The 116,801-nt window shown below is 38.7% G+C and overlaps 6 protein-coding genes across 24 annotated transcripts in view; 4 read left to right on the top strand and 2 right to left on the bottom strand.

Annotated features, from left to right (window-relative positions):
* Positions 1-7,649, top strand: part of LOC117394382 (tumor necrosis factor alpha-induced protein 2-like) — an 11,155-nt gene extending 3,506 nt beyond the window's left edge. The window contains exons 4-12 of one of the 2 annotated variants that reach the window (XM_033992636.3): positions 98-212; positions 722-844; positions 1,035-1,135; positions 1,629-1,727; positions 2,610-2,736; positions 3,368-3,493; positions 4,275-4,430; positions 5,026-5,147; positions 6,524-7,649. In XM_033992636.3, the coding sequence (XP_033848527.3) occupies positions 98-212; positions 722-844; positions 1,035-1,135; positions 1,629-1,727; positions 2,610-2,736; positions 3,368-3,493; positions 4,275-4,430; positions 5,026-5,147; positions 6,524-6,674 (1,120 nt within the window). In that variant the 3' untranslated portion in view covers positions 6,675-7,649. Of the gene's footprint in view, positions 1-97; positions 213-721; positions 845-1,034; positions 1,136-1,628; positions 1,728-1,890; positions 2,472-2,609; positions 2,737-3,367; positions 3,494-4,274; positions 4,431-5,025; positions 5,148-6,523 lie in introns of those variants that run through there. The other variant, XM_058991888.1, reaches the window with a different exon arrangement.
* Positions 7,650-12,180: 4,531 nt separating this feature from the next.
* On the bottom strand, positions 12,181-20,212 carry LOC117421939 (exocyst complex component 3-like protein). The gene is made up of 11 exons (XM_058991889.1): positions 20,080-20,212; positions 18,588-19,116; positions 18,005-18,119; positions 16,912-17,028; positions 16,481-16,581; positions 15,625-15,720; positions 15,343-15,469; positions 14,715-14,828; positions 13,979-14,131; positions 13,409-13,530; positions 12,181-13,280 (listed from the first exon to the last, which is right to left on the bottom strand). The coding sequence occupies exons 1-11, from the start codon at positions 20,207-20,209 to the stop codon at positions 13,109-13,111; spliced, it is 1,776 nt and encodes a 591-aa protein (XP_058847872.1). The 5' UTR covers positions 20,210-20,212; the 3' UTR covers positions 12,181-13,108.
* A 5,422-nt stretch (positions 20,213-25,634) lies between these two features.
* Positions 25,635-32,431, top strand: LOC117963830 (eukaryotic translation initiation factor 5-like). 2 transcript variants are annotated; one of them, XM_058991890.1, is made up of 12 exons: positions 25,635-25,735; positions 25,938-26,179; positions 27,478-27,751; positions 28,391-28,472; positions 28,997-29,169; positions 29,828-29,939; positions 30,130-30,254; positions 30,636-30,797; positions 31,046-31,207; positions 31,326-31,490; positions 31,790-31,933; positions 32,051-32,431. In XM_058991890.1, the coding sequence occupies exons 3-12, from the start codon at positions 27,680-27,682 to the stop codon at positions 32,138-32,140; spliced, it is 1,287 nt and encodes a 428-aa protein (XP_058847873.1). In that variant the 5' UTR covers positions 25,635-25,735; positions 25,938-26,179; positions 27,478-27,679; the 3' UTR covers positions 32,141-32,431. The 2 variants fall into 2 exon arrangements, with proteins under 2 accessions (XP_058847873.1, XP_058847874.1); XM_058991891.1 differs by having other exon boundaries at positions 25,938-26,142.
* A 3,297-nt stretch (positions 32,432-35,728) lies between these two features.
* Positions 35,729-84,639, top strand: LOC117974028 (MAP/microtubule affinity-regulating kinase 3). 17 transcript variants are annotated; one of them, XM_058991903.1, is made up of 21 exons: positions 35,729-36,589; positions 40,249-40,440; positions 40,883-40,936; positions 58,780-58,828; positions 63,124-63,189; positions 65,280-65,350; positions 67,431-67,487; positions 68,199-68,435; positions 69,123-69,242; positions 69,372-69,471; positions 69,955-70,067; positions 70,167-70,323; positions 70,744-70,961; positions 71,493-71,596; positions 72,223-72,399; positions 73,593-73,853; positions 75,191-75,217; positions 78,749-78,831; positions 78,931-78,984; positions 80,900-80,944; positions 82,956-83,050. In XM_058991903.1, exons 1-19 carry the CDS (start codon positions 36,539-36,541, stop codon positions 78,981-78,983), a joined length of 2,190 nt encoding a protein of 729 aa, XP_058847886.1. In that variant the 5' UTR covers positions 35,729-36,538; the 3' UTR covers position 78,984; positions 80,900-80,944; positions 82,956-83,050. The 17 variants fall into 17 exon arrangements, 16 of the variants coding, with proteins under 16 accessions (XP_058847886.1, XP_058847880.1, XP_058847875.1 ...); XM_058991897.1 differs by lacking the exon at positions 78,931-78,984 and having other exon boundaries at positions 82,956-83,175; XM_058991892.1 differs by lacking the exons at positions 78,749-78,831; positions 78,931-78,984 and having other exon boundaries at positions 82,956-84,639.
* Positions 84,640-87,018: 2,379 nt separating this feature from the next.
* LOC117424657 (creatine kinase B-type-like) lies at positions 87,019-92,705 on the bottom strand. Its single transcript, XM_034041254.3, has 8 exons — positions 92,560-92,705; positions 90,349-90,550; positions 89,337-89,491; positions 88,943-89,075; positions 88,524-88,695; positions 87,999-88,122; positions 87,510-87,699; positions 87,019-87,387 (listed from the first exon to the last, which is right to left on the bottom strand). The coding sequence occupies exons 2-8, from the start codon at positions 90,539-90,541 to the stop codon at positions 87,209-87,211; spliced, it is 1,146 nt and encodes a 381-aa protein (XP_033897145.1). The 5' UTR covers positions 90,542-90,550; positions 92,560-92,705; the 3' UTR covers positions 87,019-87,208.
* Positions 92,706-93,544: 839 nt separating this feature from the next.
* On the top strand, positions 93,545-116,064 carry LOC117400242 (tRNA (adenine(58)-N(1))-methyltransferase catalytic subunit TRMT61A-like). The gene is made up of 4 exons (XM_034905313.2): positions 93,545-93,657; positions 95,973-96,345; positions 103,099-103,365; positions 115,376-116,064. The coding sequence occupies exons 2-4, from the start codon at positions 96,015-96,017 to the stop codon at positions 115,669-115,671; spliced, it is 894 nt and encodes a 297-aa protein (XP_034761204.1). The 5' UTR covers positions 93,545-93,657; positions 95,973-96,014; the 3' UTR covers positions 115,672-116,064.
* The last annotated feature ends 737 nt before the right edge of the window (positions 116,065-116,801 follow it).

Below are 116,801 nucleotides of genomic sequence, written 5' to 3' on the forward strand. Positions count from 1 at the left end.
CAATGCTAAACTTTTAGCCAGGGTTCGAAATATACTTATGTAAGTTTATTTGTATCTTTCTACATTTTTTGTTTGGTGTATTCTTCTCCATTTTCAGTGACATATTAAAACACAGAGACTTGGAAAAAGAGATTGATGGCAAATCGTTGGGCAGTCTTCTTCCTGAAGATGTAATTAAACAACTGGAGTCACAGTACGTTTCAAGCAGAGAGGTGAGGAGGTTCTCTAAGGGTGTCATGAAAGGCAGACCTTTTTAAAAGTTGCTGGTCAGCATAAGGTCAAATGTTTGGACTGTTAGAGTGCTGTTTTTATATTGCACAGTAGCTGGAGCCAAAAGGTGTAACTGCTATGCATTGATTTGCCTGTATACCCATTGTTCCACTTCAGTAAGGGCCCCATCATCCACTGCCAGCATTAAAATGCTCTAAAAAAAAATCCAGCTTAATACCGACTAATAAGAAGATGCAAGACCTTGTTTCTAAGAGAATGCAGACCAAGAGCATTTATGAAATATCCAACATTTAAAAATCTGCAACCCTCTGGATAGTAATACACATTTAAATAGCTAACCAAAGAAAGAATGTACCAAGTGAAAGTCACTAAATGAGCTACTGATGTTGACCAATGGCCGCTACAGGATTGCACCATGTTTATTCATGAGACTTTCAGCCATTGCGTCAGGCTTAGTACTGTAACTCTTGCTTATTACATTTTTTTTCAGTCTGAAATAAAGCAATGGCTCTCTAAAGCTGTGGGAAATGAAGTAACCAAATGGATGGAAGGGGAAATCCCAGAGCAGATGGATGGGTTTTACCACAGTGAGATAGCCATTGATGTGATCCAGGTATGAAAGACTATTTCTTAAACTTGTTAAATCCCTTGTTTCTTTAGCAGCAATCAAGTTTACCCACTATTTCACTGTTGTGTTCAGGAGTTCATGTTAGTCAAAATGTTTACATTTACAGTATACTGATGTCTAATGAGTTAAGCATGCTTACTGGCTGGATATTGCTGAGATTGCTTCTTGTTTTTAGTCCATAGTAGGAGCAGTAAAGGAGGCAAAGGAAGTGCTTGACGAGGAGTTTGGAAACATGATGCACGTGGTCATGTGGGCACTGCAAGAGCTTCTGGAAAGGTAGGAGATTTTAGAAGCTATGAAGATAATATTAATGGCTTCTGTCTGAAACTCCAGAACTCTTTTTGGAGTGAAGGATGGTTGCAGAACTATCTGAGCACAGATGGATCTTGTGAGTTGCTCGTGGTTATTCAGTCCTGTGCTTTTCCTGTCTGCGGCAACTGCAACAATGACATCATGGAAATAAAAGTGTTTTAATCAGATGAGCCCCTTCCTTTGTGAAATTGTGGTGGAGAATTATAGGGAGAGGCCAAAAGAAACATGGAATGACCATGTGACACCGTTCATCTTTTAGTCTCCAGTAATGTGATATACAGTAGTGTAAGAATACTGTAATTAAGAAGCCCTAGGTGGATAAGATGATGATATAAACACAAGTATTATCCCAGAAAATTAAAGCTTTTGAAATGTAAACTTTAAATGTTGTTAAAAAAAAACAAAAGCTTCTAGACAACCTGTTTGATACTTAAATGTACTCAATCTATCTTTTTAGGTACAAGAAAACATTGGAAGATTTTATTAAAGATAAAGAAAAACACAAGAATTGCGCTGCTGTCATTAAGGCAAATATGTTTAACTGTAAACAATTCAGGTAAGTTGCTTCTTACATTCAAATAGAAGTGCTTTGCCTGTGTGGATTGTGTACAGGTTTAATTACATGAAGACTTGAACATGCCTTTTTTTTTAATTTAGTGTGTCCAATTATAATTTTTCCCCCAGTTTGGAATGCCCAATCGCTTTTCTCCTCACTGCAGCAATGTCCCACATAGCGCAGGAGACCCGAAGGTTCAGTGGGCGTCGTCCGATCCCACGACCAAGCCAGCTTCCTTTTCCACCCAGGAACTCGAGAGCGGATGTCAGCAAGCTACCGACCTCTGGAGGACAAAGGCCAGAACTACAGGTGTCCGCTCTGAGCTCACTGGGTGCTTGGCCAGCAGGGGTCGCTGTAGAGCGATGAGGAGAAACCATCCCTGCGGGTTTTGCCTCCCTAACCCATGGCACACTTGGGCCAATACGACGCTCCCTTCAGAGTCCCATGCGACGACCGTTCTTCTTCACACAGCCAGGACGCGAACTTGCGCTGTGTAATTCATCCTGCGCACCACACAACATGAAACGATATTCTAACTTGTTAGTAAAGCCGCCACCATAAACAGAAAACCCTTTGTGTCAAACTTCTTGGTTTGTTTGAACCAACTGCCAAGTTAGCTGTCTTTGCTAACGGCTAATTCAGTGTCCTGGGGGGGGGGTTTCTGCATTGATTAGCATCTATTAGCTGTTAAAATTTAGCCAATAACATAAGTAACTTGCTCATATACTCGTAGTTGTAAGTTGTGACCACATACATTAAATAACAACATTTTATAAGCTTTATTATAAATATTATGTTGCTGGTTCTGCATATTGACATCTGTATAGTAAGGTGTGGACGAAGTGCAACACTTGCAGTGTTTAACCTCTTTTTGTTTTCCAGGGACTACATTGAAAAAACCAATGACCCCTTTGAGGCAGAAGATAAAGAGAAGTGTCTGTCAGTCCTGAGCGGTCTGGAGGGCACTGGCTATAGGTATCTGGCTGACCTCATGCACCTGCCTCTGAAGGTATTGGACAGTATTTTATGATGTATTTATTTTCTTTTTGAATCCCTCATGGAAGTTTGCTATGGCATGCCTTGGCTAAAAGCATTGTTGAGACCTGTATATGATAATTGCTACCCAGTTTAAATAACTTCTCAGTTCTTTTTTTAAAAATACAAATAAAGTAGTTTCAAGCTTTTGCTCCTTTTGTGTTTATACTGTTTGTATTTGGAGGGGGGTTATCATTACTTCCTTTGCATTTCAGGGTCTCCCTTGTAGAAGCGTTTAAAAAAATATCTTTACCCTGAAGAAACCCTAGCAGGATCATTAGATAGCAGACCACAGCATTGCCAGCAATAGCAACTCAATTAACATGGAACAGATGTATTGCTTTATAATACAGTGATACCAGTGGTGTGTCAAAATTTTAAAAGAAGTACTACCACCTGGTGCTACCAGTGCTCAGCGGTACAGGACCACTAAGTGCAGCGTGACAGCCCCATGGCTCTCTGGTGTGCAGCTGCATTTCAGTTCAGCTGGCCATGTTGACCTGATGCATAAACAAGGAAGGAATTAACTAAATTTGAGACAACCCCTTAGAGAATTCTGATTCATCTTTAATCATTTTAGTAAACTATATATATATATTTTTTAGCCTTACTACAAAGTGCTGATTACCCAGGAATGGCTGACCTCTTCCAAACCTGTCATGGATAACATTCTTCATCTGGCTGAGAAACAAATTCAAGAATTCAAGAAACTGAAGCCTTGCTGTTTCCAGGTACAGGATGCTGTCAGTTGTTCATTCTTATTTCTTAATCGTTTGTTTTTTTACCAAAGTGCAGATCGCAAGAAAACCATGGTTACCTTAACCTTCAAACCGTGAAATGTGTTGGGTCGTCTTAACTACTGTGAGCCTGATATTTCCACTGTGGACAAAGTGCCCATATATTACATTTAGCATGGAAGAGGCAATGTGCCTGCAGTTTGCAGACTGGAGAAAATACAGGCCTGTATCTTTTATGGACATTTTCTTAACTGCAATGTATCTAATCTGCAGTATACTTGCATGCAGTGCCCTACTGTCTCTGATGTACGTATGAAGTGTCAGTTGTAGTTATCTGCAGTATACTTGCGTGCAGTGCCCTACTGTCTCTGATGTACGTATGAAGTGTCAGTTGTAGTTATCTGCAGTATACTTGCGTGCAGTGCCCTACTGTCTCTGGTGTACGTATGAAGTGTCAGTTGTAGTAATCTGCAGTATACTTGCGTGCAGTGCCCTACTGTCTCTGATGTACGTATGAAGTGTCAGTTGTAGTTATCTGCAGTATACTTGCGTGCAGTGCCCTACTGTCTCTGGTGTACGTATGAAGTGTCAGTTGTAGGACTTCTTCCTGGCTTATGTGTTTTATATAAACAGTCTGGCAGGGGCACACATAGAATAAACATGTTGCTGCAAGCAGCTAAACAGTAATTTCCACGCAGTATGAGTCACCCATTATCAGAATAAGAAAGATTATACATCTCCCTGGCTATTAACACTGGGGCCTTTTATATCACAGGAACTGCTGAAGAGGCTGCACTTCGAGGTTATTGCTGAATACAGCAAGAGGATCATGAAGAAGAAAATCAAACTGAAATCTGAACAGCAGCAAACGGCGATGGCAGAGAAGATATGTGACGACAACAGGAAAATCCAGGAACTGTTCACATGCTATGTAAGTGTCTGGATAAACCAGAATGTTTGGATTTAGTGGTTATAGGCTAGTGACATGACACGAATGAATGCTGCTTCCAATGAGACAACAACAAAAGGGGCCACAAGATTCTAGGACTGGGGCGCCCCAGTGCCTCATCTAGTAAAGCACTGCAGCTTGGAGTGCAGGAGGAGTCATGCAAACGTGGTTTGAATCCTGCTTGCGCCAAGTTCGGAATCTATTGACCTACAGGCACCACTTATGCCAAGGTAACCCTTTTGAACCCTATAGTGACCCGTGGCATATAGATTCTTACATTCATTTTATCTGAGTATAACAACACGTACAAGACCAAACAAACTGACGGCAGTCCTGAAAAATATTACACTGTGTCAGAAAGGATTGCACAGCGGATTTAACACACAACACGTCAGATCAAATCAGAAAGGATTCAGATTCTAATATCAGCACATCGCTCTTGGACGTGCTGTGCAAGGTTCAATCAGAATTGTACATAATAAAGAAACAAATCAAACGTGCCATGACCTTGTGATGTTAGTATAATGTTGTTGTTGTTGTTGTTGTTGTTGTTGTTTATATATATAATGTTCTTTAGGAATCTAAAGAAGATTGGCTGCATCATGTCCTCCCAAAAGTAGCCGAAGTGATCAAGCTTCAAGACCTAAGTATGATTGTACTAGAAACTGCAACGCTGGTCAGAGATTACCCCGATATCAGGTGAGCAATTTGAAATTGAATGCAGTGTGACGTGTATTTGTTTGCATTCTTCTTTAGTTGAACAATGCAATGTTACCCTTGTTAGTCACGTACGCTGTCGTGTTTCCGCAAGGTAAAGATGGAAAAATACAGCTAGTGCAGTTTCACCTTCCCACCAGGGCACATGTCGGGCACGTTATTCAAACACGAAAATCCCCTTTCTGTTTCACATGACAGCTTCATAAAGACACACCAAAAGCTTTCAGTCAGCTCTCCACTGTTATGCTCTTACATCTTAAAAGAAGCCCTGGGCATACAAGGGAAACTGCAAACTCATGCAATGACTGATTTCTGAACCTTTTTGATGAAAGTATAGGTTTAAATGTTTGACGAGGGGTTGGGGAGAGGGAGTTACAGGTATGGATTTGGAACGCACATGTGACGACTTGCGATTCTATATTAATCCTTTTCATCCTGGGTACAGTTGAAGTTGGCTTTGTGTCTTTATAGAGCTTTTGTCGATGTGAAACTACAGAAAGGGAACTGAAAGTAGAGTAGGGGAAATCCCTGGAAATAAACACTGATGAGTGAATTTGAATTTGGGGATAGCATATCACTCCTACTATACAATAGCTACATATAAAATAACCCAGTAGACCCTCCGTACTCTGAAGCAGTTGGGACTGGAGCCTGTTCACATGTGTGTTTTGTTCAGAGTACTGAGTTCAGTTTGTACCAGTGACAGAGGCTGGATTTGCTTGATTGGTAAATGCTGTGTTGATTTGATTGAATGTATCCACACCATAGTATTACAGAGCAGCAGTGTGGAGTAGTGGTTAGGGCTTTGGACTCTTGACTGGAGGGTCGTGGGTTCAATCCCAGGTGGGGGACGCTGCTGCTGTACCCTTGAGCAAAGTACTTTACCTAAATTGCTCCAGTAAAAAACCCAACTGTACAAAGAGGTAATTGTATGTAAAAAATAATGTGATATCTTGTAACATTTGTAAGTTGTCCTGGATAAGGGCGTCTGCTAAGAAATAAATAATAATAATATTACTGCTGAGTCATTGCAGCCAAGAGCAGATAGGAATGGGTCTTCAACAGACAATTTAACAATTGTCTTGTAACACTTGTCTTGTAAAAGTTTACCGTGCTGAATTTGCACAGTAATGTTGCATTTTACCAGGCTGTTCCAGGCATCCCCTTGACCTGTTTGTGATTCGACATGTGTTCACTCTTTCTCATTTACTATGCCTTACTACACTTTGCTGTGCTTTAAGATGCTAGAAGACAGTAAACTTGTATTCGGGATCGATGCAGAGACCAATGCATTTACACTGATCAAATAGCAGTTTCCTAAAAAGATTTATTTATTTCAAATGATTTTCCCCCCACAGCGAAAAGCACTTGTCCGCTCTGCTCCACATTAAAGCAAATCTGCACAGTAAAGATGTTAAAAGCATTAAGAAGGTTCTGCAGATGAAAAAGGAAGACTTGAACAGTTGCCACTCAGCAAAGTCTTTCTTTGCCCTCGTTCCAGTGAGCTAGAGAATCATCCTTGAGACAAAGCAAACAGCAACCCATGTCTATGCAGTGCTGCTGTACAGCATCATTGCAAATTCACAGACACCACCAGAACCCCTCGGACACAGGTTCAATGAAGTGCTCCTGAGCACACACCACATGGAAACTCAGCAACTCCGCATTAAGCATTGTCACCTTGTTAGGTGTCTTGCAAAGAATCTCAAGTGAATTTTCTGAAACCGCTGTGAAACTTTTTATGTAAAGGCATCCAAAAGCATGAAGTAAAATGATGTATGTTTCCAATATGGCTTTTCTCCCTGCAGTATTATAGTAAAATATTGCCATAGTACTGTTATTATTATTATTGTGTGTAAAATGTGTTTAGGTGATACATTTAAGATATACTGTTACACAATACATAATTTCAAGGGAGAGTTCTTTGTGCTCTGAGTAGCAGTTTAGCTCGTTTTTGATTTATTTCGGTTTTATGAACACTTTACAAATTGAGCTGTAAGAGACTTCATGTTACAATGTATTTGTATTTGTGCATTAAAATAAAATGTATTTTTTTGGTGAAATAGTTTCTATTCAACCTGCTAATATACAGTAGCTAAAGCAAACTACTGTACATCTGAAATAGTGTTATATATATATAGTATATGCTGTTGAGTGGCTTTTACCACTAATCACAAGGAGCTGTGTTTGTTTACAGTATCGTTCTGCTAGAATAAAGACAGTGGCTTCTGGCACTAAATATTTATTTCTTGTTTTCTGTTGAAATGTTACATTCTTTTTTATATATCAAGAGCAGCATGACACCTATACAACAATGTGAATAGAGCAGCTATGTGATTTTATTTTATTTTTTAATTTGAAATCTATGCCTTGAACTCCGTACATTGTGTAAAGAATCAATCTTCTTTTGTAAATATGTCTGCTGGATTTCTTTTTTATGAAGTTGTTTTTTTTTTTTTTTTTTAATGAAATGTAATATATGTGTGATTAAACAATTACTAAAAATAATTCTGGGTTATTTTGAGTTTTTACAGTTCATAATATGGAAGCAACCAAATTCCCCAAATACAAGGCAGCAGAAATATTGAATACTGTCCTAGGCTCTTTTGTACAAATTAACCCAGAATTAATGCATTGGCCAAGTTTTACAAAATATCCCTCAGAGAGGACCGCTTCGAAAGAGTTCCTGGTGCTGCCGTGCCGAGTTTAAATATCCCTCAGAGAGGACGGCTTCGAAAGAGTTTCCTAAAACTCCTGCACGGCCTGGCAAACTGGATGGAAGCCAGGCCTGCCTACTCCCACTAATGCACTGCCGACATTGAGAACTTTTTCAGTTGCCTTATCACTTTATACAGGAGCTTCCCCCAGGTCAATTAAGCCGGGATGTTTGGTATCCACGTCTAATAACTTCAATCTCTTAACGTTGCATCCCAAATGAAAAATGAATTTCACATGAACTAAACAATTAGTAAATAACGCGAGGCATACAATATTGTTGAGCTGTGCTGTTTCAAACCTGTCCAATTCAGCACAGTGCTGGACAAAATTATGCGGAGTGCAGTAAAGTACAGTGAAGTAACTGGGTTATCTGAAGGGGTCCTTTTTCAGTGTATTAACTTGCTGTCATGTTAACAAATGCTGTTTATTTGGCATTAATAGTTTATGTATAGTAACATATCTAATACTAAAGGTATCATAAAATAAAACCTGGTCTAATTTGCTACACATTGTTTGAGTAACATCCTAAAAAGTGCCCTTAACTAAATGTAACCCCACAGCCAACCTGGAGTTGATAATCCAGAAACAGGGATCTAATTCATTTTAAATGGTTCACTTTATTATTAATCATAAACAACAAAAAAAAATACCTACATTTCTTAGCATGTTATTAAGCAAGTTGCTACCAGTTAAAACCTAAAAATAAAGCTAATAAATGCATATTATGAAAGCATTATAAACTTCACCATTTGAACACAGCTCATATGGAATCTACAAAGTAAATGGAGGAGCATGAAGGGTTCTGGAATTCTAAACCATTTAAAGGGGAGGGCTCTGTACATACTGCACGTTTACACAATCTGAACATGGGAAATAAATTGGGCACACTAAACCAGTGGAGCAGAATTCAGGTAAGATAACCCCTATCTAAATGACAGTGCCCCTTTAACAACCATGTGGGCACACTAAACAGTCAGAAGAGTTTTCAGCTTCAGCGATTCTCTCCAGTCTGTTGGCAGCACTCATGAGGAGTCATGACCCAGTATTTGAAATGCCAAATTAACTCTGATCATTTGAAACCGCCATGTGGTAATTCCCCAGGGCAATGCAATCCCTACCATAACAAAATGCTTCATAGCAAGTCAAGTGCTTCATAACAACAGCCGTGCTGCTGTACATTTCAATGCATTTACATTGTGGTGATGTTTACCCTTCACAGCCATCGTTAGAGAAGAGTGTTTACACAGCAAGACAGAGAATTGCGTGTCCAAAATGTAAAAACAGAACCCAGTTTGAGGCTTGGCAGCAGTAAAATGTTTTAATTTGAATTCTAGTTGACTTCCCGACTCTGTGGCTTTTGGTTTAGCTGACTGTTATTTCTTTACCAGGAAGATATTGTGCAATCTGGGCTGGGGATTGTATTGCTATATTTTATGCCAGTTATTTTAATTATTTTGCAAATATTTCCAAATGTCCTTAAAAAGACTTTAAAGGCGTGGTGTCCAACACTACACGTTTTCATAAACTTATTACTGGTAGACCTGCCTTTTAAACACACGTACAAAATATGATATTTGAAGACGGTTCCTGCAAAACATTACCATAGTACTGTAACAAAACCAGAGGATTCCTGTTGTTTTTAATTGTTTATACTTGTGTTACAGCTTGATGATATCATTCATATATACTGCTGCTAATGGGGGTCCACACAGCCAACGCGTTTCCTATAGATTAATGACTGGCTAATGACCTAATGGCTATCATCCCCAATTGTATATGAATTCCATTGGAAATACCTGCTCTGTGGTTGCTATTCCTATTATAAGCTGTAAAGAAAGGCATTTCAAACTGTTTTATGTGTGTTCTGTGTTTGTTTCATGAGCTTTTCAATTTATCTGTATGATAACCCAAGCTTGTTTTTAGCCCCTATGTTTCTTTCAGGCATATCATAAAAAACAAATGAATATGGGGCAGCTTCTAATTCCACAGGTTATACGGAAGCACCCAGCTATCTCTTCATTCAACATGGTAAGTCACCCTGGATAAGGGTGTCTGCTAAGAAGCCACAGATTACAAGGAATTCAAACAAGTATACACCTGAAAAAAGTAATCTTCATGCGCTTATGAGACTTTTTGTAAATGGTTGTTTTTTTTAAGAAATGCTTGGAATCTCAGTCTTTTTTAAAAGGGGTAATAACCATGGTTTAAAAACACATTTGATTTCTTACTGATTTGCTGCTGTTGATCTTTTTTGTTTTCAAGACTTTATTTCCACTTCTGATCAAGTCTGTTTATTTTCCTGTCACAACACCAGAAGTTCACTTCCCTCGTTACAAATAACAGGACCCTGCCTGAGTCTTACATCTACGTGCCACGCTGCACCCAGGAAACTACGCAGGGGTCACGAGGGGTCCAATTACACGTGACACAGGAAGTGAATCAGGAGAGCAGTTCCATCAAATTCTTGTCAGACAGGAGACACAAGCGTCAGCCGAGTCAAAGTGAACATAAAGTCTGAATCACTCTTGCAGACTTTTAAGAGAAAGTGAACAGTATCACAGTATGAATGGATCTAGACGGTGTGCAAAGCGTGGGAAGAGTGCACTGACTTCACTCAGAAGACTTACAATTGTATACACAGTACAGGCATTGAATTTCCATTTCTGTTCGAGATGCTCATTAGTCAGACATGTAGGCCGGCTGCCACGGAGACGTGACTGTTAGAGCTGATCAATGTGCAGCTGCCTCAGAAACACACAGACAAAACTATGAAAAGGACAAGTCAGGGGAATGCCAGGGCTAGAAACCGCTCATCCTGGAGGCTTTCACAGAGAGCAGTCGCAGTGTGTTGCTTATCCCCTGGGATACACAATGCTTTTCCCTTCTCTCTTAAATAGTATTTGATGCAAATCTGAAGTTGGTTAGACAGGAAATACCAATACAAATTCAAGGGATCCAGACCATCCATATTATGTTTATGAAACATTTGACACAATTTTAGGTTTCTTGTGCGCCCATAGAAACATAGAAAATGTTGAGTTAATGTGTTTGAAGATAGACATAGGTATTATTTCTTTAACCCAGCTCTGGTATAATGTAACTATCTATTTGCAATCTTTAGGTTAGAGATCACAGCTTGTTTTGGGTCGTCACAAGATTATTTATTTATTTATTTATTTATTTATCTATCTATCTTCTTTGACTATGTACCTTGTATATGATGACATGCTAATCAATTACACTGTTTCAAATATGTATTTTTTTGTAATAACCATTGTTGTTTTTGGAGATGACTATTATGTGTCTTTGTTATTAAAAATTCCAATAAGATATTATTCTGGCGGAAAAAAAAAGAAAACGGTTACTGTACAATCTACAGTTACAGCTAGAGTTTTATAACCTGCAAACCTGGGAAGAGAGTTCGGTTTTAAAAATTAAGAATGTCATTTCCCGAATGAAGAAAGGTGTTGCAACACTGGTGTGTTCCACGTTGCTGTCTGCTTGTGGGAAGTTGGCTTTAACCTCAGAATGACTTGTTTCGCAACACAGATCATGTGTGCAACAGCGCCCTCTTGTGTTCAGTGCAAGAAAAACAAGCCTGCTTGATGATCTTTCCAGGCTAGAAGATGTGTTGAAAAAGCCCCTTTCATTTACATTAAATAGTCCAGTAAATAGGATATGCGGTATGAGAGTAAATGTTATTTAACATATTTTATGAAGCAAGTGTGACTGCAGAAAGTGTGATTTTTTTTTTTTTTTTTACCTTTCTACGTTTTAAAAAGTGTCTTATCATTACCAGCACAATGGAAAATGAGGTTTGAATCATTCAGATTCCTTCTGGGTTCTGTTGCTCCACAATTGAGTGATTCGCTTTTTTCAGCTTTTACCTTTTTTGTGTGCTTGTCTGGAGAATCCTAATTGCTTGCACAGAACGGTATCAGTTCCAATCATGTGACAGTGTGACCTTTCAACTCTGCCACCTCTACATTTACATAGCCGGGGGAATAGGTGGGACTGGCAGAGTTGAAAGACATGTATTTTTGAAACTGAATCCAATCAAAAACCAAGTGTTACTGGAAGCATATTGATAAGAGGCCCTGTGTATTCAAGTAACACATTCAGCAAAGTGTACACACACACTGAAACTGTATTATTTTATGTATATTAATAAAACTGCATAAAACAAACACATAGAAGAAATGGATGACTGATACAATACATGCTTTTTTAAATAAGAGAAGATAAAAAACAAAAAGTACTAGATTTTTTAATTTTTTAATTTTTTACACTTGCTCAGAACTCAACTGTACTGGTATTCTTACTGTATCAACATCTTTTAAAGCTTTCACTGAACACAAATGAGATGATAAATATGCAATAAACATAACAATATTAACAAAAGCAACACCAATAAAAATAATAAAAGTCATATTGGACAACGTGTCTCCACTGGAGACATAATACAAGTATACAATATGTTTTCAAGTGCTGTATCAAATCCCTTAATAATCAGGTAGCATTATATCTGCATACAGTAGGTTTTCAAGTGCTGTACCAAGTCCCTTTATAACCGTAGCATAACATCAGCATACAATATGTTTTCAAGTGCTGTATCAAATCCCTTAATAATCAGGTAGCATTATATCTGCATACAGTAGGTTTTCAACTGCTGTACCAAGTCCCTTTATAACCGTAGCATAACATCAGCATATAATATGTTTTCAAGTGCTGTACCAAGTCCCTTTATAATCAGGTAACACTACATGTGAATAATGCAGATGAGCCACTCCTCTACATGTCCCAGCAGTGGCTGAGTCCTTTAAGTGAGCCGCTGAATCTCTGCTTCCTTCTCCTGGCTCTCATCCTCACGCTGTCCGCTAGCAGTTCCTGCAACATTCCTCCACTTGCCTGCCACACACAGCGTCAGCCTGTATTGACTCATATCCATGACTCTGTACTATCAGTAATAGCTATTCTCTAAAGGAACCTAAAAACGGTGTGGTATTATAAGGCAGAGCTGTTTTAAGCAGTCCTAAAAAGAAGCTTCATAAGATGTTGACAGTTTTGTGTGTTATATACCTTATAACTGAGCATTTACAGTTCTGGATGTGTATCAGTATTGAACACTAAGCTTGGGAGGGCTTGTATATTCTGGTTCCTCAGTGCAAGCAGATGTGCGCGCCCTCATCCCAGGCAAACCCTGCTCTTCCACTACGTTCCCAAGTTCAATATTCTTCCGCACAGCAGCAAAAGGGCAACCACAAAGGCGTCCTCACTGCCACTGTTTGATTAACCTCTTTATTTGCCACAACTTTGCTGCACATGTCTAAAATGCTCCTTATTTCTGAGCTGGGAATATCTCCTCTCCATTTTAACAGGGCGCTGAGCTGCTGAACGCTGCAAAATGAAAAGAAAAATGATTACAAAGTATTAGAATACAGGTTTTTTTGCATGCAATAATATTGTTAATACGTAGACTAGCAAATATTTCACACATATATCAGATCCTCAGCACTTTATCTTACCTTATTTCTGGGTTGTTTGAAAAATAAACAGCTGCGTCTAGTTTTAACGCTTCCGGGTCCTTTGTCTTAAGAATGTCATTTACACGGCAAATGAGCCCGACATGATTTTCAACACCTGGACTCTACAACCAAAAAAATACGAAAAACACAAAAAAGTAGTATTGCTCTTATTGTTATTGTCAGGGCATTCTTTTTTTCAGAAACATTCAAGTATTGTCTTCTGTTTAAGGCAGGGGTGTCCAATTCCACTCCAGGTTTAACAGGTAAAATGATATCATTAACTACTTCCGGGTCTGGATGGAGTTTTAATGGGTTCAATTAAACAATTTAGTGGAAGAGCCAGCTTTGGACACCGTTGCTTTAAAATATTTGAGTGCTTGAATTTTACAATTGAATTAGGAATATTAAATTGCTTCCTGTGTGGTAGCTGAGACCATGTGATCTACAGCACGTATGGTGTTTGATATATTGCCTATCCTGAATTAACATTAAAAAACGAAACATTTGTCTCCAAAATACGTTCAAAATAAACAAAGTCCAAAACAAATTAAGTAATACGCGTTCACTTACCAGATTTTCGAATGTCCTGTGAAGTATATTTGCATCCTGATATATCCTGTGTTCAACATTCCCCCACTTTTTTAATAAGCGGTTATAGACACTACTCAGCAGCGCATTGAAGTATTCCAAGCATGTCTGTTGATAGGCTTTGTCCACCACAATCTAAAAAGTAAAATAAAAGTTTGAAACCTAAAGTAAATATCCACGTTGGTCTGATGTGTGCAGTTCTTTCTTAAATGTGGTGGTACCATACTGGGTTAAAGAAAGACAGAATGCACATGACTTTCAGAAAGTCTGTTAGACTTGCAATTCTTATTTCCACTAAGAATGACAGTCATTAGGGGAAGCAACTGGGGTGCAGAGAATTGTACTCTCCCAATCCCTGGCCCTGGGGTACCCCTGTGTCTGCTGGGTTTCATTCCACCTTTCTCAATGACTTAATCAAGCCCTTAACTGAACTAATAATGTGCTTAATTAGACCTTTTTAATTGTTCTCAGCTCCTAACAATTTGCCGATTTCAAGTTCCTTATAAAATTGTATAGTTTAAAAGCTGAAAACAATTAAAAAGGTCTAATTAAGCTAATGAATAGTTCGATGAAGGGTTCAATGAAGTAATTGCAGCAGACACAGGGTTCGCCCAGGACCAGGATTGGGAAACCCGGAAATCGTTTTTTTTCACAATATAAGTAAGTAAGTATTCAGAGAAAGTTGCTTTTAAATAATGACCTCCCAGATTATTCATACCTTGTAAGCCATTTGTTTTTTCATTGGAAGAGCCCTCCTGAAAAGTTCTGTAATGTCATTTATGGTTTCCTCGATGCTTTTCCCTTCTTTCTTGAAATAGTCTTTGAAGCCAATCTGAAATGTAATATTGCATTGATAAATAACAAGGCACGTTGGCACTCCATTGTGTCACGGGTGCGAGGCGTTCTGTTCGCTGATGAAGAGGCTGCAATCTCTGTCTAAATCAGAGGGAGCATGGTATTCAAAGCAATAAGGCCCCTGGTATCACCTTTAACAGTAAAATACTCTGGACACTGCTGTAGTGACTAGAAACACACACTATCCAGCCAAGGGGATTCCCTTTAAATCAAGAGAAGTAAGCTTAATGACTACAAACAGATTATGAAAGAAATTGTTAAAACTGTTTATCTTATCTATCAGATCTACGTTTTGTAGTCATCTCTAACTAGAAAGAAATCTCAAAAGTGACAGAATTCTGAATATGTATTCAATCTACAACATCAATCTAAAAAGCCTTACGTCAGTGTATACAATCTTATTATGGCACCAGTATCTGGAAACCTCCAATCCCCTTCACCCCACAGCTGCATCCCCCATTTCCATGCACAGAGGTCCCACACACACAGACCTTGAGTTTGTGGACGGGACCTTGCAATAGCAGCTTGGTTGCCTGGGATTCTGTTTCCTCAAGAGACCTGATTGCTATTTTATAGCTATCATCCGTTTTGTCTTCTGCGATCTTCTCTACATACTCCCTTAAAAGATGAAACAATGTGGAAGATGTTAGATTCTGTTTTTCATAACTTTCAGAGTGGTTGCATTTTACAAAATAATGATCTAAAACACAAATCAGCAAGGCCAGCCGCTCGAAAAACAAAGAGAGACGCTTCCTGAAAAGGGAGCTTCTTACCTTAAATGGCAGCAATTGTTCACAATCCTGAACTGATGCTCTTCACAGATTTTCTTTGTTATGGAACAATTCTGTTTCTTTACATGTCCTTGGTACCTAAAAAAAGGGCACACACAATAAATTAACAAATATATAAAGTACATGTAAACAGAAACAGCAAATTAAGTCACTTTTTTTTCACCACTTAGAATAAAATCACTTTGAGAAATTATAATTATAAAGATAGATAGGCCAAAAGGGAATATGAAGTTGTACACTATTTTAAGTACGATAAATACATTGAAAATCTACCGATAAGTTTAAATAATTTAAGTATAAAGAGTGATACAAATACAGTATGTACTGCCACTGTTTCAATATTAAATTATAACCAAATATGTTCATTGTTAGGTTTTCACAAAGTACCTTTCTTTTAAAGATGGCAGCTCTGTCTGTGTCCTTCACTCTTTAAAACAGTTGAACAGGGGTGCTGATACATGAATGTGTTGATTTCAAAACAAGAAAAGCCATCCTTCCCTCACTTTTACAATTGCGTACCAATCAATGCAATTAACTTCCGCACTGAGTGTTTTAAAAGCTGATTGGAAGGGAATTTTCCTGTTTTGAATTCAACACAATAATGAATGGATGGATATAATACCTGCCGATAAATACTTAGGCAATTACTAGGACGAGTATGAGCATCAGCGCACCCCTATTGAACAGATCATGTGGTCTACCATTGTCTTTTGTAAAATCCCCTGCATTAAAAATCCCAATCATTCAGAAACTACTGTATTGAGGTGTATTTTCGCTTGTTAGCAGGAGTCACGCAGATTGTGGCTTTGTGCTCGAGGACTCACGACTCACGACTCACTTCTGAATGAAGATGAGAAGCTGTTGGCAGCAAATGGTCTCAACTTCACTTGTCAAGGAGTCACTGATCCTCTTTGCTTCTGTTATGGAGCTGTTAAGGACCTGCAGTGCAAGGACAACGAGACCCTTCAATTCGTCTTTAATGTTTCGAAGTAAATACAGCTTTTCACAGTTTCACTTCTTCAAACTATTTCAAATAGAAAAACTGGTTTTGAAAACACTGTATGAAACAGCAAGAGAAATGATGATTAATGAATATTATAGATTGTTACAATGGAAAAGCCAACAGTACTTTGTAAAGAGTTATAAATACATCCACTAACCATTAACAAACACATGCTAGTGCCCTATTTGTTAATAGTTAATAAAATGTTTTTTTTTTTAAAAGTGACCAGTAAAATGAAGCTGGGTCTAATATAGCGAGTTCTTTACCTGTATAGTGTCCACGTACAGTTTAATGAATTCTTCATCATTTCCATTTGCAGGACTGCTTACCGGGGATTGAAATTCGTTCTGTAGAATATTTTCAAGTCTCCCCTCAGCTTTTATCTGTAAGTAATTAGTGTCAATGTTTAATTGCCATGTGTGTGCATGCTGTAAAAAGCACCCTCTCTTGTTTTTCCAGGATTTTTTTTTTTGTTCTAGAGGGGAAAAAAACAGTGGATGCTTCTGAACTACAATAATATGAGCTTCTTTCATGCAGCTATTTATTAAAAAGAAAAACAATCACCCAGTGAAGTTACTGAACCCTAAGCCTACAACTTAGACTTCTCATTTAGTGGCTTGTAAATTGTCTTAAGTTGTTTATTTGTTTATTTTTATTTTAATTGATGTTTTGTCCTTTCAGAAAAAAAGCATGCTAATGCCAATTTGGAGTAAATAGTATTTATGTAAGAGTTCATATGTACAGTTTGGAACAGTTTATTTTTCCTTTTAGAAACAAACCATGTGGGAGTTTAGGAAATCCATACTGCTGTTGATCACAGGGTTCCCATCCTGTCTTGTGATTGTTGATTTTGCAAGCAGCCCAGCTAATACATACTCATATGCACACACGCCAGGATCCACAGCATGAGTCAACATGCTATTCTGGTTGCCATAGCAAAAAGACATAAAGAAACAAACATGTACCTCCAAACAAAAAAACAAAAAAAACAAAAAAAACCCTCACAAAAAAGAAACTACTTGGCACTGCTAAGTTCCTATAGCTATATTACTACTGTACTACTATGCCTGTATTAAGTATTAAGTAGGACCCCACCTCACTCACGCCTCCAGTTCGGAGGACCGATACTACTGTAGTATGTCAATATCAATTATGCACCTCAGAATTTGTGGACTACATTGATCAAACTGAACCCTTACCCAGAGAGCTACTGTATGTAATTCAGTCCATCACAGACAGACTTGCTGCCTCTGGTCTACACTGGGCTCTGCCTGTTTCACTGCCTGTGTTCTTCTGGGTGGTAACTAGTAGCTAAGCAGTCAGTGCTAGACCCTAGCAATGTGCTTCAGTTCTGTTTACCTGGATGGTGTTTAGGAGAATCTTCCGAGCTTTTTCGATCCAGGATGAACACAATACACTATCAAGGTTTTTTAAAGAGTGATCCTTGATCGCAGGATGGCCCATTAATTGCTCACTGCAAAAAGAAAAAAAAAAACATAACCTGAATATTCAGAGTACCAGTTACTTTCTTGATCAGACTCGTACATGGTCGGACTGCTTCATGGATAGATCTAGTTGTGTTCAACTTCCGTTTTTTGATAATAGAAGAACAATATGTTAGGAATAATAACATTATAAATGTTTCCCCTAATTTCCTAAATCTTAAACATATTGCGATAACAGTGCTACAGGTTTTGGCAGCTTTCAAATTAAATACTGTTCCTCCACAAAATGTAATTGTTTAGTTTGGTGGTAATGCTCAAGTTCCTGCATAGTGAACAGCAGCACCTAGTGGCTCAATGCTGTACTGCATTTCTTCTAAAATCAAAATGTCATTTATCTGCCTGTTTCTGTTTCTTTAAATCGATGTATCAAATTTTGAGGATTTATAATAATCCAAGGTTAATGAAGATATTACCAATAAGATCCTTCTGGTCCCTACCTTTTATAAGTATTTGCAACCCAGAAAAGCAACATGAAGAGGTCATTAGCCTGAAGGTTCCTCTCTAAGGCTTTATGCAGCTGGGAGAAGATACATTTATCAAAGCACTTTGCATAGGTTTCAAGCATCAGGGCTGGATTTGAGCAGTTCCCCGTAGACATCAGCTCTTTTAGAATGCTGTTTTGCAGAACGGCTAGATAGGCTTCAATTGATTCAGTCTCTTGTGATGGGAACTGCGGAAAATTTGCAGTCACTATTTTTTCCACTAGTTGGATGAATTGCTGGTGCAAACTGCTGGGCATCTTTGAAGGACAATTGTTCTCCCCCCACTGGATTGCACCAATGGCAGTTTCCACAGTTTCTGTCAATGTGGTCTCTTCTTCATTGAGGGCATTCTCCACAATTCTCTGCACTTGGTACCACACATCATTGTGCCTATGGCTCACTCCTACTGTTATCTTTGCATCATGCTCACACCTGCAGACTTCAAGCATTTTATGTCCATTTGTTGTCGCTACATGAAATTTCACTAGGAGACAAAGAAAAAACTAAATCACTTTCAATATGGAGCATTGTAATAGAACATATCATGATACTTTGTAATAAAATATCCGAGTGGTTATTTCCTGTCTACTCATTTCCTTGCTGTTTTCTTCCCTTGCTGATGGCTTGGAAGTTTGAGAATCTAAACCACATTGTTCTACACAGTAAACAGTGCAAGAGTTCCTTTAACCTTGTCATTAGTTTTAGCCTGACATTACACAGTGTTAAAGAGCAGTGAAACTTGGAACTAGGTTATGCATGCCATTATTTTTTGCTTCCTTGTTCTGGGTTATTAATTAATTAGCTACTTGAAAGTTTGAAGTATTTCGGTAAGCAAGGTCAGCTAGTCAGTTTCCTTAAAAAATGTAGAACCTGCTATTTTATACTGTACCGGTATAAAAACTGTAACAAAGCATTTTGGAACAAACATTTGTTTACATGAGATGGTTTTAATAATACATTTTAATACTACTAATAATATAGGGAAAAGTAACAGACAGTTTAAAAACCTTGAGTCAGTCAATCCCATGGGCAATGAATCAAAGCATTGTGACAGCTTGTCATTAAACTGCCTATCTGCATGTGTTATGTTAGGGATGAACATAGTGTGACAACGTTATTATACCCTATCCACACTGTCTAAATAATCAGCCACCATTTCATCATTTGATTTGCATGTGCGTTTTTAAAACATAATGCATTATTAGTGTAGTGCAGGCAGGGCATTAGAAAGATAATCTACTGCAAATGTCAGGCTTCAGTGAGCTGATCTGCATGTTTGTAATCGCCATCAATAATGTTAAAAGAATTATTTTTGTTGCTGGAGTTCAATCAAAAATGTAAGAATAAAAAGTGCAACTATGCTGCAGAGTGACCCGTGTTACAAGTGCCCTCTATTCATTGCTCAGTGGTATAAAGATAATTGTCAGTGTACTCTGGTCCGTCTTACCGTCTTTTTGGGTTGCTTTGTCTTGTTCCAAAAGTGGAGCAATCTCATCCTTACTTTTACAGAATATCCTTTCCATTAACTTTTTGCAGCATCTTTTTTGGTTTGTAGAGATACCTGGCATGGTTCCCATTCTGTAGAAAAAGCATATAGTAATAAGAGAAGTCACTAATTGAAGCAGCACAACTGAACTGTACAATCCTGCCCTGTAACAGCAGAGTGCATTGTCTTTAACAAGCCTTACCATGAGCCCACACATAATGCACTTCTGCACACCGCGGTTATCAGGACATGTTATTTCCCTGTCTTTGGTTTCTAACTTACATTTTTACATTTAGGAATAAATGACCAATGTGTTAATATGGGTTTTAAGGTACTGGTCTGGTAAGCAGTATATCTTACTTCCAAACAGATACAGGAACCAATACCATTCCCCACTCACCACTTCAGAGGATGCTATTATGAACAGGGGACTTTGCAAAACCAAAATCGGTGTTCATACTTTTTGTGCTTCCATGTGCTAAAGTCACTGAACTGACCTTGTTGATGCCCCACTTTAAACTGGACTGTGGCACAGCTAGCGTGCGCGATAGAACTGTGACTCTGATGACTTATGATAAACATACTACTATTCATATTTTAAGAAATGTTAGCCCATTCCTGAAATTCAATATACATTTTCAAACAACCCACAATATGTAGCACATTGATCAACCCGAATATTGAATCAGTGTTCTGTTGTGTTGATGAACTTCCTTTCTGGTGCATGTTAAGACAGATATCATTGAACAATGCCAACGAATAATTCATTTAACTGGCATCAGTCTTACTCACTAATGTGCATCTGCAGTTTACAGCTATAGATCTGTCAATATGAAAGTGCCCTTCAGAAAATGTGTCTTTTTATTAGTTGTGTTTCCTTTTACTTCCCTACTGTCTGCTATTGCTTGAGTGAAAACCAACCACATTGAGAAATCCCCCAATCCTACATTCCAGTACAGTACTTTCCCTTCCCAGTGTGTGAGGGGAGGGTAACATCATGACATCAGCTTCAAAACAAATAACAAAACAGTTCCCAGTCTGAATCCTGGAATAATAAAACTACATGGGGACCGGCTGCTGGTCGTGGCTTGGACATCACAAAAACAATTCTAATACTGCAACATACTGTAGAAAAAGAAACAACATAGCTAGGAATTGTAATGAAAGATGCACATGGTGTACCAGAAACATACATATCCAAGAACATAAAGAATACATTACAGTGCCAGTATCATGAGCAATGAGACTGGCATGACCAGCTCCCACAGCATGTGCAATAGCTTGTGATGACAGGTGCCCATGCACAGGAATAGCTTTCAGTAGCCCACCCATTTTTCTTTTAAGATCAACTACTGTGCATATAAAGGTATAAGACCTATATGTTATTTTTAATGCACAATATGTAATGCAATTGAAATCTTGAATACTGTATGCATTGATTTCTTTCTTTCTTTCTTTCTTTCTTTCTTTCTTTCTTTCTTTCTTTCTTTCTTTCTTTCTTTCTTTGTGTAAATGTGTGAAACTTCTACCATCACACCAGTAATAGCAGTAATATTTTGATTGTTAAGCCCCCCAAAACAAAACCACACTTACTTACCCAACAGTAGATGCTCCAGATAAAAAATGTCAATCTGATTACTGGACGACACTACCTTGCTTTTAAAGGGTGGGTTTGGCCTGCTGCTACCAAAGAGGTAATTTCCCTTTTGATAGCTAATACCTCCTGCAGGGACTTATCCAGCAGGCAATCTTCCATCAAAAGCTTTTTTGGCTCGTGGCTTTAGATACCGGTATTCCAGGGATTTTCCTTTGTGAAAGGAGTCAGGTTTAAGGTATATGCACACTGTGTAAGAGTCTGGGGTTTGAATGGGGACAACACAATCCCTGTAGGGAATAACTGAACAAACCCCTCCACACACACATGCCTTTTTAAAAATCTGTATCTCAAGTTAAAGGAAACCCTTTAACTTGAGATACAGATTTACAAAAATACAAAAACAGCTGTTCAGTTCTGGTGACTTTAAAGCTTCAGTGTCTCCACAGCCATAGAACTACATGAGTTTGAATTATTAAGTTAACCTCATGTACCCTGAGTGTGGAAACCGGCAGATCATTGATCCCATGATTGGTGCAGAAACCCTGGTGTGGCTGTTTCCCAACAACAGCCTGCAGTGCGGGGTTTCCTCAATATTTCATTTGTTTAATCCCATATTTGCAGCGTATTTTTATTTTAGCCTTATAAAAATCTCCCACCACTCCTAAACTTAAAGTAAATGTAGCTAACAAAATGATTCCATACCCCTTAGCTATTTTACACTTCCATTAGCTGCAACAGATTAAATGACAGTTTTAAAAGAAACATCATATCTGGCACTGCTTCAGGTTAAAGGAAGCTCTTAGTTTCTATGCCTTATTCTTGAGTTATCTGTTTAACACCCAGGAAATACAGAAGTCAAAAAACATTGGTTCCAAAGTTTTCTTTAACCTACAGAAGTAATGTAAAACAACTAAGAAGCTATTCCAGGGGTTGCTTCAACTAGTCTGTCTACAGCTATGGCCAAAAGTTTAGCATCACCCTATAGAATTAACACATTTTGCATCACAGTCGAATGAAACCTGTTGAATAATGTTAAGTTAACATATTGAATTGCATACCGTTTTGAAGTTTTCCATTTACTCAACAAAAAATTGACACAAATTGAAAAATGTGACATTTCGAAATCTAACATGAAATACTGTACAACTGTCATTTTGTAGTTTCTTTGATTACATGATGCTATATAAAATATCTAGGCCTAAATGATGTTCAGATTGTTTTTCTCAGTCCTAAAATTGTAGGTGATGCAAAGCTTTTGGCCATCTCTGTAAATGTGTGTTGTCATGTTATTGTTTAGAGAAGCCTGAGCATACCCATGACCAGCTGTGCAGTATCACTATGATTGCACCCGCACTACAGGGCTTTCATTTTCTTACTTTACAAAGTATCATGCTGAATTATTTTTTAAGGTTATTTTTTAAGGTTATTTCTTTAGCATAATCCAATTGAGGTTTCCTATAAATGTTTATTGGTATAATAATAATAATTAAAAAAAAAACATTTGGAAAAACAAAGAGATCCCCTTTTTTCTTTTGCTTGCAAAATGTACACAATAATAATTTAGCCTGGGCTGTGGTTCTTTCATATCCTCTAACTATTAAGTCTTGGGAAATGTATGGGAAACCTTCCAGGTCATACCCAACTTCTTAGAGTCAATGGTATTGTGACATTACAGTGTGCCTATTGCAATACTGTACGCCTTACAAGAACAGCAACAGCCAGCAGTCCCTGTGTCTTTATGGTGCAAAAGAACCAATATTTTACCAAACGATATGCATGCCATGTTTCCAGATGTCTGCCCTGTGGTATCACAATAAATCCACTGGCTCCAAACAGGACAAGATCAGGATATGGTACATAACACATGCTCAAATATAAAACAAGGCATGAGTATTTGTTTTTTGAAATACATACATACATTTAAAAAGGCCTTTTGCTGCCTGTGAAAGGATATTTTGCAGTTGTGTGTCATGTGGGCACATAGCCCTGCGATGGCACTGGAATAAAGAACACTTTGTTACATTCTAACTGGAACACGCTTCTCATTGTTCTGTTGATCAGGGAAGCAGGATGCTTAGACGCTTCCACTATAATGGGTCAGGTGGTCTTTTTAGCCATAGCTGGTACAGGACTGTTAGCAAACAGCGAGTGCCATGCTCCCTGTAGTTTTAATCCTAAAGCATACACTTTCTTGCCAACAGAGACGTTTAACCTCCCAAAGCTGTAGATTAACGTAAGATTCCTAAAATGGAATTTCCTTGTATGCAATGTGTATGCCTTTGTGCTATCACAAGAGTCTGTGTACTTTAAATGTGATATGAAATAAATCTATGATGTCACAATGAAGCAAGTTTTCTGATGTTATATTAGACTAGCAAAATAGTTATAAGTTTTTTTCTTGCAGTTTACAGTATAGCAAAAGCCAGAGGTAGGCAACATTTATCTTCTAGTAGGCATAACCCTTAAAGAATGATTAAAAATGTGAATACTTTAGAGGACATTTAGAAATGTGGACGAAACATAAGTGGCCTCAGCAGACCACCATGCCCACACAACTCGCAAGTTCAAGTTCTGAGGACAAAGAACTAAGCAATGACAACAGCTATAGTGCACCACCTAGTGGATTAATGAAGTCATTATTAAAAGAATCGTCGTATTTCCCTCCTGTGATGTAACGTTGTCTGCAGTGGCAACCCCCCGCCCCAGCTAGTCAAAAGGAAAATAAAATAAAAAATTAACATCTTCGATCCAAAGTAAATTTATCCTTATTGCAGAACTATACAGAACAATAAACGCGTTTGCAGGGAAGTTTGCTGTACTTCCAAACTCAAAGTCAGATAAGTCATTGATAAACTGAAAAGTCACTATTTTCATAATTAGCTACGACACTATTGTTTTTCCGTCTTTATTTTTATTACTAGGCTTTCGTGGAGACCTTAACACGGGAAACAGACCAAACAAACCACGGTGTCATTTACTGGTGCACTTTGCTGATGTAGCAACTACTACAGACAGCAGCCTACACATTGCTATGGAAACTACGATTTACATCGTAATTGCTGTACCAAGCTTCAACTATGGTCATGATGCAATTGTTATTCATGCAATGCAGTACAACTATGCTGTGTCACTGGATAACAACAGATTCATAATAAATGAATGCAGTCTAATAATTAATTAGTTCAGGGTTAAAGGTAACTTCCACACGGCTACATGTTCAAATGTGCTAAAAGAAAAAAAAAAACCTTGAAATACTGTACACCCAAGCAAATGAAGCAGATCTGTTGTATATGGTATTTATACATATCTAAATACGAAACACAGATACAACTTATCAGTGTCTGTTCTTTAACCAGAAACACACCTGCCTACACACGACTCAGTGACTAGACCTCGTCTATTTAATGTTAAACAATTAAACGACTGCAGCATCTGCTTTATTTTGTTTTCATTTGTGCTGTTTAGTTAATTGGAGGGCGTTTGATGCTTGCTTTTCTGATCCCTGCAATCGGATACACTGTAATTAACATTTCACACATTTGGGGGGAAACTAATCAATAAATAAATAAAATTGTTGACTTCAGGCAGCGACCGTTGCGTAGCCTAAGTATGAATTAGCCAGTCAATGCAACTCTAAATATAGTATTTTTTATTTGTATTGTGATCTTTCTTTATTTTTAGTTTTTTTACATATCAACAATTATATTCTCCTCCTTGCTACACGGAGATTACAATGTATATTGTTAAAACTGCAAACACGTCCATTTAAAAAAAATTATTCACCTAGAGATATCGCGAGACTATTAATATTCATTGCCGCTTGACCTACCTTGAGAACTGTAACTCTGTCGCATAATGATTGTCATTATCTGTAGCCAATCATATTACACTGAAATAAACTAGTCCAATCGAATATCTGTTGGGGGTGGGATTAGTATTTTTTTCTGGCTAAGATTGACAACTAGTAACTGGCGTCGAATCATTCTGGCGTCGTTTAGGTTGCGAGAGAACGTTCTGGAGGTAAGTATGGTTTGGAGCGAAGCGTGTAAATTAATTTCAGTTAATTGAAGGAATGGAATAATACAGTTCTCACTTAAATTGATACCTTATCTGTAATTCGCATACCATTGGCAATAAACTTGTTTTACAAGCTTCAGTAATTTGAAGATAAATCTCAATATACAATTTCAATTAATATCCTTTTTTTTTTCTCTTTCCCCAGATACCCTGCTTTTGAGGGCGTCTCGCTTACCGAAGGCTTTTTTTTTAAATTCCTCTTCGCCGAAAAGGTCTGACTGTATTATCTGCACCGCCGCCGTGCCGTATTCATATAATATAATAAAACAACACACATTCACAGCGACCGAACAGTTCATCGCGTCCAAGGCCGAGCAGCGTTGTGTTTATGTCTTTATTTTACGAAAACGGTGAGTACCCGGACGACAGGAGCGACGGATGGGAAAGGTATTTGTTCGTTTATTGTGACTTTTTTTGTCAGGGTTTGTTTTGTCTCCTTTTTTTTTTAAAAGAAATGTGGAGCGAGTGTTGTAATGTGGCTCAAAATGGCGTCTCTGTTCGCACTATATATTCTCGTGGTAAATTTTAATGACGCACTCTGCGCCACTTCTAGCATATGGGACTGAAGGGATGTGTATATTTTGTTTGGGTTTTGAAGCTGGTCGAGTTTGTTCTTGTGAACACAAGTATTTGATGTATTAAAGGATGGATTCCATCTTGATTCTGTGAACACGTGTGTGTTTTAAATTCCTGTTCAGTAGTTTGTGACTGAGTTAGAACTAATCTCATGCGTTTGGGTGGTTCAGCGTGCTCCCCCTATTTCTGTGGCTTTCTGCTGCATTAATGAGTCATCATTTGGAAAGATCGACCACGGATTGTTTGCATGGCCAGGTACTGTTTGGTTTTAAAAGGTTTGTTGAACCGTGCCGTTTACTCGTGTGAACAATGTCGTTTGTCTCTTATTGATCTTTGCTGATACGCCCGGAGGAACAAGTCACAAGGGGAAGCAGTTTGCCATTAACTGGGTTAGAATACCTGCCAAGAATTAGTTGTATAATATAGTACAATAAAACACTTTTCTAGTAGACGAAACATACCCACTGAAACAAAAGCGGTGTAATATCAGAATATATAAGTGTTATTTTTTTATTCATTAAATTTATCTAAGTGGACAAATAATGTTATTCTAATCAAAAGGTTATAGCGATCTACGTTCAATATATTAATCCCTGGGGACCTCCCCGTATATGTTAATACTAGTTAAAAATATAAATACGTAGTAATACATTCAAGCATATATTAACTAACCCGGGGGAGGTGTGTTCTGTACTTTTTTTTTCTTAGTTTTTGCCCCAGTGTTCACAAGAGATAATGCTGTTTGCTTATCCAGTGTACAGTGCATGTGTGGGCCGATACGGTGTGGTTTTTTTTTTGTTTTTTTTTTATATAATTTAGAAACTGTGATACAACTGCTATCTGGTTTAAGTATTCGTTTAACAAACATTTTTTTACAGATTTAAATGACACTTCAGTGGTGACTGTGTGTGTGTATGTTGAATTATATATAACTAAATGTAATGTTGTATCTTATATAAACATCTCCAGACTGCTCAACGATAGCAAAATTAATGATTATTCTGAGTTATACAGCCATGACAACCAAATTTTATGTTTGATTAATAATTTTGCTAATAAGAGAATGTATGTTAAATGGTGATCTTTACTGTTTCTTTCTTTCCTTTTAGAGCTGTTGCGCTGGTACCTGTGTGGGGGAAACTTGGACTACAAGCGAGGAGCTTGCAGCCTCAGTGGCGAAAACTTTTTCATGTCAGAGACCGAGTACACTTACAGTCGTTTATGTCATCCGCTCTTCTCCAGACAGAAGATACCAAAAAATTGCAAGCAAAGATCTTTTTATCTTACTGATAAAACTACTAGTAAGCCAAAATGTCTGTCAACGTTAACCGCAGCGTCTTAGACCAGTTCTATCGCTACAAGATGCCCCGTCTGATTGCCAAGGTAATGTTATTTATTTGAATAGTGGGGTGAAAGCAAAGTCATCCCCACCTGCTACATTTCTTGTATTTTAGTTAGGTAGTTCGCAATTGGAGGCGAAATGCACACATTATATATATATATATATATATATATATTAATTACACACACAAGACACACTGGGTCTGAGATGTATTTCATCATTGTAAAGGGACCTGACTGATTCATTCAGAGTTACTTTTCATTAACATGATTTTGTGCATTTAAGAAAATGATATGGCAGCCTGATTGAACCTGAAACCCCAATATCTAGCTTTTGTAACAGCAGAACCTGAGACTGCTTTTCTAAATTTAGCCCTAGCTAGTTTCACATAGGGGTTTCTAGTCTCTGAATAATCTCCTGTCAACAGTCATTACCAGTTAACATATTAAATATGTTTTAGTTCCAGTCGCACATTCTGTTGACTGGAATTCTAGAAAATAATGCTTGGTTGCCAAAGATGCATAATTTTAACTTTACATTAAGTATTTGTGCATGACCTAATTTGACAGGATTTATTATTTTTTAAAGTATGGGGAATTCTAACCGATTTGGTCCAGTTTCATAGGAGAAACATTTCAACAGTGTTTAAACATATTTGTGTTCTTTGTCCTTTCTGATAGGTTGAGGGCAAAGGAAATGGAATAAAGACAGTTATAGTCAACATGGTTGACGTTGCAAAGGCACTTAATCGGCCTCCAACGTGTAAGTGATGCCTTTATTTATTTTACTGAAAACAGACTTGTTAACATTCACCTTTCCAAAGTGATACAAGTTAACATGGCATTACTGCTGATCTCCTTATGTGCATGCATGTATGGTAAGCTTTACTATTCAGATTGTTGGAACTGAAAACACTACAGGGGGGTGGATTCAATTTACAGACTTCTATTTAAAACAAAATGGTCTCCAGCAAAAATTAGTGAGTGCAGCTTACACTCCTGACAATCCTGTCAAGTACTAGCTTCAAGCATAACTGGAACTTTAAGATATTACTTGCATGATTCTGGGGATATGCTGTTCTTGGTACTAGAAATAAGGAATGCTTAGATTTTTTAAATGTCTATTTGTAGAACATGTATGTTGTATATAAAAAGTAGTTTTACCAGTTGATACTTTTAATTTAAAACATGTATGAATTTGGGGAATAATTCATAGTCTTGCTAGTTGTTGTTTCTTTGGACATCTACATGGAGTGTGCATAAACTTTACTGTCCTTTTTTGTTTAGATCCCACCAAGTTTTTTGGATGTGAGCTGGGAGCACAGACCCAGTTTGATGCCAAGAATGACCGCTTTATTGTCAATGGATCTCATGAGGCGAATAAGCTGCAAGACATGTTGGATGGATTCATTAGAAAATTTGTGCTGTGTCCAGAGTGTGATAATCCTGAAACTGACCTGGTAAATAGTCCCAAGGGTAATTGGGGTCATATGAATGGTTACAAAATATTAGTTTGGTGTGGTTTTAAAAATAATAAATAAATAAATAAAACGGGGGGGTGGGGGAGATGTTGGCCGGTCTGTCTTGAGTTTTTTTTTCTGTTCATCCTGCTGCATTGCAGTTATTGAGCTCCCTGGTTTCTGTTAACTAGGGCATCTGTGTTTACCACAGTAGCACCAGTGTACACTATTAACGTTTAATCAGTAAGGTTGACCACCTACTCTTATCTGCCTGTGTGTTTAACTGATAATGACAACTGCATTAATGTATACTGTTTTTGATAAATACCAGTCTTATATTAAACCACTTTTAGCAGCAAGGAAGACTATTGATTTGAGTGTCAATCTCATGTAGATGCATTTTTTTCATAAGACTGCAGGCCTAAATCAAATTTATTAAAAAATCTGCTTGCACTTGCAGTGTTAGTGACCAAAATTACTCGTATTGATCAGTGCTAAAACTCTACGGTGACAGTCCACATAAACAAAACTTAAATTAACCTGGAACAAAAGGAACTGAATATTTATGGATAGTTAAATTAGTTTATAATACATTTTGTGTTTTTGCTCCTTTTGGTTATTCATTGAATAAACAATTTGTTTGTTTCCCCCTCCCTAGCATATAAATACTAAGAAACAAACCATAGGTAATTCCTGCAAAGCCTGTGGATACCGAGGCATGCTTGACACAAGACACAAGCTCTGCACATTCATTCTTAAAAACCCACCTGGTGAGTAATTTGTGCAAAAGTAATAAACTGTGAATGGTGCACACAGGAATACTGGTTAATTAACTCAATATTCTCTTGGTTTGACAAGTATTTTTCAGGAGGTACAATTTCAAATTAGTTTAAGTAATTGTTGCGTTATTTTTTTATTGCTGTAGGCAATTTGACTTTTTTATTGTTTCTCTTTATAAAGAGAATGAGAGTGGAACTGCAAAAAAAGAGAAGGATAAGAAGAACCGCAAGGGTAAAGATAAGGAAAATGGATCTGGCAGTGGAGAAGCTGGCAACCCTAATGATATAGATGCACCTGACGCAGTTGTAAGTCAATGTTTTATATAAACATACATCTTTTTAGTTGTATGTATTTCCACTTCTGGGAAGCCTAAAGTTTTACTTGAAACACCTGACAGCTGCTTCCTTTTTCATTTTGTGATGAGAGAAAATTCTCCTCCAGAAACAGTACTGTCACGTTTTGTATTTCTTGTAATTTGTCAAACTTAATAACAGACACATTGTATAGTGCATGTTTTAAAAAAATAAAATAAATTTACACACACTTGATTTGCTGATCTATAAAAGCCACAGTAGAACTTTTGTATCGTCATGTTTCTGTCAGTTCTATTTGACTTGCTTGGATATAGGTCCAATGGTGAACCATTTGTAACATTCGTAAGTGTGTATTTGTCTCTTTTGCTACAGGATAGGGATGATGATGATGAAGACTGGGGTGAAGAAACCACAGAAGAAGCTCAGAGGCGCAGAATGGAGGAAATTAGTGATCATGCTAAAAACCTGACACTCTCTGAAGATTTGGAAAAGACCCTGGAAGAAAGAGTCAATTTGTTTTATAACTTTGTCAAGGTAATCAAGCCTGCAGTGGTAACGAGGTTGGGGGGTTGGGGGGGGGGGGTATTGCCAAGTAAAACAGATCGAAATGTACAGATTTCAGTTGGATAACTAAAGTAGTTGGATTCTTTATTTAACTTGCTGTTCCATTCATTGATGTATTTTGTGATGTTACAGCGTTTTAACAAGAATTAGACTTTTGCCTCGGTAGAGAGATTGATAGCCTGTATTCCCCACATTTTTAACAATCTTTTAATCTGCAGCAAAAGAAGGAAGAAGGATCCATTGATACTGCTGACAAAGAGATCCTTGCTGAAGCCGAGCGACTCGATGTGAGTGCCATGGGCCCCTTAATCCTGAGTGAGCTGCTGTTTGACGAGAACATCCGGGACCAAATGAAGAAATACAAGCGTCACTTTTTGCGTGTAAGTATTACACAATTTTATGACTGATTTTTAATGTTTAAAGAACTTTTAATTGTCTTATTTTGGTAAACAATTGGGACATTTTGAGTAGTCATTAGTCTTTTCTTTATTTCGTTAGTTTTGTCACAACAACAAAAAAGCCCAGAAATACCTGCTTGGAGGCTTTGAATGTCTTGTTAAGATCCATCAGACTCAGCTGCTTCCAAGAGTCCCACTTGTGCTGAAGGACATGTATGATGCCGATCTTCTTGATGAGGACGTCATCCTTGCTTGGGCTGAAAAGGTAAGCTAGCTGATTCCTGCTGCTTGCTGAGAAGTGTCTTAACCTTGTTATTGATAGTGTAGGAAGAGCATAGCTTCCATATTTATTAATACTGAGGTCGAGGCTTAATTTGAGTTAATAGAAGATACCACATGATGCAGTCACTGACTGTTTCAAATATAACCATGAAAGTGCTAAGACTTTTTTTTTTTTTTGTTTACCTTGTTGCCTTCTGACATGCCATATGTTTTTATGTTCTGCTTTTGTCTGAAGATATCCCTTTTTATATTTGTTTTTTTACACCAATACATATTTAATAGGTGTCTAAGAAATATGTTTCCAAGGAGCTGGCCAAAGAGATACATACTAAGGCTGCTCCTTTTATCAAATGGCTGAAAGAAGCAGAGGAGGAAAGTGAGGGCAGTGAAGAGGAAGAGGAGGAGGAGGAAGATGAAAATGTGGAGGTAGGCGGATTTACTTGTCATACATATGAAGTGTTGCTATTTAAATCTCAGGATTTTAAAATGATTAATTTGTGCTGGTATTGATTTGTAGCTCATTATTATTATTTTTTTTTGTAGGTGGTGTATTTGTCCTCTGCTACACAGCTGAAAGTTGAAACTGTCAAACCTGCCAAGGAAGAGGAAGACATTGATATCGATGCCATTTAAAATTGCTGCTTAAGCTTAGCAAAGGTTGCCTGCTTTTGAAGTAGATTACAAAGCTTAGATAATACAGCAAGCATTCCTGCACAGCTACTACTGTTAACCTGAATTTTGCAGCTTTGCAATGTTCTATATTGTGTTTGACATTCTTATTGGCGAGTTGTGGTGGAAATTTAAGACTCTATCATTGATTCTATTGAGTGGACTTATTTAGTATCTTTTTGTTTTTAAAAATGGGTATGTGGCACTAACAGTACATATATGAAATAAAGATGTCATGTTTTGTCATTTAAAAAAGTGTTATTATATGGTGGATGAACTTTTAAACAAATAATATTGGCGTCTGATGTTAAATGGTGGTGGGTATGTTCAAATTATGAAAGTTTTTTTTTTATGATTATTTTACATAAGCATACAATACACTGATGTATTTATAGCAGGAGCTTGGCATGAAAAGCCAATTCATTAAAAAAAAAAAAACACTACCATCAGATTAGCCAACCAGTTGACATGAACATTATAAAATAGTGAGATTATTTAAAATGAACTTTGGTTACTTTCTGATGAAACCACTGCTTGGTAAGATAACATCCTATCAGCAAGTGGTACATGATTGGTGATTACTTCTTTTAACTCTTTCTGCACTGAGTAACTGCAAAAAGAAAAGTATTATAGTTATGTGGTTTCAGTGTCCAATATAGAAGTAAGACATTTAGAAGTTAATGAGGTTGAGTTTTCCAAAACTGTACTAGCTGTTTGCTTTGTGAAGTTTAGTTCAAACAAATAGGGAATTTACACTCAATCTATTGTAAGAATTTGGGTAGTGTTGATGTTATTGGTAAATATATATATATATATATCTATATATACATACACACACCCATTGTTTAAATAAATAAATAAATGGGATTGGGGTTTTAAAAGATGGAACATGCATAGGCAGTCTGTTGAAATATGCTGCAATTGTATTTTATTACCACTAGAGAGTGCTGCATCATTTAAAAAACGTGATATTCAGTCTGTTTTGATACTTGAATATACTGTGCTTTGCCATAGAAACAGACTCAAACAATACATTTAAAAATATATATATATATATATTTTAATAAAGGTGGCAGGTTTAAAAAAATAACAAATTAAAGTGTCTGCCAATCACAATTTAGAAGTAGAAAAAGCATGAGCTGGTAAAGGCACAAGTAAATATAGCTACTTCAATAGTTATTGTTATTTACATAACCAAAACTTTGTCTTGAAGGATAAACTTACATTTAAACAAAATTACTTAGTCTGGTGTACAATATTGAGAAAATCCAGGGTATAGCAATCTTCATTCATAGTTAAGGCATTCTTGGTCTACCACTAATAAACTTAAATCTAGGGTAACATTTTGTCAAATTATTTTTAAACCCAACCTTTTTACCTTTATTCTTAATGAGCAATGCTCAATTGGATTTAGAAACGAGTATGGCTGAGACATGGACCAACAGCCTGATTAATTACATGCTACTTAGGGAAATAATATTTGAATTAAGTAACACTGATGGGTTCCCCATTTGTGTTAAATTATATACTTCTGATATACTCTGCCATCTTTAAACAAAGAATATTTACTCTGGCGATTCAATACCAGCCCTTGTCTGATGTTGAATAATACATTCAGATGCATTCTTTATCTTTCAATGTGAATAGTCTTTTATACTGTGTAAACCACACAGGAAATGCAGTGTGGGAGGGACAGCTTATCCTCCGGACAAGATGCAGCAAAAAGCTAGCTGGTTAAATAAACACAACTGGGAGGATACGGGGAGGAGCCTGAATGTTTTATTTTTCACCAGCTCCATGAATCAAGACACAGATCTTTTAAAATTTTAATTACTGTAATAATTATTAGTAATTTTGAAAGTAGAAGCTGATTTGAGGTTTTGTAGGAAACAGAAATATTCCAGCTCAATATGTGTGCTACAAAACAATACTGGTGACATCTTTGTACAGGGACTTCTGATATCATCATTCAGTTTGAAAAACCTACATTTTACAGAAGTAGATAGAAAGCCATGTATTTACATCTCTGCTGCTGTTGAGCTGTAAAAGTGTGTTGTTTTTTTCTGCAATTCCTCAAGATAATTATATGCCAATACTATCTAAAAAGACAAAGCTAAAAAAAAAAAAAGCCAGAAGTATCATGATTTGTGAATGCTGATTTGTGTCTTGATCATGAATCAACATCCAAGCTCCATCCCCATTGAGCAAGCACCCTTCTGTGCCCCCAGGCTAGAATGACTCTTTCTGGGATGGTGAAGCAGAGGCAGCTGAAAGGTTGGGTCCTTCCACACCCACGGCGTGTAATTAATGGATTCTTGTTTATATTGTATCCCAAGGCAACACCTCTTACCTCATAGAAATGATTGGAGATAAATACATAAACTCAGAGTTGAAACCAGATTCTCATTCTTCACAGTTAAATGAATGGTAGTTAACTATGTACAGTATGTGTATATCTATCTAGGACACAGCGAGGACATCCAATTGACTGGGAACGCATTATAGCAGAATGTAAAGGGAAAACAGTTGCTTTTGCCAGGGGTCAGCATGCTTTGGAATCAATGATGTCATACAGCATCATAAGGCTGGATTGAGAAGTATGCTTTTGAGTAGCCCCCAGCTCTCTGAGGTTCTGTCAGGACAGTGGGGGCGATGACAACCAATGAACAGTTTTAATTAATCATTAATGCACTCTCCCAACAGCGAACTGTAACAAGAGTGTGATCACACACCTTTTATATGGGAAATTACTCTACAAGTGTCAAATTAGCCAAAAATAAATTGCACTAGCTGTATTTATATAAGGCAGATATATGTCAATATAAGCCACTTCATTGTTGGTAATTACACATTAGTGGACATTACATTTTGCACATGCATCAGCTCACTATTCCTCAACAAACACAGTAGCCACTCTATTGTAAGGAGCATATTGATGCTAGTTGTCAGTTACTTGGGTTAATTTGCAACAGGACTCCTACAAGAAACAGTAAAACTGGAAAACAAGATAAAATTATACCATGCATTCCCCAATGCAGTATTGTGCTCTAAAATAAATCCAGCTGTGGTTTATCCTAGCAGAGTATAGTTTGCACAAATCAACACCTAAAAAAACTGAGTATGAATGCGAAGCAGGATCAGATGAATATGAGAACTGTAATCATAGTGGAATTTGCATGTACTGTAACCTCAAGTTGGAACGCACATTTTCTGGAATTCTTACCAGTTAGTTGTCACCGAGCTGCTCTCTAAAAACAAACAGCTGGAGGGTTCAGCACAAACGTAAATGTGACTGTACATTAGCAGTCAACACACTTTGCCAAGTTGTAGAGCTGGCCACTGCAGGGTACTTTAACTGACCTACAAATAAATAGCAATAGATTAAAAGAACACTGAAGACACATCTAGCATCTGTGCATCAGAAGTGAGGCTTACCAGCCCAAGACCTTCAAGTGAAGTTTTACCTAATTTACATAGTCCTCAGCCTCTCCCCCCCTCTCTCACAGCTTTTGGGAGGGGCTGAGGACTATGTAAATTAGGTAAGACTTCACTTGAAGGTCTTGGGCAGGTAATATGAGTTTCTTGTAATCACCCCAGCAACAACAAACAGCGCTGTCCTGGCAGCTGCACCAATGAGCTCTGAATGCAGCTGCTTTCCTCACTTCCTCTCGCAGTACCAGGGCTTGGCTTGCAACAGTCCTGACAGTGGGCGGCCATCTTGGATTCAGCAAGCAGGCAAACCTTACCTTGGGTTGGAGATGGGGAGAAATCAAGCCGGCTGGAGATTTAGCCGTTAGCTATCTCATTAAAAATAATTAAATAAATAAATAAAAATCCCAGGTCGGAGCATGTTCTAAAACGATTTTTTTTTTTTAAGTACACCCGGAAGACATTTAGGTTGTCAGGATAACCGGTTTCAGGATTTCTGTGGGTAACCACCTGCCCTCCTCTTGTTGTGTGTGAATGCAGAGATGCAGGGCCTGTTTCAGTGTTAGTGGGTGCGTTTCAATTACACAGACGTTGTAATCTGTTTGTCTTTCTAACGCTGGTGTACACGTTCATTTATGAGACGGGGTAGGCCTGTGCTAATTGATCCGCCGGTGAATAATTTGTACCGTACTGGCATGATGCGGCTCTCTAACTTATATTTTAATTAGGTTGCGACCGGTAGCATCCGACGTAGCATTGCAGAGTAGAACTTGGTAGGTTTGAATGGCTGGTGTAACTTTACAAGGAATCAATGGTCTTTATTAAAAACCATCACAGAACTGTCTGGCGTCTGCTGTTCTGAAAACTGTGCTGCAAAATAAATACAAAAGATCCGGTCTGACCCTGGAAATATTAATAACACGGCTGAGAAGAATGTCTGCTAGAACTCCACTGCCCACGGTTAATGAACGCGACACTGAACATGTAAGTACGGTGCTATTTTGTCATCTGGTGTTCTCATTATTATTATTATTATTATTATTATTATTATTATTATTATTATTATTATTATTATTATTGAAGACATTTTAGACATCTATTTGTTCTGATTTTGTTTTGCTTTTATCAGACCTCCGTCTAGACAATATCATTTCATTCTTCTGTACTGCACACTGTAAGTGTTGACCGCTTGTGTTGTGGTGTTGGTAGCATATAATGTTTTAAAAGCTAAAAGGGAATTCCATACTGCCTTTGTAAATTGTAACTGCACGCAAATGCGCTTTGGAAGCAGTGAGCGCCGGCGAAAGCATAGCGACTTTGCTCGAACTTGGGACTCATCATGCTGATTTAAGTGACCTGACACTCCGTGATAGATGTCTGAAAATGAATCGGTTAATTCGCCGTCAAGCGTATTCTTTGCTGTCTATATAGAAGCACTGCTTTGTTGCAGTAAACAATTCATAGACGTGTTTTTTTTGTGGTAGCTAAAAGTTGGTTACAACAGATGTAAAAAAAAAAAAAAAAAACGTTTTTGTTCATTAAATGTCATAGGTGGCGAAAGTAAAATGACTACACGACCAGTGAGAGGCAGAGTACATCATGTCACAGCACTATTATTATTCGTTAAACAAATAAAAAGGTTATAGACCAACACGCTGTTACAATGCAGTCAAAAGATAATTTATAATCATAACAATGCAGTTAGATTGTTTTTAATGCAGTTATATCTACAGTTAACGATTCAGTTGTAGTTTAAAGTCCATTCTGTATTATAAACATTTGATAATTAAAAACATGCATTTATTGTATCTATCTATCCTCTCTCTTATCTATCTATCTATCTATCTCTCTATCTATCAGAATCCCCAGCATATAGAGTTCTAGAGCAGTTTATATAACATTGCAATGCTACTTACCTGCTCTTCACCTGCTCCAGTCAGACAATTTCTTTTTTGTGAATCGCCCACCAACCAGTTCAAGAGCCATTGTCGATTGGCCATCCGATGCGTGGTGTTTGCAGTTGTCAGACTGTTTTTCACACTGATTTAATCGTCTGGCTGATCAATGATTGTTCGCAACAAAAGCAATGGGCCAGTCTGGTTTAATGCCATTCAAATCACCAATGCAAACATGAAAGGGACGCACTCTGTTAAGAGGCATCGCATCATCATCGTAAGTCTTTATGCTCTTGGAAATGTTTCCATATATTTGATATACAAGTTGGAGAGAATCAGGATTTAGGGATAATGGTACAGATTCTTAACTTTATATATAATACCTGTTTAAAATGGTTGCACATTTAAAGAGAATTGCAAATGTGATTTTGCTGGTTACATGTAAAGCAAGATTTGAGTATTCTGCTCAAAGTTTTGATGAGATTTCCTAAACCCTGAACAGATTGCTGTTGGATTCAGGTGTTATTTGATAGAATATTTGCATATATTCCTTCTGAGCAAACCTGTTTCCTTTTGTGATTATAGTTTTTGGTTACCTTCATAAATGACACACTTTCTCAGATGTAATTTAGATAAATCCTGACTGGAATACTGGATTTTCCTAACGGCTGATTTTAGTACAAATATCCTAGAGATAAACAACAACGTGATTTTAGCAAAAAAGGAGAACTTTGAGTCATTTCAATACTCTTGGTTGAGTGGGTGGTTGAGTGGGGGGGGGGGGGGGGGGGGGTTCTGTTTTTCTGCTATCCCGAAACTAATCTGGTCTCTTTTTTTTTTTTTTTTTTTAAATTTTTTGGCAGCTGGCATATTTAACATATTAAAGCTTTGGTTGTCAAAGAATGTGTTTTAGTGTGACCACAATTAAATCATCTAACAGGTCTCCAAAACCCAGGCTAACTGATTCTTATAACACACTGTTTAACAAAGTGAGAAACACAGGTAATGCTGTATTTTTACCAAGTGTGTTGGTCTGCCTTTACATTTTAAAGCTTTGCTTCAGCTTAGATCACAGTCCTTTTCAAATCTTAAAATGAAAGGTGTGCATGATGGATGATTCAAATATCTTGCTGCAACTGACAGTACTACAAACAACTGAATCTCTCAGAATGTCACTCCAGATGAAACCCTTCACTGGTATTAAGAAATGCATTGTCCATTGATAAGACTGTCTCGTGATGTGAATTTATAGTGAAGGCAAAGGCTTTTCCAAGGGTCTTGGAGTCCTGCTTATAAAGTAATGTTTTTTTTGTAAACCACATCCTGAAACTTTATGAACCCTTATCTTAAGTATGATGCGACGTGATGACAAAATTATTTTGGTTTACCAGAAATTTATTGCTGGTATTAAAGCAGCACAGCTTTTTTTTTTTTTTTCAGTATGATTTTTTTTTTACCTGACAGTTCTGTATAGCTCAGTTGACGTTCACTAGTTTGGGAGCCTTGGCGCTGCCCCCTTTCATGTAGAGAAGTGAAAATATACAAAAATGTGCCAAAGACTTGTCAGAACAAATGTTGTTATATACCATGACAGCAGGGGATAATATTTCCTGAGCACCTTCAATGTTAAAGGTTTTTAAAAACAAAACGATTTAAACTAAGCCTGTGACCTACTGTAGGATGTTTTCAGTCAAGTATTTTACTTTTGGCCAGTAAAAAATTAAACATTCGGTGTTTGTATAGATATGATAAAGGATCTGTAGCTGCTGATGTTATACACCCATTTGTTCTTGCTGCAGTAAGGTAGCAGTTTATGAAATAGCCTACAGATTTGCTCAGAGAGACAGAGGAAACTGGTCAAAGTCAGGTTTTCCCACTAGCATTCGACTCGCACAGTAAACACCCCCAAACCAGTTTTGTTTTGGTGGTGGCTTTAAAAGCCTCCCATCGATCTTGAAGTGTACGCCTCTGTTCTGCATTCATTTGACATGGTTTGGGTAATGGTGCTGAATCAGTTTAGAAGTGCACTTGATAGAAATGTGTCAGAGGCCATTTGCATAATGCGCAGGCACGTTGAGCAGTTTTCAGGGAGGGAATCTATATTCTCTCAATGACTTTTTGAGTAATACAGAAAACTAAATTAACTGTGCTTTTAGTGTGTGATGTTACTGAAATTAGGGTTTGAGCACATACTGTGTGGGCAGTCAACATCAGGTCCAATATTTGACCTCATGGAAGTTTGAGTCGTAAAATAATGTGACGGGTCAAAATAAATCTAATTCTGGTAGCATATATATATATATATATATATATATATATATATATATATATATATATATATATATATATATATATATATATATATATATATATATATATATATATTACATATTTTAATTATTTTAATATGTTTCTATGATTAAGTGGGAGCTATTGCATGTTATGCATTTCTTTTTCAGCAAATATGTTGCTCTGTGTATTATAAGCTTCTTATGAGAGAGAAATCCAGTGACGTCCAGTCGTTTTGTTGGTTTTGGGGGGTGTGCTGTAGACTATTTATTTTTTATCTTTTAAAGCTCAAATTATGCTGTGAAAATCAATAAAGCAGGCTGATGTCAATGAGTAATAAAATCAGTTAACTGTTTATGAAATCCATTAAGATTTTTTGTCATTCTATTGTTTTTCATATTGACGTGGTGCCTATAGTAACGTTGACCCTCTCCCCCCCCCCCCTCCCCCCCCACGCAGCACACGTCTCGTGTGGATGGGCGCTCGGAGGTGGCGACGCGGCCGAGCCGCACTGGAGCCCGCTGCAGGAATTCTATCGCCTCGTGCGCCGACGAGCAGCCTCACATCGGAAACTACCGCCTCCTCAAAACCATTGGCAAGGGAAACTTTGCCAAGGTGAAGCTAGCCAGGCATATCCTCACTGGCAGAGAGGTAAAATACTTTCTTTTGTTTTCTACTGAAGCATTGTTTGACAGGTAGATGACGTAGAGGCAGGGACAGTATCCTGGCTTGCAGTAATATCAACAGCATGCATGTTGAAACAGGGTATAGGCTTACAATCTAGTGTGACCTCAATCCCAAAAGAATCTCAACGCCTAGATATTGTTAAACACATCTGCCTGCTCTAACATCTAGGATTAACAGCGACAATTGATAACGTTTCCGTGCTTATTTAAAATGGTTTACATTACATTTTTATGAAGTCGAGGACTTCAATGTTGTCTTCAGTGAGCTGCTTGTTAAAGGTCTGGCTACTATCCGCTTGGTTCCCACTATATTCTAACCCCCTCCACTATGTCATAGAGAACGCCAAAGTTATTAAAACCTCATTAAACCTGTGGTGTTTGTAATTCATTATTTTAATTTTTTTCAGGTTGCAATAAAAATAATTGACAAAACACAGCTGAATCCTACCAGTCTTCAAAAGGTAAAACTGTTTTGCATTTGCTGCCTGTTACACTATGTATGACATTTATTATTTTGGGGGTTTTCTTCAATATCCACGGTTTACAATTCCTGGGATTTAACTTTTCTTTTTTGTTCCATGTTGGTATTTGCAGTGACCAGCATGTTGCATGATGCTATAGACGTGCACAGTACATTTTATATTTTACATGATAAAGAGATTGCACTGATTCTCGATTCCAACATGCGAAAGATATGGTTAACATTACCGTTAGTGATTTAAAAAAAAAAAAAAAAAAAAATTCAATACATTTAAAATAGGATTTGGTTGCGGCCACGCACCAGGTTTGGAAATGAAGTACAAGTGCCTTTGGTGTGAGCTGTTCCAAGTGGAATTTACACAGTTTCAGTGTAAAGCTGTGGCTCTAGGCTTTCCAAATAAGTGTTGACAAAGTGAACCTGTGATGAGTTAAAATGTATCTTATTATTATTATTATTATTATTATTATTATTAATAATTAAAACACTGAGTACAATGTTTTTGTGTTCAGTAGTCATATAGTGTTTGTATATGAAATGGAAATATAGAGTGGCACAGTGGCTGGTCTTGCCTTCACAATTGTGACCAAACTGTGTTTTAGTTCCAGGAAATAAATGTGGGGGTGTTGCAGAGAGAGACAGCACTTGTGAGTTGAAAGTGTTTTTCACTGCTGGTCCGGTTCTTGCATTCCTGGTAGAAATTGACAGATATTTGCACGACAGCTGTTTTGAGATTTGTATTTTGCAAGGCAGTTCAAGTTTGAGGTCCAAATATTGATCAAACAACTGTGTGTGGAAGCTGATGACAGGAAGGGGATATAAATCCCAAGCGTCTCCCAGTTTGTGACTGAACACAGACTCACTGTATTAAGCACCTCTATAATTAGCCCTGCTGTGGCTTGTTTTTCCAAATCCATATCGATGTTCATATCTTTTGACATTCGCAGTGGGCCTGAAAGAAAAGTTGTTGTTGTCAACATTGGTAAATCGAACTTAGTTATTTACTGCTTCTACTTTCTTTGTATATCAACTATTTACAGTATATGATTTATTATATGACATACATTAACAGTAACATATCTTCCTGTCTGTTTACTACCCAGTGAATATGGTTAATAAAACTAGCAAAACACAAACAAAAAAGTACACTTTTACTAGTTTTATGCTATTGCAATTGATGCTCACACAAATACTACTTAATGTATTCAGAGGCAAAAATAGTCCTAGCACTTTTTACTTCAATTATTATTAGTGTTATTATTGTTTATTTAGCAGGCGCCTTTATCCAAGGTGACTTGCAAAGACTAGGGTGTGTGAATTATGCATTGGCTGCAAAGTCACTTACAACAACATCTCACCCTGAAAGAGGGAGCACAAGGAGGTTAAGTGACTTGCTCAGGGTCACACAGTGAGTCAGTGAGTGAGCTGGGATTTGAACCGGGGACCTCCTGGTTACAAGCCTTTTTCTTTATCCCCTGTACCACACAGCCTACATATTCCTCTCAAAATGAAGCACGATATGTCCACCTGACAGAAATCTGTTGCACATCAAAAATCACTAAGCGCATGATGTTACTGAGCAGATTTAGCTATCAATAGCTACATTTCACTGTGTAAAATCTCCAGCAGATTGTTTAACCATGTGTGTGCAGCCGTGAGAAAGCATCTCGTTTTTTCTTGGGCCCTGACATCTAGCGTTTCAGCTCGGAATACCAGGTAACAGGACATGGCTAGGGTGACAACATAAGTCGGTGACCTGAAAAACAGACACTGTAATGTATATTCAGTTTTTCTTGAAATATAAAAGGAATATCTCCAAATTCTTTGGACCTGGAGTATATCCTGATGACACGTGAGTTTGATTGTTTAACTGTGTTTTTTTTTTTTTTTTTTGGTGAAAAAGAGAGAGACATCTGGGTTTAGTGCCACGAGCGGAGCATCATGCTCATCTTCTCCTAGGGAAATTGTTTGATATTAATATTTTTTGATTACCTTATGTTGCTTCACTTTTCATCTTCTCAGTGAATATGGCTTAACCAGGGTTTCTTAACCTTTTCACAGCACAGGGACGCAAGTCGCTTTTACTGGCCCTACTTTAGGCAGAAATGAATAATGGATCTTTATTTCCATTGCTTAAGGGCTACCTGTCTATACTGTAAAATGTTGCAGGCTTACTCTTTGAAAAGTGAGTGCAATTCCACTTTGTTCATTGGAATGGATTCAGTCCACATAAACTAAGCTATTCTGACTAGACATGCAGCTGAAGGCCCACTGTTGGCCGCCATGTTACTGGTGTGTATGTGTGTGTGTGTATGTGTTGCAACTTCTAACTTGGTTGCTGAGCTGTACATCAGAGCACATTGTCAATGAACTGGACTGCACTCCTAGAGGCTCTGTGATCGTATAAACCCTGGCTCTTCAAGTGTTGATTCCGTTCATGCTGATTGGAAGACCTTGCATGATGACATGCTGGGTACCCAGTAGCAGGCCAGCCTTCTTTCAGGACAGCACTTCCTGAATAGAACTGTCAAAAGAAACTCAGTTTGGCAATTCTGTTCAGAGTGTGTTTAGTGTAGTACCTTGAATTGTAGATGGCATGCAGAACACATGTATGGTTGCACTTTGAAAGGTACTGCCTGACTACTCCTTACATTCATAGCCCTCGAGGGCACAGTGTAGTATATTTTTTTTGTCTTCTGAGTCACAGAATATTTCTTATACATGTAAGCTGTAAATGGTCATTGTCAAACCGAATGATCTGGCAGTCTCATACAAAATGTGCCACAGAATTCACAATTCTGAAGTAGTAACTAATGTTGAGTGAGGAGGCTTGTGTTAATTTTAGATGCCATGAGAGATTTTATTTTAATGGTAGGAAATTATGCAAATAAACTGGATAAGTAAACTGAAGAACTAAAACACCTCTGTGAATAGTAATGAAGTCCGTTTTGCCTCAGCTGTGTTGTATGTATTTATTTATTTATTTTTACACATGGAACAGTGTGACCTCTGATTATATAATTCCAGAGAAGTGGGAAGTGTTGGCTGTTCAGTTGCAGAGGTTACTTCTCATTTTAGAAATGTGATTTATGAAAACATGCATGGAATTCATCCAACGTGTGGAGTGGAACACACCAGAGTGGATTGAGGTTAGGCAATGGTTCATTGACAGAAATAACATCTAATGCATCCGGGAGCTAATTACTGTAGTGTTGATAGTTAGAACTGTTTTATAACTGATGATCCCTCAAGTGGTATTGCACAGGGACTGTGTGAAACTTTCATAAACTAGGTAAGTATTTTTAATGCACTGTATACCCATTTGTTTTTCAGTTGTGTTTTTTTTTTTTTTAAGCCTGCATAAGACAACATGTATACATAGATTTATTTGAGTGTTACAGTGGTTGTACACAAACCTGGGAAATGGAGCTAAATCAATTAGAAATATCTAATAACAAAATAATTAAGTACTGTGTTCCATAAAAACAAAAATGATAAAAAGTTAGCTAAAAGATCCCCCGGGTAAAAGAGCAATAAACAGTCATTTGTTCAGCATTGTCCAAAGCACAGAAGCGAGACATTTAAGTCCATTCTAACTAATACTACCATAAAACAGTAGGCTTGAATATGATATTATTCAAGCTTTATGCTGTACAGACTTCTGTGTTAAGCATGATTGAACAGAGGTGAAGGGGTTAGTAGTCTGGGCTTTAATTTCGACTCACTGTAGGTGTTCTATCCAGGAAACTATTGTTACAGTAAGAATATTTTTGCTTTTTAATTACCTCGGCTTCTTTCGTATTCTGTCTACAGGGAAAGGGAATATGTTGTCACCTAAATTATGATCATTGAATCGTTCAGGATTTAAAAAATGTTGGATGTTTGTTTGTCATTGGAGTGGAGAGGGGGTTGTTTGACCACCACTCAGCCTTCTGCTTAAATAAAATTGCACGTCCGAAAGCTGTACATTTTGCTTACTGTAGACTCTTCTTCATATAGGTTGTAAGTAACTGAAAAAGGAAGTGTACTTCTGTGGATCAGTGCTCTATGTTCTGTGCACCTGCTACATTGATTTGGCAGAAGCAGCCAAGTGTATGACATGCCTGATGCACAGCACTAAATATTAGAGCAGTGTAGAACAGCCACAAACAGCTTTATGACATTTCAAATAGGCTATTTGTACTGTATATGTACATTACTGTTTGTTTCAGCATTGGAGTTACTGAGGTGTTTCCTTCTTGTGACTCTTCATGGGAAAGTATGCATACCCAGAGGGATACCCTGTGATTTCTTTGAAAATTTCAAATTGATTTCTTTGGAAATTTCAAATGGATTTCTGTTGCAGTCAGTGCAGTGATAACTGTGTACAGTAATCCTGTTATAAAGATAACTAACAAATGATTTGCTACCAAATTATAAATCTCGATAATAATGAGATCGGCTGTAAGAGCAGTTCACAGCAGCAGTTTAAACGGAACCTGTTTAGTGGTCTTATGTACATCCTTAAATATACAAAGTATTTTACCCTTGGAAGCTAAAGCAGCAGCAGCATTATTATTATTAATTTATTAACTTTGTGCTCCTCTCCAAACAGTGTTCATATCCTGTTTTTTTTTTTTTACAGATAGCATTTAAGCAATAAGTGTTACATTGTGGTCTAACAGGGCCTCGTCCATTTTTGCTCTCTGTTTGTGTCTCAAACTGTATTGTGAACAGGGCCAAATTTCTGGTGTCTAACCCTAGGAGTAAGCATGTTTGTTCTTCAGTGCTTATGCATTGCTTCAGTAGGCCTTCAAGTTGTGTAATAAAACTCTTGTTAGTAACTGCCTGTCCAATACTGGCCTGCTTTCAGAGTCTACACAAAAGTGAAATGTTCTTCGGTTTTGTGACACACAGATTTGCAGTACTGGGAATGCCATTATCTTCATTCTTACAATGGGCTGTAGCATACGGACAGATGTACTGTAGTGCATAGAAATTCAGACAAATGCAAGAGAAAAGAACAGGGATTAATAGTGAACAGTATGACCGCTTATCCCGATGACATAACAAGGTCACACCACTTTAACAGAAAATCCACCCTCCCTAATTTCTCTTTCCTGTTCTCTAATTCCTCTTTACTTTTATTTAGATTTTCTATTCTTTCTACTATACCTTTAGAAAGTCACCATTCCCAGCTAAAACCTTTGTCTACTTTACTTGGTTTATTGTAAGTGCATAGAATTTGATTACTCTGATGGTAAAGTGTGTAGCCTTTGGATGTTTCGAAGCAGTTTGCTGATGTTCCTGTAAACATCTAATTATTAAAAACATATAATTGTTTTTGTATGCTAATTGGTTGAATTCTACTGAAATGGTCAGTTGAAAACTGCAGACTGTAAGAATTAGATTATATACTATATGTCTGCTAGAAACAGTAACAGCAGTGCTGGGAATGGTTTTGTTTCCCAGCAGAACTACTCCTGTCTCATAGAAAATGTGAGTCATTGAGAAGGAGGCGAGAACCTTGGGATGACACACCTTCCTTTAATTTGAATGTCAGACTGATTTGTGCTTGTGGCAATGTGCCCCGCCCCCGTGTGCATTTGTGTGTTATGTGTTGTATGTTGCATGTGTTAATGTTGGTGTATTGTAGTTGGTACACGGGATATAAATGGGTGTGTGCAGCACAAGTATTTAAATTGTATAATTATATTTAGGTACGGGATTGCACGTGCATTTAAAGTACAGTATGTGAGCACGGGGTTGCACAGAATTAATTCACGTGCTGGGATTCCAGTGAATAATTAATTAGTAATTGAATCCCAGCACAACAGTATATATAGATGCACATTTCTTTCACTCGGGGTTGGGTGTTCGTGAGTGGAGAACGGGTGTGGAGAGGAGTTAAAATAAACGAAAAGAATAATAAAAATAATAGTAAGTGTTTTCATTCACCGTGTTTGTTCGTTTGTCTGTGCATCCACCGTTTGTTAATGTTAGTGCGTTTTGTTTGTCTCGTTTATTTTGGCCTCAAGTGCCGTGTCCTGTTTTTGTGTTCTGTTTAAACCTTTTATTTTGTTAATAAACGCTGAGTGCTACCATTTGCACTCAGCTTCTCATCATCACCGTCTGTCTGCGTGTTTCTCTCTCTGGTCTGAGTTCCTCCCTGCAGCCAGGCTGTCACAGTGCTTTTCAGCAAAGTCAAGCATTACATTGCTGCTGCTGGATCTGTGGGTTAATTAGTGTTGCGCAAGTTAAGCAAGTCTCTGAACTACAAAATAGTTACAAAAAAGTGAAGCCTAGACCAGAACATAAATGGATCCCCAACTCCAGTTCCTGGTAGTTTTAAGGGTTTTTATTTCATATAGAGGTTTGCTTTGGGGATAATGACAAGTGACCACAAAGAAACTTTGGTGGAATTCTTAGTTTGACGAAGGCTTTGAAGGGCCCTCATAACTTGTAAATGCTGCTTTAATTGATTCTTAGGATATCCGCGTAATGCTCTTGTTAATGGGTAGAGGGTCTCTGGTTTTAAACCCCAGTCTTGTAAAATTCAGAACCTTTTTTCTGACTACCATTTGTTGGTATGCTAGCTATGATCCTGGCCTGCGATCTCTTGTAGTATGAGGGTTTGTCAAACTGAAGATCACAAATTGTTCTGATTGGTATAAAGCACCGCTGCAGCTTTGTGTGTTTCAGAGATCCTCTGGGATTATTCCAGCCCTTTCTTCCTGGCATGGTTAAACACTTGACATTTAGCTCCACTGTGAAAAATCCATGCCATCGCAAACACAGCACGGGACTCATGGCTAAACAATACTTATTTAGCAATTCAGTCATTTCCTTCTCCAATATTATATTTTTTATATTTTGTGAATCACTGTCTGAAAGAGTTGCCTCTTCTGTTTTAGGTCTTTTGTGGCTTTCCCACAAACCACTTTAGATTTAATAAAACGTTTGGAAAGCCAGGTAGGGTTAATGTTCATGCTGTTAATTTCCATATGAAAGATAAACAGCCTCAGTTATTTTCACAAAAGTACAGTGACACCACTGTACCGAAAGTTGCCCTGTGATTTGGTATGTAATATTTCGATGGCCTGTACAGCATATGGTCTGCCAGTTAACATATTGCTTTACTGTACCTTGAAACTCAGAATTCTCTCTCTTTATCAGAGCCAGCACATCAGTCTTTCTGGTGGTGGGGGGCAGGGTAGCCAAACCGTGCTGCTCAGAATTAGTTTCTCTTATTTTAGCAGTTTGTTGCTCAGTACACCTCGCTCAAAGGCTGATGAAACTGGTTAATGTGGTTAAATGTGTGATTTTTAAACTGAAGGTTTTTGCTGTTGTAGACAAAAGCCAAGCAACCTTTTTTGTTTTTGCATTGAATTGGAAATACTTTATCTGTTACTGTTTTAATTGAAAAGGTCTGAATGTTTGCCTGGATCTCCTTGATCAGCATTCAGATTATTTTCGTTTTCTATGTTTCCATATTCAAATGTTCTCTGGTAGTTCTGATATTAGGAAGCGCTTTTTTTTTATATATATATATATATATGTATATCTAATTAGAGCTTGTGGACCCCCATTCTACTCAAGAATGTAAAAATTCAGCAAATAACAGATTGCACAGAGCTTTTTGCGTCTCATAACATGTTCCTTGTGGGTCGTAAAAAATTCATGAAAGGCTGTTTCTTGTGAAGGAATCGGATACAAATTTCAGGAATTGTGCTTGGCAAAGCCTTTTAAAAACAGCAGACCGGCTGTGAAATTGGGTGGCACTTTGGTTTTCTCTCATTATTTTGAATATTTTGAGTCACGAGGCACAGAGGGATTTGCTTTTTTTTTTTTTTCTTTGCCACTTTGTCAGCTGAAATATCTATAAACAGAGCTGCAAGAATGTATTTGCATTTAAGTTATTTAGAGTAAGGTGTCATGGTGACCGCAAAAGTATCTCCTTCAAAGAATTGATCATTGCTTTGGTCAATTTACTTTTTCGTTATGTTCGTTTGTTGATATGTTTGTAATAAAGACACCTATGACTCAAAGCAACACGTTTTTATCTTTTGAAGTGCAAAAGCTTGTGGCTTTTTAGAAGGACCATCAAAGTGGAATAACTAGCCTAGATTCAAAGTTTTTTTGTGCAGAGGATGGGTGTGAAATTGGTATCTTGTATTACTTTTGTGGTTTCACAAAGCAGATTGGTGCAGCGTGGTACCAGTAGCAGTCTGTAGTAGCCCAGCAGCCAAACAAAATGTAATATCATTTTATTGTATTTCCCACTAGTCTTCTTTTATGATTTATGTTCAGGGAGTGTCTCGTGATTACTACTGGTGCTTGTTCCCATCACAGCAAACCTGCCTATTTGTCGTAAGGAAGTGCGAACAGAAGCACTTGTTTTAAATAGTCACATGATGAGCTGCTGATTGACATAAGCAGACCTTGTACGTTTTCATCCACAGTGACCAATAAATACATTTATACAAAAGTGCTGTGCTAGCCTTCAAGAAACCAGAAAGCTAAAATGAGTAACTTAATATACTTTCTGTTAGTAGTACAGCAGCTCATATTATAGGTGTTGTAAAACTGCAAGATTTGCCTCTCTCCTCTGCCTTTCAGTTTTATTATTTTTGTTTTGGGTTATTTTGGGTATTGATTTAAATCCTAAATTCAGAAACCCTAATTATATAGTACTGAGGGTTGGGGTGGACCATTAGTTTTCTGTAATTTTAAAACTTGCATGGTCTGGCATGTGGAGTCATTGTGTGACTATTTCATATAGCCCTGCTGTTTAAAAGGAAACTTAATCGTGCCAAAGTTTCTGACACTCTTTTCTAAATTGCCTCTCTTGAAAATGGAAAGAATCCCTGACAACACAGTTTATGGTACACCAGCCTGCAGCTGGCTGTTAATTATTCAGACAGCCATGGAATCTGTAGATAAGCCTTTCAGAGGTGCTTTAGTAAGTAGGGAAGCCAAGACAATTTACCACCCTCATCAGCTGCACCAAATAATAGCTTTCCTGGGTTTGGGGTAAAGCCAAGCATCTGGAGGAGGTCAGCAACAGGTCTTGAGTTTTAAATTAACAAAACAGTTTGCCCGCGCTTTTCATGTGTTCTGCTGCTTGGTTAATTGTGGCATTTTGCAGCTCGCATTCCTGAATAGTTTGCGATGTGGGTGTTGTGGGGAGAGTGTCTGGGCATTACATGTCCAGCCGGATGTGTTGGGTCACTCAAAAAGGAAGATGAATGGAAGTGGTTACTGGTTAACCATTTGGTGGGCTGTAGCTGTACTGTATTTAAGTGCTCCTTGAATGATGGATTTGGATGTAGCCAGTTTAATCCCTTACTGTACAAACCACGTTGCCTTGGCTAACTTGCACGAGTCTCAACATTTATTTATTAGACTGCAGCACCTAAAGTAAGTCCTGCAAAAACATTTTCACAATCAACAGTTATGTGAAATACCGTCAATAAAATACCACAAAAACAATTCTAATGTAACTGGTCTTTTTTTTCATGCACTTATTCCAGAATGACTTTTTTTTATCGTAGTCTTTGTTTCACCCACACCAGTCTTGTGAAATATTGTACAAAGATAGTCATCTATTATTATTATTATTATTATTATTATTATTATTATTATTATTATTATTATTATTATTATTATTATTAAACGCTGTAACCTAACCTAGTTATTTCATGTTCCTGGGAGCAGCTTTCTTTGTTTTTCATTTCTTGTATCCCTGCAGGCAGTCTGAGTGACATCACACAGCTGAGGATAAGCTGACACCTCCATAATCCGCATATCCTCCATGTGCAGACTGGCACGGGTTAATCACTTCACTGATGAAACGGAAGCACATTTCAGTGCGATTCCACTTGAAGTGGAACATGTCTTGCGTTCTGTGTTAGTGGACCTCATATTTTTAGCGTCTACCTACAGTAGTGTTCTGAATAAGAAATGTGGAATGTGTTTCCTTAAATTCCTGTAAACCCCATATTATCAAATATAGTGAAATCCATACATCACAACCAGCAAAGAGACTATGATCCTGATCCTGTAAAAGAGATGAAGGCATACGCGAGGCTATTTGTTAAACTACTTCTGTTTTTATGTAAATGTGGAATTCCAAACTTCCCCCCACAACAAGCATACAGTGGAGCCCTTTTATATATGGTAGTGCTCTTCACATTCTAGGTGTTTTAAAACATTTAGAATAATTTATTTTCAGTACTCTCAGCTCTGTCTACCCTTTAGGAGGATTTCATTCCCATTTCCTGGGTAAAAGGCATGGTTTTGCTGGAACAAAATGGAGCAACTGCATTGGGTTACATTGGAGCATTTTTACATTGCGTTTTGACAGTGCTGCCTGTGGTATTCAGCTGTCCTGAGCAACCGCAGTTACTCACGATGCGTTCAGTGAGTGGGTGTAATGTTCTTATGCGTCATACAATCTTGTTAGAGAAAAATATATTTTCCTATCAGCCACATTTCCCTGATGATGAATATTATTATATTGTGGGACAGAAATAAGGGGCGAAAGAATCTAGCCCGTATGATATGTTGTGGGGTAGGTTTAATCTGCAGGAAATCTTTTATCGCTTCTAAAATACAGAAGTGTTGCATAATAATATAGATGTGCACTGGTGGCATACTCTTCGTACTGTATATATGCACACTAGACCCGCTTAGAAGGGGTACGGTAATGCACCTTGGTAAAGGAGCCAGTCTGAAAATGTTGTTCATCTACCCCCAGCGTGCAATCCTCCTGTTGTACCAGGTTAGGTTAGGTTACGTTAGGTGCTCTGTTCTTCATCCTCTCACTGCTTGCATGCTGGGGCTGCCTTTATTTTCCTGGTGGTGGCAGGATAACAATAGGGCCACATCACTTCTGTTTAGTGTGTCTTGTTTTATTATTCAAATTTTCCATTAAAGCATGCACGTAATGTACAAATGTAGAGTAACAGATTAGTAATAAGTACAGAGACACGTTGATTCTTTTTTTTTTTCCAAAGTTAGATACATCTGCAGTATAGTATCTAATTTTATGGTTTGTATTCAGTGTTTTATTGTGTTTTAGATCTAGAAAAGCATTGAAAGCTACCTCCAGTTTGAGCTGCTAAGTATGTGCACTATGAATGAATGAAAAAAAAACATTCCTTGGTACTTCCCCCCCCCCCCCCCCCTGCTCTATATTGATGTCCTAGTTTGTGTTAATGAATCCTGCTGCCATTTACTCTATACAACATCTGTTAATATTGGAAAAACCCTAGTTGATTTTTATATAAGATCTACGTTATATCCATACATTCCTTACTTACTTGTCTGCAGTAGAGAATGAACTGCTGACGTCAAATGCGCAGGAGGTACACCTGCCTGTGTGTAGGTTTCATTCATTCACAGTTGGCATTGAATGTATTGACCTCACCAATGCCTGACGGTCTCTGTCACTAAAACTAGTATCTGCTGTGCTGAGTTGCTACAGAACCTCAACTTGCACATTTCATCCTATTTGTGTATGTATGTGCGTGTTTGTCTGTAGGCGTGTGGGCAGTTGTACAGTAAGCTTCTCTCCTCAGTATTGTAATAGAGACAGGTCTGCAGCATTCTTGCTGCCTATTCTAATAGAACTGCCTGAAGTGATTTCCAGTACTTCAGTGGGCTGTGACGCAAGTGTGTCTCTGAGTTTGCAGGGCACCGTCTGAGTAGTCTTGACTGCAGAGTACAGAATAGCTACTGCCACCCTAGCATGACTGAAATATTTTTCACTGAGGTGTTTGAAGTCGGTACAATATACATTTTAATACAGGTCCAAATATAGATGTACTTAAAACAAGGGATTTGTGTTTTTAATGCAATTATACATGGAGATACAGCTTAATTAATTCTGCTCTTTTTAAATATTTGTGTGTGTTACATTAATGTAGAGCTCTTTTTTGTGGTATTGAGTGTGAATTACAGCATATTGGCAGCTTTTCAGATCCTGGTGGTTGGCAATGTACAGTACACTGACGCTGTCCTGTTTTTGGCAAGTGGATACCCCTAAATGTAATTGAGTATCTCAATTAGCTCAGCTTTGAATTATGGGATACATTCCTAGGGCTTCCACTGGCAAAGGAGTGCCAACATGAAGCTGAAGTACGTTGCTCCAAAAGGAACATCTTCCTACTGCAATATGTACACAAATACATGATGCAAAAACACTGTAGATAGTGGCAGTATTGTTTTTAGATCAATGTGTTGAACTGTAGTTGCTCATGAAACATACAGTATGATAATCTGACACGCGAAGTTCTTCTGTGCTGTCATTGTAGCAGCAGTAAAAGAAACTTCCAATTACTGTACAGCTTGGGGACCAAGAACAGCCTCGGATATTTTGAGTTGGTTATTTTCACGGTGTTAAACCCCATGATGTATGACTTTAAAAAAAACTAAACAAACAGACACTAAACACTTTTATAACAAAGTTGTTGGAGTTCAAAGGCTGTCTCACTGGAGTAGTATCAAGAGGCAGCGAGGCTCATTATAAATATGAACAGCTTTTGTACTGTAGAGAAAAGCACTTACAGTAGTTCCATTTACTTCATTCATTGTAAACATAATAGAACTCCCAACTGAGCTTGATGTGGAAAAATATGTGGGGGGGGGGGGCTTCTAATTGTCCGGCATAATTGCATTCAAAAGGGTGTGATATCTTGCAGTTTGTAGCTGCATCGTTGAAGCATCACTGCAGCAACCCAAGTAGGCAGGGAAGTATTGTCATATTGGTCCTGTATACCATAGCATGTACTTGTGGAGGCGACGGTGTTACAAAGTGGTAAAAGATAAGGACTGCTAATCTGTGATTCACCAATCTTAAAAACTCATGTTGCACTCTGTGCTGTATTACCTACTCTGGAAAACCTGATCTTGATAACTGGACTACACTGGGTATTTTTGTAGCTGCTAAAATTAGAGCCAATTAAGACCTGTTTGCTTGTTGAACATTCATAAAATACATACTGTCAACTAGGGCTGTAACGAAGGGTACATTTTGACCTTCGAAGGCTCAGACCTTTGATAGTATTAATTTGCATAATTTACTGGTAATTTTCTGTTATGGATTATCTGCTGTAAGTTATCACGATAATAATGATTATCCACTGAATAAATAACATATAGAACATTTCTTGTAACAGTCATGTAACTTGTTTACAAAATCAAAAAGAAAACAGCGATTCCAAAAATGCTTTCCAGTTCATACAAGTTCTAATTGATTTAAATGCAAATTGTCTTCAGAAAGCAACATAGCTCAACGAAACTACTTCAGACTGGGTGAACATCTTTTTGCAAACTGTAGACGAGAGAGGTTTCTATGGGTTTTTTCTATCTTCTGTCTTTCTGAAAAAAGTTTCTTGGACAGTGTAGAGGTGCCATGGTAAAGAGGTGCTATGTATAACATTTTGGTAGTGGATTTTAACACAGCAGCGTTTAAGTAATAGGCATTATACAAATCAAGAGAGAATTTTGCATGCGAGTGACATTAAATATGTGATTTATACTTTTCACACATTGTCAAACGGTTTCTGTTAACAGAAAAGATAGAAACATCTGACAGTACATGAATGCCGCCTGAGAAAACTTTGAAGGTTTAGAACTACCTTTGAATTCCTGGCTAGTGACCGAACCTTCGAACCCTTGAACACAGCCCACTGTCAACACACATCATTTCCTAATCGCCAGCTTTGTCTGGAGTGTTAATTATGTCAATTTACACGTTGTTGTGTGTGTGTGTGTGTGTGTGTGTGTTTTTTTTTAATGTCTTTTTTAATATCTTGTTTCTGCAATAATAAAAAGCAAACATGTAATTAGCACCAGCCCATTAAAGACTATGGGGAGCCTGCTGATCAGACTGCAGAGTTGGTGGCTGTCATTTTAAGCTCTAGCCTCTCAAAGCAGTTGGCTTCCAGAGCTATTTTGTAGACGTGTACATTTGGCAGGGCAAAGCATTTTGCCTGTAAATAGGGGTTGGCTTTGAATTCTTTTGAAGCCAGCTGTGATAAAAATCTGGTCTGATATCTACAAATATGTACTGTACTTGCCCTTATGGGTTGTGTTTTGTAGCTGGTTATGTTGTACTTCAATATTCAAAGTCACAGGCCATTTCAAACTAAATATAGCATGTGTGCAACCTGGCAGGGTAACTAGATACTACCCTGCTAGGACTCGCTCGCTCCCCAATGGCCTCTCTGTGAATCAGCTGAGAACATGCTAGCATACAGAAACGATCCCCAGGACTTTTTTTTTTTATATATAAAGAAAAATGGCATTGGTCTCTAATAATAGCTTTTACTAATTTCTTTAATATGGTTAAATATCTTACTCTTATCAATACAATTCTTGGTCCAGTTGTAAATTGCCCTGAAATTAACCTTATCCCCCCTTCCTGAAACAGTATCTATTTTTGTATTAAAGTATAGCCAAGTGCATACAACATTGCAGGTTGGGTAAGATGCTCTCTGTATCTTTTCTACAGTATGTTGCTATCGATTTTCTTTTTCTAAACAAAAAGCAGGCACTGCAAAAAATAAAAGGGAATTTGAAATTGATTTTTGGCGCTTGGATAATTTAAGATCAAGGCACTGAAGTTTAGGATAAATTGAATAGTTTGTGGTCGGAAGACATACACAGGGGATCATGGTTACATGAGTGGGAACAGCATTTATTCACTGACTTCATTAACCTTAATTAGCTTATTTTACATTTAATCAATTCCACTGACTAATGCCTGATCCACACCACCTAAATAATGCACAACCATCATGTCTGTAAAACGTCATTTTGGATGAAGTGACTGGCAATGCAGTTTTTTCAATGTGTGTTGATCGTATATTTTAGGGTGTAGTTTTATCCTGATAGGAAATCTCTTCACAAAGTGATGCCTGCTGAGAGGGGTTGGTACAGCTCTGTGTTTACAGGGATTTTCTTTTCTTTTAGCATTTTATTTACTTGCTTTTAATTGTTTGTTACTTTAAAGCTGGCACAACTTGACTTGCTTCTTGGGTAATTTGTCTGGATGTTTTTCAATGTACTTCCCTTGTGTTTTTTTTGCCCATTACTGGATGAGCTGAGTACTCCTTTCCCTTAAATTTCCCTAGGGCTCATCGGAGTGAGGCATCTCCTTCAATACCAGTTTCATGGTAAAAATACAAGAATATAGTGCCATCATACACTTTATCACACAATCCTCTGCAGTAATGAATTATTTAACCAAACATTTCTTAATGTACAAGTACATTGCAGTGCAGTGAAGCTGGAGATTATCCACAGGGAAGCTCCTTCCTCCCCACAGTGCTTCCTTTGTGAGGTTAAAAGGCTATCTGATTTGTGTCTGTCATTTATTTCTGTTTATTATTCTGGGGGTTGGGGCATTACCCATCATGTCATCTCATCAAGGTTAGTGTCCAAATTGGTTCCCTGCTGCTACCCACCAAAAGTTACCATTCTGCTGCTTTTGAATGCTTTTCAATCAGTTGTACAGTAAGTTGCCATGTACAGTATATCAGGGAAGGAAATAGTTTAGCAGTTCAGTGCTAAAAAGGAGCACAATGACCTCGTGTCTTATTTATTCTTTTAAAAGCCTGTATCAACACCATTGACAATGATTAGGGTAGCCATCCCATATTCCTGTTTAGCTTTGTTTGTAAATGCCTAATACAGGCAAAAAGGTCATTTAGATTCAGAAACCAAAATCCACTCAGTGAGCGTGGGGAGTAAGTTCTACAGTTCAAAAAGGTCACTGGCTTCGTAAGTGTGGGAAAACAACTCGGAGAGAAACTCCGGGTGGGGGGGTGGGAATCAATGCTAAGTGCTGTATTATATTGAGACGGGTTTGTCGAGAGCAAGTCTGTATTACAGAGGTTTACTGGTGCAGGGCTTTGTGAAGGTGGACTTGTATACAAGGTTTATTATTCTACCAGCACTGTTTAGCATTAAATACATAAGGGCTTTTAAAAGCAAAAGCTGGTCTCTCTTGATGAAAGGTTAATCGAATGAGTGGAATTCCCTCTTGGAAGCTAGATATGAAGATACTGGAAGATGTGTAATACAGCATGCAGTTCTCTTCTGTGAATCGTAGCTAGTCGAGGCTGCATTACATCATAACCAAGATGCATGTGCACTGTGTTACAGTACATGGAATTTGAAATGAGGCTGTCAGTTTGGTGTATGTTAAAGCCACTGTTGTGTCCTGATACAATCTAAATGAATTGCATTCAAGGATACATACGACCTGTATTCCTAAAAGCAGTTTCAGTTCAATCAGATGATATTGGGATATCTACCAGAAGCTTCCATTCTGTATATTAAAAATAAATTGCAACCTCCCCCTTAGTCTGCAGTAGTACTGGTCTGGGATTGCACTGGCACAGGATATCGCAGGGGGGTTTTTGGCCATGACTAAATTTTAGAAAACCATTGCAGAATTTAATTAATAGTGAAGTATTTACATGTTTATTCAATAAGCTCTTCATTCTGCACTTGCCTGTAGTACTGTGGTAGGTAGCAATATACATACGGGTCTAATACATCCTAGGTACACAGACAAAAAAAAAAAAGTAGGGCACGGAAGGACATAGGAAAGTTAAAGACAATAGCTGTTGAAACTGCTAACTGTTTACTTTTTTAAAAGGAAAGTGGGTTGCAAATTGATCCACTGTGCCAGGTAGTTTTACTAACAAACTGCTGACATACAATAGGATGTCATTAGCTGAGCTTTGTATCTCTTTCATTAATCTTTTCAATATTCTTTCAATATACTGTATGATGCATTTGTGGTTTGTAGACAAATGGATCTTAACATGTGCAAGCCCAGAATGCTGAATCGACCTGTCAAAGCATCCAGGTATTTATCTATTCTAATGTAAAAACTATGAACTTACAGAAAAACTGGACACCTTTTACCTATGATTGACTTTATTTATTTTTTTCACAAGAGAATACTAAAATTTCACAGGAAAAATACAGGCTACAGAATCTGTTTTTATGTGTATGAGTATGTATAGTAGTGGTGGTCACTGAATATCATGTGGGACAGCTTTCCAATATGTGTTTTTTGGTAATGAGGGAATCACCTTGAGGTTCTGGCTCTCTGAGGTGATCCACTGGTCATCAGTTTTGCACCTCTGGGTTAGTGTTCTGTAATGTAATTCTAATCCCTTTTAAAGTCCCGAATGCAATCAAGGAGATCCTGGGTTTTCTCTGCAGTTATTGTTACTGTAGACTGTAGCAGCTCCTGTCCCCAATTTCCCTGATAGCTGTGCCTGTCTGTACTCCCTGTCTTAATCCAGCGGTGGTCTCCTCTGCCACTCTTCCCCAATTGTATCCTGTTGCACCACTTTTTATTTGATCTTTTTATATGCAACATTATTATTGAATATCCTCAGACATGGCTGGTAATCAGGCTTTGATCACTTTAGGTCTTTCTTTGTATAACGCATAAAATCCAATTAATCTGTCAAGTTATCAGTTAATAAATGCATTACCCTGGGTAAAAGCACCTACCCTGTGTGCATTTTATTCAGCAACAAATTGAGGAAATTAGATAATGGGAAGTAATTGCCTATATTTCCCTGTTTTTTTCCACCTCTTTTATTAATTGTGTACTGAAGTTAATAAAACCATCTAAAGCTAAAGAGATTTTGATGTCTATTACTCTCTTTGAATACACACCATCATAATACAACTTGTAACAGTGCCAAAACAATGATGTCAAGAGATTGAGATTAAACACAGAAATATAGAGAATTAGGTTTTGCAATATTATTATTTTTTAAATCTTTTTCCCATTCCCCCCCCCCCCCTCAGCTCTTCAGGGAAGTAAGAATAATGAAGATTTTGAATCATCCAAATATAGGTAAGTCATTTTTATTTAATAATGAAATGTAAAGTTTAATGCCCCATGGTTGTTTAGGTTTACTTGTATGTAAATTAATGTACGTTTCAGGTATATCCTGTATGTAAATGAATGTCCCCCACCACCTGGACAGCACCAGCTTAATAACTAACCCCACAATACAGCATCTGACAGCATACCAAAGCCCTGGCAGTCTCGATAGGTCAGAAAATGGATCTACAGAGGCTGATCAGACAGGAATCCAAGGTGGTATGGCTGCACCAGTGTTCATTCAGTAGCACCTGTCCCCTTTCTTTCTACATTCATAGAGACTCCCAGAGAAGAACGGTAGCTTTTGTGTTCGTTTTGCATTCATCCCACTGCGCTACAGTGTTACAAATGACAGTCTGTGCTATTTGGTTTGTGTCTTTTGTTGCGTGTTCTGCCGTGAGTCATATGATCAATTTTCACATGGTCTTAGTCTCCGTCTGAGCAATTGTATCAGCAGTTTTTCTCAGCCACACCCGCCTCTCAGCCCTGACAAGTGCAAAGCTGTGGTCCCCATTCTCCTGCCAGTGCCAAGCAATGCTAACATTCACGTAGTTGATTTTTGTCTTTTCATTTCATGTAACAGTCAGGCTGGGCTGAGGGGTCCTTTGAACTCCCTAAGAAAAGGTTGCATGAATTGCTAAGTGTAAACAGATTCTGGCCCTGAAGCAGGCATGCTTTGCTTAGTGGGCAGAGTAAATGTGACAGTCCTTTGCTTGGGGAAGCCACATAGTGAGATTCAGGGTCCTGCTTGTCAAGCTGGGATGAAGGATTTGAATTCCACTGACAGCTGTGGACTGCCGTCTGACTATTGGGGGATGCTGTATTGCACTGTAAATATGGCAGCCTGGCTCTGGTGTAGGTGCTTTAGAGTAGTTTGATAAAAGCTACTGAATTTATCTTGCACTGGTGGAATTGGGTGTAGTGTGACTTCGGTCTCCAGTTCTGTTTTTGGAAACCCACTTGACCCAGTCTTTACTCATCAAATGAAGTGTACATTTGTAAAGTGCATCATCTCATATGATTAGTAAATGCACATGTCCTTGCAACATACGCTCATAAAACATTTCAAGAAATTCAGCCCTTCTGATACTCAGTGAAGGCAGAGCCCGGGGATGGGCTTTAATCAATTGCATTTATCAAGAAGCTGAACAGTATAGAAAAATCAGTGATGCCTGTACAAAATGATCATTTGTCTGCTTACCCTCATGTTTCGGAACATGATTGATTAAACAATGTGGGTTATAGTGTGGTTATCCATTTTACATAAAAAAAAAAAAAAACAATATAGTGAATTAAGATATCAGTTTTCAATGTAAAACCACTGGCGTGTTTAAGAGGAGAGACTGCCCCCTGGTGGTCCACTGAACTTCATGTAGCAACAGGTAATCATTGGGGGTCTCCCATCTATGGACCAGACCTAGTCTTGCTTTGGCTGACAAATTCTTAATCCCAAATTGTGTGGCGACATGTTTTTAAAAAGGATTATGATTTCTAGAAAACAAAAGTGTGTGTAATCAGTTGGGGAAATTAACAGATTGTGAAGCTATGTTTTTGCTTGAATGCATTTCAAAGCAATATAACAGAATATAATCTGCATTACCTCCAGGGGTTAATTTTATAATTTCACACTGAGCTGTTGAGTTTATTTTTGGAAAATGTACAGGCTGCTGGGTGCCATTTTCAGGATGAAGTTCTAATATCATTTTTACATATAATGGAACTTTAGTTTATATGTGATGAGGATGACTAAACTGAAATACAGTATGCCTATGGTTTTTACCAGAAATACTTTCCCCCCCCAAAAAAATCACCCTTAAATATTCAGTGGTTATAAATGTGCCTTTTGAACAATTGCTGATGAAAAGAAACTTAAAGCTAAAGTCTGCTCAACCCCAAAAAAAGCACGGGAACAAATAAAAGCAGGTCTTCACAAAGCGTCAGGGATTGGTTAGACGGATCAATCCCTCTTTGTTTGTGGTTGCACAATCAGCCTGAAGGACAGAGGAACATTGGATTTGTGTGGCTTGCTTTGATTGCTTTACAGAGCGCTACACTGGGACGTGCTCGGAGCTGCTGTGCTGTATAATTCATGGAAGCAGGACTCCTGCATTCTTGGTCACCAAAAACCCGATACACATGTTTTCAAATAAATTTAACTTTGTAATGCAGCTGAGATTCAACGTTTAATTTTGTAATCTACCCGGTTTCCACTTAATTTTGCAGCTGGCAGGATTTAAATCAAGTCACCTGTTCTAAACATGTGGCCACGCTGCCTTGTACGCACACATGCCGTGCATGAACTACCACCAGATACTGAGAACTTCATGTTCTATCAATCCTTTTAGGAGGGAATTAGGTGTCCTGCCACAGTAGACTTACTGTATCACATAAGAGGGGAGATATCACTGAATTTTATTTGTTTGTTACGATCTCAAGCAAGATGCAGTCTAGAGATATTGTACATAAAGAATTGCAGGGCTGTTATCATATCTGTGACCCTAACCATGCTATATTTAATTAATCTGAACAACAATAAATACATTAACACACAACTCAAAATTATATGTAAAATGTAGGGTAAAGAGGAGTTAGTTTTGCCGCAATGCAAAGAACATCAGTTTTTGGAAGTGTTTACCATTGTTACATTGATCGTAAGACAGCATCCCGCTCTATGGCTTTGGCATGTGAAATGCCCAGTAAGCAATCCATTGAGCTCTAACAATTACCCCCAAAGAGGCCACATTCTATTGGAAAATTTCAGCTGAACCCTTTTGAAACACTTTTTTTCTAGCAGACACAAAATCACTGTTTCTAGTGATAATTTCTGGGATGTGGTGCATAGAAATGCTGAACACAGCAGTCAAGATACTGTATAATATATGAGCCGCGATTGTTAAGCCTGTAATTTTCTTAATAAGATGTATGCACAAAAAGTTGCTCAACCTTCCTTAAAACTTTATCAGCTGTCTATCATGTTTCAAATCAAACACATAAAAGCAAAAAATATGACGCTCACAGAGTAAAAGGAAAGACGATGCTCCTGATTCGTGTCTGTGGGTGTTGAGCGTGTCTGTGTTTATTTTAGGCACACTAAAATACCGGCACATCACACCAACTGATGAGTACTTTTAAAAGCTCCCTGATGACTGTGAGGTATTTCTTACTCATGAATTCAATATGCCATCCCACAGGCAGCTATTCAATCTTATTTTATGTCAGGATTTTATAATTCTAGTCAAATAAGCTGCCAGAGTGTAGGATTTAAGAAGAGCTAGAAATATTTTACATTTTTGGTTAGGGATATTCAAACTGTAAGTTACATACTTTTCTTTGTGAAATTAATTATTAGAGCCTTTTTAGTCTGATCATCTTCCTGTAAAAACTTGATCATGATTTTAAAAAAGCAAAGCAACCCTTTTATGATTGCTTTATATATAATATATTATATATATATATATATACTGGTTAAATAAATATTTAATACAAAAGTAGGTTATACAAAAAAATAGAAACAAAACAAGGTGGTTAAAACATTGGACTGGAATAAATGCTCAGTGATTTATTTATTTGTTTGTTTGTTTGCCCTGTTTGTATACAGTAGTTCCCTAATATGCTTGGTGCGTAACATTTTCCATTCTCATAGGGTGTCCATTAACAGTGCTGGCTTTGATATTGACAGGAAAAAGAGTACTGCTTCAATCCATAGCCTAATAGACTCACAAAATGTTTACTAGGGGAAAAAAAAATTCATACAGGCAATCAATAGCTGAAATGAGTATACTGCCTGTGCTATTAAAAAAATATGTATGGAAAGACAAGAACTGTTGCTGTAGTTCATGTATAGGAATGTGTATCACAGTTGTGATGACATTTGGTTTTATTCTGTAGCTATAAGAAGTTACTGACAGTACCATCATCTCTGGGGAAATAACAGGACACTTGTCTGTACATATTGCTACAACTGGTGGTGTGTTTTTCACTGGCTCTAATTTTTTATTTACTACATTGAAGGGGATGTGTGACATTTTCGTTACATCTTGTACAATGTTACCTAGTGAACAATTCCCTGGTTCTTGGCTGTAAGTTGTCAGTCTCCAAGGTAAGTACAGTGAGCCCCATGTCTGTGTGCTCTTAAGCAGGTGATGGGAACAGCTGTCTTTCTTAAGGGTGCTTTTCTTCTATGTAGAAGTTTCTGAGTAGGGAAAAGACTAAAAAAGTATTTTTATCATGTAATTTTTATATATTGTTTTTTTCCTCCCCAATAGTGAAATTATTTGAAGTTATTGAAACAGACAAGACTCTTTACTTAATAATGGAATATGCCAGTGGAGGTGAGTGTAAATCTTTCATTTTAATTGCATTGTTATTTATTGATATATTTAGTTTTTTATATAGTGCTGAAGTGCAGCACTGCTCCGTCATGCAATCTACAGATTGTAAGTGGCTCAGAGAAAGCAGTGGTGGCGTTCAGTAATTGAGTGCAGCTGTTTGGGTTTTGTAGGCAGCTTGGGACAGAACTGAAATGATTTTGTTCGGCTGGGGTAGCTCGGTTCCAAATGGTTCGCAGCACACGCGATGATACAATTCAGTATGACACGAATTAGCACAAATAGCAACAAGAAACAAAGGGGTCGCTGGTGCCTCAGTGAATTGGCAATGGGAGCTGAAGCCTTTCACTTCGCCGGTTCAGATCTGTCAGCAGTGATCGAAAAGTCACATCGATCTGGTGGCAGTTGTAGCCTAGATGTGAAATGACTTCTGTTGACCTGTGCCCAATCCACGTCACACCCACCAGCACCACCACCACCACGATGATTATTAATGGGCACCTTGACAAGCAATTTCTTAGACAGTACCATGTAAACAGAACCACCCTCACACCCTCAGAGAGTGGTTAAGGCGCACTGGCAGGAAAGTGTTAAAGCCTGTATCACCAGTGTCTCATCACAGCATAGGATAGTCTGTACAGGTTTAGATTGAATTACATTTACATAGTAGAGGGTGGGAAGGCAGGCAGGCAGGCGGCAGGCACATACTGTGTCCTCCTACGCTGGAGCTGATCAAGCAATAAGACGGGGAGCTTAAATTGCCAGTGCTGTCAATCTGCCAATCTGCACCAAAATGATCACAAAGAGAGGCAAATCCTTTGTCAAAATCTGTTCATTTATTCCATTGCAGCACGTAATTATACTGAACCCGTACCGCTGTATAAACTTCTAAAAATGTAACCTTCTATTTATCTCACGACTACATCATTCACATTGGTAATTGTAAACTGCTAGGTATGGGATCAATATAAAGCAAGGACATTAAAACCCTGTTTTTGAAATCCACAATCCGTTTAAAAGGTTAAAAAACAAACAGTGTTTAGACCTTTCGGGGGGTTGCTATTGTGTGTTTTTTTAAATGTGTTTATTATTATTTTTTCGTCGGATCGTATTTGCTATATACAGTATTTTGATTCTTGATTTGTAGTATGAAGACTGTGCTTATACCATTCACATAGTAACCAAGTATAGTCTCCTAATATATTGACCTTGTTTTTAATAAAAGCTGGGAACAGGTTCTGCCACAGGCTGCGTCCTAGTGCTGCTTTCAATTGAAATGCATGTTAGACGAATGGGCTGTTCAGCAGTGTAGATCTCACTCACGTACACACACACACACACACACACACAAAAAGCTGACCTTCAGTTGTCTTTGATAATGAGTAAAGTGCTGTGCACAATGCCTGTATTCTAGTGTATACAACATATCTGCTGTATGAAAGACCTGATGCCCTTAAAATGTAAAGAGGAAAACAAGAGTAGCAGGATTAGAAGAAAAATGTAATTGCTTAATTTAGTTAGATAGATGTAAAGAGCATAGATATTAAACAAATGGAAAAAACTGCTCAGGGGACAGAGCGGGGGAGGAGGGTTGCACATAGGAAAGCTGTCACAGTAGTTGTGTGTTAGCCCTGTGCATGTTTACATCAGAGGAGCTGGTTGGCATGTCTTTTTCCACAGAGATTTAAGGATAGAAGAGGGAAGGAGCTGTCATAAAATCCTTGTGCACTGAGGTCAGGCTGATCGTGAGTCATTATTGGCAGGCAGAAACCACAGTGGACATTACACAGTGATCCAGTTTGCAGTGCTCCTTACTTCATTTCAGCAGCCTCTCTTATCAAGGGTGTTTTCCAGAACTATTTCCAGTACTGTGTGTCACTGTAACCTATGTTAAAATACAACGTTGTCTGTCAAGGGTCTTAGTTTTATTGGTCAATCTGTCTTTAAGTAATAGGTATGTTAGTTGGTGGGGGTGTTGCATTGTTGACTGCCTTAAATTCTGTAGCAGCTAGCCATTACTTTTTTTTTTTTTTTTTAATTATTATTGTGTTTTTTTTAAATTAAAATAAGCTTTTTTCTTGTCTGGATTGCAGGAGAGGTCTTTGACTACTTAGTCGCACATGGACGAATGAAGGAAAAGGAGGCCAGATCTAAATTTAGACAGGTACTGCAGTGTGCTCATTTTAAGAGATTCTCAACCGTATTGAGGGGGAAATGTTATTTCTTCCTTGCATTTCACCTAGTGTAGTGGTTTTTTTTTTTTTTTTTTTTTTATAAGATTATAACAGTATTCAACCTTTCTGAGACCCACAATAGCATGTCTGAAAAGCCAGCTTCTTCCATTTCTGGTACACACAATTTTAAAAGGAAAAAGGTCAATAGACCTTGCCTATATTTATTCTGTCTCCTGTTGCAAGACACAGGAAATTCCTCCTGATTTTAATAGCAACATCTCCTGGACTAGGCAGTGATTACAGTGGTTTCATTGTCAGAGCTTGTTGCTAGTTTAGCAGCTGCTGGCAAAACTTAAAACTCATTACATTTTCAATGACACAAGACTCATTCTAGACTGTGTAATACAAAATGATGACGATGATGAGATGCAGGACTCCCTCCCCCGTCAGCACTCTGGTTTTCCAGCATTTGCTAAATTCTTGATTTCTGGGTCAGCATCAAAGTTAGAGAATGCAGCAACAAAAAAATGAGGACTGTGAAGATAAATGTACCGTCTGCGGACAGGAAGAAGATTTCAAAGACGTGCTGCACTGAATTTGATGCATTTGTATGAAACATCAGTTATGTAGGGTTTCTGTTTTTCATAATTAAATGTTTCGGTGCTTATTTTTAGCTATTTTCTTTAGGGGTTTTCGCTTTTTATATACTGTATGAAATTATTGTTTTTGGTTACTTTCCAAAATGCTTGGGTGTTTTTTTTCTGTCAATAGTAGTAACTCGACAGGACTTGCACACTTAGTTTTATCTTCTTTCCTTTGCTGTCTTCCACCACGGGCATGTTTTTCTGGGTTTTTTGTGTGTCTAGGAATTTTTTTACATTTCGCCACAATTTGCAATTCTGTTTTAAATTCTCACTATCTAACTAATGTAGCTTTAAATCCTGCGAACAAGCCTTCTGCTGTAATTGTAATCTCGTTATAAATCTCCCAAGCGGAGTCGCCAATAGAAATGTGGAATTTGCTGCACTCAGTATTTGGGGTGCAGAAAGGGGTGAAGTCAATGTGAATTGAGTATCCCTTTCCAGTGTATTTCCGGTTTTTATTGGCTATACACAGATTTCATTTTTTATCAGTTAAACTGGAAAGTCAGAAGCCATAGTCGATTCACTTTGTACATCATTTTCTGTTCGTCATCCTGGTGACGTTTAAAATTCAGAAGTTTAATGCACCAAAGGGCTTTCAGTCATGTGTTTTGTTTAGGGTAGATATTTATTTCTTGAATCCACTAGGAATCGAAATAAAAAATGATCTACTAAGTGAGTTTTAAACAACAACAGGAATACATTAGTTAAAATAACTCTTCTCAGACCTGTACTAAATTGCTATTTAAAGAGCTGTCATTGAGTAGAAGTTCATTATAGATGTATTGCAGGAAATTTAGGGGGTTCCTGCTAGAACTTCTTGTTTTTGTTTTTTCTCCCCTTAGAAACTACTGAAAACAAAACAAAAAAAAGTTTCACATGGGGAATATTATGATGGTGTAGCACTGAATCATCAATGGCCTCCAGTTGTGGACTTTTAAGCAGTACTGGTCAACGGCAGGAGTCCAGGGTTACTGTAGATAGTAAGTGCTAGTACTCAGGAAAAGTAAGCCTTAGCTGGAAGCAAAGATTCGTGATTTACACCTACCGATGACTCCTTAATGTGAAGTCCTCTTCGAGAGATCTTTTTAAATGTGTATTAGGTCTATCCACACTATGTCTGTACAGAAAAATAACCCAAAATACAGGTAACGAAATTTTCAAAAGGAAACCTGGCATGTGTGTTTTATATGCTGATACACAAGACAATGCTGTCCATTGGTCTACTGTATTAAATAATTTCACTGAATTTTATTCTATCGTGCAATCAGTGGACCAGAGTTGAAAGCAGAGTTCTATTTCTTAGACCTCTTTACCAGGTCTGCAGCGTTAGAGTTTAAATGAAATGTCCTAAGCTAACTTTTAAAATGCACATGCTTTTGTCATTTCATGAACATGTAAAAGCGTGGATTTGTTTTGTTTAATGTAGATAGTGTCTGCAGTGCAGTACTGTCATCAGAAACACATCGTGCACAGAGATCTGAAGGTAAGCAGCCACAGCACATCTGTTTTTAATACTGACCTTTTTGGTTTTGCTCCAGCTTGTTTTTTTTAATAGCAAAGCACTTTGTTTATTGCCTTTCTTTTTTTCCTTCTATGTTATCAATTATTCAGATTTCAGTGCCTTTTTAATGGGTTGGTCATTGAACTATCTGGACATACAGTGTAGCTTGTTGTTTTAAAGTGAGCTATTGGCACACTTGAAATGAATTAATGTTTTATGAATGCAGAACCATGGAAAACTGTGTTAGGGTTTTTTTTTTGTCTTAAGCTTCCCTTAATCTATAATTTAAACTAAATAAACTCTCCAGATAGTTTAAAAAAAAAAAAAAATTCACTGCAAACTCTGCATGTGGTTTCCTTTTGTCTGATATCAACATCCTCATTGTGCCATAAAAAACCATCAAATGTTTAGTGCATTTCAAGTTGTACCCTAAAGCCATGAGGGTTGATATTAATACAAATTCTGATGCAAGTATTCATTTTCTTTACGGTTGTTTTCAGTTGATTTACATTAATGAAGATAGGATGTATTCTATCTGTCAGCAAAACAAGTTGGATGATAACTTTCTTTAGATTTTTTCATTATCCCTTTTCATGAAAATCATCTAGAAACTCACTAAATCTTTAAAGAAATTATTCGCCTATATATATATATATATATATATATATATTTGTTGTCTTTCTCCCTCAACAGGCTGAAAATCTGCTGCTTGACGCAGACATGAATATTAAAATAGCAGACTTTGGCTTCAGCAACGAGTTTACATTAGGCAATAAACTGGACACTTTCTGTGGAAGCCCCCCCTACGCTGCTCCGGAGCTCTTCCAGGGAAAGAAATACGAAGGACCGGAAGTAGATGTTTGGAGTTTAGGTGTGATCCTTTACACACTAGTCAGTGGATCCTTACCATTTGATGGACAGAACTTGAAAGTAAGAAGCCTTGTTTCCGATTCCATTAATACCAATTGCCATAGGTCTGTCTTTGATAGCCCTATGATTCTGTGTTTCAAAGGGGCTTAAACGTTTAAATCTCCTGTGCAAATGACTGGTTAACGTTTAAAACTATCATACACATTTTCAATGAAAAAGTAGACTTCGTTTAGTATTTATAGTTATCATTGTATTTCTCTTTTGTATTTAAAATTTTACATTGATTTTTCACATACAGTGCTCAGTTACTTTACAGTTGTTTACAGTGCATTAAACACTATTACATTTTTAAAAAATCGATGCATGATCCTGGACATTTTTGTCTTTCTCAAACATTTGCTAAAATATTATGCTGTTTTTAGGATTTCTGTTTTTATTTGCCATTTAAAACCTAAATTGGGTCTGCTTGTCTCAGACCAATTTCAAAACTGCCATCACTGTTCTGTATCTTTGAAACATTATGTAATTGATTTAATGAACACATATTGAGTTTCTTTCAATAAAAAAAAAAAATGTTTTTGGTGAAATATTATCAAGGCAGTAATGGAAAATGTCATTCTTGCACATCACTCATCAGTACCTATTCTTGATAAAAGTACAGCCAGATAGAGCTATTTGAAAGCAGCACCCAGACAAGGGTTCAGACAGACTTCTGTTCCAGCGCGTAACCTGTTTGTCTTGTTTCAGGAGTTAAGGGAAAGGGTACTAAGAGGGAAGTATCGAATTCCTTTCTACATGTCAACAGACTGTGAAAACCTTCTCAAACGCTTCCTAGTGCTAAACCCAATCAAAAGAGGCACACTTGAGGTGAGACCCAATAAAGCAAATGGGTTTTATCCCATAGTAATAAATCATTACAGTGGTCAATTCTACCGTCTCTTACCCCACCCCAAATACAGTAAAAGTGATTCAAACAAATACATTCCTCTCTTCCAGCAAATTATGAAGGACCGGTGGATCAATGCAGGCTGTGAGGAAGAAGAACTAAAGCCTTTTACAGAACCAGAATTGGATATTGCAGATCAGAAGCGAATAGGTGCAAGTCATTATTACTGCTGTTGTAACAGACAGCATTTAAGATTTATTTTCATTCGTAATAAATGGACCTGCTAAGCAACAGAAACAATTATACATTTTTAGATGGCAAAAAAAGGAGAGTATTTCTAAATGTAAAACAAAAAAAAGTAGCACAAATGACTAGCTGCACCACAGTTACTATAGGATTATTGCTTGTGTCTAGTTTTATAGATGGGGGATGGCTAAGGTACTGGGTGGCATAGTGACGCCCAATCCTCTGTTTTAACACTGCACTCCACCAAGTCTCAAGCTCTTTCTACATAAAGGACTAATGTATAAATGTTTATTCTGTTATTGTGCTCTGACCCTGAGCTAGCTGTGAAAGTATTCAATGCAAAATGCATTGTGTATACATTCATAAAGTAAGACAGGTATGGGGGGTTTCTCATTGTATCTGTTCAAGTCTATTAAGCTTTAATTAATTTGTTTTATTGCTTTATAGACATCATGGTAGGGATGGGCTATTCACTTGAAGAAATCCACGAATCCCTCGGCAAAATGAAATACGATGAAATAACGGCCACCTACTTGCTGCTGGGCAGGAAATCCTCTGAGGTAAGAGTTCACCAGGCAGTGTTTTGAAATTCTTGCATTCTGATTAAAGATTTATTTAAACTTGGTATTCATTTCTTTTATTTATTCTTGTTCTTGCAGTTGGACGCAAGTGATTCCAGCTCAAGTAGCAACCTGTCTTTAGCAAAGATCAGACCCAGCAGTGACCTCAACAACGGCATTGGAACATCCCCGGCGCATCACAAGGTTCAGAGAAGCATATCATCCAGTCAGAAACAGAGGAGGTACAGCGATCAAGGTGAGAGCAAACGAAAAACAAACTGCAAACACAGTGAAAACGATGCGCGCAGCAGGTAAAACATGAGAGTCACATATTATTTCAATGTCAAATGTAATAATTGAGAAATTACAGATCTGGCTGCCCTAATGACCACACAACTGGTGTTTCCTGCAGTAGACAGAAATAAACAGCAGAGGGAGATGGTTGCTAAGTCAATGCCAACCACACTCAACACTGCATTCATTGCAGAGTTTTACAAGCATAAAAAAAAAAATGTTATGTTATAGAGCCCACAGGCAGGCATACCTTATTGCAATACACTCCTTGCTTCAGTTGCATACATAATAATGACATTCAAGTGATGTATCATTTCACACATATAGCCATTGCAGTGAGGAAACACATGGTCAGTGTTTTAATAGAGTTCTCTTTTTTCAGCTGGACCCTCGATTCCTCCGGCCGTGACCTACCCAAAGAGAAGCCAGACAAGCACTACAGACAATGACCTGAAGGAGGAAGCAGGTCAGTCCAGGAAGTCCAGCAGCAGCGCTGGGGGAGGAAGGGGAGGGGCTCCTGCCAGCCCCATGCTTGGGAACGCTGGCAACCCCAACAAGGCCGACATTCCTGACCGGAAAAAGGGCTCCGCTGTCCCTAGCGTAAGTAAACTCGTCTGTTCAAGACTTTACACACTGTTTATTTGTCAGACTTTCAGTCACTGTGGCTTGGACGGGTGGGTTTTGTTTTTACAATGGGGTCAGTAGTTCAAATATTTTTAGAATTTGTTGCTTTGAGAATATTAAGACTTGTTATGGTTCCCACAAGCACCTTAAAACCCGCTATGACAAGCAAAACACTTATTGACAATCCACTTTTTGACAAACCAATGTATCCTGTTTGTGTGTGTGTGTATTTATTTATTTATTTATTTATTTATTTATTTATTTAAAAAATGTGTTTAGATTTATTTTTTTAGACCTGCATTTTATGTATAATAGTTTATTGGGTTGGTTCTTTGGATAAATATATTATTTATTTAAAGACCCCCCCCCCCAAATAAATCAGTAATTCACACTTAAGTTTAAATGAGTGGCTTATCACTATAGTGCCCAATTAAAGTGACTGTCTATTGGACTTGAATTATGTTCTGCAAACTTCCAAGATTCATAACACTTGAATTATGCTTTCAGAATAATGCAGTTTCTGGTGGAATGACCCGAAGAAACACTTACGTGTGCAGTGAAAGAAACAACACAGACAGGCACTCCGTAATACAGAACGGCAAGGAGAACAGGTAACGCCCTTCTTTACTCAGTGTGTGCAGTATATTGATTAGTTTCTTTTAAAGGACTGCTGGGTGAAAGTAGACTAGGATCTCAGGAAATGTCTAATGAATTTGCTGTCCTGAGTGAAAGAATTACACTGTGTTCATGTTTTAGGAAAATAAGTATGGACCACTTGCATGAGCTGACAACTGTATGGAGCAGAAGCCTGGAGCTATAATGTGTGCTGCTGCTGCTGCTACTATTGCTACTAATTGCATGGTTTTGTACGGGAGCAGATTAATTTAACTGGGTGCTACCCTCTCGAGAAACCCTGAAAGACTAAACAAAAGTCACAAAGTTAATAAAACATCCTTTTCAGTCGTGAAAGCAAAGCCGTTTGGCCACGCTCATTAAAAACAGCAGCTTGGCTAATATTTGAAGAAGCTTAATGCAGCTTGCAGAATGTTTAAAGCGGTGTTGCATTTATAATTCTATGAAGAAAACCGCTGATGTGATTTTGCCATTTGTATTAAGATTGATCTGGGGGGGGAAAGGTTGGGGGTCTTTCTTTCTTTTTTGTGATTTGTCTTTCTTTATTTTCTTATATATATATATTTTCTGTATGCCTCTGCCTGGCATATGCCCCACATCACAGCCTGACAGGAATGTCTGCTTGCACGACTAGTCCTTCCACATACGCATCAGCTTGCTCCACATCCTCCACCTCCATCCGGCTGCGACATCACAAGTCGATCTCTATGTCGGCCTCGGGCCACTCCAGCAGGATGCTGTTGCCTCCCATAGAAAGTGGAGCTGATATCTTCAGGCCTGTGTAAGAAGCTGCAAGGGGCAGTTTTGTATGCTTTTAACCTGTAGTTTAACCTGCTTTCTGATCCCTCTGCTTTTGTCTTACTAAAGCGGTTTTTTGCGGTCCTGTGTGTTTGCATTTCAGGTTCCCTCCTCCCCCCGGATATTGAGAAACAAGGGCCTGTCTGTCAGTTTTGCTGTAGAAGCAAGACAAGGCTGCTTATTTCTTTTATGGATGTTTTGTAGCGCTTTCATTTGAGTAGTTTACCGGGCATGAAGCATTAAACTCTACCCCAGATCTGTTCTTCTCAAAGCCCTTGGTGTTGTGGACTCCCCACCATATTTAGCCCAAAGTCTTTTTTGTATCTCATTTTAACAACTCATGACTTGTCATAGCCCTTTCCCGGTGGACCAAAATCCAGTTCATGGTCTCTGTTTGTGCCAAATATCGATCTGTATTTTAGATAAATGAAAATGGTTTGACTACAAACTTTAGGCATGTATCCATGTATTGGAGGTTCTAGAACTTTTGTTTAGAACTAAAGTTTACAGCTAATAATCATGACTTATGAGGCAACCTAAAAAAAATGTTTGTTTTGATTTAAATAACACAAACAGTTCTCACTTTTACACTGATACTGCAAATGCACATTTTAATTCTAGATCCTTCATATACAAGTTCAATAAGTCTTGCCTCCCATGATGTGTTGGTTCGGTATCATAAACTTTTCCTTGTTTCCATGAGAAAAAGAAGCTGTTCCTGTGCGCAAGCCGTCGTATTTCGAGGGATTGACATAACATTTTTCATCCTTAGAAATTTGTTCTGCCAAGATTCCATCCAAAGCCATTCTTTGCAACTGAATTAAACGCTTTAATTTCATTATCTTCTGTCCTGATCTTTCAGTATTTTAAGGACAAGCTTTCTAGCAGCCCAGCGCTCAGTCCTCCGGCACCAGATTTCCTGTGCCTTAAACAGGAACAACTCAAGATCTCTCTTCTTAGCCCTGTTTCCTTACTCCTAGCGACTGTCTCCACTACAGAAGTCTCTAAACTGACTTGTACTAGTCACATGCATGCCCCTTTTTTAATAACACCTGAAACCCCTTCCCCACAGTTGTGCCTGTAATGGACAGTGTATCATAGGAGGTGGCAGAGCCCAGATTCAGCCACAATTTCCATCTCCTTGAATGAAACTGTAAATACTTTGCCTTTTTACAGCACAACACCTGGCCAGAGAAACCCTGTGGCTTCCACCCACAGTATCACCAGCGCAACCACCCCCGACCGTATGCGCTTCCCTAGGGGCACTGCCAGCCGCAGCACTTTCCACGGCGGCCAGCTCCGAGAACGCAGGACCGCCACCTACAACGGGCCCCCCGCATCTCCCACCCTGTCGCACGACGCCACACCCCTGTCCCAGACTCGCACCCGGGGCTCCACCAACCTCTTCAGCAAACTGACATCCAAACTCACAAGGAGGTAGGTGCACTGCCGCAGTATCCCTACCCCTGTCATGTAAGGGAAAGAAACAGGAAAAGGTAGAGCACAAAGTAATTGCCTTTTTTTATACTGCACACCTGCATTAAGGCGTTTTGGGCTTTCTATTTTAATTTCAGTCATGCCAGAGCACACCCATAGCGTATTCCATTTATTTAGACCTGGGTTTGCAGAAGGCACTATTGGACATAAAGTAGAGCCCATTGTAGAGCTCCAGCTTAAAGCAAAAAATACTAGTCAGTCTTCTGGCAAGGACCACCCTTTTTTTTTTTTGCGACAAATTGGATACCGGTAATTTTACATAAATGGTAGTTAGGCCAGATTTTCTAGAATAGTTTGTTTCTGTTCATTTCATGACAGAATTGTTGCAATGTTTTGGTGGTTTACTCCAGATTACCCTGGTATAAATATTGTGCTTTAATCTGTGCAGTTTAGTGTGTTAGACCACAGTTACAAATTTTTTTTTTTGTCGTTTTACTTTTTCCCACATTTTAGTGGCCATGATTATGCTGCATTTTTAGTTGCGCCAAATTTTCAGTTTCAGTTGTGCAAAAAATTGCCATGACATCAGTTCAATACATGTGTAACAGGCACTGTTTTCAATTATTAAATATTTGTTAGTGTACTTGTGTAATGCTCATCAATTAGATTGCTCCACCAAGTGTTGCCCTGACTAAAATGACAAACAAAATCTTCACCAAATAATAATTAAAAAAAAAATTGTTATCCATTCTTAAACATGGCAATGCTGTAACAGGCTTAAACAGGACTCAAAGCATTGTGCCCAGGTGATTTAAGAGATCGTTGTGTGCAGTCCAGGTCTATAGAAGGGTTTCACGATCTACTGTTTTGTATACATGCTAGAAAGATGTCCCTTTTCTGTCTATAGAAAATCTGTCCATGTCTTCCTGCTAGAGGTTGTGCTTGAGAGGCATAGGGCTTTGTGCTTACAAGCTTCGGCTTGCTTTCTTCCATCAGCTGAAATCAATACGATAATATGATACTGCAATGAAGCTTTACTGCTCACCTTATCTGCAATTGAAATATCCTGCACTATTTAACTTCTTTATATATATTTTTTTATTGATCATTTTAAATAAGCTAGGCCTGACTGGTCTGAAAAGGCAGCCTTAACACTATTTTGAAAATTCAATTTCTTATCTTCACCACTGTCACTTTTTTTTATTCTTTTAAAACAAATTTCAACCATTACTGATTTTAAGCATTGATTTTTTTTTTAAATTTATTTAGTCTTTCAGATTCTATTTTTTTCTAATTTCCTTTTTGTGTGTGTTTTTTTTTTTCATTTTGTTCTATAGAAACATGTCATTCAGGTTTACAAAAAGGTAGGATTTCAAATGGGCTTCTTTTGCGATTAACACACACGACATGGCTTCTGAATCTTGGTTAACTGAAAAACTAAACTTCCTGCTTCAAACTAAAAAAACAATTTGTTGTGTGAGAATCCGAGTTGTGCTACCGAGCTGCTTTTCAGTGACTGTTTTGATTGACATGACTATTACAGCGTTCCGTTGAGCATGCCTGTTGCACAGTACTTGACCAACAGATAGTTCAATTAGTTCTTTAATCATTAACCATGCATGCCTATCTGCAGAATGGGTTATGTGATATGTAATAATTCTTAATTGAAACCACGCAACAAGATTTTCTGTTCAGGTAAGTGTTGAAAATGTAAGATTAGCTGGCAAGCTTGATGGGTGTTGTATGAAAAAAACAATAATTGAAATGATGCAATAAGTTACACAGTATCCTTCTCGGTCGTCTTTAATTTAATTGGATGATGGGATTTCCCCGGCAGTAGTTTTTGATATGTCTGAGCCCAACACCCCAAAACTCTCCTATGTATGACATGGGCTCGAAGCTTACACTGGCCCTGCACCCAGTCCTGGGCTTCAGAACAACCTTCGAATAAGTATATTATTTAAATGATCAAGCCAGGAGTTGTGATGTTAAATAAACTGTTCCTCCCTTTCCAGCTCCTATTGGTAACCCTATAGACTAATTCATGCTGTGATGAGTGCAATCGGTTCAGAGCTGGGGCCTGATTGTTGAAGCTCCTGGCATCTGATCATTTCAATAATCTACCTAAACAAGGGAAGACCAGTCAAGCAGGCCTGTAGAGTTACTGACCCTGACCAGACCCAGGTTTTGCTTTTCCTGGAATGGAGAAACTTGGGACTAGGCTGTGTGCATCAGTAACAGTCTAGATGTCAGCCTAAAAATGAATAATTCGATATAGGAGCTCCTTGGATATTTGTAACTCTTACTTTTACATGGAAATACACAGAACTGTTACGCTATTTAATGTATCTTGTACTCTGTCTTGCTTAAACTAAGACAGTGGTTTATATAAGTTGTATAGTGTGTTTTTTTTATTATTATTTTTTTCTTAATTTGTGTTTGTTCATTTGTGACTTTTTTTTGTGCAACCAGATAATAAACTGTTGGTTATGTAATTCAGGCCACAGTATTGGGCACTTTATTGGGCTGCTGAAAGATGAGCGATTCGTTTGAAATTGTACATTTCAAGACTCTCACAGGTATTAAGAACTCTTTAGCTCTTTTGTCTTAGCTGCTCCAGTGGTTGCTGCAGCACCAACTCCTTTTTGCCCCCCCTCTCTGTTCCTCTGGGGCTGCTTATACCTCGTTTTGTCATCCAGTTTTAGTGGAAATTCGTCTTTCTAAACCTTGAAACAATTGTTGAGGAACAGGACTGGTGTGAAAAATGTTAATGCACTTGTAGCTGTCGACGCAAGTCAAGCATAGACATGACGTACTGTAAGGTATAGTTTATTACATTTTCTTAGGGTAGGCCACAGGGTTTTTTTTTTTTTCCCGTTGCAAGTGTCGTGGTAATCGTAATGGCTTCATGACAAATTTCCTTTTAGACCGTGACCATGGTTTGGGTTCAAGCAAACATTTTTAACGTAACAGATTAAACAGAAACTACTCCCATTGTATCTTAACCTGGGGAATGTTGAAAAACGCATCATTTCCAGCTAACATTACAAGGTAGAGTAGTTTTTTAAATATCTACATTTTACAGATATTAAATTGAATGTTTTAAATGTGAAAGGGTTTAGAGTTAAATTATTAAAACAAATAATAATAAAAAAATACTATTGTAAAAAGTGATGATAAAAAAAAAAAAACATTTAAGAGATATTAAAAGCATTTCTCTTAGTTTATATTTCATCAAAGAAAGGTGGAGGTGTATGTGAAACACTTTAGAGGACAAACCAAGACTTGGACTAATCTGCAAAAACTAACACATTACAAATGGGATCTGGCCAGATCCCAGCTTTGCGTAACCAGTATAAATAATTCGACTGTATTGGTGGGTTCAGGGTTTCTTTTTCTGGTTGCATGGAAGATTTTGCTCGGACAGAGAAAGGGCATACACAAGTATAGCGTATTACATATTGGTTGGTTTAGACTTGAAACCAGAGCATTTTAGTAATGCTGATCAAACTGGGTAGAAAACAGTTGGCCTGTTATCACAGCCTATCCATACATCTTTGGTTTTTCGTTTGTCATCATCCATACCATCCTTACTTAATGATTATGAACTTTCATGGGCCAGTGTGTGATCAAATGTCTGGAAATGAGGAGGGATTTACAGACCAGTCTGAGCTGCGGATAATTCCATATGAAGCTTCTCTTTAATTTCTGTGCATCCATTTTGCTGACACATATTGAAAACAAACAAAAACAAATGACATTTACCTTTCTTTCAACAGATTCAGCATGTGGTTTGTCAATCTGGGGAAAGTGCCTCAATTAACACTCAGGGGGTTGAACAATCAGTTTAGCTAATAGTTTGTTGGATAACCAGTTAATTGCAGTGGGTCACTTTGTCATGTGGGTATCCTTACAACTTTCTAGATATCCCTGATATTTTTGGTCCCTTTTTAAAATTGCACTGAAACATCAAGGTAATATTTTTGTCTTTTCAATCTTAATTTCTACCAGTTCTCCTGTTTGATCCAGTAACAGTTAGACAACTAGACAAATGAAACGCCTTGTTTTTTTGATTAGCTTTATTGAGGGGTTTGGCACCTCAAACTGGTGCAGGAAATTGCCTTGGTGCACCATGGGGTATGAAACATATAGCCGTAATCCTGTCTAAAGATGCTGTGGTACTGAGGGAAGTCCAGCGCTTGCTAAATATCAGTGAAGTGTGTAAATATCTTCAACATGAAACCCCCATTTAGAAGAAGCAGCTGGCACAGAGTTTGTAGCAGCTTGCAGCAACTTATAATGCAGAAGTAGCAACTAGTAGCAACTTTTATAATGCAGAAGTTTTCAATGTGGGAAAGCTGGTTTAGCTTGTAAAATCGATAGGCAAACAGAATTAAACTTCTTCCCCGGAGTGCTAATGTTGAGGTGGTTCCCCACAAAAGCTGAGCTTTACAAAAAACATAAAGTAGTGCAAAACTGTTTCATGAATTACAATCGGCACCTATGATCTGAGCACTACTTCAACTCAAAGTACAGAATTATGTTTATGGCCTAAAAATTAAAAAAAAAAAAAAAAAAAAAATATTCTCCAGAATCAAACGAGGGACTAATCTTTAGAATTGCTTACAGAAACATTAAACATGTTTGCACTTCGAAAGCATTGTTTGAGCTTACCCCAGGCATATTTTTAGCTGTATATGTTAATCTGGAGAATTATTTTATTTTTTTAATAGCAATATACTTAAGCAGACTCAATTCAGCTGTTCAGCAGAATGGAATGGACCAGGGTTAAATGAGCCTATTAGGTAATTTTACTTCAACTGAATTTAGTGCACTGCATTTAATGAAACCTCGCTTGTGTGTGCAGTTTAATTCTTCATTTTTCCTTTCCTCAGGGTCAGTATTGACCCAACCAAACGACAGACTTCGAACAAATCAGGGCCTGCCAATACCCCTGCCCAAGGATCAAAGACTGTTAGTAAGTCTTCAGTCTCTAAATCTTTCCTCCTCTTGACATTTGTATGTGATCGTGTCTTACATCTTAAAACATATGTTCAGAATCCATCTTTTCTTGCAGATTCAGGAGCAGAAGATATAAAAAGTTGTAGAAAATCGGAGATGGAGAACTAGAGTAAGGGATTTCTTAATACCGATTCCAAAAAAACGCTCTAGACTTTGTGGTCCCCCAGGAATCTGCAGAAAGAGTGGCTCTTTACATCTCACAGAAAAATCAACGCATAAATGCAAAGACTCTCCCTGTACATCTGTTTCTGCACCAGTATTGCATGTACCTTTTACACAGAGGTAGATTCCCACTGCCCCGCCCTGCCCCCCCCCCCCCCCCCCCCCCCCCTGCTTTTGCAGTGAAGCTGTCAATAAACCTGTGCACAGAAATATATTGTAACCAAGCTGGACTAATAAAATGAGGCTGGATTACAGAGTAAAACTGGACTCAAGCTTGATGGGTTCCTTGTATATTAAATTATGCACTTTTTGTATATTTTCTAAGCTTTGTAAACCCAAAATAAAAAGATGGTATCACCACAAAAACAGCATATTTACCTACACTAGCCAGAGTGAGGATTAAGTGGCCAAAGCAGTCCTTTTCATAGGCACTGTACATTTTACTCCCTGCTTGAATAAACCAGCAAGAAGAGAAACCGGTTGCATTACAACATGGGGACCATTTCATTCTACCTGCGCATCCTGTATTGTCTTGTACATTTTAGTCTTAATGACTGAAAGATCAGATTCATGAATCTAAACAAATGCTGGTATAGTACCGTTTTTTATTTTAGTACCAGCAATTCAAAATATTTAACTGGATGGAATGCCTTGAAGTGCAAGTCATTTTGTTAATTTGTTAGGCTGTGCTGTACTAGCTAGCGTTTATTGTAACACACTACATCAACACAGAAGTTCATGAAGGAATTGAAAAGCAGCATAATGCAGTGCATAGAAAGAAGGCCATTCAAGTAAATTGGTGTTAGTGATTGATCCCACGTTTTAGTAAGTTATAGAATGTAAATGTAACATTTCTGTATTGGTTCCTATGTTGTTGGACTAAGAAAACATGTAATAAATGATCCCTACCTCAGGCTTTAATCTCTCCTGTACATGATTTGACAGCAGCGTTCCTATCAACTGGGACCACCCCCAGTTCAGTGCAGATCTGCTCTGTCGAACTGAAAGGAGCGATCAAAAGAGTGACACTTTCCACCAAGTCTGATCTTCTTCAACTGTTCAAAAGGATTTCATTAATATCTCAATTAGAAAACCAATGGGTTTAACTGTACTGGTTCTGTGCATTTTTACCACCTACACTCCCAGTTCAACATTAGAAAAGACTGCATGAATCCTAAAGTTTAAGATGTATGCATGCATTTGTGTGTGTGTCAGATTGTCAGTGTGTGTGTGTGTTATACAGCGCACACAGACAAGCACATTCACACGCAACACCCACAGGTTAAAACCCCTGAATTCTCTGAAGTTTGTACACTAGTTTTTTTGTGTTTTAATAAAGCAAGAAAGTAGATTGCCAGTTTATCCAGCAACTTAAGCATGTTGGGGGGAGTGGGGGAAACCAAGTGTGTGATTTTAAAACGGGGATTTCAATGCAACTAATGCTCTTTTATCTTCTCCCATATCGTCACTGATTGGTTGCTTCAGTTGCATTAATTTGCTAGTAATATTTTTAAAAGGGATTTCTTTTTTTCAAAAGCATCCTTAGAAATCCCCATGTCGGTTATGAATATGGAAATGGTTACATTGTCTTCAGTGTTCACTATTGTTTTAACGGATAAAGTGAATTGGGAGTCTTGCTCATACTATGAAAGTAAGAAGTGTGAGGAAACCATTTTTATTAATTTCTGGCTGACGGCTTTCTTGGTTTTGTCATTCAGTGATTTTTTTATTTATTTATATATATATAACTATTTCTTTCACTCTAAATAAAGAACGATCAGTTACAGTGTCATCTGTCTTTTTATTGTGTCTAAGCTGTCTTCCTCTTTCCTTTCATTCTGCTTTCGGATTGTATCGTTAAGAGTCCCAACAGAATCTGAGAGAAACGGGCGATTTGAGAGCTCAAGGTGAGAAGGAAGGTCCCGGGTGTCTAACAGGGTTCCCTTCTGACACCCACCTGCTCTGTGCTAGATGGGTTTGTTTTTATTTGTTTGGTTGTTTTTTTTTTTGTTTCATAAACCTTCAGATTTTTCTTCAGTACAGATTTCCACAAGTTTTGATGTGTATTTTTTTTTGTTTTTTTTTTGTTTTAAATAATCAGGTTTCTGTTGTAGAAAAATAGTGGTGCACATTTTTTTTCCAAAAGTGCTGTGAACCAAGTATTGTTTTTGTCTGCTGCTGTTTTATCAGATCATGTTTCCTTGACTCTTGTCTCACAGTGCCACCTAATGGAAGCAGCTGGTAATCTTTGGAACCATGATTATTAATACAAATACATGTATATTATCAAAATAGATATACTGGTATAGAAGACTGAATCTTATTTGCAACACTTGTCTGTTATTGTTGCATCATTGCAATTCTTAACCTGTTAATCTTTGTAGCTTTCAAGCTGCCTTTTATTAAGTATATTGTCCAATTAAGTAGCCTGTGCCAGAGTATTGTATGCAGTATTGTGTTTTCTAGCTGTGAAAGAAAACTATCCTGAATGAATGCCATCTAACGTCACAACCGCATGCAGCACCCAAACTTTTTTCCATATAAAACATGATCTTGTTTTAAATGTTGCATGTCCATAGACTTATTATTGCATGGTTGCATTGTTACAAATCCTTCTGTTGTGTTTTTTTAATAACTTTCATTTTTTAAATGCTCTACCCTGAGCAGATACGTCCCAAAGAATAATCCTACAATGTCATAATGATATTTCAGAGACCGATGGATTTGGCACCTAACCCTACTGTTCAAGTAACAGTGGCACATACTGTAGGCATGTTCTACAGAGATGGTGGGGCTACTTTCCTGTCTTGAGAGGGTATGATGTGACTGCTGCATTGCTAACAAGGCTCTCGGAGGGTTTCCTACTGCTATAAGTGGCATCAAAATGTCTAAGCTTATTATGGCCTGAAATCAGCCACAACATCGACTTTAAAAGTCCTATCTGGTCTTTCCTGTAGCGGTTGCTCTGCTTTTTAATGAAAATTCAGACAGGTTCTGTCACTAACCAGGTTAATTTCTAATGAACATCTGTGCAGTCTAAATGCACGCATGAACTCTTTAAAAAAAAAAAAAAGGAATAATTTCAATGTCGTTATACAGAATGTAGTCCTACAAAAATGATACAAGATTATAACCCCCTGTAGATTTATAACTGCTATGTTTTTTTTTTTTTATCTGTATGGCTGCTATTTACAGCCTTATTAATGAGAACTAAAGGAAGCGTCATTTCTGCATTAAAATGCAAAGTCATGGCGCTGTGTTTAGAGGAGTAAGCGCAGAAGGAAGACTTGCCCTTTTTAAACTAATCAATGCAGAGTGCCTTTGTCATTTTCAATCGAGTCTCATTCAGCTGCCTATGCCAGACTGCTTTGTTTTCTCGCATGGGGCCTGAAAGCTGTTTTGAATGCGTTACCGACACACAGGGAGTAAAGTATTCATGAGAGCCCTGCTAGTTTCTAGAATGTCATCACCAGTTTTCATCAAGGGTCGCCTATCAGTGTTTTGTACTGGTGCCAGTGCAAAAGTTTAGCCCTCCCAGCTCGTCCTTTTTAATGAAGTGACTGTCGAAATCTTCATTAATATATGGTACAACCCAATTTATACTTACATGTGCCTCTTGTCCAGAATCTAACTAGATCATTTGAACTTTATTTTTCATTTGGCCAGCTGTTTTTGTCCAATGGGAATCAAATAGAAAAATGAAAATAGAAAAACTTCATGCCACTCAAGCTCAGTGAATCTAGTTACTAATTCCAGGGTCTAAAACTAAAGAGAACCCCCCCCCCATAAAAAAAAAAAAAGTTAAATTGCTATGAAAATGATGATGGATATTGCACGGTAAGTTCATTTTTAAAACATGTATGTAGAAAAATGGAAGTTCTTCTAAGTTCTGACTAATGAGTGCTTCTTCTCTTGCAGTCGCAATGTATCTGGGGATCAAAAAGACGAAAACAAAGAAACCAAGCCCCGTTCCCTCCGATTTACCTGGAGTATGAAAACCACCAGCTCCATGGACCCCAGCGATATGATGAGGGAGATCCGCAAGATCCTGGACGCCAATAACTGTGACTATGAGCAGCGGGAGCGCTTCTTGCTTTTCTGTGTCCATGGAGACGGACATGCTGAGAACATGGTGCAGTGGGAGATGGAGGTCTGCAAACTGCCAAGACTGTCCCTCAATGGCGTTCGCTTCAAGAGAATATCAGGAACATCCATAGCTTTTAAAAACATAGCTTCCAAAATCGCCAATGAATTAAAGCTGTAAAATAATAATAGAAAAAAAAGTAAGTAAGCTGTAAATTCTTAAGTAGCAGTTCAAAAAAAGTGTTTTTCCTGAACACTTGCAAAAATATGTATTTAAAAGGAATAAAAAAAAAAGAATAATGTATAGAATAATGCTTAGGCAATAATTTCCTGCATCTTTGGAATCGTATTATTATTATTATTATTATTATTATTATTACTATTATTATTGAAAAACGAACGTTCTTGAGCTGCTGCTGGGGAGGGAGGGGGTAAACATTTGATATTTTTATTTAAGTGCACAACAGCATTACTCAGTTTTTCTCTGTGCTGCATAAAAGTAAATCGAACCGATTTTTAAAGGAAGCTATAAATATATTTGACCAATGTGTTTGGTATGCACCCTGTTATAAAAAGTAATTTTATAGTCCTTGTAGTGTTACAGTAGATGGGTGGGGATATCTGTAAATCCTCTCTATTGAGTTACAGAATTTGGGATAGGACTGTGGGTCTCTTGACAGAGCAGATTACCTACAGTTTGCAGCACCTAAGGATCTTCGAAGAGCTGCCAAAACAGATCATTAAATGTACTTCCCGTTACTCACAGTGAAGTACGTATTGCACTTGAGAGCCTACTGCACACATTTCTTACCAAACTTTCATGGGAAGTAATCCGCTCTCCGGCCTTTACGCCACTCGCTGTTAAACCTGATGCTTGGTAGTACAGGCAGTTTGCTTTGCAGAAGGTGTATTAATCAACTACAAAATGTATTTGGAATAGTGAAGTCCATGTTTTAATTGAATTCCTAGAAGAACCTCGATTCCTCCATTTTTAAAACTAAAAAAAACAGTAAGTAACGTTTTGGGAAAGGGAATGCATCACTGCAACTCTTGACTTTTTGGAGTTGACCTTTTTCTTTGGGGAAAAAGCAAAGTCCTCTGTAATCATCTGTTATTTCCAGGTTCTGTTCTGGCAGATTTAAATGCAGTATTTGGGCAAATCCTTTTTGTTTTGTTTTTTGGTTTTTTTTATTGTAGCTTGTTCAGCTGTAATTAGGGGTAATACCAGTTGAGGTCTAGCCTGCACACAGACTAGATTTCTAATGGTCGTCGCTGTGGGACAATGTTCATTTAAGTACCGTATGCAGTTTTATGGCTTTTGTTATTTTGTTGTTTTCCAAAACGCCAGCACAGTCTTTGGAATGTAAATAATGTAACTTAGTTTTGCAACAGCTCCATATTATTATACTTCCTTTTTTCCTTTTTTTTAAACATGTAATGAGCCAGGTATTATGGAATTGATGTAACTTGTCAACAGTTAAGGTTCACCAGTGTCTCCATTAAAACAACCTCAAATATACTTGTGTGTGTTTTTATTATTTTTTTTTCTTTAGTTTTGCTGGTAAATGCTGTGACATGCCTGGTGTTTCTGTAAAGTTGATAAAAAAAAATATATATGCTTTTGATTTACACCTAAATACTCTGGAGAGTTCTGCTAATCCATGGCTTGACCAAGCTAAAAAATTATGAATCTCGCCCTCCAGCAGACTAATAATAATAATAATAATAATAATAATAATAATAATGAAGAAATATGCAGTAGAGTATTCTGTCACAAGCAATTCTCGCAGCCTGTTGAAGCTAATTTAGTCCTTTTATTAACCTAGAACTAAACAAGTATGGGGACTAATTCATCTTGTTTCATGCATTAATTTAATGTTGCAGTAATCCTATTGGCCACAAGATGTCTCTCGAGTTGCGTGTTTTTCTGCTGAAATGATTGTAGTATATGCCCAGCATTTTTAGAGCAGTAGCTATTTAAAAAAAAAAAAAAGTATTATTTAAACCTCTGACATGTAGCAATATAATTATAGTATATAATTATACTTGGAGACTAGGGTGTATGAACTAGGCATCAGCTGCAGAGTCACTTACAACAACGTCTCACCTGAAAGTCTGTGCACAAGGAGGTTAAGTGACTTGCTCGGGGTCACACAATGAGTCCGTGGCTGAGCCAGGATTTGAATCTCTTGATTACAAGTCCTTTTCTTTAACCACTGGACCACACAGCCTCCTATGAAATCAGGTCTATTGCAGAGTGTTATTGTACCGCCCAGAATCAGATTGCCTTATTAACACCCAGGGGCCACACCGATGCTCCACACATAGTAATTGGTATATGCCACTTTTAGCATAGCATGGAAACAAATGTATTAAACATATGAATATGCAATTATACAGATCCACAAGCATTGTTCCATGAGGTGTACCCACAGTCCCAGAAGATGGAGTAGCAGTGCCTTTTATTACATCTCAATGTCCTTGTAGCACACCCCATGTGACTTCATACCCCAAGTTACTGTTATGATAAATACATTTGCTGCAATGCTGGGCAGACGTGACACACTTGACAATTGCATTTCAGATAAACGCAGTAGTCTAGCACTGGGAGGATAATACTGATATGTCAATCCGGATCTGGGGAGGGGATGTGATGTGATGTGAGGGTGCCAGGGTTTGTCTGTGCGTATCATTTTCAATATTTTATTTATAATTCAGTGATATTTCATTTGTATGCTGGAAACCTGGAGCTGTTCATCCTGTGCGGTTTATTAGTCTCTCCTTAGAAAAGCAAAGCAGGTTGGTGAAGTTATTAAAGTCATAAATGCGTCATAGCTGTGACCTCCATCCACACCTCAGGATCACGGAGGGAAATTGCAATGAAAACTGCTGCCGCTTGTCATTAATTCATTCCATTGATCTCGGTTCCCTAGCAACATTGCGACATGAAGATTAAGCCTTAATAAAGCCTCATGCTTCAGTGTTTCTCAGAGGTCATATGGAAACAAGTCAAGGCCACATTGTGTGAGTGTTTATTTTACAGGTGCAGATGCTTTCTAAATTTCATTGGAATTGAGATCTAGTACGTCATGTTGGTGTGATAATTTTATAAAACCTTTGTATTTATTTTGTGTCAATTGTTTGAATAAGACTGGATATTTAAGAGAAGCTTATTGAATAATCAAACATGGCTTATTTTCAGATGTTTCTGCAGGTAAAGAATACAAAACAAGACTATAGGCTTAGAGAAAGGGAGAGAAGCAATATTTAAGACACTTTAAAAGTTTGTAAAAAAAAAAAAAAAAAAAAAAAAAAAAAAATTACCAGCATTAGTATTACACAGGCATCGGCTAACATGCCCTTTGGGAAAGAGATCCTTCGGTATGGTGTTGCATACAACAGATACAGTGCATCATTATGACATTACCTCAGATATGTATCTTACAGGCAAGGAGATTGCGTCTTTCAATTGTTTTGGGCCCACTTTTGAGATCAAAGATCACTTTGTACCATTTCACAGAACAGCCTTGGTGCAGCATAGCCTCCATCCCAGCCCCCAGAGGCATTGGCTTTGCTACAGTAGAGGTGCTTTATTAAAACAGGTCACCTACAGCGGACAATTCAAATCAGACCTGTTTAAGTCTGAATGGGGATCACTTTCAAGTGATTGTGATGCAAGCCTTGGTAGATTGAGTCTTTACTATTCTTAGTTACACACAGCACATACAAGAAACATGTAAACAAGCCTCCATGTGGTGCCCTCTACCACATTCCAAATCCATGCTTCTCTCAATTTAATTGAGCAAGATGGATTCCAGTATCTTCTCACTTCACATACATCAGATTCAGTCACCCCTGTGAATGGCATCTATTTTAAAGTGCAAGAAAGACAAACGCATTACATGGGACAAGAGATGTTTATTCTCAGCATTTCAAATGCAATCTTCAGCAAGAATATTGCAAAACCAAAAATCTTCAATCACATCAATGGAAGACTTGTCTATAAATATAGTGCCACTAAGTTTGCTTGGAGTGTGATCCTCAATAAGATTTGATAAAGGGGGGGTGGATAGTTCTGTATGCAGGTTTTACTTTTGAGCTGGCATGAGATCATCAATGGACTGTCCCTTTTCCAGGCGTTTCTCCATTTCAACCAGCAGCTTCACCCCATCAACCACCATCTGGACCAAGTCGACCTCCGAGAATCCTAGACGGTCAGCGTTGGAGATATCAAAGACACCCCCCACAGCTGCAGTGTCCACACCACCTGGAGAGAACACAGGGAGGATCAGAACCAGGCACAACAGGGAGTACTCATTGGCTCTGGCGTAATGAGTAATGACTCTCCTCCCCTCCAACAGGAATGGAAGAGCATGCTATAGCACTAACCTGTCCCACGTTTCTGCAGTCTGAGTCTCTTGAGGAACTCTCCAAACTTCTCATGCTTGCTGACACAGGGCAGCTTGACATGGACACCGGCACGGAGACCGGTTCCCAGGTTGGATGGGCAGGTCAGAACATATCCCAAGTGCTCATTCCACATGAACTCATGACCCTTGTCCTTGAAGAGTGATTCGATCTGAAAAGTACATCTCAAATCTAAGACCTCTACAAATACAGGCCTGGAAAGAGAACATTTAATAATTCCAGTATAGACATTGGTGACCCAAAATTGCACAGCTCCTTACTCAAATAGCTTGTGGAAAATGTAGTAGAAGATACAGGAGTAAAAAAAAAAAAGTCACCCCACAATTTACTTAAGATATCCCCATCCTTTTTCTCCAACTACAAGACATTGCATTATTCACCATCTTTTCCCTGGAAGAACCCTTACATTTATTTGTGGAAGACTTCCAGTTCCAGGCTGTTTAATGTTACCTTGGTTAGACCAGTGCAGAATCGGTTGAAGACTTCCTTCATGTTTCCTCCTTTCTGCATGGAGATAACTCTGAGGTGATCTTCCTCATTAACCCAAACCAGGAACGTCTTGTTGTCATTGTGCCTTGGAATCAAGCAATGCAAACCCTGGGTTTTACATCTGTTTCAATATACAAGTTCTTTATGCAAGTATAGGAAAGCATTGGGACGCATGTACACTATTTGAGTTGGGACAACTTGGAGGCCAAGGAGGCATCTTGGCAAAACACACCCATCTAGTGCAAATAGTTTTTAAAGTAGATATTCTGCACCTTATATGTACTCCCCACTGTTCACTGTTGGTAATAAATACTTTTTATTCTATATTAGGTATTAAAGGCTATTGGATTGATGCATTAGTTAAACTGTGTCTGAGCCAAGAATAGTAATTCAACAGCAGTTCTCTGCCATCATACTAAAGATGGCTTTGCTTTAGAAGTGCTCCTCAGTATATATTGTTCTTAAGAGCAGAATCTGGATTCTTACCAGATCCCCCTGGCATCAGGCCAGTCACGAGCCATTCCAGATGCCAACAGGAGAGGAGAGACTGGCTTGTCAAACAGGAAGTGGTCATCGATCAGCTGTTGCTGTTCTTCATCCGTCATGTTCTTCAAAGCATAGTATTTACCCTTCAGATCACCATCCAGGGAACCTAAACCTAGAAAAAGCACACAGATAATTGACCAATTATGTCCAAAAAACACAACATGTTGGCAGGGAAGTATGGCTGCATCAAATGGTTAAATGACGACACTGGCATTAAGGCAATGTAGTGCTAATACTGCAATGCCATGTCATTCCACTAGAGGGAGCATTTAAGATGAAATTATACAGCTCAATGTGTGCAAGGATTTCTTCGGTGCCATAGTTCTCTTTTGCCTCCATTTTCAGAGCCAGATATTTACCTTCTACTGCCAGGTCCTCAACGGCCCGTCTCTCCCCGCGGCTGCAGTGAGGGGGCAGGCAAAAGCCACGGATGCTCCTCCCAGTCCGGACACGGGAGCTCAGCACATAGTCTGGATCCAGGTCATCACCACCCTGCAAAGAGGAACACATTCGGTTCAGTTTCTAGCTATGTGTGAACATTGATAGCTTGCCAAGGGAAGTTCCTATCAATTCAACAACACACACTACAAGGTATGGATTAGCTGTTGCACAAAGCAGACCATTTAGGGTTTTTGCAACAACTTGCACATTGTAACCCATTTGGTACAAGGGATTTTGTACCAGAGAAGGTATTACTTGAAACAAGTCAAATACGAGATGCATTTACAAGTGACATCATTTAAAGATAAGCACCTTCAAGTGGTCTGGGTTCAAGTCCGTCTTGTGCTTATCACTAGGTTTGTACCCCCCATGTCGGTCCTCAATAACAGGGTCCAGAAGCTCCTTGAAAACCTCATAGGTTTCTTCATCACCTGCTACACAACCCACTGTCATAATGAATGGGTGGCCTGGAATAGAAGAGGCAAGAGGAAACCGTTTTCGTTATGGTGCTCAAGGGGATTTGGAGATAGGACTAGCAATCCAAGATCTCTTAAAAGAAAAAGCCAGAGACAGTTTTCACAACACAATTTCTACTTTAAAATGCAGGCATTTATGTAAAACATTGAAAGTGTCATTTTATGAAATTAAAAAAGGTACAAGCCAGCTAAACAAAACACTGGTTCCCAGGATTATCAACACCAGTCTGAATGACAGCGTCTAGGGTGAACCCCTGTGGGGTTGATCGCTCTCTCCATTTCTTGTACAAATCCTGAGTTAGGACCTTGGCCATGTAGTTCTTGTGAGCTTTTAGGTCAGGATATTCCTCCTCGGCAGGCAGCCTCTTGATATTTACTGCAGCCATATTTTTATTGCTAGACAAATATAATTCTACATAGTAAGGGGGAGAAAAACGCAACCATCTGCCATCCCTTAATGAAGTGCTCCAAGGGTTACTACGCTGCAGTACAACACTTATGGGACTGTTGTATTAACACCCTGCATTAAAAACGTACATAAACGTTTTAGTAAAAAGAGCAAATTGTACCCCACAAATCGGGTAAATAGGGGCTGCTCTGTCAAAAGTCCGAATCCTTTGACCTGTGCAAATATTTTAGTCAAAAAAGACTATCTGTCTCCTTAAGAGGTCGGGGAAACATTTGCCCTTGATAGTCTTCCTGGTCATTAAGTGAAAGTAAACCCCAAAGCGATATGCTCTACTGCGCTGCTGCAGGGAATATCTTTGTAAACTATTTGTGAAAGAAGCACTTCTGTAATAAGGGAGAACAGATGGCCCTTTGAGATGAAAGCTGCTTCTGTGCTTTACCTGGGTTATCAATCCCAGTTTGAATGACGTCATCCAGTGTAAATCCACTGGGAGTCGCCTTCTCCCGCAGCTGTGCGTACAGTTCCTCAGTCAGCACCTTTGCCATATGATTATTGTGCTTGCTCAGGTCTGGGTACTCCTGCGCTGCAGAGTAATTCATCTTCAGTTGGTTGTGTGTGTTACCGAAAGGCATGGTTGCCACCTGAACGCAAGAAAATAAAAACATTTCACAATAGGTATATCCGAGAACCAAAATTGAAAACCAAATAATTCTAGAACAATTCAGTGTCAACAGTAAAAACGAACGGTTGCATTTTCTAAACAATTGTAGTGTAGCAAGTTAAATCAAAGTATTTAAACCCTAGAAATCTACCAGTACAAAAATAAATCCAAACGATGCAGAACACGGCTTTTTTATTTCCCTCTCAAAGCTCTTAACCTTAATTACCCTCCAAGGTCAGGTGAAGAATAACTGCATTTACTCTTTAAACCCAATAAAATACTTTTGAAAACGTGTGCAATAAGGGCTGCAACCTCCACTCACAAACGAAGCCACAAAGAAATCGGCAAACAATTTAAACCCTGAATGTGCAGACTCAAACTACATACACAGGGCTTGGAATAGGAAGCTAATAGCACAGAATATATTCTACTTGTTATATAATGATTTTGGAATGTATTCATAATATTGAAATTAATACTGGTTCAACGTTAATCTTTTTTCAGACCAATAGTTGTGGACTATACATTATATAAAAAAGCCTGACGTCTATTCGTTCATAGGAAAGAAAATGTTACATTTAGACAAGCATTTACGAATTATGACTAACTTCTAACAAATTACACAATGGTGCGCACATTTTTTACTGCAAATCCAAATTTAAACCGTGATATTGCTCACAGATTGAGAACCTGATCCCGTGGGTCAGCTGGACAGTTTGATTCTCAAAACGCGCATTCGATTCTAGAATTTAAGCACTTCCAAGGGTAAACAAAGGAAGAATGGCCATCAGTGAAATTAATCTTCGTGAACAAAAAAAAAGCTCTTGGCAAGACTATCAATTCCTTAAGACGCATTTAGCTTTGTATGCGTTACAAATTTACAGAATTTCATTTTTGAATTAAACAATTACCACTTCAAAAGGAAACACTACTGGAAACCTTGATGGGAAATGTGTTGGTAATAAATGAACATTTAATTCGCTTACAACATATCCTTGAACCGTTTTCGTTCAGTGATTTAGTGTGCGACTAAACAGAAATGTTGTTAGAATTGGAGTAAGGGACACAGAATGGTTAAAAACAGGCTTGGTGCAGTGTCTCGGTATGCATACAATTCGTAAATATTTATCTGAAGTGCCAGAGGTCGGATCTTGAGCGTCCTTTACAGACGCATGCATTTAACGAAAAAGACATTACAAAAGTCAAATATCTACAGCAAGACTAATCAGAATAGTGGAACCGGGTAGATCGCGGGGCCAGCGTTTTACGCCAAGGAAAATAAATCTTCATGCTCCCGATTAAAGGGTTAGTAATTTTATTTCCGTTGACGAACTCGAAATGAAGACATCGCGGATTAGTTTCATTAAATTTGCTTTTACTGAGCAATCGTTTGTGCAGGTCGTTTAAGTAAGACCCTACATTAAATAACTTGCCTAACTAAGAAAACCCCTGAATGTAACCGAAATTTAGTCATTACTGCTAATTGTTACCAAACCAAGCATTCCAACCCTTAATTAAACAAAATGCCCGTCTCAATGTAATATCAGTTCTTTAACCGATACCATATTTAAACGGTCAACCAGCGACACCCGGATAATTACAATAGGTTTAATAAAATCCACGATTCGTTTTGCTGGAATATTCATTAGTACTCCCTATGGATTCGCTCTGCAACTGGGTCAGGAAAAACATGCAGCTTTTAGCGTCATTTATATTAAGGTCATTGCTTGACAAAAAAAAAAAAAAGAAAACTACTATGTAATTTTAAAAAGCTCACATTTTTTCTATTCTACGTAGTGTATTTGCACAACAGCGTATGAATTACCGTTTTTAACCGCGCAGTTTAGCACTTTATTTGGTATGAATTGGTGCATTGTTATATTTATAAGGAAATCACGTAACGCTTAACTCACTGACAACAATTGACAGTCCTACTGCTGTAGTCTAATGAGTAAAACGTCCATTAAATAAGACCAATAACTATCTTACCTGATGTATTTGCAATTCAAATAGAACTGGACGTGTCTTTTAGTCCACCCCTGGACCGATCACACCAAGCTTCTATCTGGTGTCCAGAACTAAGAGCCTCCTGGAGTTTTTATATATGAGCTGAGCTCCACTCCTATTGGTTTTTATTTAGAGTCCATTCATTCAATTGGAGAAGGGCTAAAAGCATATCACATGATCCATACTGATCGAAAGTACTTTCACATATCAACGGAATACTAAAATGAAATTTACATGCATAACTTGTTCGCAGGATTTACAACTTTACATCAAAACTTGTTCTATTGTACGGAGAATATTGGTAGTAATGTGCATTCGTTCAGTTAAAAAAAAAAGAGAATACAATCGTTTATCACAGAGTATATCACCATAGTCTAATTGGTTGACGTTCTGCTGTGATCTGCACGATAGTATTTTAAATGCATATTGACGTTTAGTAATGTAAAGGATAAAAAAAGGAGCAAAAAACATTTGTATTGAGAAGTGTAGAAAAGAGGAGCTCTGGGGGCTAAGGAGTTATAGAAATCAAACATTCCAACATTATACAAGTTAAGCTCGCTTTCTTGTTTTGTATCAGTTCCAATAATTTTATGTAATTAGAAATCTCCACATCAAAAGAAATCCAGTTAGTTTTACTATTCCACTGGCATTTATGTATCAGGCCTGCGATATTTGGCCAATAAAATAATAATAATAATAATAATAATAATAATAATAATAATAATAATAATAATAATAATAATAATAAAAGCTACAGGAGAGGTTATTTTGGAAATAGCCAATTACATCACACAATGAGATTTTTAAAGTTATGTTTAGACACTGATGAAGGTACCGAAACGTTGGTTAATAAAACAAAATTATTTTAAAAGGGATTGCTTTTTGAGTGTGCGGTTTATTTTCTTTTTTTTTAAGACCGTTAAGTAAAACAAAAGCACACACACATTCAAAATCATTCAAGGATAGTTTAGTAACTGGACAGAAATAATGATCTGCCTTTTTAAGAGTTGCCAATACGTCATCAGTCTGAGACGAGCATCTGCACGCGTGTTGATCTGCAAAGTGCATCTTGATTCACAGGTGGGTGCTTTTCATCTCCAGAAACAGCTTCGCAGTTTATACATTTACACGGTTTAATTACATATATACATGGAATATCGGTCATTGTGTTTATATGGCGTGTAAACGTGTGTAAATCAATGTAGCTATATTATGTACTTGGAGAGAGGCACGTGTATTTCTCTCTTTTTACTTAAACCTACATGTACTCAGTCCAGGGAACCATCTCGTTGCATGCGTATTATTGTATTTTAATTATTTTAATAGAATACAAATATACTGTTTGTAGATTTTAGTGATTTTAGTTAGTAAAAACGATTAAACGGAACAAAGTTGTCATTTTATATCATGAGGCACACTAATACACACAATGTATCGGGGCAAGACATTCTGAAAAAATAATATCATAATAATAATAATAATAATAATAATAATAATAATAATAATAATCATAAATAAACAGGTAGCAAGCAAGTCTGGGCCACTCTGCTGTTCGACCTCACACAGGTCAGTACTAGTTCATGATGATCAGATATTCAGACCGAGATCATCGGTGTTTTGTTCCGTGATAGAGTAGCGCTTCACTACTGGGTGTTACACGTACAGTCCGCTTCACATGGATTGTTTATCTATCTATCTATCTATCTATCTATCTATCTATCTATCTATCATGTGTATTGCAATACAATGATTACAAAATATTTTAGAGTGCATTTTATTTAGTTGGGGTTTCTAGGACGGTCGGTATGTTTAAATGAAGTTTGAATGGATTGTGTTTCATTCATAGGTTAAAGTGTTAGTAGAAAATAAAAGATAACCGCGTTATCACTTACATAATCCTCTTGACAGAGCTACTGCTACACCGCGCCGTTACCGCATAAAACCGTTTAACCGCAAAAGATTCGTTCGTTTGGAAGATGCGCGTGCCGGAAGGTGAACCTAAACCGAGCATTTTACAAAGTTACAAACAAAACAGTATTCTCGAAATTTGCCTGGAAATTCTAACTCAAAATCGTAAGCAAAAGCACAGACTACTGCTTGTTCAGTTACTTCTTTTTAATTTTTTTATTTTTGTTGGTATTGTCTAATGCATATATATATATATATATATATATATATATATATATATATATATATATATATATATATATATATATGTGTATAAAGGGTGAAACTGACCTCATCGTTTGTTTTAAAACCAATTAGAAAACCCAGTCTAAGTATGGGGAAGGAGTTCTACTTGCCAGTACATCTGTATAGATGCAGAATCTTAACTTTTTACTGTTGGTTCACATAGATGACCCTCCTGCAGTTTGATCCATTCCTGGTTTTATTATGAGTTTAATAAGACACACCTGTGCTTGTTACCTACAGTATACATTGTGGCTGGAATGGGCAAAACTGCTATGGAATATGAGAGTCTGATTTCCACCCCTGCTCCTGGCATAACAAGTGTTCAAAGATTTTAGTTAAAATATGCATATTTTAAAATGATAGCAGCATGAAAAGCAAATGAAGGCAGTACATTGTTGCTTTGCTTGTTTTTGCTCTTTGTATTACTTAATAGATATATTGTGGAATTGCTGTGGTGGTGCAGTACAATATATAGGATAGGTGTCATTCTACACTGATGAACCTCTAGTGCAGATTTTGCTGATTGTCAGCACTGTACTTGCATTTTACAGTCTCTTCTTCCTTGCTGTTTTATTACTTTATTGAGGAAACTCACTTGCTTAGCAAAAGTACTGTAGGTTAAATAATGCAAGCATAACATTTATTAGACTGTAAACTCAATATTTGTTTTTAATGGACACTCTGCAGGACAGACCCAATCGGATCATCTTAATGAATGTTTCTGCAGATTCTTATACAGTGGTCAAAGCCATCGCCAAGAATGATTAAACCCTCTTCACCAGTAAGAGCTGGCATTACAAGACTGATCCCTTAATACTGCCATTCACATCACGCTTCTACAATATATATGTGTGTGTGAAAAATCAATCCATCGTTTAAAATCGCATCGCCTTGGGAACAACAACAAAAAGATGCTCTGTGTCAACATTTAAGAAATGCTATTGTGTGTTAATTCAGTCAGGTAAATGAAGATCATTGGCAGCTAAAATCAAATTCAGTAAAGTCACTTTCTCTCTTGGCGAAAGGGGAAGCCCATTCAGCCTATAAAACACCTGGCTGTGATCTTAGAGTTTACAGTTCGTGTGCCTTTTTTCATCAAAGATGTATATAATCACTGGGTTTTGAATTGCTGTTTTCATGTGCTCTGATAGACACTGAAGATCCTCTTTTTTTCTTTTAATTTATGTATTTTTTAATTACAGACTGAGATCGTAACACTCTGAAGTGTTCTGCTCTTGTCTCAGATGAGTTTTGTGGAGTATGGAGAGTACATCCAGGAAGGTGACATTGCCATTGTCTTCCTGGGCCGTGAGTCTATGTTTCCAGTCAAGGCCCAGCACGGCACTCAGACCCAGACTAAATACGGTGTCATCCGGCACTCCTCGGACCTAATCGGGAAGAGGTTTGGGTCCAAGGTCAACTGCAGCAAAGGTGGATGGGTGTACGTCCTCCACCCCACCCCTGAGCTGTGGACCCAGAACCTGCCCCATCGAACCCAGATCCTCTACTCCACCGACATCTCCATGATCACTATGATGCTGGAGCTGAAGCCTGGATCAGTGGTCTGTGAATCAGGTGCGTGTTTCATTAAAAAGGGTTACGAGCGTCGCTCCTGCAGTGCAGCCTGAATTAGCAATTGTCTCATTTTGTTGTAGAAATGGCCGATGACAGCAGTGTTCTTTAAACTCCAAAGCACTTTGAGACATCTTCGTAACTTTGAAGCTTGACTGAAAAACTTTAACTTCGGTCATTTCAGGAACTGAGAAACAGAATGCTGTTGAAATAAAAACCTTACGCACAAATGAAACATGCTGGGGGTTAGGAACTGCATTCAAATGAAAACCTCAGGGTCAAGAGAAAGAAAGACACCAATGCAGATGGACAGCCACTTGAAGTGAACCAACTCTGCTTTTATACAATGTCTATTTACAGGCATATAAATAAGCAGCCATCTGCTCCGCAGCCTGTAAACCACAGAACAGCTTTTCTTTTTTGATTATAAGTGAGTGTCTTGGGGTGTTTTGTCTAGTTTGTGGACAGTTACTGTGTGTTAAGTAGTTAAGATGAACAAACTAGTTGACTGAGTTCACTTTTTAAAGTGGCAATGCAGTATTATTATGCATTTGACTAATAGTGCTAGTAAACTACCCTGTATTTCATGAATTGCAGCCACATGCTGCAGTATAAGGTATTTTGGTGTTATTCTTAAGGGCGATGTAATGCATTTACAGTGAGCCAGAAGTGCTTGGGTCTTGAGTATTCCTTCTGTCTGTGAAGCAAATGGCGTGCTCAGCAGGACTGCAAGTGCAAGCCTGAGTGAGCATGGTGCAGCGCGGTGCGCAGAGGAGGGAGGGAGGGAGGAGAGCTGGGCAGGGGGCTGTAGTGTCAGTGGTGTGCGCAGTCCTGCATGCATATTTATAAGGTCTGTTGTGACACAAGAGCTGGCCTGGGTTCCCTGTGGAGTGCAGCTCAGCTGACATTCTGAAAACAATGGCAACGTGTCACTCTAGTTCCAGAGCGTTGAAGACTTACTTAACCCTTAATGCCAGCATCCGTGGAAAGGGCTGCAAGAAAAATAAAGGCAACAGCAGCAAACAATAAAAAGCTGACTGAAGCAATCCTTTCTGCACGATTTACGGAGCTGTCGGACACGTTGAACTGGGTTGGTTGATCGTTTGCTGTTGAAATTCATTAGTATTGGTCTTCATAATACCTCAACAAATTGTAACTGGACAATTGCAGGCATCCTAATGAATGTATGGGGGAGGTGAAAATAAATAAATAAGTAAATGCTATTGGTCATATAAGCTCTTTTACAGTTTGCCTATAGACTGTTGGCTCATTTGGTTCCTTACATAAATACCTCTTTTTCTCCCAGTGCTTGGTCCAATAATTTCAGATTTAAATATGTAAAAACCCTCAAGTGGAGATCAGTTGTTCTTTTCTCAGTGCTTTTAGATCACAGGAAGGGTTACCCAGCCTCTTCTGTATTCACACGTCTCAGAGAGAGTTGATGGGGCTGGTTGTTAGCTACAAACTCATGACGTGCATGAAAGCAAATCTCTTTAACAAGATTGCCCCTTTCTTCAGAAGCGAGGGGCAATTTTGAATCAATATTGAATCTGCATGATAGTCAAGAGAACAAACCATCCGAAGCGTGAATAATTACCCCCGCCCCTGCAGCGGTTGTGTAGGCAGATAATGGATCGCTCCGGTTCTGCAGACAGGAGAGAGAATCGGCATTTCCTCTGCTCCTCTGGTATAGATAATGGTACTGCTAGCTAATGATTCCAGCTCTCCCTTATTAAGAAATGTGTCTCTGCCATGACGTTATTAATATAATACCATTGTGTGAGTGTTTGCTTTTCTTCTTAATAAGCTGTTTGAATTGTGATTTATTTTTTTGGTTTTGTTTTATAGCCCACATTTCCACCCACTTCTCTTACTGATGAGGATCGCTTCTTGTACCGTCAATGTTCTCTTATGCATGCCTGTTCTTGCACTATGAAAGTTCTAGGAGAATACAGTTTAAAATGAAAAGGTTCTGCAGTTTCTTCCATTAGCTGAAAACTGGTAATCGATTGCTATGGCTGCTCAGCTTGCTCTTACCAATGGCCTATACTTAAAAACAGAGGCGGTTTCTTAAAGAATAAAAAACAACTGCTTTGGAACAGCCCCGTTATTGTTCTGAGATCTCTCTTCCTAGTTTTAAAAGTGTTCTGTTATCAAAAATGATGTCTTGGATTTGTCCTCAACTGACAAGTGGAGCATTAATTAAGCGATAGTAGGACAAGTGTGTGGGCTGCAGGGGTGTATCCTGGGCAGGGCTGTGCATATGGGCCTCCCTCTCACACATTGCATCCAGGTCAACCTGCGAGAAGGATATCAGTCAAGGTCTGGAGGAGAATTGAAGGTGGACCGTTCAGCCTTCATCACGTGTTTATATTACGAGAGCCAGCTGATCGAAACTCAGAAGTCTAGATACCATGCTTGTTTGCACAACCGTAACTTGCTGCTAAGGTCGCCAGGCCTCAACTTTCATATTGCCCTTAGAGGTGGCATTGAAACCCACTGCTATCAGCCATCACTCTCCTACACAGATATCAGGAGTCCCATGGGGTTGGAGTGTTGGGGAAAGTCGCGTGTGAATGTTGATAAACGGCCCTCGAGCGCTGATTTAAAATGCCCTTGGGTGAACAACATCTGCAGGCCTGAAAGCCTGAACTTCTTTACTCTTTTCTCTCTTTGATGAACACTGATATCAGTGCTGCAAGAAGCGATTATTGGGTTATTCAGATCAGCTCTCCACCGACCAGGGCCGTTGGTGTTGATCAGGCTAATTTACCATTCCAAATTAAACAAGTGAAGAAACAGCTGCTTGGATTCGTGTGGAGTGTGGTTCTCCACAGAGTCTATAAGAAAAGCAGCAATCTCCACAAACCCAAGCAACCATGGAGAGCTTATCCTAGTAATCGTTTTGTGCAGCACTAACCAATCTATAGTGTTCACGTAGTTTTTATCAGAATCTATTCAGAGGTCCTTACCGTTTGAGCACTGCAGACCTGCAAAGAGTGCTAGAAAAAATAACTCCACTACTGTAGTGCTGTCTAGGGTAAAAAAAATCCTCTTCACTGACTAGGCAACCTAGGAGGTGCATTTCAAGATTTCACATTTTCTTTGTGAAAACCCATTTCAAAAAAATAGATATCTGAATTTGTTTTTTGGTAATACTAAGGTGATTTTGAAATTAAGGTTTAAATGAGTATGAATAGTTTAATTGTGATTGGATACTGGTGATGTAATGTGGTATACTGCTTTGTTCTTGGATGTGTGCTTAACTCATTCTGATTGGTTGGTATATTTATCTGTAATTGGGGTGTTTTGAGTTGTAATTGGTTAATGGAGACTGGATAATGAAAAGCCCTTTCCAGTTTATTTGCCTGTCAGTGGAAAATAATAATTATAGATAACGTTTATCGGTGAATAAAGGACCTTGATAAAAAGAACAATAGCAGCATGGTTCTGTTGTGCTGCAGTGTTAATCTGTATTTGAGTATAGCTCTTTGCTACTGTTTTTTGTGCCCATGGTATACTGCAACTGTAAAGAACTGTCTGACATTATTTATTATTGGGAAACTTTTGTAGTACCATTTTGTAGTGTGTGTGTGTTTTTGTACAACATTGCATTTTAGTAATTGCAAAGTGTATGTAATGTGTCATGTGGTTACATTTTTAGAACTGAAATCTACAGTGCAAAATGTTTCCCTGTCTTGTGAGGATAGATTGATGAATATCAATGTGGGTGTTGTGACTGACGGCTTGTCTGTTGAGCTTCAGTATTACTGTCGGGTAGGACAGTGTTCAGGACAGGTGGGAAAGAGCAGAGGCGTATTGAAGGGTTTGTTTCCAGGATCTAAAACTCTTCTCTAGATAATGTAAACCTATAAAGATGCTGCAATACGGCAGCCTGTATTGCCTGTGGCTGCGTTATCCATGAGTATTTGCAGTTTGAAAGTTTGACAAAAAAGCAAAACCAACTTTCAAATATAAATTCACCTGCTTGCTTGCTTGCTTGCTGTTAGACCTAGGGCTTCTTGCTTGATCTCTGTGTCTGAATCATGTCCTCTGCATATAGGTCAGGACTGTAAACAGGGACTTTTATCTCATTCTGCATCAAAGTAAATGTTAGTTGAACTACAGTTCCATTTCTGTATATTTCAATCCCCTCCAACACTGTGATGCAATGGGTGATTCATGCACAGTTAGCCCTGCGCGCTGAGTAATAAGACTGATAAACAGTGGTGTGGAGGATGAGTGGGTGGAGGGGGATGGGCAGTTGAACTCCCTGCTGCGCTGGAAGTGTCATCCCAGGGACATGACCGACAATCCTCCTTGCTTTGGGCTCAATTTAGACAAGCTCTTTGAGGTCAAGGATCTTGCATAATCCCGGGGACATCCGCTCGGCTTGCACCATTAAAATCTATACAGTATGTCTGTATCATGTGTGCAGGATGGCTAATAGCCAGTAGTTAGGTATTGAACGCTAGTGCAGTTGCAGTATCTTTTTTGGTGCACAGACACACACACAGACTCACGGGCCATGCACACTGTAGTATTCAGTGTTCTTCTGTGTTCCTGCCTGTGCTGTGCAGGTTCGGCTTATCCTTGCTAACATGACGTCGGTCACTTAAGCCTGCCCATGTGACCTTGCTGGAGAAGGCTCGTGGTGCTCACAGATGGTGCGTTCATAGACAGCTGATTTGTGAAGCCGAACAGAAAACTGAATAAAGCCCTTTAACCGCTGCTGAAGCATTGGAAATGATGCCCATTCCGAGATGTATAAACCTTTACAAACAATTAGTTTACAGCTACTTTTTTCACCTCTTAAATTAAAGAGCAAGCGATTTGAAATTCTTCTTATATTTTAGTCAATCCTGTTAATGACTTTGCTGCTGAAATGTCTGTGTTTTGCATGTTTATACAGTACTGTGTTTTCTTTAAGGGGTTTGTCTGTTTTGTAGGGGAAGGAAGAGACTAGATTTGTCTACTTTACCTACCTACCTACCTACCTACCTGCATTCCTTCACCTGGCTTATGGAGAAACAATCCTATCTAGCATGATGATGTCACTTCCTTCACTTCTAAATCTCCAGATTTGTACTAAACATACCCTAGCTATCAACCAGCTATGTTCAACTCAGTTTTACCTGTTCACATTATAGTAAGATAATAAACAGATTTCCCCTTTTTAATGATACAAATTATATATTTTTTTTACTCTCTGAAGATGTGTCTTTGCATTATAGCCCGGTATGTTTTAATATTGAAAACACAAAGGCTACCTAATGGTGCTTATACGGCAGCTAGGTTTGTGTGTCCAGTTTGGTGTATAGAGTTTATTAGTAGTCTTCCCTCATTTTGAGTCTCAGTGCTGTAATGTGTTCTCGGATATAAGTCTTCTATGGCTCAGCTCTCAAGCACAGTACATTAAGTCCTGTTGCAGTCACCTTTATTGTGTTACAATCCCAAGGGCAGAACCATGCAAAGTGCATGGTTTTTAATTGATCTGTTTGCATGCACAAATTACATTTATGTGTTTATGTACACAGAATAAATGCATTTTCAAAGGGGGGGGGGGGGGGGGGCTAATATGCCGTTCCTGAGTCTGATCTGGCAATCTCCCCTTGGTTTGCTCAAAATCTGTGACTTCATTCATCCGCCCTCATTTGCATTTCAATGTAGGACCTCTGGATAAACATTGCTCTCATTGTTGCCATGAGAACACAAACTGTTTTTGTGATCTTGGCTGTGTGAAAGTGAGCCGCTCTCACTCTAAAACATCACTTCTTGTGGGTAAACTGCATTTCCTTTTTTTTTTAAAAAAAAATTTAGTCGTTGCCAAATAGTTTTTATTATTTTCTCCCCAATTTGAAATGCCCAATTATTTTTAGGCTCAGCTCACTGCTACCACGCCTGCACTGACTCTGGAGGGGTGAAGATGAACACACGCTGTCCTCCGAAGCGTGTGCCGTCAGCCGCCCGCTTCTTTACACACTGCGAACTCACCGTGCAGCCGCCTCAAAGCTACAGCGTTGGAGGACAACGCAGCTCTGGGCAGCTTACAGGCAAGCCCGCAGGTGCCCGGCCAGACTACAGGGGTCGCTGGTGCGCGGTGAGCCGAGGACACCCTGGCCGACCTAACCCTCCCTCCACCCCGGGCGACGCTCGGCCAATTGAGCGCCGCCCCCTGGGAGCTCCCGTCCACGGTCGGCTGTGGAATAGCCTGGACTTGAACCGGCAACGTCCAGGCTATAGAGCGCATCCTGCACTCTAGCGAGTGCTTTTACCGGATGCGCCACTCGGGAGCCCCAGCATTTCCTTTTTAAGCTGAATGTTAAATGCGTGCAATGTGAATCCAAACAGACGTAAGAGTGATGGTTTATTGTGTGTTTTAATGAGTTCTACATCAAAGCTATGTGCTGAATATAGCAGATATGATATCCTCTGTGTGTATATACAGTACCCTCAGCCATCCTGTTAGGATAGCATGATGTGCCTGATATCTGTATTGCAGACCTGTCGTAGCAGCTTATGAGACGGTTAAACTTAACCAACCAAACCCTTGACCAGGTCCTGAGGTATCCATGCAATTCTGCTTCTTGAACCTGTAGTGGAATGATCCTCCGGTACTAGAGAATTTCCCTGCCTTGACCAGTACAGGAGAGGTGTAGCACGGTCCTGATGCTGCAGCTCAAGATTGCTGGCTGTCTGAGGGAAGGAAATGATTGGGTGCTAAATGTCGATGTGTTGTTTGGGCTGTGTTTTCAGGTACTGGCAGTGGTTCTCTCTCCCATGCCATCATCAGGACCATCGCCCCCACTGGCCACCTCTACACCGTGGAGTTCCACGAGCAGAGAGCCGAGAAGGCAGCCGAGGAGTTCCGGGAGCACAAGGTGGCGCACTTGGCCACTGTGAAGAACCAGGATGTGTGTAAAGAGGGCTTCGGCGTGGTCGGAGTTGCCGACGCGGTGTTCCTGGACATCCCCTCCCCATGGGAAGCTATCGGACACGCCAAGGCTGCTCTCAAAGAAGAAGGTAAGGTGGCTACCTGCTCGTAGCACCACCCTGGTGATGTTTCTCCCCTTGTATTGGCTTGATAAGAGAGCCTGAAAACAGGGGTGGAGTCTGTTTTTCAGTTCCAATTCCTTTTTAAAATCAATTCCATTTCCTTCGAAGGAAGAGACATAATAATTATTGTGATTGGTTAACTGCTTTCATTTGAAGCCAGTCTAATTGACTATCAGTGACTTCCATGTCATTTGTTGCCAGTGTGAGAAGTTCATTTTAACAGAATACTGCTAATTGCAATTTTGATCAATGGTGTGTTGGAATTGATTAAAATGGAGTGGGAATTTAAATTGGATTTTGGGAATATTGGAAAGGGAATTGGAAACCGGTATTGGGCTGCCAGAAGTGAATATTCCTATTCCAAGTCGGAATCTTTCCTCTTCTCTGAATCTAACTCGTATTCTCCCCACGCCGACAGTGTCAGCTTTTCCAACACCAGCAGTCTCGTCTTTCTCTGCGGCAGTCTAACTGTTTTACTAGATTCATTTACAACCCCCCCTTGGAAGGCCTTGAGTCTATTGGCTCTATCAGTTTAAAACTGCTCGGCCCCTGTGCTATAAATTGAAGTCAGCTCGACAAACCACAACAGTCATTGCTCTGTATAATAAGCAGGCACTGCAGTGATATCTGTTAAGGTCAATATGAAGATTTATTGAGCCAGGTTATAAATCGTCTAAGGCGAAGGCAGTGTCAATAAATCATGGTTATGGCATCAAGAGATGACAACATACTCATTCTAGGTTATTATGCAGTATGGGAACATGATGCAAAGAGAATATGACTTGGATGTAAGAAGATGACTGTACCTACATATGAGTCAGTCCATGGGGAATTAGCATGGATGTGATGAAAATATACAGTATAAAACTAGCAAGAAACTAAACTGGCCAATAAATGGACCTCTCCTAGTGTACCTGCAGTTGCCAGGGGTTTAGATCAGGTGTTTCAGAAGCCCCATGTGTGTCTTGTTCCTGCAGACTCTCTCTCTCTGTCTCCTCATCATACAGTTTGTTTAAACATTTTTTAGATGACTCGGCCATCTGCAGCTCTCCTGGAATACTTAGAATTCACTCTGATTGATTTTATAAAAAGCTCGCTTTCTCTCTCTCTCGCTCGCTGTCTGTCTGTCTGTGTGTGTGTGTGTGTGTGTGTGTGTGTGTGTGTGTGTGTGTGTGTGTATAGACACTGATCAGATAGGAGACACCTCCCTCGGTTTTTACAGTCTTGCAGCACTCCAATTTTAATCTTGTCTTCCAAAACTTGTCTACCGGCACCAGTGTTGAGTCCCTGAGCCTACTCATTTGTTTTATGTTCCTCGTCACTAGAACTCCTGCTGACTGCACTGCACATACATGGTAGCCAGTTAGACTGAGCAGCATAACAAACATTCTAAATAAAGGGATGGGTACTGTAGAGCAGATCTTGGGTCCATTCTAATTAGAATTACAATAACAATTACAGCAGAATCGTTTGCTGAAATTGCAGTTGCAATTACAATGCTATTTGGTTCAGTTGCAGTAATTGCAATTACACTAAAAAGTAACTTACACAGCTACACACATTAACGTGTGGTAGAAGTAGGGTTGAGACTGTCTGGCCCACACACATTTCTGCAGAGAAGTAGGAAATTACATTCAACGAAACCAGTTGTTTTAACCTTGAATTACATCTATTTCTGGGGGTATTGATCGAGCAGAAGGATAGATCTGAAGATTGATTGTTCCACAGACTGAACAAAAAAGTAGATATATGAAAATGCATCAAGACGTGCTGTTGGTAGACTAATGTAGAATGAAATAGATTTTGAAATCAATAGTCTTGCTATGCAGGGGTAAACCAGCTGCATTGATGTGCTGCTTGCTGTGTATTGACTGGGAAAGTGGCTGTGTAATATCTATTGAGAGATCCAGAAGGGTTTGTGTTGTGGAGAGGTGTGCTGGTTACGCTGTTTTGTTTGTGATGCACTGCAGTTTCAATCTCCCGTGGGTGATGCTGCTCCTCTGAGTCCATGCGGGAGGTGCCTCTCTGGATTTATTAGCTGTGCTGCACAAAGCATCTCTTGCTCAGACGATATTACCCAGGATTACTTGCACTTTTAAGCACCAAAATGCATTATTTCTGATTTGTCAAAAGGCGGCTTATTTTCAACCGCTCCATCGCCAGACCATTTTAGTTGTTAGTCTGATTTAGAACCAAGCAATCTCTCACACAGTTCTAAATTAGGGAGGTTCTGCATTCGCTACAGTGCTTTTAATGTAATGCTGTGTCTGACTTCTGATGAGTGGGAATGACTGGACTGCAGGTTATATTGGACTATAATAAAGAAATGGTAGCAGAGCCCTGCTTTGGAGGGGGGTGAAAGTTAGTGAGCCTGTCATTGTGTAGCTCCACGTGCTTTTGTTCTTAATTGGTAGCCGGGTTTAATTGCATGCATAGATTTATTAAACAGCAGGAGCCTCGCATTATGAAGTAACCTGAATCTCCAGGGGATACTGACTATGTACATAGACACAGTGAAACTGTATATTGATACAACTGGGGGTATAGCAATCCACAGTTATTCTGGTTAAGGGAGGTTTTTGAGTTTTGCTTATTACAATGTATATTCACCTTAAATTGTGTGTTTGATGGCTCACTAATTTGAGTCATAAGATGTAGCGTGCAGCAGTACTAAAAAGAAAATTGGTTCTGAAGTCAGAGAAGCATTTCAAGGTGATGTCTTCGTCAGTGTCTCCTGTGTTGTGACACATCCCAGTCCATGTGTGACCAGCTATATAGCTGACTTGCACCGACACTGTGGAATGCACTTCCGAGTTCCATTAGGGAATCGGGGTCCCATCTGTTGTTTGCTTATGTCTGTGACTCGCTTTAAGATGGCTTGGCATGATTGCGTTGTATGCATTTAAATGATGATGATGAACACGTGTTGAAATATTTCATTGTGCTGCAAAACAGTGTTTTTGAAAACGGCATTAGACATTCCTACAGTAGTTCTACCAGAAGAGCTGCTGTGCTTGGAGAGTATCCTGGTTACCTGGAAGCAAAACTAATACAATGGCCTCTCTCAGGCTAGTCCACACATGCCCAGCCGGCCCTCCTACCAACAGAAGGTCCGCTGGCATGGGACTGTTGATGCCTTTGCGTTGGTCAGTCCCATTGTAAAAAAAGCTGAATTGCCTTTCAGCTTCATTGCTCCTGTTCTTCTTTAAGTACTGGATGTGCTGTACTATTTTGCCTGTGGTTTATAGATTGGTCTCTCAGGAGTCTAGATAGCATTTTTAACTAATTTCATGTGAAATCTGTCAAGATTTGTTTATTAACTTGTTAGACAAAGGTGTGAAGGGGTGGGGGAGGGGGGTGGTATTCATTTATTAATAACCAGCATGCAACACCTTTCCCTGGCAGCCACACTTGTTCTGTCGTCGTGGTAACTGTCTGGTGTCTGATCCTTCTGTTCTGCCCCAGCCTTCTGCCTCCATGCAATCCTGTTGCAGTGCTGACTGGAGAAGTGAGTTGTGTTTCGTCAGGGTTGGATTGTGCTGGAGGGGGTTCGGCTGCATCTCCTCCATCTGAAGGCGGATCTGCAGTGTGGTGTCCTGGCTGCATTTTAACCTGGGCCAAAAATTCAATCCAGTGGAGTGGAATAAAAACATGAAACAAAAACTCTTTAGCAGCTCAGCCCAGACCTACATTTAGATTTCTCTGTTTATTTATTAAGTTCAATTTCACAATTTTATAGGAATGTATCAGTTTAAAATGAATACCTATCTTCTTTGCTTAACGTTTGTAAATATGTAATTTTTAAAAAAAAAATTGTTCCAGAGAGTTGTTATCATTGTAAGTTACCAAAAATCACGACCTATGGTAGTTAATGCTCCTAAAGATCCCCAACCCCGCCCCCCCCCCCCCCCCCCCCGATTGTCCCGGGACAGACTCTACTTCTGATCGATGACCTAGCTTTTGGGCAGAGCATTCGTTTTGTATTATTTAATTTTACTACAGGTGGTACAGGCTCTAGCTGAATTGAGATTTCTCTTTTTTTTTTGCCAGGCACACTCATACAATATTTCCATAATCATTCTTAATTGATGTGATGGTGTAGTCTGCTGCCAATTTTCGAGTTCATCTGAGACCCTGAAAAGGATGCCTGAGTTTTGAATCCATTTCAAAATGACAAACCTCCGGTATCTGCTTTCCCCTTAACCTTTGTAAGAGGCACTTGTGTTCAGACAGTTGTACATTTAGATGTCTATAAACAGTAACATTAGACTTAATAAATGGTAGATTTGATGACATTACAATAACAGAGATACAGAGATGGGAACATAGCAGTTTGATCCATTCCTAGTTTTACCATGTTTAATAAGACACATCTGAGCTTGTTACCTTATCAGGCTCATAGCATAACGTGGGATGGGTGAAACTGCTATGCAGCAGTCTATTTCCATCCCTACAATAAGTTTGTTTACGGCTTTTGGTAAGATCTTTATAGAGGGACTAAGGGGGAGGGGTGGGGGGTTAACTGCAGCATAAGTGTAACTGTAATGGCAATTGAACAAAAAAAGCACTGTAACTGTAATTTAAATTTCAGCAAAAATTGTAATTTCTAATTGTAATTGACCCCAGGTCTGATCAGGATATGTTCAGAGGTTTGCTCACTCCATCGGTAGCTCCACTGCCTGCCTGCCTGCATTCTGAAAGGCAAGCAGCAGCACAAGCAGACAGCTAATCCTCTTAGCAGTACTGTGCAAGAGCGAAGGCTTAGACACTCCTGCAGCTGTATAAGGCGGAGGGTTAGTCTGTTTAAAAGGATTTGTGTGGGTTTCCTCTGGCTCCTGCTAGGCTTAATGTTAGTTAAGCATTGAATAAATACGTACATAGCCGTGATGGTTGTTGTGGTCCATAAGAAACTCAATGCACTTTGAAAACTGAGAAATTGCCCTCCAAATCCTGATCTGCATGCTTCTCAAAGCTGCACTGTTTCTCGTAATTGCATGTAGGAAATACAGCTTTAGGAAAGCGAGATTTCAACTTTTAATTGGATAGAACTGTAGTGAATGTGCTTTGATTTTGAAAGCATGACAGATCAGGGATGAACACTGTACAGGTATTGTGCTCTGTTTCACCTAACTGCCTGAAACTGTGCTTTCAGTTCCAAAAGAATATAGAGCAGACCTGTGTCTTCAAAATGCAGTAGGCCAGCCTTTTGGTTATTCAGTTTTGCTGTGAAGTTGTTTAGTATTCCCCATGGTAAGTATGTTCTAATCAGAGCTCTGGTAAGTTTACTTGTGTTTGCAGAGGAAAATGAATCACGGTAATGGGATACACAATCTAGCCAAGATCAGGAGAGGCAAATAGGCAAGCTTCTTGTGGCTGATTGTGCACTTGTCTCAATGATAAATGAAAGGCACTATTATTAACTTTTTTTTTTTAGCATCCCTCCTGGCAGTCTCATAGCTGAACTAGAACCCCAGCTTTTAACTCGTTGTACGTCCTGCGGGCCCAGATACGCCCCACAAGTTAAAATGTACATTTACCTACTCTGTACAGTTACAAATCCTACCCCCTTAAAACATTTGGGACTTATAGGGCCCTATTAATTTCATTTTAAGGACTGTTTTAAAGAGGACTTTTTTGTTCAGCGTTTAGAAAAACAGTCCTGAACAAAATGTTCTTTCGAAAGGTCCTTAGGGTTTTTATGAGTGGGGCCCGTTACGCTGCTGAAGGAGTAAAGCTGATCATTGTATTGGCCAGTGGTGTCCCCCGGTTTGGCACTGATGTGGCCCTGCACAAAATATTAGTGAGGAACACAGCTCAGCTGCATGTTTAAAAGTACATATCAGACAGACACTGTTGGACTAACATGTTTAATAATACATTATTCTGAATTCAATTGATCGCAGCCAGAAAGAGCAGTTTTTAAAAATGACTTCAGCTTGTAGCAGCTGCTTTTTTCCATGTTGCAAGAGCAGTATGTTTCAAAGTATTGGCATGTATTAGGATAGTTGTAGATCATGAAAAAAATCTGCTTCCAAATTTAGGTTTCTTAGACCAAACATTTAAAAAATGTAAATAATATATATATATATATATATATATATATATATATATATATATATATATATATATATATATATATATATATATACTTTAGAAGAAAAAAAAGCAGGTTTATTTGAGTTGGGTACCAGAAGTGGAAAATGAGACAGGGCCACACTTCTAAACAGCCTCCTGGCCTTGGTGAGTCTGAAGTTTTAAATTTTAACAGAGCAGATTTGTGCAAGTTGATCAGCATCAGTGCAATATATCAACACTCCCTGTTTTGTTTTCATTTTTTTGTTTTGTTTTGTTGTTTCAAGAGAGCATCAGAGGGGGCCTGCCAAGGTCACATGACAGATTGACATGAACTGCAAAGCTACTGTTGGAAGAGAACACTGGTTTCCTTAGCAACACAACCATTTGAGCATGAATTACATGCCCATGAAAGGGAGTGAGCTCTGGAAGGGAGTTTAGTTTCCTTTTAAGATGGGTCTATTTTCATAATTTTTATGAAGTTATTTTTATATTGCCACGCAGTGTTTTAAATGGCATCATTTACACATTTCAAATTTCCCTTTTTTTGTTTATTTTTTTGCTCATTTGCTAATACTTCAGTGTTAATTAAAGATTTGCAGATCTTTTTATGCACTATAATCTGTTAGTTATGCGTTTATGGTTCATAAACACTAAGGCATTGGCTTGAAATTCTGTTGCTGTGCTAGCTTGTACTCCAAGCATTAAGCCTATCGCACTTTTCTAACCCAATCTCCTAAGCTTCATCACTCACCAGCTGGGATCCCCCCCTTGCTGGAACAAGGCTGTAAACCCTTCGGCAAGAAATGTTTATACTTGTTAAAGAAAATCAACTTCCTTATTTGTCAGTGACGTTTCCCAACTGACTATTTGCAATTGAAAGCGTGCCTGATGTCTCGTCTTAACTGTTTAGCTATTTGGACTTATTACGCTAATGGTACATGTCGTAAGCATAAGTGGGAATGTATAAACTACAAGGGCTGGACCAAAAATTGGAAACACCTGCCAAAACACTGTCAATAGGGTAAAGGGCCACCACGGGCGGTCAGGACAGCATGTTCATTTATCAGTGATTGCATGCCTTTAGGGAAGCTAGAGTAATCAATATGCATTAAGGCCATCCCATCGGAGTCTGTATCCCATGAAACATCAGAAAATTGTCCAGACTTCGATACAGCAGCACATGTTTAAGTGCCTATTGTCAGCCATCTACCTGGTCTTTTCCCTAGCTTTTATAGTACAGAATACAGGCCTGGGATTGATTTTATAACAAACCAGTCATGTGATGAGCGGAACATTTACACAAAGGTGTGCTGCATATGGTGGGTGTTTATTTGGTATGTTACAAGTAGGAAATGTATTCTATAGAAATTGGTTCAAATCATTTTAAATCCTCTCTTTTTCTCTTTTAAACTGTAAAACAGGTTTAATTTGATTCAAGTGGACCATCAAATTCTTGATGACACTAGACAGATTAAATCAATTACATTTTCTTTTGGTTTTTTTCTACCGCAACAATGATGTTCCCCAGCAGAAATGATAATAAAATATTGGCGTTGCCCAAGTCCAACAATAAAATGATGTAGAGAGTCTTTAGGTGCCCTCTGCACTGGGGTTCAGCTTCACCCCCCTGCCTTGTCAGAGTGCCTCTGCACTGGGGTTCAGCTTCATCCCCCTGCCTTGTCAGAGTGCCTCTGCACTGGGGTTCAGCTTCATCCCCCTGCCTTGTCAGAGTGCCTCTGCACTGGGGTTCAGCTTCACCCCCCTGCCTTGTCAGAGTGCCTCTGCACTGGGGTTCAGCTTCATCCCCCTGCCTTGTCAGAGTGCCTCTGCACTGGGGTTCAGCTTCATCCCCCTGCCTTGTCAGAGTGCCTCTGAACTGGGGTTCAGCTTCACCCCCCCTGCCTTGTCAGTGTGTCTCCATAAATCCTGCTTGGATGGAAAAGTCATATATTGGAGTGTCTGCTGTGAGCGAAAGTGTTTGAATTATAAATAAAGCCACGTCGACAGTGTGAAGCTAGTGGAATAAATAATGAGACTCACAACGCAGGGAGTACAAAACAAAAATGTGTGTGTGTGTGGAGGGGGGGGTAGTAAATATTTAAGGAAGTAATTAGAAGAGTAATTCAAGACTTTTCACCACCACCCCCCCCCCCCCCCCCCCCTCCCAACCAGAAATGTAGCTGAGCTGAGGTTTCAGATTGACTCTCCTCATTGATTGAGCTTCCCCAGTCACGGACAATATTTACTGGTGACTGTGACCTTCACCTCCGACCTTATTACTCTGCTCAATTCCTGCAGTTATTGGCCATTTCTCAAGAAATGCTTGTATACAAGTCTCAGTTGTGCTCTGGTTAAACACCAAGGCATACCTTGTAGTAAAAGCCATCTTCCCCGGGCAACCTGGAAGGAGACAAATGAAATCCTGGATGCATAGAGTTGCTTTCTTCTGTTGTGTATGGAAACAAATGTGTTAATATGTGACGAGACAGTACGATGCATAAAGCTCTGCATCAGCACTGATCTGTGGCCAATGCAGTATTTTCCGTTGTCCTTGATGTGTCATTGAGGTTCATGCTTTTGTGACGGCATGAATATAATACAAATAATAATAATGTTTTGCTTTTTTGGGAATGCATCCGAAGCCCGCTGGCTTAAGTGCCTGCTTTAACCATTTGTATTCTTTCAAGATTCTTAGCCATCTGGCTTGCTTAAGTAAGAGGCGTATTTGCAGGGTTAAGCAGATGCGTGTGGATGTTGCCATCAGACGAGGCTGCAGAATGTTTTTAAGGTCAGATTAAGTGCGATTGACTTAGAAGTGGAGGGGGAAAAAAATCCATCTGAGTATAAGAGCCAGATGATGAGTGTGCGTCTCATACAGAGGGAATCAAAAGAGAAATATGCTGCTAATCATAGACCTACCAGAAGCAGTTACCGTAACCAGCATATATTATTTTACAGATACCTGATTGGGTCCTTTTTCTTCAAGGTTAGAGGCAGACAAGTACAAGCTATTTGCAGATGTAGTGCTGATTCTGCCTGTAATTGCTTGAGGGAGCGGGGGGGCATGTTTAAAAGTCGAATGGACTTTCAGACCGTCCGTGAGGGATCTGCTGCTGTGCAGCCCAAGCTGCAATTGAAAGTGATTTGTCTGATTGCTGAGGGGGAGGTGAGAATCTGGAAGATTGATTGACAGAAAAAGGTTGAGGTAGATGATTTAAAGCAGAAATTGTAAAGCGTCTTGGGCATAAGGGATGAAACGTCCTGGGGAAAAAAGTAATGATTTGGAACATTAACTGAATGTCAAATTTACAAGAATGCAACTGCTGTAGGGGATTATTATTATTATTATTATTATTATTATTATTATTATTATTATTATTTTTTAGTGTGTCCAATTGTAATTCCCCCAATTTTCTCCCAGTTTGGAATGCCCAATCGCTTTTCTCCTCACCGCAGCAATTCCCCACATGGCTTGGATCCCACGACCAAGCCAGCTTCCTTTTTCACCCAGGAACTCGAGAAGGTGGGGGGGGGGGGGTGTCACAAGACAAAGATTTGCACATCACTGAGTCCTTCTGATGACCCCTCATGTGCTCCAGGCTTTGCAGTAATCTTTGTTTGGCATGCAGATGACGTGACATTGCCAGGAGAGGTATAGAACCCTGCAGTGAAGCCGTGTCGAAAAGGAAGCTGTTCACAGGGGGGATTTCAGGAAGAATAGAAGTGAGCAATCAACCAACCAACAGAGTTCAATGAAACACCTGCTTTTAACTCTTAACTCTGAACTGATCCAGCTGGGGTGATTTATTAACATGCTTCCTAAAATTATTATATATAAAAAATATATATAGCGAAATGATGTCTACAAAAAAATCAGATATATGCATTTTAAGATGCCGGTATTAAGATCCGCTACACTGTGGATTATTAACCAAGACCCAGTGAGTTCCATTACTGGCAGCAATGCATTGTCTGTATTCCAAAGATTAACTACATCAGAGTGTTAATTAATGCTGTTGTTTTAAGTTTTTGTCACAGTCTACTTCACTCCCTGTTAATCCCTTATACTGTGACAGTTCTACCTAAAAGTGACCTGCTCAAGAAAAGGCCAGAGGAGTCAGTCTCTTCCGTCTATTTATTCATTTAATTTGATTGCTGGGAAACGCTGGCTCATTTCCGTCTGGTCTTCAATGTAATTGCGACACGATCATTTGTTTGTGTTTACATGTACAATACAGTTCAGGAGAAATATTTATATAAATCCCTATCCAGTAAAAGCATCCGTAAGTGTGAATTTCTTCCTCCGTTAATGTTTTCAGTTCCCCGGACAAGCCGCTCCTGCTGTTCTACACCAAGCTGTTACCAATGCTGTGTAATGAGATTTGAATGAGCCTCGCTATGAGGTGCACACAGCCTGACACTTCCTGGTGCTGTAAACACAGGTCAGGGGCGCCGTCCTTGCTCAAATATGCGACAGCTGACCCAGCATGATGTAATGCTTCCTAATCCTCAGAATTTGAAATCCTCATTTTTTTGTACATTCATACAGAGCTGCACCGAATTTTACTGTTTTGGGTTACAGAGGCTCAGTGAATTTACCTTAACTCACAGGGACATGGGTTGCAGCTAGTCTGGATTGGCTTGCGTGTGAAAATAGAAGATATTTTTCCATATAAAGAGAGGTGACATTAAAAGCAGGGGTGGCCAAAGTTGGCCCTTCCAGTCCAGGTCTTTGTTCCAACCCTGTTCTAAACTGTTTAATCGAACCAATGAAACCTCCATCCAGACCCTGAAGTAGTTAATTAATTCATGTTACCTGTTAAACCTGGAGTGGAATGGCCCTCCAGGACTGGGACTGGACACCCTTGATTAAAAGGGTCTTTGGCATATTCTGTTAAAATCTCAACTCATGGCCTCTTGAGCCATAGGCGCCAGCTCTTCCCAGTGTGCTGTGTGCCTGGTCCCCTTATCTGCTGCTCTGAAGTGATACGGATGCAAGGCTTGGCTGTACATAGCCAAGGGGCAATGAGATAAGACTGCATTAGCAGTCTAATGGAGAGCTGCTGGCAATGGTGATGTGAGGAATGGGAATACTGTGTATGGGACTCCAGCTGGTGAATGGAAAGTGCAGCAGAATAATCTCCATGGTGACTTTCAACATATCTTTGGGTAACCAAGCACTGCTCCTATACAAACACAGTGTATCAGTGCTACCCCTGAAGATTATTTATATTGAACTGCTCGCTCTCTAAGCTCGCTGTTGGAATTTCTTAGTCAGAGTAAACAAAGCTTGAACAATATGGAGAACTGAAAGAACTAACTGGGTCATTCATTCTGTACAGTAAGTTCAGCTTAATATGAAAATGAGTGTAAGTGTGGTAAACAGTGTAGCTTTTTAAAGGAGGGGAGGGATGTTAATCACCTTGGCCGTCTTGATTGGGTTCGCCCTGACAGTGTGTGTGTGTGTGCGTGCGAGCGTGTGTGTGTGTGTGTGTGTGTGTGTTTGCCTTCAATGGCTATACAGTACTGTACAGTTCAATACTGTGTGTTTCTAAAGATCTGGCCTGGTGCGATTTGTTTTTTTTTTTATGTTATAGCAGGAGAGAATATAATGTGCAGTGATGGTGCAGTATACCCAGCTTCTTACTGTGCAATACCATTTCAATTTAAAGAGCTGTACAGCATGGATTTAGATGCCAAGAACTGCAATATAAATACAATTAAAAGTATACCAAATATGGTATAAAGAAAGTAGTGTGTTCTAGCGAATGGACAAACAAATGTGGACCACAAGTGTTAAGCCTCGTCGCAGGGTTTCTGATGAATACTCGTCTCCTCCTGTTGTTTTATTTTGGGGGGGAGGTGGGGGTTGGCATTGCTCTTATCTGTAATTGTGTTCCAGGTGGGCGGATGTGCTCCTTCTCTCCGTGCATCGAGCAGGTCCAGAGAACGTGCCTGGCCATGGACGAGTTGGGCTTCAAGGAGATCTCCACTCTGGAGGTGCTGCTGCGGGTCTACGATGTCCGCTCTGTCAGCCTGCAGCTACCGGACTTCGGGATGGAGACGCAGGTGGAGGGAGACCCCAAAGAAACCGGCACCGGCCAGCAAGCAACTGCAATCTGCAAGAGCGGCGTGACCCCCAAAGACATGGCCGGTCACACCGGCTATCTGACCTTCGCCACAAAAAGCCTGTTATAGTCATCTGGAGAATTCTGTTCTGAAATGGCTGAGATACTGCCTTAAAACACACAAACACACACACACACACACACACACACACACACAGAGTGGCACTCCTTCCAAACGATTTCCATAAATAGCCAGATCGGTTGGGAGACCACTTGTGTTTCAACAGCGAACCAAGAGGAACAGGAAAAGCAGAAGCAGAATGTTTATAGATTTTTTAAATAGTAAAGAACTTGTGTCCTAGGCTGCAAGATTAATGATATACAGTGGAACGTCTATGAATGGGTTGGACTTGGCATAAACCCACTCGTACAGCACTGGGATACATTTTTTTTTATATAATCCTGCTCCCTTTCCTTTCATGTTATTTAATGCAATCCCTAAATAAAACCATTGTGGAGGTTCGTTTTTGGAGCTTTAATGATCAATCAATAGTACTAGTAATAAATAAAGGTAATTATACTATGGCTGTTACAGGGGTAGTTCTGTAATACCCATGATGCTACTGCAGGTTTAATAGATACACTTAAATGGTTATGTGCTTTAGGGCATGTGGTTGCCATGGTTCCATGCTCCTTGACTACAATGTTAATTGATAACCATGTTCTTTATGGGTTAAACAAGAAAAAATATATATTCAGCTCCACAGCCCACTGTGAAGCAAGTCCAGTGTCCCAGTTAACCCTTTCAGTCCTGGTAGGACCTCAAGAGCTCGTCTTATCATAGCGCTGTATGTTAACATGCAGTATGCCGTCAGAAATCACGTTGGAACCTCACGGGACTCCCCGGTCCCAGTCCGAGGTAGTGTATGAATATATGTTGTCTCTGTTTTCATGAATAAAGGAATTTTCATTTTTCAGCTCGACAAAATAATTCCAGACTGAAAGGGTTAAAGCTGAAATCTAGGGTGTGTTTGGAGATTGATGAGACATCACAAAGCACCACCATGACGGGACTAACACACAGGAAGAAGGGGGTGGGGGAGGTTGAGTGAACGGTCCAGAAACACTTGGTATGAAGGGAGTTCCTGTACAGTGAGTGTTTGTGGAGGAGTGTTCTGTCGTCACTGCCGTGTGTTCTGTTCCTTACCCTCCTTTTGACCCGATGTTCTACGCCGAGAGGATTGGTGAGTAACAGAATTG

Source organism: Acipenser ruthenus, chromosome 18, assembly GCF_902713425.1.
Source record: "Acipenser ruthenus chromosome 18, fAciRut3.2 maternal haplotype, whole genome shotgun sequence".
NCBI classification, from domain to species: Eukaryota; Metazoa; Chordata; class Actinopteri; order Acipenseriformes; family Acipenseridae; genus Acipenser; species Acipenser ruthenus.

Coding starts and splice junctions, on each gene's coding strand:
- LOC117421939 (XM_058991889.1), bottom strand. CDS start 20,209: ATGGGAACCATGCCAGGTATCTCTACAAACCAAAAAAGATGCTGCAAA. Junction 19,117..20,079: donor CAAAGCAACCCAAAAAGACG/GTAAGACGGACC, acceptor TTTGTCTCCTAG/TGAAATTTCATGTAGCGACA. Junction 13,531..13,978: donor ACAGGACATTCGAAAATCTG/GTAAGTGAACGC, acceptor TTTTGGTTGTAG/AGTCCAGGTGTTGAAAATCA.
- LOC117963830 (XM_058991890.1), top strand. CDS start 27,680: ATGTCTGTCAACGTTAACCGCAGCGTCTTAGACCAGTTCTATCGCTAC. Junction 30,255..30,635: donor TAGATGCACCTGACGCAGTT/GTAAGTCAATGT, acceptor CTTTTGCTACAG/GATAGGGATGATGATGATGA. Junction 31,491..31,789: donor TCCTTGCTTGGGCTGAAAAG/GTAAGCTAGCTG, acceptor CATATTTAATAG/GTGTCTAAGAAATATGTTTC.
- LOC117974028 (XM_058991892.1), top strand. CDS start 36,539: ATGTCTGCTAGAACTCCACTGCCCACGGTTAATGAACGCGACACTGAA. Junction 58,829..63,123: donor TTTGAATCATCCAAATATAG/GTAAGTCATTTT, acceptor CCTCCCCAATAG/TGAAATTATTTGAAGTTATT. Junction 69,472..69,954: donor TGCAGATCAGAAGCGAATAG/GTGCAAGTCATT, acceptor ATTGCTTTATAG/ACATCATGGTAGGGATGGGC.
- LOC117424657 (XM_034041254.3), bottom strand. CDS start 90,541: ATGCCTTTCGGTAACACACACAACCAACTGAAGATGAATTACTCTGCA. Junction 89,492..90,348: donor AACTGGGATTGATAACCCAG/GTAAAGCACAGA, acceptor CTTCTATTCCAG/GCCACCCATTCATTATGACA. Junction 87,700..87,998: donor TCTGCACTGGTCTAACCAAG/GTAACATTAAAC, acceptor TGTACTTTTCAG/ATCGAATCACTCTTCAAGGA.
- LOC117400242 (XM_034905313.2), top strand. CDS start 96,015: ATGAGTTTTGTGGAGTATGGAGAGTACATCCAGGAAGGTGACATTGCC. Junction 96,346..103,098: donor ATCAGTGGTCTGTGAATCAG/GTGCGTGTTTCA, acceptor CTGTGTTTTCAG/GTACTGGCAGTGGTTCTCTC. Junction 103,366..115,375: donor GGCTGCTCTCAAAGAAGAAG/GTAAGGTGGCTA, acceptor ATTGTGTTCCAG/GTGGGCGGATGTGCTCCTTC.